Genomic DNA, 144,179 nt, shown 5'->3' with positions numbered 1-144,179 from the left:
ACCTATTCTGACACATCTGGTAGGAAAAGCCTACTCCAAACCCTGCAGTGAGGTGGTCTGTACATCTTTTTAGGTAGTCACATCTACAGCAGGGATGTCAAACTGGTGGCCCACAGGCCGGATGCGTCATGCACAGGCCACACCCACCCAAGCTCCACAAATGGGAAAAACATCACAAAATGTCACATGACGGCAATACGATGCCATGAGTTTGGCCCCTGTGATCTACAATTAGGAAAGCAGGTGAACATTTTTTTCACTCACATTCCATCTCTTCTTGCTTAAAAATCTCTTTCTGTTCCTTTCCCATACTATATTTGCACAATGACTACATTCACATATGAGTAATCCACATTTAGCAACTGCCTCACTTAGCAACCATTCACAGTTACAAAGGTGATTAAAAAAGTAACATTATAACCAATCCTCACATTTACGCCTCTAACAGATCTGTAAAACAAAGGAAAGCTGAAGTAAAACCGTAAGTTCAAGAGCAGTTTCACTTAGCCATTACTTCTCTTTTCCCCCCATTTATGGTTGCTAAATGAGGACTACCTGTATTATCCTACGCTCTGACTTTTAACCATTATTAAATCAACTACAACCAATTAGCTTCATACAGCACACTTTGCTGGAAATAAAAAAAAAGCATGTCAGATTTTCAAGATGTTATGCGAATCAGTATTGCTCTCTTCTTTTCACTTGTGCCCTGTCTCCATTCAAATGCACAGAGATGCTTTTTTGAAACAAGATATTTTGGCTCCAAATCCTTTGGCGTTTTGCTCAGATGGCAAAACAAAGGGTCACTCCTGGCTAAAAAGAGATATTTGTTTACAGCATCAATCCATTGGGATCTATGGCTTCAAAATAAAACAAAACCTAGGAAAGCTTGTGAAGCAGTGAACCTGTAGGTGTCATAGGTCATTGTCTATCTGTGTGTGTGTGTGTGTGTGTGTGAATGTGCCAGGAACCCAGTCACACCAGGATTTGCCACTCCTGGAACCTATTCTGAATGATAGACATATTTGAAAAAAAAATGCCTAAAAGAATGCCTCTAAGCCAGTGATGGCTAACTTTTTCCAGACTGAGTACCAAAATGCAATGCGCCCCACCTGCGCGCACACAGCCCCCCGTGCATGCACATGCACATGCACACACACCGCACGCACCCCCCGCATGTGCGGCAGAGACCCGAAGACCAGCCGGCCGGCGGGAGGTGTGCACATGCATGCGTGGCAGAGCTGAACTGCGGCGAGAGCTTGTGTTGCCATCGGAGAGGGCGTTGCGTGCCACCTCTGGCCACACCTGCCCTAGGTTCCCCATCATGGCTCTAAGCAGATACAAAGTATATTTATCACTCTGTAAAGAAGCACACCCACCTCCTACACATCTGGGGTAAAACAGCAGGATTTTGGTGTGGGTGTTTTTTTTTTAAAGCAAATTTTTAAAAGATGTTGCTGAGCCTTGTTTTCTGTCCCGCAAGAAAGCTACAAACGGTAATCTTAAACATATAGGGACAACCACTGAGATAAATGCTGTGTTTCGCCCCCCCCCTTAAATAAAAACATTTCACATTTGCTTTTCTCAATAGAAAGGGTTGCAGCCAACAAAGAGAGAAAATAAAAGTATATGGGGGTGCTTAGAGAAGGAAAGGCCAGGTTACAAACCCAAGGCCCACAATTCCAAGTATTTGTGACTTGCCCCACTGTGACTGCAATGTAGTGCATGCATTCTGTATATAATAATGCAGATACCTTTGGTCAGAGAAATTCTCTGTCTCTTTTTTTTCTACCTGTTAATGCAATGCCTGTGTAGCTGTTTCAGCTACTGTCTATGCAATAAGGACCTTGTCCTTGTGTCAAATGTTATTGCCTGCCGAATTCCCTATGTCTGTAGATCCCTTGTTGGGCGGGTGTGCCTGGCCCCCCTCCCTGTCGTCTCCATGCCCAGGCTACCATCTGGCTTTGATCACTCCGCCCCCCCCCCCCCACTGGCGACGAGGCTCTCTTCTGTGGTTTCGGATGTAGAAAATGTTCCAGGAAGTGGCTTCTCTCTTTAGATTTATTCAGGCAGCCCAATCGGAAATTGTTACAAAGGCAAAGGGTGCTGAGTGTGGCCTGCTTGGCGCTACCCTCTGCTGGGCTCTTGATGGCTGATGGCCTGGGCTGCTGGTCTTCCCCATCCCCACGCGCCCAGGGATTGTGGCTCTGGAAAAAGTTTTTCACCTGGCGTCACTGTGGAGGAAGAGAGGACTGAGAAAGAAGGGGGAACAGACTGGCTTCACACTCGGACTGAGCGCAGCCTGGGCAGTGAGCCCAACTCTCCTTCTTTGTGGGGTAAAGCAGTCCAGCAAAGTCCATCAGCTTCCTTGCAGCTTTGGCATCTTATCTTCCATTGGAACTCCGTTTGTTTTACTGCTGGCTATATGTCATGTCTGTGGGTGTTTGAAGAGGGTGGATAAAGATCCTGGAAAATGCTGCCTCTTTTTCTAACGGAGACGATGGAGAAACAATGATGACAGTACAAATTTCAAAGTAATTTCTAATAACCAGTGACCAATATGAGATGAAGCCTACTCCTCATATGAGTTTGAGATGGCTGAAAACATAAAAAAAAAACATGGCTGGGCATACTAGCACTAGCACTTAGACTTATATACCACTTTATAGTGCTTTTACAGCGCTCTCTAAGAGGTTTACAGAGTCAACCTATTACCCTCAACAATTTGGGTCCTCATTTTACTGCCCTCAGAAGGATGGAAGGTTGAGTCAACCTTGAGCCTGGTGGGATTCGAACTGACAAATTGCAGGCAGCCCACAGTCAGTAGAAGTAGCTGCAGTACTGCATTGTAATCACTGCGCCACCACGGCTCTACAAAGAGACATTAAATGTCTATGAAGATTCTCAGTCACCCAGTCATCGTTGGCCCAAAGGTGCTTTTTCAAGAGGCAACTGGGCTTTCTGGTTTTTCTTTGAAGACATTTCGCTTCTCATCCAAGAAGCTTCTTCAGCTCTGACAAAGGGACATTAAATCTCCCTGGATATCTTGCAATTGAATCTAAGGCTCATTCCAATCAGCAAGTAAAATTGTACACAGGGGATGCAAAGAGTTCAATCCATAACCAATTAAATTGGTTTCTTCCATTCAGAACAACTATTCCAGAAATTAACCACAGTTAATCTTATATGCACAATAGGAGCAAGTCTGTTTAGCATCTTGCACATGTTTTATGTGGTTGCTCTCCTTGCTTCTGGAAATGTGCTGTGGGATGGGTAAGCAAGGAGCACCAAATGAATGATTTGGAGGGAAAGTGGGATGGAATGGAATGGAATCTGGTAATAGAAATATTCATGACGCCTTCAAGGTACAAATGTTCTGATCTAGGCTTCCCAAGAGCTTGAAGCAAACTTCTTGTACCAACAAAAAACCCTTTTATTAATTTACTGTGAATTCTGCTCATTCATATCCAACAAAGTCTTTCAAGGGAGGATTTACAGTCACAGACCTTATCTGGCTTGGAGAGCTGGCAGGCCAATATGTGCAAAACTCGGCAAGGAGTCTCAGAGAGTCACAAACCAATTAAGAGAACTTATTGTCTCCTGCAAACTCTACTCCCCTTTCGCTCCTCTTTTATTTCCTCTGGGAGGGGCCATTCATCGTCCACCTGTGGCCTTACTCCCAAGTCGACCCCTGTTCTTTAGCTGTTCCCTTCGTCTGGCAATTTTGCGCATGCACACACTGGGAACAGGCTCCAGCTGTTCGTCTGCCTCACTGATGTCTGACTCCGAAGTCAGCTAATAACTGGCATACGGTTCTGGCCCCCTCTCTGCCTTCGACACAGAGCCCTCATCAGAGCCTTCCCCAGACTCCAGGACTGGCCCAGGTTCCTCCCCAACCTCCTCACTGTCCAAATCTGCTGCCAGTTTTGCTGGCCACTGGCAGGCCACAACAACAAATGCCAATTTGTATGACTCCAGAATGGACTCTCGGAGCAATTCCAAATTAAGTATTGGTGGGAATGCTTCAACAGTCACATTGAGAGGGCTTCAATGGACAGGAACATTTTCACCTCCCAGCTTTCCTGGTGCAGAAGTAGCCTGCACTCCTTCTTTCCTGCTTCACACTCATTGAAAGCTTCATGAAATGAGGGGTCCTTGGTGCTCTCTGCGCTTGCTTGCTTTCTTGCAGATGTTTCATTACCCTAACTAGGTCACATCATCCGTGCTGATGATGTTACCTAGTTAGGGTAAGCAATGAAACATCTGCAAGAAAACAAGCAAGCTCAGAGAGCACCAAGGACCCCTCATTTCAACCCTGAGCTGCAAATATTCTCCTTTATTGGCTTCATGAAATGGTGTGGGCTGAAGGAGGAAAATGCTAGTTTAACACAAATAAGGGCAACTGACAGCTATCTCAGCCATTGGCTGGAGGCAAGGTGATAGCAAGGTCATAGGACAATTCAGAAAAAAATGTCATATGAGCATATTCTATATACCCATGGTTATGCATGAACAAGTGGAGTGTGATAAGAGTTAACCAGTATATATGAAAACCATAAAACAATCATGTTTATACTCCAGGTGGCAGCAAAGGCTTATTCTTCTACCAGTCTGTTCTCAACTCCTGTTCATAGCCTGTACGGCATAAAGGGGCTAAGCTGTATTAGACTGGTAACTTACAGCACCTTTTAACATTATTGAATGGTCATTGTGGCAAAACAATAGCAATGAAGTCAAGAAAGTGAGTAATGCTAAGATATGGTATAAATTACTGAGACGGACATGTCACATATCTGATAGAATTGGAACCCCACGAATCTGGAAGATACTAAATGGAGGAAAGTGTATATGGGCAGGAAAAGAAAAAAGGCTTCTATTATTCCTCTCTTTCTTTCCTACAACTTTAAATCCTTACAATACAATGAAATCTTATAGAAGAGAGGGGAGGGAGGAGGGGACCTTTTTTTTTAGTTAGTTCAATGTTATTTCCATTTTGTTACACCTTTGTCTTAAATACACTCAGAACCAAAGCCGTGGGAATTGAACACAGTTCAATTGAAATTCTGAAATCCTCAAATTTTCATGTCAGTATTCAAAGTTTAATGCTAATGTGAAAATTTAAATATTTGTGGTTATGGGGTTTTTAATTTTTTTTTTTTTTACTGGAAACCTCTTTGAAATGTTATAGACCAAAGAGCATTTTTTTTCAGTTCTTTTTCACCTCTTTTTCCATATGCCCTCCTCACCTTCAGCGACATTTCTGCTGCTTGGTCTTACGCTTACTCTTGATATCTGCTAGAAATATTAAATAGAACATAGTTATTCCCTCCTTCTGGCAATGGAAATTTCCCATCCATTCACTCTATTCACCTGTTCGACCACGATCCATAGTCTAAGCTCTCTAGTGCTTCCAAGGTATTTTGGACTAAAAGACCCATAAGTGATGCCCATAGCCAATTATAAACTACCAATTTATCAAATGTAAACTGGCAAAGCAGCTCCTCGACATATTCTTTAATTTCCCAGGATGCTTATTACCAATACTTTAGGTTAGTTGCTTTCCCAAACGACCACTAGCCACCATATTTTTATTTCATAAGAATGGCTATCCAGAGACAATCTTGGAAATAAATTGGAAGCTAGAAGTTGTTGTTTAATATGGCAACCTTCCAGCTGTCTCCTTTTTTTTTTTCATCAAAAGATTTGGTGGGCTTTCTGCTACACCCTTATGTGTGTATAAACACACACACATAGATAGATAAAATAGGGTGTACATATATCAAAAAGGGTAGAGAAACCAGCAGACAGCAAGAAAGGGGTTCACTAACCAATTTCGCTGCATTTATTTTGTACAATGACAATAAAGACTATACTATTAGCAGACTGCTATCCAGGAGCAACATGCTGCCAGTCCCTTGAATAATCTACAGGTAGTCCCCAACTTACGACCAGAATTTCTGTTGTTAAGTGAGATTTGTTAAGTGGGTTTTGCCCCATTGTATGACCTCTCTTGCTGCAGTTGTTAAGTGACTCACTGCAGTTGATAAGTTAGTAACCCGGCTGTTAAGTGAATGTGGCTTTTCCCATTGACTCTGCTTCTCAAAAGGTTGCAAAAGGTGACCATATGACCTTGGGAGCACAGCAATGGCCATAAGTATGAACCGGTCTCCAAGCATCTGAATTTTGATCACATGATCATGAGGGTGCTACAAAGGTTGTAACTGTGAAAAATCACTTTTTTCACTGCCATTGTAATTTTGAACGGTCATTAAATGAACGGTTGTAAGTCGAGGAAAACCTGTACTCAAAATGCAGAGACAGAAACCCAGCATCTCTTTTGGAAGCCTGAACAGTATTTCAGAGTTACCTAAAAACCTAATGTAGACTAGACTAGACTAGACTAGACTAGACTAGACTAGACTAGACTAGACTAGACTAGACTAGACTAGAATAGAATAGAATAGAATAGAATAGAATAGAATAGAATTCTTTATTGGCCAAGTGTGATTGGACACACAAGGAATTTGTCTTTGGTGCATATGCTCTCAGTGTAAAATACATTCATCAAGAATAAAAAGATACAACACAGTGATAGTCAAGGTTACTAATAAGCTATCAAATCGTACTAGTAAACAAATAAAACAATATAAATTGAAAGATACAAGCAATATGGTTATAGTCATAAGAAGGAAGAGATAGATACTAGGAAGGAATAATAATAGTAATACAGTCTTAGTAAATTATTTGACTAACTAGTATTAAAACATTCCCAGCATTGTCTTTGGGTTTTTTTTTATTCAGGAGGTAACATGTTAATTTACCTTAGGAATTTTCTTATACTTCTTGCTTCATTCTACAATGACCTAATTTTAAAAATCCCAAACCTCCAGAAGTTCTTGAATCTCACCACTAAGTGTCACTGGATCCTCAGAAATGTTGGGGAAACATATTCTTTTCATTGGACTTTATTAAAAACTAAGCTATTGTTTCCTCTCTGCAACACAGATTTTCGCAATTGTTCTAAAACACTTCAGGTGTTATTTATTGCCATCAGAACAAGAAACAATCACAGATTGGATTAATGCTTGGTCACCAATTTAACATTTACTAATCTGAAGGCAAATATCTATATCTCAAACAAGACTCACAGCAAAACACTTCAAAAAATCTGGAAGCTGCACACTTATTTGTCTCTATAGTACTCATTATGGTAGCCCCGAGCTTTAGGGATTTTGCTGACAGAACATTACATTTTATTTTCCTTATATTTGATTTTCTCTCCATATTTGTCCAAAATAATAAAGACTTTTATTGGACTTGCTTCTACCGGAAGCTTTCCACAGAGAATTAATTTTTAAATGACTGTGGTTAAGATTCATCATCTCCCACGGTAAATGGTAATAGTTTATGGAAATGTTTTATTTCTTAACAAATAATTTTATAGATCTCATCATTTGAAGAACATTTTTGAAAACACAAAACGGTGTTAAATGCCCCCTCCCTCTCATTTTTAAACTTTCTACTGCATTGTGACTTCTTTTCATATATCTCAATGTTTCCACAAAATTATGTGTCATTTCTTACCACAGTGGATTTTTTGGGTTGTAAAATCCTCAACTTGGTACAGATGATAAAATATGCATCCAAGAAGATTAAAGCATCATGCATAATGGATTTTGGCCTCTTTTGACTTTTCACAAGACTATTAGATGGATATGACTCATAAGTCTATTAGATGGATGTGACTGAGAAGATGTTACTTAGAAGTAAAAAGAGTTTTAAATCTAGATGTCCCGGTATGCATTTTTATTACTGTCTGTTATATACGTTGTCTCAGAGAGACTTTATGATATAAAGCTGTCATAGTACGATTACCAGATGCTGTAGACAAACATGAACATCTGAATTTCCCAGAGGCAGATATCTGAGCTATGAAGATCTTGATTTGCACCCAGCAGGATTCTTCTTATAACTGTATCGCAGCAAACAAATATGTTTGCACACTCTGAAGGATTTATCAATGCCATTTCTTTGCATGATTGCACCCTCGTGTGATGCCATATTTTCTCATGAGAAACACAACATTGTAGTTGATCTGCTGTTTTTTTTTTGTACAGCTTCCTTGTTACTCTTTTGAGCATTATCCACATGCCAAAGGAGAGAAGCCCACTCTTACTCTTCATTTGCTTCCTGTCAATAAACTGACAAGAAAGTTCCTTTGGTCATTTCAAATGTTACATGATAGATTTAACAACACTCTCTCATAAGAGAGCCTGAATGGACCTGAATGGCTAGTACAGACTTCTGCGCTGAACTGGATTTTGAGAGTATAAGGAATTTTTTTTAATAAACACTGGCCTAGGTTCCTGCTAAGACATCCCTGCATTCACCGATTGCAAACTGGCTTCTATTTCATCATTGACATATGGTTGCAACCATATGGTCTGGAGGATTATTGTTATTCATCCTTTGAAGAGGAGTGGCTGGAGTCTCAAGAAGGCACTTTTGGAAATATTCCTTTGTGACTCACCTATATTGAGGGAGATGGTTCAAGAGATATTGAATAGCTCTGGAAATTAAGTAGCACTTATTAAGAAGAACAGAGGAGGGATGGATCTGGTTAGGTTTGAAGTGAAGGAAAACAACCTAACCTTTATTCTGAGACAGTGGTAATACAATCTGTCAAACCATATGACCCCACACTGTTAAGCAGTTTTAAGTCCTGTGGATTTCAATTATAGGTTTTAGCATATTGCTATACTTGTTGAACTAAGTAGGGATAAATCTGCAGAATGCAGTGCTTATTTTGATTTGGCTTAGTTGGGGAAAAGGTCATTTGGCATTTGACAGTTAAATAGTCCTGGCATACTGAGAAAATGCTAGAAGACTGGAGAGAAGCTAGTGTTGTTTTCATCTTTAAAAACCTCTTAGTTGAACTTCAATGCCTGCGAAAATCCTAGAAAAGACTATCAAAGAGTGGGTTTCCTGCAAGCAGGAAAAAAAGATTGCTAAAAACAAACATGGATTTGTTAAAGCAGGTCAAGCCAGATTAATTTTAAATGCTTTTTTTTTGTGATAAAGTGACTAGATTAGTTGCCCAAGAGAATGCTGTAGCATACTGTGCTTAGATTTCAGAAAACATTTGATAAAGGTAATTATAGTCTCCTCCTTGGTAAAATGAGGCAGTGGGGATGGATGGTCCTGCTACAGATGGATTTGCATCTGGTGGAACAACCTACAGAAGGATGTGTGGGAAGGATCTAGGTGTCATGGTAGATTGCAGACATGAGCCAGTTGTGTACTGCAGCTACCAAAAGAGCCAATAGAATCAACAGAGATGTAGTGAGATCACAGGAAGGGATAGCCATATTCAGATTTGAAGCTAGAATATTACATCCGGTTCTGGTGACCATAATACAGGAGAAAGGTTAAAAAACCTGAAAGAGTGCAGAGAAGGTCAATGAAGATGGGGAAAGACTTGGATGCTACTTCCTGTGACAAACAAATCCCTTCCATAGAAGACTTGTATATTGTACAGGTCAGATGGAGGGCTGAGAAGATATCACTGTAGATCCCTCACGTCCTGGACATAAACTGTTTCAATTTCTTCCCACAGGATGGCGCGATAGAGCATTGCATGCCAAAACAACTAGACGGGGGACAGTTTTCTCTCCTCATGCTCTGCTGAACATCTAATTCTTGCAGTTGTGTCTAATATCTATGCATATTAAGCCATATAGTGTGTCTGCAGTATTATTATTTATCCTTATCTTCTTTGCTTCTATTATTATTATTATTATTATTATTATTATTATTATTATTATTATTATTATTATTATTATTATTATTATTATTATTATTATTATTATTATTATTATTATTATACAATTGTATCACAGCAGCCAGTTGTTTCGCCGGATTTGGCATTGATTACTAGTCGGGCCCCACCCAGGGGCCTAGGACGTCGTAACGTATTTTCGTAATATACATGCAGATCCAAGCAGTGCAGCCTTTTGCATTTGACTGATGGTGATTTTGTCAAGTTTTAACTGTTTTAAATGTAATTCCAGTGCTTTTGGAATAGCACCCAATGTGCCGATTACCACTGGAATTACCACTGCTGGTTGGTGCCATAATTGTTGAATTTCATTTTTTAAGTCCTGGTATTTCGCGATTTTTTCATGTTCTTTCTCGTTGACAATGCTATCACCTGGTATTGCGATGTCTATGATTGTAACCTTATTTTTCTCAACCAGTGTGGTGTCTGGTGTGTTATGCGCCAGTATTTTGTCCGTTTGTATACGAAAATCTCATAGGATCTTGACCAGCTGATTTTCGGTGACTTTTTCAGGCTTATGTTCCCACCAGTTTGTTGTTGTTTTAATATTATAATTTTTGCACAAATTCCAGTGGATCATTTGTGCTACTGAATTGTGCCACAATTTATAATCAGTCTGTGCGATTTTTTTACAGCAGCTGAGTATGTGGTCAACAGTTTCATCAACTTCTTTGCAGAGTCTGCATTTGGCATCATCAGAAGATTTTTCAATTTTGGCCTTAATGGCATTTGTTCGGATAGCTTGTTCTTGCGCAGTCAGGATTAGTGACTCTGTTTCTTTCTTTCATGTACCTGTTGTTAACCATAACCAAGTTTTTTCACTGTCCACTTTATCTTTTATTTTTTCCAGAAATTGACCATGCAATGCTTTGTTCTGCCAACTCTCAATTATTGATTTTATCACATCTTTTCTGTCTTCTTGTTTCTTCTGTTGGGCCTTCAGTAGATTTTTGTTCTTTACTTTGATTAATAGATGTTCTTGACTTTCTTTTAGATAATCAGCCAGTGCATGTTTTTCTTCTTCAACTATTTGCTTCACTTGTAATAATCCTCTGCCACCTGATTTTCGAGGCAGGTATAGTCTATCAGTGTCACCGCATGGATGTAAACTGTAGTGCATTATCATTAGTTTCCTGGTTTTTCGGTCCAAAATGTCCAAATCAGATTGTGTCCAGTTAACTATACCAGCTGTGTATCTTATAACTGGTATTGCCCAGGTATTTATGGCCTTGATTGTATTTCCACCATTTAATTTAGATTTCAAAATTTTCCTAACTCTGTTGGTGTACTCTCTCCTGACAATAGTTTTATCCAACTGCAGAATGCCTAAGTATTTGTAGGCTTCATTTTCGTTGCATTTAATTAGTTGGCCATTGGGCATTTCAATTCCCTCACATGCAGTGATTTTGCCCCTTTTTATGCATACGGTGGCACATTTTTCCATGCCAAACTTCATTGAAATATCAGTGCTGAATACTCGGACTGTGTTCAAATTATTATTATTATTAATAATGTTGTTGTTGTTGTTGTTGATGATGATGATGATGTTAATCTTTGGTGAGATTCACAGCCTTTGGGGCTGGTTGGTAGCTCAACAGCTCGAGTCCTAACCAAGGACCTAGGAACTGTTAAGGTAACGTCGGAGGATATAACTTGTTCCAAGTAGGGTGGTTTTTTGTAGAGTCAGAATGTTCAAGTCAGGTAAATTTAGAATTTTCAAATAACGAGGTAGCCCTTTAGGTATTGCTCCAAGGGCTCCAATTACAATTGGGACAACACATGATTTCTTTTTCCACAGTTGCTCAACCTCAATTTGCAAGTCCCAGTATTTTGTGATTTTTTCTTGCTGTTTATCTTCAATTCGTGCATCACCAGGTATTGCAATATCAATTATTAGTAGTATTAGTAGTATTAGTAATAGTATTAGTAATAGTATTAGTAGTAGTATTAGTAGTAGTATAAGTAGTAGTAGTAGTAGTAGTAGTAGTAGTATTTAAACATGAAACTCAGTCAACTGAACATTCAAAAATGTATCATAAATACTATTGACTAGTACTAGTGGTGGATAAGGGTTGCTACCAGCATCCTAGGTATCAACAAAGTACCTTCTTAAAATATATGATGATGATGATTCTCTTTGTTGCTTGCATTGAGTGCTTCTATACCAGAGACAAATTCTTTGTGTGTCTAATCACACATGGCCAAATAAAGTATTCAAATTCAAATTCAAATTCAATTCAATGAAAAGAACTAGGTATATTTAACCTAAAGAGAAGATTAAATAGAAAACACGATAGCAGTCTTCAAATATAGGTACTCCTTGACTTATGACCCCAATTGTGACCAGAATTTCCATTGCTAAGCAAGGTGGTTGTTAAGTGAGTTGCTCCCAGTTTTATGACCTTTTTTGTCACAGTCAAGTGAATCACTTGGTTATTAAGTAAATCTGACTTCCCTTATTGACTTTGCTTTTCAGAAGCCACCCGAAAAGTTTGCAAATGGTGATGTTACTCCGGGACATTGCAACTGCTGTAAATACATGCCATATGCAGTGCTCCCAAATTTTGATCACATGACCAAGGAGATTCTGTGACTCTCCTTCCTGACCCCCCACCCTCCCCCTTTAACTGTTGCAGTTGCATTGAGAGCATTTGGGTCACCCAGAATAGAATACAGAATAGCAGGGTTGAAAGGGGCCTTGTTCCCTGCTCAAGCAGGAGACTCTATATCATTCTGGACAAATGGCTGTCCAATCTCTTCTTAAAACCTCCAGTGATGGAGCACCCACAACTTTAGCCTCCAGTCCTCCAATCATCTTTGTTTCTCTTTCTAGAGTCTTCACTCTGCACTCTTTCTAGAGTCACAACATCTTTTTTGTACTGTGGTGACCAAAACTTCCAAGTACTGTCTTAACCAGTGCAGTATAAAGTGGCACTAGCACTCCATGTGATCCTGATACTGTCCTTCTGTTGATGCAGCCTAGGATTGCATTGGCTTTTTTGGCAGCTGCAGCACACTGCTGGCTCATACTTACGGTAAGTAATTGTCCACTAGGGCTCCTCTCACAGTTACTGCTCTTGAGGCAGGTATCACCTATTCCCGTGATGTTGAACCTATGGCATGTATGTCACAGGTGGCACACAGAGCCCTCTCTGCGGCACACCAGCTGTCACCCCAGCCCAGCTCCACCACAAATACATGTGTGCCTCCTACTGGCCACCTGGTCTTCAGGTCTCTGCCACGCATGCGCAGGGAGTGGGACGCATGCAGGGGACAAGTGTGCACATGTGCGGGGGCGGATGCACGGGAGGGCGCTCGCATTGCATTTGGGGGGCTCACACAGCGCCCCCACACCCCATTTTGGCTTCCAGGTTGGTGCAGGCAGCCTTCCAGGCCCCAAATGGGGTGCGGAGGGTGCCCCCGAGCCCCGTTTTGATTTCCAGGTTGGTGCAGGCCTTGCAGCATCACATTATGGGTGCGGGGGGGGCGCACGCACTTTCGGCACACGATGACAAAAAGGTTAGCCATCACTGACCTATTCTATACCTGTGCATTTGTTTTTTCCTGCCACAATCTCCTTATCAGGGACCCTGGAAGCTACTGCCTGGATAGAACTTCTGGCCAACACCATCACCGAAACTGAAGAATAAGCTGAAATCTGGACCAATCTGAAATTCTTCAAGCTAACTTCATCTCCAGCCACATTCTAGACAGGAGACAAGCAGATAGCGGCCACCATGTAAAGGAGCTCTAGGTTGAAATTTTTGTGGTTTACAAATGGAAGTTCTCTGCATAAAACCTTGAAACCACAGCAGGAAGAAGTCAGAACCAAGTAGTAATAAGTGCATTGAGGCTGCATTGACTTATCATTTGCAAATGGAGGAGACTCAAATTTGTTTATAAGTAATCCACCTCTGGTAATGCTCAGAGAGAAAACAAAAATTACCAGCACTCCAATTTACAGAGCTTGATGTCTGGACTCCCTCAGTCTCTATCTCAGAATTGCAATCTTACCATCACAGGTATTTAGATAACTTTATCCTTAGCTGGATGGGACCTCTGTCTGCATTTTTATCTATTCGTATATCAGACAATTCATTCCCATGGAAACATGGTTAATTCCAGAAATAATCTATGTATCACTTGGGGGTATTAATCTTCCTTTGCTAAATCTCAGGTTTTGGCCAGAGTAGACTCCACTGCTCTGTGCCACTGGAGATTGGAGAATTTCCCCCCAAATTGGTTGCCTTATCTTCATCTCCTGCAGCCGTAGGGGCACAGTGGTTAGAATGCAGTATAATTCTGCTGACTGCCGGCTGCCAGCAGTTTGATTCTCATCAGCTCAAGGTTGACTCAGCCTTCCATCCTTCCAAGGTCAATAAAATGAGAACCGAAATTGTTGGGGGTAACTCTGTAAACAGCTTTGAGAGGGCTGTAAAGCACTGTGAAGCGGTAGATAAGTCTAAAGTGCTATTGCTACTGCTTATAAGATACAATAGAAGCTCCAGCGAAAAAGATAAATTCTAGGACTGACATCTGGTCTTTGCTTATTTGGGTTCCTGCACCCAAATGGCACCAAAACATCTCATCTCATCTTGAGTAGTGAGCTATTTTAGAGGACTCCTTTGGATGAAGTTTGACTATTGTACTTGTTTGCTTTTTATAAAGGCAGTAAGAGTCTATGGTGACTGAAGATTAAGCAGAGCTCAGAAACTCCCTCAGTCATACATACGAGCAAAAGAAGAGATAGACCATAGGTCACCAAGCATGTCAACGTCAGATATGAGTCTTTTGTATTCCTACTGACAAACTACTTAACGCTGGTATTGTACTTGAATATAAATAATTCTAGGGCTGGTAAACCTAATTTGTTTCAAGGTGTGTCTAAACATTTAAACAATATGTTTCATGGCTACACCCTCAATTAGAGGAATCTGCTTTTTTTAGGTGAAAATGGAAGCCATATGGAGCAAATTTGTCTTGGTTGTGGCTACTCTAGCAATTTTTTTCCTATTGTACAGAAAATTAGAATTTAAAAGCTATACAGTTGGCTTCACCCATTAATGCCATAATATGGTAATGGTTTAATGTAAGCCTAAGAGATCTTGGACTAGAAGACCTCCAAGGTCCCTTCCAACTCTACTATTGTATTGTATTGTATTGAAATCATTATAAAGTTATGTGCACAGGAATATGGCCACAGCTTCTTTGTGAATAATCTGGTGGCATTCCTCCCTAGTAAATGGTTTCAGGATATTGATTATCTTGGCTGCAAGTGCTACTGTCATCTGGATTTTTGAAACCCAGATCTGGTAGTCTTATTTAATCATTGAACCTATCCCAATATTAATTTATCGACTAATATTCAATTTGAGCTGGGACTCCCAGTTAAAACAAGATGTGCTTTAGTGCAGTAGCAAATGTTTTTTTCTAGAAGAGCACATTAAATAAGTCTCTGAAGATTGCAGAGAGTATTATCAGAATGTAATAGTATTAGTATAGAAACAGGGCTGAGATTGTTGGCTAGATTTTTAATGGGTTTTTTTGGGGTGGGGAGAAGAGGAAGAAGTTGAAAGGAACCCAGTTAGGTGCCAAGTTCTGTTTTTTAATAAGTTTAATAAGTTTCTGTTTTGTGAATGGCCATTAATAAAGCAACTAATAACTTTTGGTTATCATTTGTCTCACTTTTAACATCTTCACCTCTGTGCTTTAAAATGCCTTTGCTTCTCTTTGAAAGCAAGTAGGATAGATTTCATAATGAAAGAAAACAATTATGTTACAAGAACTATGAGATACAAGTTAGCCCTTGATCTGTTTCACTTTATATCACCACCATTATTTCATTACTATGCCATGAATGTGAGATTGAACAGAGCTGGGAGGGAAGAAAATGCAGTCAGCATAAGAGGAGACAAGAAAGCTGACAAGGCTAGGTTTATAGTTCTGGCTAGAGATCAAAGAGGGAGAATCATCCCCTCCTCACTTCAGTCGCTCCCTCTGTCCTCACCCTTTTCCAGCAAGATCCTCATTGGAATTACCTGCTGCCTGGAATCAGGAATTCTCCAGTGGTTCTGCTGGCATTTTGCCTTGGACAGATATTTGCAGAATCAAAGTGTGCAAGACCACCAAGATCTAAAGCTACAAACAGCAATTAATATTTTGAAGAGGAGGTGGATTTGGAATGGAAAGCCTAGCATGTAGAGGTTTTATACAATGGTAGATTAAAAACTTTTACTGGAAAGCAGTAAAAATGGAGTTTGGAGGGAGGGAGGGAGGGAGGGAGAGAGAGAGAGAGAGAGAGAGAGAGAGAGAGAATATTAATAAGCAAATTTTCATCCCATTTGTCTTTTTTTTTTTAATAAAAGGTTTTTAAAGGACAAGCTATTATTTCCCACTCAGAAAATCCCTGGTGCCTGGACAAGATTGAGAAGAAATGTTGGTACACTGATACTGCAGGCTAAAATTATTTTCACCATAATAGAATTCAATACAGCTTGCCCTCCACGGAAAATATAGCACAGGAGAATTGCAATAAACAACGTGGCCGTCATAAAACAAGTCCGCAAAATGACTGCAATAAAGGCAGACATTGCCCGAGAACTATGGATTGGCAATGGTGCTCTGATTAGGGAAGCAGAGTCTGCAGAGAGGGGAAGAAAGCAAATACCGAGTGATTACTACGCTAAAAAGAGATTCTCGGTCAGCCAGATCCCAGAATGTTGGACAAGCATCATCCCTGCAGGATACTCTGGTTAATAATTGCCTCTTTGTCTCCTGCCCTTTGCCCAATGCTAGAGATCAAAAATGGATCTGTATTTCCTGGCTGTTCCTCAGCAATAGTTAATGCCCAACTAACCTTAGAAAAGCTTAGGATTTCCACAAACGTTTCCTTGGGGTGATATTATTGTCTATTATTTGTCAGAGGAAAACAAGAAACAGGCACTCTTCAGCTTTTCTCATGGTTCAAAAGTGCTATAACAGTGATGGCGAACTTTTTTTCGCTTCGGGCGCCAAAAGCGCACACGCGCACACTATCGCGTGTGCTCACGTGCCTACTCCCATAATTTAATGCCCCCTCCACGCCGTGATACCTGCGCATGTGTGCGTGACCACCAACCTCCCGCTGCCCTGCGGATGCGTGCTCGGCTTTCTTGGAGCCTGGGGAGGGTAAAAACTGAATGTTTCCCGACTTCCGGTGGGCCAGGTAGGTCCGTTTTTCACCCTCTCCAGCCTCCAGAGGCTTTCTAGGAGCCTGGGGAGGGCAAAAAAGGCCTAACATGAAGTTTGGGAACAGACTTCCGGGTTGTCCTTGGGGCTGTTTTTCTCCCTCTGGAGGCTTCAGGAGGCTTCCCTAAAGCCTCCAGAGGGCAAAAAACCAGCAGAAAATCAAGGCCAAAAATCAGTTGGCCAGCGCACGCTGACAGGGCAATGTCTCACGTGCCCTCAGAAATGGCTCCATGTGCCACTTGTGCCATAGGTTCACCATCACGGTGCTATAATATGCCATTTTATACTATTAAAGAAAATCTACTTCCCTCCCGATTTTTTGAATTACAAAACCCAGAATCCCTAATCATAAGCCATTTTGTTTGGGGCTTGTGGTAATTGATGTTGAAACCATTTTGAGAATGGTTAGAGTTAGGCAGCCATCTTGAAGAGGCCATATTCCCTGCCACTGACTGAGTCTCCTATCCTTTAATAGCCTTTAATACACATATACCTTGCGAAGCAGTTCTCTGGGACTCGACCAATGAATATTTAGTGAGGAATATATTGTGGTTTATACATTTTTTGGTCCTGTTGTGGCAACTCAGCTACTTGACCTTACAGCTGAGGTGTGCAACCCTTTTGTGATTAACCCCTTACAATACCTGGTGACTTAAACCACCAGGAGGTTTTTGACCAGTTGACATCAGAGGCTGTGTTTCATTTGGCTAGATCAAAGAACTGAGTCAGGCCGACAGGCTGGCTTTTGGTGCCTCTGCAATCTATACAACCATAAAACTAGTGCCCAACAAAGGGAAGGAGCAAGTAGAAGTTGGGCAGAGGCTTGCCTACCAACATTCAAGCAGGAAGCCCAGACAATCATTTGAACCATCTTTGCTGCAATAAACTCTGCACATACGTGTGGGTCTGGAATTTTAATTCTAGCAGGTAGTGTGTGATAGTTACAATAGTTGATTCAGTTTGGAATGCTGTAGATATGTGTGGTGGATGTCGTCTTTCTTTTTCTCTCTTTTCCAATATAATTGATTTTTTTTAATCCAGAGATTATGCTATATGGGTTTATAGGTTATATTTCCTTAAAATATCTCCACATATAAAATTGTATATTGCACAGCAACCCTTTGTGCTTCAGGATTCCCAAAAGATATAGAGTAGATTAGAGTAGAGTAGAGTAGAGTGAATAGAATAGAGTAGAATAGAATAGAATAGAATAGAATAGAATAGAATATAACTCTTTATTGTGATTGGACACAAAAGGAATTTGTCTTTGGTGCATATGCTCTCAGTGTACATAAAAGAAAAGATACATTCATCACGAATCATAAGGTACAACACTTAATGATAGTTATAGGGTACAAATAAGCAATCAAATCATTAGGAAACAAATCAATATAAGTCGTAAGATACAAGTAACAAAGTTACAGTCATACAGTCATAAGTGGGAGGAGATGGATGATAGGAATGATGAGAAGATTAATAGTGATAGTAATGCAGACTTAGTAAATATAATCTTATAAAAAATAAACTTAGTTTAATTTTTGAATCAAACTTAATTCAATGTGGTGTCTTTCCTAATCTTTTTAAAACTGGGCTGAAAGGAGAATCAGGAATGGAAAGGCTAAAAGTCCCTCAGCTGGATAAACTAGGTGGGATGAGAAAGTTCAGTCTTACTGTTCGGCCTCATCTTACAGTGATCGTTTTAAAAAAACAACTGGGGAATCCTTGAAACAAGAGTTGCATCAATACTACGAGATTTAAATTAGTCTTCCTCTCTCAGCCCGTAACACATTGCACCTCTCTAAGACCCTATGATCCCATCTTCAAAACTAAAAAGAAGACACTGAATATAGCTAAACAATTTCGTTCCAAGTTCCAGACAAATTTAGCTACCTATTAAGGTCAACTCCCACTTGGCAAACAAAAGGCTAAAAATTATCTATGTGACACTCGGCTTCCGTTGAAAGGTACGTCATTTAAGCAACCATGATCAGGAAGAAGAATGTCAGCAAAAAAAAAGAGACTGATAGTTAGATACTTCAGATTTTGCAATAATGACGCAACTACGAACATGACTTATCATGTGGGCAGCAGAACAGAAGCAACAGTTGTAGACTCTAACACGGGGACAGAGTTCTCTGTCTCCCGGCTCCCCCATTCTTTTCCCTTCAAGAAGGACAAACCCTGAGCTACAGCAAATGAGGAAAATCCATCCCCCGTTCAGTCTGTGCAAGGATAAGATAAAACTTCTGCATCCGTTCTTTTCTTGCAAACTCCCTTCCTGCTACTGATTAATAAAACAGTGAAGTTCATGCATAACCCCAACCTAGTAGCAAGGCTCCTGGGCTTTGAAGATTCACAGATATCTGGCTTCGATCAGGTGTTCCTGTTTAAACCAGAACAAAGCTGCCAACCCCAAAATTCCAATATCAGACCTCAATTATAAGGATGGGGGGGGGTCTCTCCCCACATGCTACATTCCTATTAGCAGCTTAACTCAGACAGAAGTTCCAAGTCAGCACCCATTTGAGCTAGACTGGGAAAGAAACACAGGAATTGTGTTGACATTTAACACAAACAATACATTCTTGTTTGGGCATGTCTGGCTTGAGAGGTTGTCCTAAAGAATATTTGAGTGCCAACATCATCCTTTTGATACATTTTATTGCAAATTACTGCATTTATACTTCACCTTTCCTCTTCAAAGCTTAAGGTACTGTAGGAAGTTATCACCCAGCCCTTTCCCAGAAAAATGAAATATCCTAGGAAATATTGATAAGGCAGAATATTATATTTTCCTGGATGTGAAAAAGGGAGAAACACATTTTAAAAACTAAGTAAATTCCTGCAGCTTCCTGCCCATCCCCACTTTATCAATGGGCCATTAAGAAGGCCAAGCTAGTCTACTTTACATAATAAAGAGTTCTCCCCTTCAGCTCCAGGGGGATGGGAATGAAGGCATGATAATATAAGCCTTTACTCAACTGACCACATGGCATCTGAGAATTCAACCAAACCTGGATTCAAAACTCAGCCTAGAGGGTTTCCCTTGCATGGGCCCATGTAAGTCTGACAGCCAATCAGAATACATTTCTTACACAGAAACAGGAAACAGATAGGTGGGGCCGAACAGATTATAAAAAGCCCTGCAAGCCCTTCTTAAGCCCTTCCTTTCCCTTCTCTTCTCCACCAACATTGAAGCATGTGATCACCTTTTCTGTTCAGGACTCAAGCCATGTGGTCCTGTCCACCATTAAAACCATCTTTCCAAGCAGCCTCCATGTCTCCAGTGTCTTTTCCCCCACTTGGAGCCGAACCCAGAAGGACATTTCTTTCATCAGTACCATATGGAATGTCCCTGCCTTCCCCATATCGTCCTCACGACAACCCCGTGAAGTAGGCTGTGGGCTGTTTAAGAATGACCAACCCAAAGTTAAACTCTTTAGTAGAAAGGATGTGGGGAAAGGATGAGCTAGCAAGGTGGGGAACAAGCGTATGGCACCCAGATACGCCATTTTGAAAATACCCACCAAGTGAAACCAACCAGCTGGCAAGGAAAATGGACTGCCTGCAGTCGCTTGTAACAAAAAAATGAGAAAAATAAATCCAAGATTTAAACTTTAGGGAACTCATTTAGAGAACCAAGCTCTTACATTCTTGAGACAGCATATTCCTAGAGCGGCCTTGCTCAGTGAGTTCATCCTATCATTTCCTTAACTATAAATTCTGGTAAGTTTGTTTATACAATAGGCCAGGGGTGTCCAAACTTGGGAACTTTAAGACTTGTGGACTTCAGCTCCCAGAATTCCCCAGCCAGCCATGCTGGCTGGGGAATTCTGGGAGTTGAAGTCCACAAGTCTTAAAGTTCCCAAGTTTGGACACCCCTGCAATAGGCCTTCATAACATTACCTTTGTTTCAACCCCAGACCTTACCTGAGGAAACTTCAAGTCTTCAGCTTTCAGTTTTAACTATTTTTCTTCCAAAACAACTTTTGCTATCTACCAACTGAGCACATTTCACCGACCATGTGGCTATTGACACAATCAGGGATCTGCCTGATTCTTCTGGTCACTTTAGGCTGATGCAAACATGACCCCTCACCTCTGGCTACTGGGTATTTCCCTCCATGGCCATTTTAACTGAGCTGCAAAAAAAAAGGAGACATCAAACTTATAGGGAGGCATCTGCCCATGTAATGGCTAACTTTCCTTTCCAAAGATCTACTAAAACTGCTGTTTCCTTTGAAAAAGTTCACTCATTATATTGGTTGCTTCCACGTACGGCCTTCTGAGTAATTGTTGTAGACTCAGCCTGAAGAAGGAGCATAACATGGGGAAAATATATTTATTGTGAGAGTGGGTGCTTGCTTTGTACGAAATAGGGACCCCAAGAAATGGGAAAGCAAATGTTTTATAGAAATGGAGAGCTGCAAGACAGGGTATCTTAGGGATCTGATTTACTGGCCAATTTACTGAAGCTAGGCTGATCCTTGCTCCTATACTTAGGGTTACTTCTATTGTTAGGCAAACTGGGTTTTTCAAGAGGGCAGCAGTGCCGAGGAACTTCATTGTTAAAGATGATGAGATTTTGAGATCATCAGGCTGATTGAGGATGGAAAACTTGGGGTTGTTTTAGGTTGCGATTCCATTATAAAGGCTGCCCTTGGGCCATGCTGTGAGCTGGTGAGGAGTCCTTTATTCTTTGGTTTAGATGGAGTTGCAGGGGAGGGACAGAGAGGTTCAATTTGGATCTGATAAGATTAGGCAAAGTTATGAACTGAGTTTGACCCTGGTCATATCTAAAAGGAGGGAAAAGAATGACACTTCCATTTTGTTTGTGAGGTTTATTTTTTTCCACACTATATCTATGATTATATCAAGTACTTTTTGGATACAGGTTTAATGTCTGCTTATTCCACTTAAGGAGGCTGATTGCTAACACTTTGTGAGAGTGGAAACAAAATCAAAGGAATTCACCAGTTATTTTCCTGCATTAAAATGGTAAGCACAGCACATCTTGGAAGCTTTTCCCTTCCCCTGATGCAAGGAGAGGGCCTCTGCTTATGTGCAAAGACTCCAGGACCAGAAATACAGGTAGTCCTCAACTTACATCACAATTGGGATTAGAATTTCTATTGCTAAGCAGGACAGTTAAGTCTTGCCTAAATTTATGGCCTTTTTTGCAATGATTGTTAAGCAAATCATGTAGTTGTTAAGTGAATCTGGCTTCCCCCACTGAGTTTGTGGAGCAGAGGCTGGTAGGAAGGGCACAAATGGTGATCATCATTTGTGGAGGCAACACTGCAACCATCATACAAACCTGCCTGTTGACACATATCCACACTTTGATCACATGAGCTTGGGGATGCTGCAATGGTTGTAAGTGCAAGGACCAGTTGTAAGTCATTTTTTCCCCAGTGGTGTTATAACTTTGAATGTTCACTAAATGAATGGTTGTAAATCAAGGGCTACTTGTATGGCTCTTGTCCCTTCACCTCCAGTAGTATCATGCTAGTACTTATGCTTTTATGATGGATAGCCTGGAGTCACTTTCTGAATCCAGGGGTATATAAATGAACAGATGAATGAATAAATAAAGAATGTAAAAATAGGATAAATATTCAGACTCGTGCCAACTTAAAATAAAGGAAGTCTTTGTGAGCACCAGACCCATTGAGACACTTGTCATTACTTCACAATATTTGAGTGTTAGAGAAAGTAACTTCTACCTTTGGAAGCCATCGGCTGAATTTCTGCAATATCCTTGACGCTGCCGTTCCAATTTTATGTGGCAATATAGGAAATGCCATATAGATTTTTATTCTCTCCTGCAGGAAGAGCTCTGCTCAAGATGCTAAAATGGCTTGGTAATATTTGCTAAGTTACTGCAGGATATTCTCTTTAAAGCTTATTCCTCTTCTTAGAGCTGGAAATGAATAGAAAAAGGTGGTCACGTTGATGATATATTGCCAATAATAACCCCTCCCCTCCCAAGAATGAACATTCACAATCCACTGGCTTATCAAATGATACGTTCCAAAATTGAGCCAAATCCTTAAGAACTGATCACAGCTTAAGCCCCAACTCTCATTAAGCCTTCGAATAATATTTGGTCGGCTTAGAAGGCCACAGCTTAACAACTTCTCTAATTTCAGACTGTTGACCCGGTAGCCCTAGCACCAATGAACAAACACAGGCCTGTGCCTGTTGGAGGAATCCAGCTTTGGTTGCCAAGCATATTCTACCCTGGCATTTTCTGCTTCTGATGGTGTGCTGTCTACGCCCTTTTTGTTGTGCTTGAAAATATCTTAGGCCACCCAGGAGCTGCTCAGCTACATCGGCATGTCTCACAGGACAAGTTGGAGCAGTTCATGCTAACAAAGCCACACCTCTGTGGGCGCTCCACAGACAGAGCTCTACCCAGTTCTTCCCTCGTCACTCCCAAATAGGCCTCCTTCCTCTCCAACTTGCGTCAAAAGAAAGATGAGGTTGGGGCTGTTTCATGTAGGTCATTTTTCCTCCTTAAGCAGGTTTAGGAAGAGAGTCATCTCATATGTGTAATGAAGTACAGTGATTAAAACTGATGTTTACAAGTACTGAGCAAGGAATAGGTCACTCCCTTGCTATGCCATTACATGGCTGAGAAGGGCAGCTTTAGAATTTCTTTATACAAGGACCTGGAGGTACCATGTTTCTCCGAAAATAAGACAGGGTCTTATTTTCTTTTGGACCCCCCCCCCAAAAAAATAAGTACTTGGCCTTATTTTAGGGGAGGTCTTATTATTTTTGAGGTGCAAGAGGCAGCGAGCGTGGTCACCTCATGGCTGCTGCTGAGTTGCAATATTTTCGAGGAGGGATTATTTCGGGGGAGAGATTATTTTAGCGCATGCGCTTAAAAGCCCGAGGTCTTATTTTCGGGGAAACAGTGTAGGAAACTGAAAACAGACCCTGTTTCTTAGCTTCCATGTATTGTTTGAGCACATATAACGGGGGAGCAGAATTGTGCCCATCAGCCCCATCCGCAAACCCCTCTGTGGACAGTGGGAGGTGACACACATTCAAATACATGATGCCTCTTTCTACCTTTTGCTTCAGGCAGAAGGAACAGCAATGATTAGTGCACATAATCCTCCATGCATTAAGCCAAGGCATGTTTTTATTGTCATGTTGTCGATCTGCTTTTGCATGCAGTTGTTCTAGCAGAAGCAAAGAAAATTATCATTAGTGCTCCTAATTCCAAACAGGTAATCCTGGATTTACCACCACAATTGAGCCCAGAATTTGTTGTTTTTAAGTGAGACATTTGTTAAGGAGAGTTTTGCCCTTTTTTAAACGACTTTTCTTGCCACCTTTGTTAAGGGAATCCCTGAAGTTGTTAAATTGGTAACAAGGTCGTTAAGTGAATCTGGCTTCCCCACTGACTTTGTCATAAATGTGAGTCGGTTGTCAAGCACCCGAATGTAAATTGTGACCATGGGGATGCTGCAATGGACATAAGTGTGAAAAATGGTCATAGGTCACTTTTTTCAGTGCCGTTGTAACTTTATGATACGGTCACTAAATGGACTGTTGTTAAGTCAAGGACTACCTGTCTTATTTTCATAGACTAAATCATTTTGTGCTGGAGAGCACATTTGATATATTATGGAGAACGTCATAAACTGTTTGCCAGAGATGAAGCCAGTAACAAAATGGCTGCAGTGGAGAACATGTAACTAGTTACAAAGCTCCAGTGCACCAGTTCACTCTCTACCTTCCATCAAGATTCCTATTCCCATGAATGGTCATGTTTGGAGGGCGGGTTGGGTAGACGAAATCAAAGAGGAGCATTTTTGAAAATGAAGGTTATGCTGGAAACTGCTTTGCTTTGTAGCATTCAGTGTCCTTATTCCATTTTTTTTTCCATTAAACGGAAACACTTTTGTGTGGTGGAAAAAGTGCTACCTAGGAACCAGGAGACCGTGAGTTCTAGTCCTGACTTAAGCATGAAAGCCAACCGGGTGACTTTGGTCCAGTCACTCTCTCTCAGCCCAGCCCACCTCATAGGGTGGTTGTTGTTGGGAAAGGAGGAGGAGGAGGAGGAAGTATTATGTATGCTCACCACTTTGAGTTACTTATAAAGGAAGAAATGTGGAATAAAAATCAAAGAAATAAAATAGACAGAGAAGAAGGCGGGTGGACTCAGAGGCATCTGTGAACACACTGGAATTTCCAAGATTACCTGTTTTCAGGAAGGAAGGAGTTTTTCACAGCATTACTAGAAAATTATAGGAAAAGCTTCCCATGATGTTGTTATATGTCACACTTACAAGTAAAACTGCTTAATGGGGCCAATTGGATGGCATCACAAAATTGATCCCCCCCCCCCTCTAGATTGCCCCTCCCCAAGAACCTAAAAAATGTCTCCACTCATGTGATTGAGAGCCAATAAATTTCTAGAGCAGTTCTAAAGGCCAGTTTGCACAAAAGCACTTCCCGTATTTTTACAATTCGCATGTACGTGTTCTTTTGGTCTCAGGCTTCCAAGTGGGAAGAATAGTAACCAGATCAGTGAGGAAAAGTAACTTTATCCATTTATTTATTTATCTTAAAATGTGTATGCTGCCTCTCAAAATTGAATTTTCCCAAGGTTTTTGTAATACATTTAAATTCACAATATATAAGTCCTGAATCATTAATGTGCATGATTAAAATAAGCGTAACAAATACTTCATCTCCTATGTTCATCACCTTTTATGATTATTATCTTTAAAAAGAAAAATAACATATCTATCCTAAAATAAATAATTTAAAAAAAAACCTGACCAGGAGGTGCTTTTTCCAAGAGGCAATTGGACTTTCTGATTTCTGCCTCTTGAAAAAAGCACTTTTGGGACAACCATGACTGAGAATCTGCACAGACATTTTAAAAAAAAAACTGAAGTTGTTCTCACTACTTCTATTCAAGTATTCAGTTATGATTTTGCAATCCAGAAGATACTTAAAGAAACTCCTCGTTCATTCTGATATCCTAATTCTATATAACTATATTATGAATGAAGAAAATATGGAAATGATTCAAGAGAAGGCAGGACACAGGAGGAAAAGGTAATTCTGCTGACTATGGAGAAATCAAACATGCCTAAACTGAAATATTATAATTTCAGCAAAATTAGGCTAAAATTCTACACATTTACTAGAAAACAAGACAAAATGAACTTAGTGGGACTTCTGAAAAGCAATGTACAGAGTGCTGCTGTGGGAGCAGAATTTAAATTGGGATAAAATACACTTCTAATTAAATATAGGTTTTTAATTCATCATATGAGCTTCCATACGTAATTCCATTGTAATTTAGCATAACTGTATGCAACTGCTTGGATTGATTGGATTCAGGGACTACAAAATAAGCCTCTCTCTTGCCCCTATGGAAAGGAAAAGGATACAGTTCTCCTGTTTCCATTCCTTTTTCACAAACTATATCCTTCCTCTCCCCAATTATAATTATTTACTACAATAATAACAGAGGAAGGCAGCTTAACTCTGTTCTATCGCCCCAGGGAGATATATAATTGTTGTAAAAGATGTTAGGTAAAATCTGTATTTTTAGCAAACAGGCAATTCTTTGCAATTATGGCTCAATAGCTTCAGACTAGTCAAATGCTTCTGAACAGCTATTTAGTTGACAAAATCTGTGGTGAGCCAAACCCTGCTGTTGCCAAACTGGAGTTGGAAACAAGCAGCAGTTCTAGATGGGTTGGCAGATCCAGATCCAGAGATCATGCTTGGATCTTCCAGAGGCAGCTTCTACTTACTCCAACTCTTCTTCCTCATACTTGTCTACTTAAGTAGTAGAAATTATGCAGTAATCAACAAGACAGAGCTTGGATTAAGGTTACTTTGAGTTATTGCTGTTAGATATTAGCATATATCGTGGCAAGTCTCCCCTCTGGTCCGCTGCTACAGCGGGAAACAGGTATCGTTCTGATTGGTCGAGGGGCGTACCCGATCCCTATAAAAGGGGAACCCTCTGACCACAGAGCAAGCTGGATCACTACTACTACTAATAAAGAGCTGTTAAGTCACTTCGTGTCCGCAGTCTGTCTCTCGTTGCCCAGATCTAACATTGGCGACGAGGGTGGGATCGAGAGGCAGATAGGACGAAGAACGCTACCTCCAGAATCTCCGGATTTGATCCAGCCCAGGAATTCGGCAGAAATTCCGGCAGCCATCTCAGATCACCGCAGTGCGGCAAATTCAAACAGAGAAGATGGCGATGCATGCTCCCCCCGCTCCTTTTGACCCAGCAAACGACGAATGGGAAGCCTTCATGATTCGTTTCGAGTGTTTCCTCGAAGCGAACGAATACACGGGGATCACCGACGCGAGGAAGAAAAACATCTTCCTCGGTTACTGCGGAAAGGAAGTCTTCAATACGGCGAGAGACCTCACCGCGCCTACTCCAATACAGGCAGTATCGTGGACGGCGTTGCAACAGGCCCTGCAAACTCATTACGCGCCAAAACCTTCCCGCCATGTCTGCCGCAAGGAATTCAACACGAGGAACCAGAAGGCGGGAGAATCCATCAATCAATATGTTGCAGCCCTACGAAAAGCAGCAACTCACTGCGAGTTCAGGGATCTGGACGAGCACATCTTAGCGCAGCTCATCTGTGGGTTAAGAGACATTTCACTACAAAAGAAGCTGTTGGCAAACCCGAATTTAACCCTACAGATAGCGCTAAACGAAGCAAGAGCGTCAGAGTCAGCAGAGAAATCATCGGTGACCATACAACGAGGGGCCAACGTAAATCAGCCAGCACCAAGGCAAACCGGAGTACACTACGAGGACACAAGCCCCGACTACGAGAATCCCGAGTTCGAGGACAGTCACCTGATGCAGAGCAGTCACTTGAGGCCTGGGGGGAGACCCGGATTCCGTTTGCCGCCCTGCGCAAGCTGTGGAGGGAATCACCCCAGGTCTACTTGTAGGTTCAGGAACGTTGTTTGTTCACACTGCAACAAACTTGGGCACATCGCACGAGTGTGCCGGAGCGGAGTCCCTGCCTCACGGCAGCCACCCATGTACCGCCAACAGAAGCCCAACCCAGGGGCTTGGCGAAATCAAAAAGGGCACCCAGAGAGAAATCCACAAGTGTTTACCCAGAGAGAAAATTTCCAAAGAGCTGAACGAGCGTATCCCCAGAGAGATTACTCACAAGGAACTGAGCGAGCGTATCCCCAGAGAGAATACACACAAAGAGCTGAAAGAGCGTTCTATCAAGACGCTCAACGAGAGTATTTTCAGGATGTAGACGATGAGATAGAGTTGACCCAGAGAGAGGAGTTGCGAACGTATCTCACCACAATACATCAGGTCCGCCCTAAGCGGCCAAAAAGGCTGAGAGTCACAGTCCTCTTGGAGGGCTCACCTTGCGAGCTAGAAGTTGACACAGGATCGACCCTGACGATTATTTCATGGGCATCCATGAAACAGGCTATCCCTAGCCTCAGAAAGAGCCAACTACGCGTTCCAGACGTCCTGCTACGAGACTACCAGGGGAACCAAGTCCCCATCGTGGGCCAAGGCACATTCCAAATCCGTTTCAAGGACATCGAAGCCCAGCTGCCCGTGACCATCGCCAGCGCGCCATTACAGAAACTTCTGGGGCTTGATTGGTTTGAAGCCCTGGGGTTAGAAGTCACCGGAATCAACGCCGTGAGAAACAGCAGCGCTGAACAGATTTTTAAGGAGTTCGAGGATGTGTTCAGCCCCGGTCTTGGTAAGTATGTGGGTAAACCAATATCATTCAATTTAGACCCCAAAGTGGCGCCAATCCGACTTAAACCGAGACGAGTGCCTTTTGCACTCCGCCCAAAAATAGATAAGGAAATAGATAAGTTAGTGGAGCAAGGAATCCTTGAGCCGGTGGATCACGCGCGCTGGGAAACACCCATCGTGACCCCAGTCAAACCAGACGGATCAGTCCGCATCTGCGCGGACTATAAATGCACAATTAATGTCACGCTACAACAGAGCGCATATCCTGTGCCTGTAGTACAGCACTTATTGCACTCGTTGGGGCCTGGAAAGGTATTTGCTAAATTAGACATGGCACAAGCTTACCAGCAACTGCCAGTAGATAGCGCCACAGCGGAGGCCCAAACTATAGTGACGCATAGAGGAGCATTCAAATGCAACCGGCTACAATTCGGTGTGAGTATTGCCCCAGGATTGTTCCAGAGCGTCATGGAACGACTTTTGCAAGGGATACCGGGAGTCGTCCCCTATTTTGACGACATCTTGGTGTCCGCTGCAAACGAGGAGCAATTAAATAAAAGAGTCAGAACTGTTTTGGCCAGAATCAGAGAAAAGGGTCTCCGCCTAAAAAAGGAAAAATGCCAAATTAACGTGCCTAGCGTAGAATTCCTGGGTTATAGAATCGATGGTCAGGGAATACACCCCACTTCAAAGAAAATTAAGGCGATCCAGGACGCCCCCACACCATGAAATCAGACCGAGTTGCAGGCCTTCCTCGGACTACTTAACTTCTACAGCGTTTTTCTGAGGCAGAATGCGACCGTTGCTGAGCCACTACACCGTCTACTCCAGAGGAACGCACCATGGAAATGGGGACGATCCGAAGCTGCAGCTTTCGCCGGGGTAAAGCGCCTGCTCACCACTGACTCACTGCTTGTCCAATACAGCCAGACCCTACCGCTAGTATTGACCTGCGACGCATCACCCTTCGGAGTTGGAGCAGTCCTCAGCCACAGGATGCCCGACGGAAAAGAAGCGCCCATCGCCTTCTACTCCAGGACTCTTTCATCGGCCGAAAGGAATTACAGCCAAATGGACAGGGAAGCGCTGGCTGCTGTAGCTGGAGTAAAACGTTTCCACGAATACCTCTACGGCCGCGATTTTGAACTAATTACAGATCACAAACCGTTGTTGGGACTTTTGGCGGGAAACCGCCCCACTCCGGTCTCCCTTTCTCCACGCATGACCAGGTGGACTGTTTTCCTGGCTGCGTACTCATACAAATTGATTCATCGACCGGGCTCCACTCTCGGACACGCAGACGCACTCAGCCGTTGCCCATTACCTGACATTCTGCCAGACCCCACTCCAGAAGTACCGGTATTGCTCATTGACTGTTTGGACTCTGGACCGGTTTCTTCATACGACGTTGCAAGGTTCTCCTCTAAAGACAATTTAATAAAGCAAGTTCAAACTTGGGTTTGGAGGGGGTGGCCGAAGGGAAACGTGGGCCCGGAATTCAAAGTGTTTTGGTCAAAACGGGACGAACTCTCAGTGTTGCAAGGTTGTTTATTGTGGGGGGATCGAGTTGTTATTCCGTATGCTTTACGTAGGAATGTATTAGATGCTTTACATGTGGGTCATCCGGGAATTGTTAGGATGAAGGCGTTAGCAAGAAGTTACGTTTGGTGGCCAAACATGGACAAAGAAATAGAGGAGTGGGTGGCCACTTGCGACCCATGCCAGGAATCGAGACCAGCACCCCCGGAAGCGCCCGCCACAGAATGGGAGAAACCTAAAGCACCCTGGTCGCGAATACACATCGATTTCGCAGGGCCATTCCAAGGTCAGACTTTCCTTATAGTTGTGGATGCATACTCAAAATGGCTAGAAGTAGTCCTAATGACTTCAACCACGGCAGAGGCAGTCATTAAGGTTCTACGGCGACTTTTCGCCACCCATGGCCTGCCCGACCTCCTGGTCTCCGATAACGGGCCCCAGTTCACGGCCATGCAATTTGAGACATATCTAGCAGGTCAGGGAATTCGGCACGCCCTCGTCGCGCCATTCCATCCGGCATCAAATGGACAGGCGGAGAGAATGGTACGATTCGCAAAAGAGGCCCTCGCTAGGATGGGTCCAGGTGATTGGCAAACACGCATTGATCATTACCTTTTAATTCAGCATATCACCCCAAGTGCAACGACGGGTAGGAGCCCCTCTGAACTACTCATGGGCCGCCGTCTACGGTCTCACCTGGACCGTCTTCACCCAAATTACTCTGCCACAGCTCCCCCAGACTCCATAAGCAAATTTCGGTCGTTTAGCATAGGGGATTCAGTATACGCCCACAATTATGCAGGGGGAACATTGTGGATGCCGGCAAAGGTCATTGGCATCACGGGTCCACGATCGTATCTGCTGGAACTGGAAGATGGGCGGAACTGGAAAAGGCACATCGATCAACTTCGGGGTCGCCTAGCGCACTCAGACCTTCGAAACGAAGACGAGATTTTCCTGCCTACAGAAAGTCAGCCACGCGAGAGCCCCATCATAGAAAACTACGACACCTGCGAACCAAGCTTGGAACAAGAAAGCACGCATGAAGCAGAGCAACCCCCAGGAAACACAACCGAGCAGACTCCGGAAAGCCCTAGCAACGAGGGCACGAAACCTCCCGAACGTGGAACGGGAAAAGCATCCGATCCGGAAACCATTTCTGACCAACCAGAACCACGACGTTCCTCCCGAGTAAGGCAACCCCCAACATACCTGAAAGACTATGTTACCTACCGCAACGTTCCGTCTAGGAGGGGAGGGGTGTTAGATATTAGCATATATCGTGGCAAGTCTCCCCTCTGGTCCGCTGCTACAGCGGGAAACAGGTATCGTTCTGATTGGTCGAGGGGCGTACCCGATCCCTATAAAAGGGGAACCCTCCGACCACAGAGCAAGCTGGATCACTACTACTACTAATAAAGAGCTGTTAAGTCACTTCGTGTCCGCAGTCTGTCTCTCGTTGCCCAGATCTAACAATTGCCATGCCCAATCCAGTTTTAGCTAGCAAGCTCTTAAAGGCAATTCCAAACTACAAAATCTGGAGATCAGTTCCGGGAATTTGCAATGCGACTAGCAATGGTCCTATGCTATTTTCCTTTTTCAAGGAATGGGAGGAACAAGTGCCTTTCCCCCCTTGTTTTTCTGGAAGTGACCTCTGCCTCTATAAACTTCACAAGTAAAACTATTTCCTGAAAGAGATGCAATACAGTAGCCGGAATTGCTTCATCTACTGATGGTTTAGCTGAATTGTAAATATTGCTACAGAAGAGCGATCCTGCCAGCCACTGTTAGTCCAGTTAGAAAGAGTTCTTCCGTAAGGCAACATCCAAACACAGCGCTACAGTGCAGGAGACAGTAAAAGGTATGCTGGTTTAAACGTGCACTAACCCCATTTCCAAACCTTGTTCTGCCTCAAGAGTGAAGCAAAAGAGATCCCCTGTTGATGCAAGAAGCAGAAGGGAGGAGAAAAGCAGGCCAGGCATGTCTTCTCTGGTGCCAGTTATTGCAGATGATTGCCTTTTTTTTTTTTTTTGCTGCCAATTCTCCAGTTCCACACACTGATCACTCAAGTATGGATAAGAGAACTGACAGCCAGAGTGGTTTTCCAGCAGCTGTGACCAATTTGTTAAGTGAGTTTTGCCCCATTTTATGACTTTTCTTGCCACATTTGTTAAGTGAATCACTGAAGTTGTTCAATAAGCAACACAGTTGTTAAGTGAATCTGGCTTCCCCACTGACTTTGCTTGTCAAAAGGTCACAAAAGGGGATCACATGACCCCGGGATACTGCAGCCGTCATAAATGTGAGTCAGTTGTCAAGCATTCGATTGTAAATCACATGACCAGGGGACGCTGCAATGGTTGTAAGCGTGAAAAATGGCCATAAGTTACATCTTTCAATACTGTTGTAACTTCAATCTGTCATTAAGAGAAGTGTTTTAAGTCGAGGTATGTAATCATCTGCTCTCACAGAGCACATCAATCGGATAGGAGAATTGGGGTACAGTGATGCCTTCCAACCTGTGTGTGTGTGTGTGTGTACTATCCTGAAAATGCAAGTTCCAGGTATAGCTATAAAAGAAGAAATAGACATTGCGATCTCCGGAACTTAAAATATATTATCCACTTAGCTTTTGTTACCCCCTGCTAACATCAGTGTAAAGAATACAATTGAAGAGATATTTGCCTTTATACACCATTGATCAATTTGGCCATTGCGTGTGTGTTAGGCCCATCCACCCACTTCCCACCTGTAATAGGTAACCCACAGCACAATCAATGCTCTGTAGTTTTTTTTACTTCAGACAAGTTAATCAATAGAGGCTTAGCTCCTGTTGCTTCCTCCTCTATATCCCAGTAGTTGATCCTCCAAGCATTGGCAGTTTAGGATTTGTTCCTAGCAAAAGAAATGGGAGAGACAGCTCTTCGACAGTGGGAGAGCCCTGGAGCCAAAAGATGAAAGGTTTAAAAAGAATTAGTGGTCAGGCACAAGAGGTAAATTTTGCTGAAATTTATTGATCCATATATACCACCAAATTATATTGAATCAGCTCTGCACACACTAACTGTTGTGAAGATATTTTTGCAGAAGGTGGCATTGCTTAATAGATGGAACATACAGAATAGGTGGAAACAATGAGAAAAGCAAACCTTCAGTCAGGTGCCTTACCATAAAGAGCATTGTGGACCTCTTGCATCACACATAGAAGATTGCCAGTAACAAGTCAAGCTTGCTGAACAGCAAAACTGAGCACCTGCAACTGCTCATGCTGCTGCATTTTGGACCAACTGTACTTTCCAAGTGGTCTTCAAGGGCAGTCCCACTTAAAGTGTGTTGCAATGTCCTATATATATGCAAGGTATAGGAAGGAAAGGGAACAAAGTGTTCCAAATGGATATGAGAAAATGACATTCTGGTCACATCTGCTACCTGCTCTTCAAGCAGGAACTGCAAGTCCAAAAGAGCTCCCATTCTCTGGGAGAGTGCCCCATTCAGGACTAAAGATGGAAAATCCATGGCCACCTGAACATTTAGGAACATGGCCACTCAGTCACGTGCGGGTAGACTTTAATTCTGTTCTTTCCCATCAAGACAAGCACTGGGACAAAACCATGACCGGATCAGAAATATTCTCTTCTATCATTATCATTTGGTTGACCAAGGGTCGAGACATATAGCTAGTTATCATCAGTATGTTCTCCCTGCTATCCCTACCAACCAGAACTAATTATGGAGAAAGGAAGTGAACCACTGCAAACTTATACTTTCCATTCAGAAAAGTATACCATGATCGATAGTATCAAAAACTGAGAGATCAGAGAATCAGGATAATAGCACCACACCATCCCTTCTCTATTATAGGTAACCCACAGAACAATCAATGCCATCACCATACCATATGCTGGTCTGAAATCTAACCAAAAAATAGTCCTGACAATTCACTTCCTCCAGGGCCATTTGTAGCTACAACTCTCTTCCCAAAAAGAGAGGTTGAAGACTAGATAAAGTTGTCCAGTACTTTTGGGTCCAGCAGTGGCTTTTTGAAGAGGGGACCCCACTCCCACTGCCTCACTCAAAGAAACAATCACTACTATATGGATCCAATCACAGGCCAACTCCCAGGAGGCCTTAAGTAGTCTGGAAGGATATAGCATGTATAGTATTTGTATCTGTATTTGTAGAATTATTTCAGAAAAGTATCCAATGAATACAGTGTACAAAGGAATTCAAGCATAAACACAATCCAAATCGTATGTCAAATATACAAAGTACTATGCAATACCCTAAATACATACTGTGCTTTCTTTAATTGAGTTCTGATCTTTTCTGTTCCTCTAAGGATCATCACATAATTTTAGAATTAGTACATATGACTCTATTATTTACTTCAATGTGATCATATGCAATAATTCAAAACACATTTGGAAGACTAAAGAAATACACTTTTAATAACCATTTTATTTCAGATAATTAAGTTTAAAGTTTGCTCTTATTCATTGTATAAATAGTAGAAACAATGCCTTTCTGAAAGCATTATAATAAGGATTCAGGTCAAGAAGCACATCTAGCGTGTCATCTCTGGAACCATTAATATGCTTCATTTTCTACATAATTTATAGTATAGTCCTTTGAAATGAAAAGTTATACGCTTAAATACTACTACTGTTAACTGCAATTGTTAAAACAGAAGATTCCCACCTTACTTTTCTATCAGTATTAAGATACTATACATTTATACAGATAAGAATTTTTATTTTTTCCCCATTCAATCATGCTTGATTCTTGGAGACTGCCTGGCCAAGTAACTGCAGTTTTCTTGGGAAGGTTTTTCATAAGTGGTTTGCCATTGCCTGCTTCCTGGGGCTGAGAGAAAGTGACTAGCCCAAGGTCAGCCAGCTGATTTTGTGCCTAAAGGGCACTAGAACTCTATCTCCTGGTTTCTGGCCTGATGTCTTAACCACTACAGAAAATTGGCTCTCATTGTCGGAAGTCAATGCTTCTTTTTCTTTTTTCTTAGCTTTCCTCACTTCTCCTTCTCCTTTCCCTCCCCACTCCTTTCCTATTTACTTTGTATTTTGTATTTTACATTACTTTATAACTCAATAAAATAGTCTCCATTCATTTAATAATAATAAAATAATAATAATAATAAAGGGCAGGGAGTTTGGGTTGAAAAGTGTCAGCAGGCACAATTTTCTGAGGCCTAAGGAACAGTAGTCTTACACCACAGTATGTGAGGCTGCCTGCAGTGCCCAAAATCATTTTTTGTAGCTTGAAGTAGTATTTTGTAGGAACTAAATTTGAAAAACTATTACCATATCTATCTACTACTACAACTAATATTAAAATATTAATTAAAATAATGGTTAATGAAAAATGCTGCAGGCTAAATGATTGAATTTTTTTTTACACTTTTAAAAAATGCAACTACATTAAGGTTCAATGTCCCGTCATGTTAGTTTCCTTTGTACAGGCAGTCCTCGAGTTAGGACAATTGAACCCAAAATTTCTGTGGTTATGTGAGACATTTGTTACGTGAGTTTTGCCAAGGTCGTAACTGTGGAAAACGGTCATGTCACTTTTTTCAGTGCCTTTGTAACTTTGACCGTAACTTTGTAACCTGTCACTAAATGAACCATTGTAAGTCGAGGACTACCTGTAGCTCAGCCTTTTATTGTACACATTATCTAACAAGGCATCAACGTTTGAGCTGGTGATCATACATTTGGGAAGATTCTGCAACCTAATGTATAGCATGAGCAACTTATGCTATCCGAATGTGTTGTGTGTGTGTATAAGCAATATCTTTCAACATGTAAAAGGTGCCTCTTAACGAGACTAATTTCGTTTATTCTTTTATTGAAAAATGCGTGCTTCACTGACAGGAGCAAGCAAAAGCCTAAGTACTGTGAACGCCAATCCCTCTTTTTTTTAACACCTTCCTTGGACTGACAGGTAAGAGAGAGAAACTCTAGCGGAACCACTGAATAGGGTGGCCGGATGCCAACCCCCATTTCACCGATTCCCAGAAAATAGCTCAAGCGTCACTAGCCGTTACATAACGCTTTCATTAAATGGAGGCAAAAGCGGAACCTCGCTTTCCACGTCCGAGCTAAAATGGCACCACATCCGTCACTTTTGGCTAAGGCCCACGAGCTCCGTCATCCCCCATTGGCCAATTTAAGGCCGTCCGCGTCCCTCATTGGAGTAGGCAGGTTTCCGCCTCCCTGTCGTTGCTGCCCTTCGGCTCCACGCTTAATCCCTCCGAAAGGCTTCTTTTCCCTGAACTAGGGCTCTCCGTAGCCGCTGTGCATGTCACTTCCTGCCCTGTCTCCGCCTTCTATTCCTTTCATGAAAACCTCGCGCGGCCTCCTCGAGCTCCGATTGGGTTACAAGCAGGTCGGTCACGAGTCGAGCGGTACGATTTCATCATACGCGCGAAGCTTCCGAAACTTCGCGCGACAGCCGATTGGCAGGCCGCGACGTCAGTTAACTCCTGCCTCTTCGTCCTTTCCTCGCCCGTGTTACTCTAACACTCGGGTCGAAGCTCCACCTCTCTTCATGGGGCGGAGCCTCGCTCAGAGGCGTTTCCTGAAAGGAGTGCCACCACCGAGCTCTTCGTAATCTGTTTCAATTTTCTTCAACACCCCCCCCCAACGCCACCACCATTCCCGCGCCAAGCCCCGCCTCGCTTTGCTTGAATAGTCGGAGGACACGTCACTCACTGCTAGTACCGCCTCCCGGAGTTTCCTTCAGGCCTTGTGATTGGGCAGAGCGGCAGGAGGCGTGTCCCTGGGCTAGGGCCGTGTCGGCGCAGCTCCCTCCCTTCGCCAACCCTTTGGCGGTCACCGGTGGGGTTAGGCTGCCTCGTCACCGACTTCGCTGCCCCCGCCCCGCCCACCCCTCCGGCACCACTTAGGTTAGCCTCCCCCGTCAGCCAACATGAGCGGTAAGAAGGGACCATCGTGGCCGGGCGGGGGGCGCCGCCTTCTTTCTTTTTCCCGCCCCGCCCAGCCCAGCCCCCCGGGCGGGGTGGGGGGGAAGAGACCCGAACGGGGGAGGGGTAACGATTGTGGGGAGGGGAAGGCAGCCACAGGAGCCGCGGCAGGGGAAGCCTTTTGGGGGAGGGGCCCCGAGGAGGGGAGCGGGGCTTGCGATGGAGGGTGGAGGAAGAAGCGGCCATGGGAAAGGGAGGGCAAGCCGCCTCAGGGAGGAGGAGGATCGGGCGGGACCAGGTGGGGGCTGGAATTTCTCCGCTGGAAAGAAGCGGCGGAGCCGGATGGATCCTCCGTCTGCCTCTCCCGGGTGCTGCTGCCCGAGGTTGGGAGGGAAGCGCAGGCGAGGCCGGAGAAGGAGGGAGGAGGAGGAGAGAAAGTAGCCAGGGGGACGTTAAAAGCCTCTGTGTGTATGTATATTATGGTCTCCCAGTCCCACCTTGAATCCTCGCTTCGAAGCTTTAGAAGCCGGAGGGGGGGAGAGGGCTTCGGGCCATGTGCAGAGTGGCGCTCTCGCGGTTGAAAGGGGGGAGGGGAAGGGCCAAACTTGCAGTTCCGGAGTGAGGCCCTGTATGTTGGCTTTCCCAGGAAGGCCGGAGGCACTTCTGAGAAACGATAAGGCCTTGTTTGGTGCCGTGCCCAAAATATGAAGAAATCCACCCTTTCGGTAGGAAGCTTTGCTTCTGCCCTTAAGGAGAGAAGTGAAAAAGGGGAGTAAAGAAGGAAAAGAAATGCAAACCCGCATGAACAACTCCAAAGATTTAGCTAGGCCTCTTTTACTCCCTCTCTCAGATTCCCATGCAAAGGGAGGCTTCGTCGTGTGTGTGTTTAAAATTATTATTGTTAACATTGGCCGAGCTACTTAAAAAAAAAAGCCTTTCGCTGGGCGAGGAATTTTAAAGTCGGAAATCGTTAGGTTTGGCAGGCTTTTGCTTTGTGTACACTGGGTGCAGAACTCCGTATTGAACCAGCTGCAAGTCAGAAGTTTGCATACTCCTACGCCCCTTGGGAGTGACTCATGCCACTGCTTCCCCTTTTCCTCCCAGCCGTCCAGAGATGCCTTTTGCATTTCTGCTTTTTTTTTTAACCCAGAGAGCCCCTCTCAATAGGCCTTGCCCTGCTCTGCCCTGCAGCGATGGAGTTTAGGATGAAGTGGAGCTGTTTTGGTTTTTTTATAATAATAATAATAATAATAATAATAATAATAATAATAGCGACACTTTTGTGTATTTTCATGACAGAGAGGTTTTTTTTTTAAAGATGTCCAGCTGCCTTTTAAGACTCTTGTTAAGGGGAAGCTGAAAAAAAATTGTAAACAGATCTCTGGTATTTATTTAAGATGAATTTCCGAGGCTTGAAATCGGGTTGGTTTTTGCATCATCGGCATGAGGAAGTGGCCAAGGGGTGAGGCAGAAGGCTGTGAATATGACGCAATACCGATATCCGCCTAGCAATTTTGATTCCGACCTTGTCCTGGGATGTTTTCTTTTTATGAATGTTTGTGTATGTGCAACTGCAGCAATCAATAGCAAAATATGATTTGGTCATAAGAGCCCCTCTTTGGATATTTTATTCCGGGTTTTAACAGCAATTCTTCATGATCACTTTGCCCCATTTTATTTTGCTTGTTGATGAGGAGTGCAAACAGTTTATCTGGGATGCTAATGCAAAGTTGCTCTTTAAATTTTAATCATAGTTATATGTTGTACCTTTATTCAAAGAGATTGGGAAGTAGTATATCATATCCTTTCTCATTCTTGAAACAGTCGTGTAAGATGGCTTGGCTTGTTTACTGTTTATTAAAAATGTGAGCATAGGATTTTTGTAGTTACATTTGAATTGCTCACTGGATTACACTGTCTTTATTGACACTTTATATTTCTGTGTTCTCTTGACCACGTTTCCTCTTAGGGACCTTAACTATGGTGTAGTTCATTATGGTGCCAGATGACTTTTAAAGACACATTCTAAATGGTTTGTGTGTGTGTGAATTGTAAAGTATATCACTAAATGCATAATCTATAGTCACAATGCTTTACTTTGTGTTAAGTGTTCTACTTTATTTAGTGTCTGCTGAAGACCTTCATTTTTAAATCTGTATTTTTAAATAAAAAATGCTGAAGATCTCTTGCTGCCCAATACTTAGTCCTCAACTTACGACCCCAACTGAACCCAAAATGTATGTTGCTAAGCAACAAATTTGTGAAGTGAGCCCCATCTTGCCACGTTTGTTAAGTGAATCACTAAGTTGTTCAATTAAGTAACAGTTGTTAAGTGAAACCGACTTCCCCATTGACTTTGCTTGTCAGAAGATTGCAAAAGGTGATCACATGACCCTGAGGTACTGCAACTGTCATAAATGTGAGTCAGTTGTCAAGCATTTGAATGTAAATTACATGACCATGGGGATACTGCAATGGACATAAGTGTGAAAAATGGTTATGTCACTTTTTTCAGTGACATTGTAACTTTGAGTGGTCACTAAGTGAACTGTTGTAAGTCGAGGACTACCTGTATGCTATATAGCATGGGAGGATCTAATGCTAAATTTTTAAATAATCTGTGTGTCTTTCTGTTTCCTCTTGAAATAGCTACATGCTTTATATAATTTATTTAACTCTTAGTTATTATTTTTTCTTTCTTATCCTCTAATTTCCATGCAGATCATGATATTTCAGAAGACATGGTTGTTATCAAGACTGAGAAGGTAGATGAAGGCTGCAGTAACGATGGAGGAAACTGTGAGGCCCATGTAAGTAAGAGTTCTGAGGAGAGATGTGTTGAGAGGGGGGAAAGATCTCAATTTGCAATAGAAAGATACCTTTGGTTTTTAATATATGTGGTGATGGAACATTCTCTTCTTTTTCTTTGAAAAAGGTTGGTTGCTTATTTTTGCAATTTAAAAAAATCTTCCAATATTTTTACAATCCTCTATAATCAAAGTCACAGTAGAAAAAGTGATGATAATAATCTTATTATTATATTATTATGGGGATGAGTAAATTTAAGACAGGTTAGGTTAACAGAATAACACAGTTGGAAGGGATTTGGAGGTCTTCTAATCCAACCCCATGCTCAGGCAGCAGACTTTATACCGCTTCAGACAAATGGTAATCCCGTCTTAAAAACTTCCACTGTTGGAAGCATTCATATCTGGAGGTTAAAGATTCATCAAAATTTTGTTAGTATTTCTATGAGTGTTGGAATTTCTACTTTCTCCTGAAAAATTGTTGGAGTGTAAAATTGTTTAATTCAAGCTCAAACTGATTATTTCTAAGTAAAATAGTCTAACCTGAGTGATGAGGGGTGTTTATTATACTAGAAGTTGTTGACGTCTTACGTTGGTTAGACCAGTGTGTACAGTCAGTGCTTTAGGGGATTGGCAAATCATCTATTAATCGGCTTCCTTCTTGTGCTCCTTTCCAATTGCTGTTTTATACTGTCATTTGGGATGGGCAGATACTTGACTCCTCCTGTCTTACTCTTTATTTCCTGACAGGAGTCTCAGCCTTCTCCTCTGGCCCTGCTAGCAGCCACATGCAGCAGGATTGAATCTCCCAATGACAACTCTGATGGTTTACAGGTGCAACAGGGAGGCTCAAGTGAATTGGACCTTGCTTCTGCAACTCAAATCTCCCAAAGTTCAAATGGCTGGCAAATAATTTCCACTACTTCTGGAACTGATTCTCCCAAAGATCTGGGGAATAATGGCAATGAAGACAACGATTCATCATCCAAAAACCGAGCTGCCGCCACTGGGCAGTATGTGGTTGCCACCTCAAATATGCAGAACCAACAAGTTCTGACGGGCTTATCAGGAATGTTGCCGAATATTCAGTATCAGGTGATCCCCCAGTTTCAAACTGTGGATGGTCAACAGTTGCAGTTTGCCACTGCCCCTACTCAAGTTAGTGTCCAGCAAGATGCCTCTGGCCAACTGCAGATAATTCCAGGAACTAACCAGCAGCTCATTACAAACAGGTCTGGCACAGGCAATATCTTGGCTGCCATGCCAAATCTTTTGCAGCAGGCTGTCCCCATTCAGGGAGTAAATGCTCTCTCAGGGCAAACCCAGTATGTCACTAATGTACCACTGGCTTTGAACGGCAATATCACCTTATTGCCTGTCAACAGCATTGCTGCCAGTTTGGCCCCCACCTCCCAGTCAGTTACTCTAAGCAATTCTAGCTCTCCAGAGAATAGCTCTCAGCCAGTTACTGTCACGTCAATCAGTTCCTCCAGCGTGGCTGCGACTCAAGCCAGTACTGCCTCTTTTTTCACCAATGCTAACAACTATAGTGGCACTACCACCACCAGTAATTTGGGCATCATGAATTTTTCCACTAGCGGCAGTCTGGGAACAAATGTTCAGGTGCAGACGCCACAGAGGACAAACAGCTCTCAGAATGCCGATGCTGTGCAAGTTGCAGTCCAACAAGGACAACAGAAAGATATTGATCAAAACCACCACCACCAGCAGATCCTAGTGCAGCCTCAACTTGTTCAAGGAGGACAAGGCAGCCAGACCTTTGCTCCTCAAGATGCCCTGCAGAACCTGCAGATCCAGGCACTCTCCAACACTGGCCCAATCTTTATTCGAACACCCACTGTAGGGCCAAATGGACAAGTCAGCTGGCAAACTATTCAACTTCAAAATCTTCAGGTCCAGAATCCGCAAGCTCAGACAATCGCTTTGGCTCCCGTGCAGGGGGTGTCCCTGGGGCAGACAGGGAGCACCAGCACAACACTCACACCAATAGCTTCTGCCTCTCTACCCAGTGGCACAGTCACTGTAAATGCCGCTCAGCTATCCTCTGTACCGGGCCTTCAGACCATCAACCTTGGAGCCCTGGGATCTGGCATCCAAGTTCATCAGCTGCAAGGGCTCCCTCTCACCATAGCCAATGCCACTGGTAAGTAGGAGATTCTTCTAGTGCAGGGGTGTCAAACTTGCTGCGTCATGAGTTTGACATCCCTGACATAGTGTACATTGTTGATTTCCATGTACATTATTCATTTTAAATTGTTATCTTAAACAAAGTTTTCTTTACTGAAGGAATAAATTGGAACATAAAGAACAACTGTACTGAAGGTTGGACGTGAAGAAACGAGCTAAAAAAACCTGGCATTTCTAATTCTTAATTTTTTCACATCAAGAAATAATAGTTTTTTAAAAACATGTTTTTCTTTTAAGGTGACATAAGTCTGTCAAAAGATGAAGGGGGCTGCCTTTAGAACTTTTAAAAGTATGGTGAAGAGATATATCTGCCGTATTTTTAAAAGAAAATTCTGCCAAGAATTATCAGTAACAACACTATATGTTTCTTTGCTGCACTGTATTCTTTTTTTTTTAACTGAGAAATAATGTTCAAGTTGGATTTAGATGGTCATTCACGCTATGAATGGCAACTGACTATCACTATGTTCTATTTATCACTATGTGAAGAGTTAGTCATCTAGCATTACTAGGTACAGTATTGTATGTAGAAAATCTAATAGATCCCAGAACCATTTTGAACTAGGGGCTTGTGGCAATGTGGCAATTTTCCCACTTTGCTTACCTTGGGATAATTCCATGAGATTTTTGCCACTTCAAAGAAAGTGTTTAAACATGTCCATACATGTTTAGGATCCTATCAATATAATTTGATGTAGAGACCACATACAGTATGTTATGGCAACCATGTGCACTGTGTGGCCAATCCCCAATTTATTTGTGGGGCCTCAAAATTCATTTGGTAGTGAATGTAGTAACCTGGATAGATTGCTAGACTAACTATCATGCACCTTCCTAGTTGAATGAAAAATATGGAAGGAATTTTAAGGCTGTAACATTGTGACACACATTCAGCTATATGGAATAAGGCCATAAGGCAGCAGCTTCTATACATTTGCATGTCATGTGTGAATATATGAAAAGGATTTGAGTGAATGGTGGATGCGAGAAATTGAAAAAACTAAGTCCTCTACGACAGGGGTCTCCAACCGTGGCAATTTTAAGCCTGGAGGACTTCAACTCCCAAAGCTCCTCAGCCAGCTTTGCTTTGCTGGCTGGGGAATTCTGGGAGTTGAAGTCCTCCAAACTTAAAGTTGTCAAAGTTGGAGATCCCTGCTCTAGGATCTACTGTAGCCTTGATTAATTAGTTACATTCCAAATGTATAGGAATTAACAACTTTCAGAATCCCTACTTGGCAAATCCCTTGGAGTCAAACTCATAACACCAGGATCATCAGAGTAAAGAAGATTGAATGAAGAACAGAGTGTCTAAAATATATTATGTCTATAGGGTCTTATGGTGTTGTGTTCTCCCATATGTCAAATGATTGCTCTACAAAATGTTAATGAATCATATGAGGCCATTTTTTCCCTCCAGGTCTTTATGATTGCAAAGTTCAGCGATGGCGAACCTTTTTTGGCTCGCGTGCCACAAGTGGGGGGAGCACGGGGGGGTCGTGTGCAGGCGTGCCGCACCCATAATACAACGCGCGATCCCCCAGTGCGCATGCGCGCACAACGCGCGCCCCCCCCCATTTTTACAAGGTTTTTTTCGCCCTCCCCAGGCTCCAGAGGCTTTATAGGAGCCTGGGGAGGGCGAAAAGAGCCTCCCCGCCCCCCCGGAGGCCCTCAGGAGGCTTCAGGGACCGTCCGGAGGCTTCCCTGAAGCCTTCGGAACGCTTAAAACGACCCTCCGAGCAAACCGGAAGAGACTTCCGGGTTGCTCGGAGGGTCGTTTTAAGCGCTCCGAAGGCATCAGGGAAGCCTCCGGACGGTCCCTGAAGCCTCCGGGGGGGCGGGGGGGCTCTTTTCGCCCTCCCCAGGCTCCTATGAAGCCTCTGGAGTCTGGGGAAGGCAAAAAATAGCTTTTAAAAAGGTGAACTCAGCTGGCCAGCGCGTGCATGTGCGCTGGCCAGCTGACAGGGCAGCGCCTCACGTGCCCTGACAAATGGCTCCACGTGCCACTTGTGGCACGCTGCCATAGGTTCGCCATCACTGGCATAGTGTAATATAAGATGATTAAACCATTAAGAGATCATTGAGTTCATAGTTTCCAGAATTCATTTGAAAGGGTTTATGCATTGCTGATTCCCTAATTTCAATAATCATATGGGTGGAAGAATAAACCTTTACAAGTAAACTCTTGTGATTTGAGGATCGCACACACAAAGGGGGGGGGAAACAGTGGTGGGTTGCAGGCAGTACACCCTGGTATGGGCGTACCGGTGCCTGCTGGGAGCACCAGGTACCATTCCGCTATGGTGCTCTGGAGGGCCCACCTGTTCTCCTTACCGGTATTTGAGCTGTTCGGGGCTTCTGCACATGCGCACGGAGTGTACGGCGGCTGCGCAATGCTCCACCAAGCAGCTGGAGCGTCACAGAGACATCGCGGGCAGTAAGTACATCCACGTGCTGCACGCATTCATGTGGACGCCGGGCCCCGTTGCACTGTACTGGTTGCAACGGGATCCGGAACCCACCACTGGGGAAAAAGATAAGAAAATGCAAGAAACAGTTTAAATGAAGTAGGGGAATAACGCATGCACATTGAGTCAAAAGAGCCATTGATCTGAGGGTAATTTCTGGATGGACAGTTTTGGACATCCTAAGTTTTTGTTCTATGATGCTAAATTAGAACTCAAACTGATGCTAGAGAATTAAAATAAGAATAAACTTCTAATGGCTGGAAACATCTCTTAATGCTAAAGAATTACTGACCCATGAAAGTATCGTGTGTTGTTTTCAGTAGGTCAAACTGTTTTCCTGAAAATGTTTAAAGTAGGGTGGTTGAAAGACTAGACACCCCTCCACTATGCTGCAGACTTTGCATGGATAAGGATAACAGAATAAAGTTGCCTTTCAGAACAAAATGGGGTGTGGGGAGGAAGATACTTATTTAATTTATATTATTGATTAGAGTATTTGATATTTATTAAGCAGATAACTAAATATTCACACAATTAAGCAAATGTAAAGTTATAGGAGCTTCTCATTTTCACTGGGTGTAGAATTTTGGATTTTTTTTATTGCAGTGTACTTTTTTCCCTTATTTGGATAAATTGCACAGATATGGCTACTAGTTCTGTTGCTTCTGTGAATGTAGAGATGAAGTTCAGTGTGTTGTCATTCATTCTTTTTCTTGCTTACTTTATAGCAATTTCCCAAACCTACCAGCCTGGATAAGAATTGCTTTGTGAGAAATCCAATCTATATTGAGAATATGAGGTTCAGGAAGCTTGCATTATATTACAGGTGTTAATAGTGTGAGCTTCAATTATGAATTCTTGTGTTATGCATCAAACTATACAGTTTTGGAATCCAGTGGCTTATTTGTGGTGAATTCTACAAATTCTACAAATAGAATTTTTAAAATGAAGGGGGAAAATATTCTCAGCCTTCTAATATTTATAAAACTGTAATTAGAATTGGAAACCGAAAGGTGCTGGCTTGTAAAGCTTTCTGAAGTGTAAGGCTTCCCAGTCACAGCCACACCACCCACAAAGGCTTGGCCGAAGCCCCAACATGCCTGTAGAAGTTGCCACCAAATTTTTATTTTTAATGTGAGTTACTCTTTGTAGGAAAGCCAGTTTGGTGTAGTAGTCATTTGTAACATCAATAGTAGTTTGTAGCATTAGGCTACAAACCAAGAAACCAGCTGGATCAAAAAAAACTCAGCTGGGTGACCTTGGGCCAGTCCCACTCTCTCAGCCCTAGGAAGTAGGCAATGGCAAATCATTTCAGAAAAGCCTTGCCGAGAAAACCTCAGCAAGTAGTTCAGTCAGTTGCTAGGAGACAACACTGACCTGAAGGCATACAACACACATTACTCCCCATATATTCAGTAAATTCAATCACGTTAATTTTATTTCAGTAATGCTTGATCTCACCCATTTTATTATGGGCCTATTGATTTTGGAGAGAGTGGCTGATGGCATATCATTTAAGAGCCAAATTCAGTGCTCAGTTTGAAAAGGGTGTGAAAAATGTCTCGGATTGTTTGTTTTCGGCCTACATCCTGCCGTTTTTCTCATTAAAGACCACTCATAATTCTATAACTAGTTACCAGTATTAAGGTTGTTGACTGCACTCATTACGACAAGTTTTAATTTAGCAATGGAGGGTATGCTTAATTTTAAATAGATAATTATAACTTGGGACAAATGTAGGACAGCTATCAACTTATTTTTGAAATGCCTTTAGCATTCAGAGTAGCGTAAAGATGTACCCTTTAAAATAACTACTAGTCCTCGACTTGCAACCATTCTTTAGTGACCAAAGTTACAATGGCACTGAAAAAAGGGACTTGTGACCATTTTTCACATGACAGTTGCAGCATCCCCATGTGAACAAAATTCAGAAATTTGGCAAGTGGGTAATGGAGTCACATTTATGACGGTTGCTGTGTCCTTGGGGTGATGTGATCCCCTTTTGCGACCTTCTGATAAGCATAACAATTGTCTCACTTAGCAACAGCAATTTTGGGCTCAATTGTAGTTGTAAATTGAGGACTATCTATTTGTGAGTATAAAGTATACTTACGTTGCAAAGACTCCACATTGAAGATTAAGAATGATGCAATAGATTTGTGTCATTGTTCCCTAAAACTAACTCTTGGCACTTAAAACCTGGTGCTGTTTTTTGAAAGAGATTTGACTATGAAAATAAATTCTGTTTGGAAAGCCTGTTTTGTTTGTTTTAATTCCTACTTTGCATTCATTTTGGAGAATACTTAAACATGTTCTCCAACTGCACTTGAGAACTTTAGAGTTGATCATTAAATATTGCCTGCCTTAATTTACTGTTTCCTCCACAAAGAATAATAATGAATACTCTGATTTTTTTTTCACAGCACTGGTATCAGGTTTTCAAGTTAAAAGCAATATGACTACATTACTTATTTGTTATTTTTTAAAAAAATCTTTATTTGGGGGGGTTGAAACAGTCCAGTTTCTTAATGAGAAGTGAAATTCTCTAGCCCCTATTAATTCCATGTTTTCTGGGCTTAAAAGTTATGGTATATTTAAATTTAAACTTTTATTTACCTAATTCTAACAAATCAAGAATAAGAGAAAAAGACAATTAAAAGATTTCAGAAATCTTATCACGAGGTCTAGAAACTTACTGTTTAAAATATAAAAATAGAATATAAAAGCTGTGGTTTTTTTCAAAGTCTTCTGTATCCTTTTGCATTCATGCAGCCTTGAACTTTCCTTTCTGTATTTAAGCCTAAAAGGCAAACTAAAGGCCAGACATATATATGTTTTATTTTGGGTTTGTAGCTTGCCACATGGCCCAAATTTGCACATTAGAGCAACTTTTAATAGTTCATTTAAATATCCCTTCTCTAATTTCCATTGAAGGTAGCAGTTGCTCTTTTGTGTTCCAAAATTTAATAAAATTAATAAATGTTCAAGCATATCTATAATACTAAGTGATTTAATCATTATACCCTCACTTCCCTAAACCTTTAGGATCTGTTATTTGGGGGGGGGGGATGAGAGTGGCACATAATTCCCGTTACCTTGGAATAATTGGGGAGAGTTCAAACATTTCTCTTTACCACGTACCTACGTTCTTTAGTTAATATAGGAACTTGTAACCTGTAAGCCTTAAATCCATTTCTCTCAATTCCTGAAGCCAATTCTGACAGGCTTGACAAGAAATTCTACAATTAGATTTTCTACTGTACTGAGTTGGGAAACAAAACTATAGTGCATATAGCTAAAATACATTAAAGACAGTTTTAAATACATACACAACCCTTTTCTAATGGAAACCTAGCAAAAGATGGAGAATCCAAACCCTACTAATATGGAAAATCTGGCACAGTGCCATATTTTCATATTACCTTGCCAACTACTACCTTCCTTCACATAAAAAAAAAAACTTAAGAAATGTAACTTTGGGTGCTGAATGGGATTAAAGTTCAACTTTAATTTTCATCCAAGTTTAAATATTCTTGGATAAATTTCCTTCTACTATGTTATAAAACAAGCATAAAACATACAATATGTATATACAAATACAAATATCTTGAACACGTGTCAAATATATAAAATACACTTGTGTAAAAATGGGTGGAATGGGCCTTTTGCTTTACTTGGCCCACATTTTTTTTGCCCAATGACTAATTAGGAACCGTTGAAGTAATTGAACTGAAGTAGGGGACATTCTCTTAAGCTGGATCTTAATCAATAAATCCTTGATTTACCTGACTAATGGTATAGGGCTATTCATTAAAACAAAAAGTTGATTAACATTTGAAGCCAAAGTAAGGTTGGGGTTTACGCAGGGGCCTAGGAGTGGCTGGAGACCTGTGTTCTTCTTTATTTCAGCAACACTAGGCTCACTTAGTAACTTTGGGCCAGTGGCACTGCTTCAGCCCACATATCTCACAGGGCTGCTGTTGTGGGAACAGATAAGGGATGGAAGCATTAGTTATGCTGTCCTGTATAAAATCAGGATATTAGATTTTATAATAAGCAGATAATAAATGTTTGGTAATAAATTTCACAACTAGTCATGTACTCTAAAGAAGAATTTTGTCTGTTCTAAAACTCCTGCATTGAATGACCTCTGGTTCTAGTATTTTGAAAAAGAAAGCATTCTTCCTATCAACCTTTTCCATAGTAGTCATGATTTTTATACACATTAATAAAGTACTACTGTAGTTAGCTTTTTTCTAGGCTAAAGAATCCCACAATTTACTGGTATTTTTTTTCCTAAAGGAAGACATTTAAACTTGGTTTTCTTCTAATGGAAGGCATTTAAACTTTCCTGTATTTTATCCTGTATCCTTATTAAGTTATGGTGCAGGCCCCAAACAGTATCTTTTCATGTGACACCACTGAAGAAATGACACTTGGCTACAATGTTAAGTAGTGAGTATACAGCTTGTATAACAGGGTAAATGTGCTGTTCCCTCAAAATAGTGCAACACACAGCCATTAATGTCTAAACTGCTGGCAACAAAGGTGAGTACACCCCTAAGTGATAATATCCAAATGAAAAGATATACTTAAATATTTACAAAATGTGAGAGAATGTACTCACATTTTTTTGCCATAATTTACATCAGTTTCCAGTTATTTTAACTGAAATCTCATTTTCAGTTTGGTTGTTCATTCACTTAGTTTTAAAAGCTTAAGAATTTAAAGAGCTGCCATGTGTTGATACACCCTGATTTAATGATACAGCTAGAAGTAGTTGTACATGGATTGGCATTTTCTTGCCTTTTGTCCTTTTTAATTGTTAGGTAAGAGTGGTAGGACACAGAGAGATGCACATTCAAGACTTCATCTATTAATTATGAGTAAGCAGAGAGATTAAACATGTTACTAGATAATTTCATATTAAATTATCTAGTTTTTAGGTTTCACATGATTCATAGTACTTAAATTTTAATGCAGAAGCAGTTTAAATATGGGCAGGGAAATGTTCTGTACTTGCCTCTTACAATCAACTTATGTCTATATAACTTATTTTTTAAAAAAAAAATCTCTTTCCTCAATGGAATAAATACTGAAATAAGCAACTTCTGCATACCTCATGTGTCTAGCAATGCAAAGGATTAGGATTCCCCTTCATGATTCTTTCTAGCACTGCAATTTGTAGAAACTCAGTTGCACAGTCTTGTTTTGAAAAATATTTAACCTGTAAATACAGGTATGTTTGTTGAAGGGCTGACATTGTAGTTTTCAGTTTACTTCTTTTATTTTTTTGTGAGTGCTGGGTTCCTGCCCCCCCCCCCCTTTAATGCACAAGATGCTTGATACTATAAAGTGCTTTTAAAAAGAATTAAGGGTACATACAGTATTTGTGTATGGAGCTAGTCTAAGCTCCTGGCTTTGATCTTTCAGTTCTTTGTAGAAATATTCAGTCTGGTGTTCAGCAGAAGTTGTATCATTAAGCTCCTGGCAAAAACACTTAGCCAAAGCCACACTGTTTTTGCATATTTAATGTTTGTATTTTGGATGTTTGATTCCTTTAATGTTGAAGCTTGGTTTTGAAAGCTAAAGTGGCATTTTGCATTGTACCTTGAGTGCAATTAAGTGTTTCTCTAATAGATACAATTATGTCTCCTAATAATGTTGTTAGTCCAGATTTTCTGGAGAAGAAGACTGTGAGAAAAAGCTGCAAGCTATCACTTTGGCTAAAGGAAAAGAAAACAAATACTGTGGGGTGTGGGTTGTTGTTTTTTTGCCTGCATTTGCATCCAAGTTCTGTTGAACTAGAATTCCTATTTATACTGGTTTAGAATGATTTAAGCTGTAGATCAACATATCAAGAGAACAACAAATTAGAAAAGGCTGATCTTTGTGTTTCCTTGTCCATATACACACTAAACTAAACATGAAACTGTTGTGCCCCTCCATAATCTCCCCTTTACTGATATTTACACCAGGTTCTATGTGGTAAAAATTGTTTGTTTATTCGTGTCATAGGCATCACATTTAAAATAAGGCATACTATACAACGTAACATTTAAAATATAAAATACACGATTAAAATATGTACAGGTTAAACAAATATTGGGCACAACTAGCAACATCAATTGCTTTCTGTCATGCTGCCATGAGATGCTCAAGTGTACACTGATCAGGATACAAACAGCAGGTATGGTGGTGTTGTTTGCATGTCACCACAATCGCAAAGGGCAAAGACACCGGATAACCCCATTTGTCCAGGGTGTCTCTAGATCTTGGATCTGTGCACAGTCTATTCAGCGATTTCCATACTTCCCAGCTTTTATCAGAACTAGGTGCCAGCTTTTCCATTGGTTTCATCCAGTGTTGGTCCTTTGTTACTGTCTATAGGGCCACTCTATGCTTTCAAAGTCTTCCGTTAACCTAAGGAAGTTTTTTCTGGATTTTAATCTCTATTGAACTGGTTGTAGGCCATAGAGAGGGTGTTGTCTAGAGGTGTTTTAAACCTCTCTCTGTAGGCTGCTGCTTCTCTGTGAACATCAGATAGGGCAATGGCACTAGGTGGTAGATCTTATCTAAAGGGGTAGTTTTTAAGGCTCAGATAATAATTCTGCTAGCTTCACTCAGAGCAATATATCCTTTCCCAGCGTGTGCTGATTTATACCAGACTGGGCAAGTGTATTCTGCCAAATAGTGAGGAGCCAGAGCTATTGCTTGGCACTCCAGGTAGATCTCATTAATTTCCCGAGGATGTTATTTTGTTAACTAACCTCCAGTTTAGTGGTGGTATAATGCTACTTATATGTTAGAGCCCTGTCTAGAGTGACCTCTAAGTACTTAGGGCTGCAGCAATGTTCCTATAACATCCCTTTCCATATGATATGCAGCTTCCTAGCAGCCTGCTTATTTCAAAGATGGAAGTCACATACCTGAGTTTTTGCTGGATTTGGTCTTCACTGTTTATCACTATAGTATCGATCCAGTTTTGTTCGACCTCCTCAAAAGTTTCTCCCTGTATAGCCATTGCTCAATCATCAGCATGCATATAGTTGTTAATACCTTCAGAGAGCAGCTGATCATTGGTGTAAATCAGCAGTCCCCAGCCTTTCCGGCTTGGCAGCCCTGGGGGAGGGGAGGGAATGGTTCTGTGTGGGCAGCGACTCCATTTGTGTGAGCAGGGCTTTGCATGTGAGCACGAGCACTCACTTCTCACACCAGGGCCTGCCGCTCGCACAAGGGCAGCTGTGTACATGCGCTCGCTCAACACTTCTGCGGCCTGGTTCCGAACTGGCCGTGGCCTGGTAGTGGGCCGTGGGTTAGGGATCCCTGGTGTAAATATGAAAAACAGTTGGAGTCTGTTACATCACTCTGTGGTGAGCTGTTCTTTTGATTCCTTCCATCTATTTTGCACTTCCTGGAACGCCACATAAAACATACAGTTCTGAAGCAAATTCCTGGTGATATTTGTAAGTTTAAAATCTTTAGTCATATCACAAACTTCCTGCTTCCCCCTTCTAAGATTGATAGTATCCCGCAGCCGTGAGGTCTATGAATGCAGTCCCATTGCCCTTTTGGAATCTGTCTTTGAGAAACTGGATTTAAATTCAGGATCTGTGTGGTACAACCTTTTTCAGGGTGCAATTCAGCCTGTTGCAGTAAGAGAAGAGGGGGTTCTGCAGTGAGGCGATTTTGTATCATTCTTTCAAAGATTTTGTAGGTATGGCACAAGAAGCAAATTCCATGGTTTTTCTTAGGGCTATTGGCTTCTTTACCTGGTTTTAAAACTGCTACAACCATAGCCTTTCGCTAGACACTAGGAATCTGACATTGTTCTAAGCATTCGTTAAACATTTGTAGTAGCCACTATCTTGCTTTCGGTCCAAATTGCTTTTATCTGTTCAAGAAGGATGTCATCTAAACCAGCAGCTTTCTGTGGCCTACTCTTCCTTATAGCCTCTCTCGGTTGTTCCATAATGAAGGGAGATGATAAATTAGTAATTTCATCCTCCTCATTTCTGTTGATCTTAATCTTGTGTTTTGGTAACCTTTGATCTGGATTGCCATTCTTGATTGGCTTTTTACCATCTTCAGTGGTAAAAATGAAGGGCTCTCCTGAGAGGACAGCCTGCATCTTGGCTCCCCAAAGTGGCACTGCAGCACAGCAGTATGCATAATTCTTGGCACTCACCAAGCTTTCTGTCTGTTCAATGATTTTTTGAATACAAATCATATTACTGGAAAGCAAATAAAGCCTCTGCCTTGAGCATAATCTGTATTTCCAGCAATTCTTCTTTACCATACCTAAACCACAATGTTATTCTTTAAAAATGATTTGCATCTAATAGCTACGTTTATTAGTGACTGGAAACCCCTTATGGACTTTTTGTTGGGGGGAAAAAGGGAACAAAGCATTCTGATGTAGGAGTTTGATAATTAGGAAGGGTGTAGACCAGTGATGGCGAACCTATGGCCAACTGAGTTCACCTTTTTAAAAGCTATTTTTCACCCTCCCCAGGCTTCAGAGGCTTTATAGGAGCCTGGGGAGGATGAAAAGATCCTCCCCCCCCCCCCGAGGCTTCAGGGACCGTCCCTGAAGCCTTCGGAACGCTTAAAACCACCCTCCGAGCAAACCGGAAGTGACTTCCGGGTTGCTCGGAGGGTCGTTTTAAGCGTTCCGAAGGCCTCAGGGACCGTCCGAGGCTTCCCTGACGCCTTCAGAGCGCTTAAAGCGACCCTCTGAGCAACCCGGAAGTCTTCCGGTTTGCTCGGAGGGTGGTTTTAAGCGCTCCGAAGGCTTCAGGGAAGCCTCCGGGCGGTCCCTGAAGCCTCCGGAGGGCCTCCGGGGGGTCGGGGGAGGCTCCTTTCGCCCTCCCCAGGCTCCTATAAAATCCCTGAAGCCTGGGGAGGGCGAAAAAAGCATGTAAAAATGGGGGGGTTGCGCGTTGTGCGCGCATGCGCATTGGGCGGGTCGTGCGTTGCATTATGGGTGCGGCACGCCCGCACTCGACCCCCCTGCGCTCCCCCCACTTGTGGCACGCGAGCCAAAAAAAGTTCGCCATCACTGGTGTAGACTATGGAGAGAAGAAAATTATATTGTAACCTTAAGATAAAATATAAGTATAGCTGTTGTTAAGAAGACCAGGAACCTTGCCTTTTTTCCACCTCTTACTTTTCTTTTTCTCTTTTAAAATGTGTATTGTCTTTATTTTTATTTTTTTTAGTAAAGTTGTGTGTGTGTGTGTGTGTCTGTCCCAGTACTGACTTTGCCTGTAGTATATGATATTTTGTGGTCTGCCATATTCATTCTGGCACCCATTTTTCGGAATGCCCCTAACAAAAGTTTAAAAGATGCCTCCTGGCCCAGATGTAGCCATTATTTGGGATTCTTGTTTTGTAAGCACGGTTTATGAAAGGGGATAGTAGTTACTTAACGTAGGGGTGCAAATGTCCTCAATAATAGAGCTGTGCAACATTTCAGATTTGAAGGGACACTTTCAAATCCACACTGCTGCACATCCTAGTTGATACTTTCGGGGTTGTGAATGGTTTCCACCCCCTTCTCCATTAATCAGTTTACTTATAAAATGATTGCACAAAAACAGTTATTTAAAAAGTTAATTGAGAACAGAGTTTTTCTAATACGTTCAGTATTAAAAGTATTAGCATTAGATTGGAATTGTGCTCCCAACTTGTTAAATATTAGGGGACTCTCCATGATTTGGCAATGATTTGGAAGAAGAGTTTCAACATCAGCCTAGTACTCTCCTCTATTTATTAAAAGACTTTTTTTTTCTGTACAAGCCTGGGGAAAGTGTAGCTTTAAGAGCTTGCAATCCATATCTGCTATTTTAAAGATTTGATTAATTAAAGTAGGGTGGTGGTTTTTTTCAGGCTTGCACAGAAGTGTAACTAAAGGTGTGAACCTTTAATGAATAGCAGAGGTATTCTGAATCATTTTGTAAGCCTGCACAGTTCTACTAAATATCAGCACTTAACAAGATCAATTTTTCATATTGATTTAACCATTCTTTAAACTTGAAGCGAAGTACTCCCAGCAGGAGGAGTATATATGAATAAAATATATTTGTCATTCAGCTTATTGATGAGTATTGATTAAAGAGTCTCAGACAGTAACTGCCCTATGTTATCATACTAATTTGGTTGGCATATATCAAAATTCCTTATTTTCATCCTTCATGTACAAAGTAGCTGAGAAAGAAATAAAGCACCTTACTTAATTTCAATGTTTGGGTTATCCAGCCTCTGTCACTTTTCCTGGCTGTTTTTTTGCGTGATCTTTCTCAATTGAAATACAATTTTCATTCTGTTCTACAAGGGTGCTCTTATTGAAGAGCCCTGGTGGCACAGTGGTTAGAATGCAGTACTGCAGGCTACTTCTTGCTGACAGCCAGCTGCCTGCAATTTGGCAGTTCAAATCTCACCAGGCTCAAAGTTGACTCAGCCTTCCATCCTTCCGAGGTGGGTAAAATGAGGACCCAGATTGTTGGGGGCAAGAGGCTGACTCTGTAAACTGCTTGGAGGGGGCTGTAAAGCACTGAGAAGCTGTATATAAGTCTATTGCTATTACTGTTTTCCACCTGATCTCCAATGCATTTTAATCAGCTGCAGGCCGGATAACCAGTCAGTAGTTCATAGTCTGGCCTCACTGGCACATTAATGGCCCCAATCCTCTTTCAGTGATATAGCAGTGTGGCAATTAGGAGAAATGATAAACCATAGATTCATCAGTGACCATTTCAAAGTTAGAACACCACCAGAAAAAAAGAAGCTTATACCTGGCCCTCACACTTACGACTGTTACAGCATACCCAAGATCACATAATCAAAATTCAGGTGCCCGGCAATTGGCATGTATTTATGACTGTTGCAACACCCTTCAGTCCTGTGATCACCGTTTGCAAACTTCCCAGCCAGTTTTTGACAAGCAAAGTCGGTAGGGGAAGTCAGTTTCACTTAATGGCCATGTGAATTTCTTAACAACTTCAGTGATTCTCTTTAACAAGTGTGCCATAAATCCCAAAATCAGGCGGGTCTCACTTAATCTTGTTAAACACAGTTTATAACACAGTTGCGCAGTTTATAAACCATAAAAAAGCAGGAAGCAACTAAAGATAGTCTTTGCATACAACAGAAGCTCTGGTCTCAATTGTGGTTTTTATGTCAAGGTCTACCTTTAGTTGCTTCCTGCTTTATATGATGGTTTATAAAATGTGCAAAATTAAGTCTGTCAGGGATTTGTAGTGATCAGACAGGTAGGTTTTAACTGACCTAGTTGTTATCAATGCTGCTATACAGCCTCTGAAAGCAAATGAATGAGGTTGTCACCATGTTTCAACATTGGCTTGAAATGGGATGCAATCTGTCCTTCCTTCAGTAGTAATAAAGGGGGGGAAAACCTGGGATTTTATATGCAGAAAGTGTCACTGACTGTTAAGAGGAAAATGGTAACTCAGTTACTATATTGTCTTTGTTTTAAAAAAAAAGTCTAATTGAAATGCCCAGAGAAATGATGCAGACAAGTCCTGGATGCTCAGACTAATTGGTTTGAAATAACCATGATTGATGAATGCACTGAAGTTGGCTCGGTTTAGCAGCTTCTAGTAAGAATAAATTCTGCCAGGATTAGGCTCTTTGCTTTAGTTGATTAGCCAGATTCTCAACCTGACAACAGTGAAATGATTTTTTGCTGAGAAATACAGATGTTAAAAAAAGAAAAGAAAATAACCTGTTTGGTCAAAGAACTTGTATGACATGTTTTAGCTGAATTGTAATAATGGCAAATAAGAGGTGAAAAATATTACTTTTTTTCATCTGTATAACAAATTAGAAATGGGAACAAGGTATGTTGTGGTTTACATGGATAACACAGTTCATAGTTTGATCATATCAGCTATGTTTATTTCTTGCCCCTGGTTTTTGGTAAGTACAGCAGTCAAGAAGTGATATCCTGCAGTAAGAAAGAGTATGTGTCTCCCAGGATAATGTGAAGGTCTAGAAACCAGGAGACTTAAGTTCTAATCTCATGCTTTAGGCATAAAAGCTGGCTGGGTGACTTTTGTCCAGTTACTCTCTCAGCTCAACCCACCTCACAGGATGTTATCCAGGGAAAAATAGAAAGAGGAAGGAATATTAGGTTTGCTTGCTACTTTCAATTGTTTATGAAAGAGGTGGATTAAAAATCTTAAAAAAATAAAAATGCAACTTAGTAGTGAAAGGAACCCTAAGATTCCAGCTACCATAGTTGTTGTTTTTTTTAACCCTGGTGTTAGCAATATAGGTTAATTCTTAGTAACAGCTCAACTTTAACAGCAAGGAAATTAAGGTAAACAAGTTTTTAAAGATAAACTTGCTATAAAGAAACAACAAAAGATCTGGGCCTGAGCTTTATCATAATACACAGCTTGAAAACAAAACCTAGCCCTTCACATAGCTAAAATGCTCAGTAACTACCAGTAAATCAAAAGGTTGCATTTCTGTACTCAGTCAACCATATTTGTTGTGTTTGAAAACAAAGATGACTCAGTGGCAGAGCACCTACTGCCACTCCTTGCAAAGAAAAATTGATAGCATTTACGTATTTAAGCAAGCAACTGAACAGATGGGAATTTGAGCTAAGCCATTTGAGGACTGCTCCAGATCTGTTTGTGTCTCATAGGATGAACATGAATCTGCATGACAAGTTTTGCACTTTCACAGATCGTGCCATGTTCATCCTAATGGGTGGAGGTTGCATTCCCCTCCCTGCTGACTAGTTGATTTTCATGTGCACTGCTCGGAGAGTCCAAGCAACGGGTTAAATCAGTCTGGTTGCCCTAGTACTGAGGAATATTTTTCCTTGGACACGGCTCCTGGTGTTGCTTGGCCCCATAATTTTTCCTCAGTCTGCCCATTCAGGACATGTTTTTGTGAGCTCCAGCTTAATTTATCCTAGGCTTGGACTCTCCAACTACTTATTCCCCTTTTCTTTTTCCTTGTTGTCCTTATTTGTACTTTTTTTTACCCCTTACTTAGTGTAGGCTATTTAGATTTGATTTTTTTCACCGTCGTTGACTTTCTCCTTGAGACTCGGAGGTAGGCGTGGTGGTGGTGGTGGTGTTGCTCCGCTTGCTGCGCCACCTTTGGACACCGTTGTTCCCAATACTTCTCAGACCAGGCAGGAGGCTCCCCCTACTACCAGGTGGGTCCGTCACCCTTCTTTGGAATCCTCGGTGCTCAGCGAGGCTTCCGTTTTGGAGAACGCAGATCAGGAGGAGCAGGAGCTCTCAGAGAACGAGAACCTTCCTCCGGATGCCCCTGCCTTCTCAGGGCTCTTTAAGCCTAGCTTATTTAAGTCCATCTTGCACAAGGCTAAGAACACCACCCAAGTGGGTACCAAACTTAAGACCGTGCAGGGATCTTCTGATTCCACCCCGGTTAACGCCAATGCAAGCATGTTTAATGTTCAGGCCCCTCAGCAAGAGCTGATTCCGGTTCCCGATCTCTTTATGGATGTCATTCAGCAGCAATGGGTCCAGCCTGGTTCCCTGGCCACGCCCAGTGGCGGGGACAAAAAGCTGTATTCAGTAGATCCCACACTGGAAGACATTCTGGTCCTGCCATCTGTGGACTCTCCTATAGCAGCCCTCACTTCTAATTCGGTCCTTCCTGCTGACCTGTTAGAAGGCCTAAAGGCGGAGGACAAAAAAGCGGAGAAGGCCTGCCACAAGACTCATCAGGTGGCAGCAGGGGCCATTAAGGCGTCTTCCTCCGCATCCTTTTTCAACAGAGCCTCTATCATTTGGCTGTGTGAGCTTCAGGCTAAACTACTGGCAGGAGACACTCGTCTTCGCCAGGACATAACCAAAATCATTGCAGCATCCCAATACTCGGCTGTTGCCTCCCTTAACGCGGTCAAATTCACTTTTAGGACATTAGCTTGCAACGTGACGTCCCGCCGCCTTGTGTGGCTTCGTTACTGGCAGGCAGATCAGAAGAACAAGTGGAAATTGGCTTCTGCTCCGTTTAAGGGGACCACATTATTTGGAGAGGTCTTAGACCCCTTCTTGATCGAATCTAAGAATAAGCGGAAAGTTTTGCCTACCTTGAACAAGAAACAGGACCATAAATCCGCTCCCTATTTCAAGAGGCAGTCCTTTCGTTCCAGTGAGCCTGCAGGATCCTTTTCCGCTCCCTTGAACAGACCAGTTAGTCAGTCGGGAGATAGGTCCCAGGACAGGCAGTCCTTTCGGGACAGGGGTAAGCAGCAGTTCAACAACCGCAAGTCCAACCGCGGTGGGGCTTCCAACAGGCCCTTCCGCAAATCCAAGTGACCATCAACCAGTGACGTGCGGTGAGGTTTATGGCTGGTGAGGCTGGTGACGTCATCAGGAAGGCGGAGAATGGTACCACGTGTGCTGGAGGCTGAGGCTGCCTCAGCCTCCAGCATACGTGATCCCATTCCCCGCCTTCCTGAGCGTGCTCCGCCGGCTCGCACTCCGCAGTCCTCGAAAGCGACTGGGGAACGACGAGAACCTTCCTGCCTCTGCTGGACTTTGCGCGAAATCCAGCAGAGGCAGGAAGGTTCTCGTCATTCCCCAGTCGCTTTCGTGGCTTCGTCATCCGGGAGCACCGACAACATTTCTACCTCCGCAGCTCCTGGGCGCGGCTGGACGGATGTAGCCACAGCGACGCCGAGGCGGTCCGGGCGGACAAAAGAACAAGCGAGGCAGCCTGATCCTCGGTCGCTCGTCCGCCGGACTGCCTCGGCGCCATTCTGGCTACCTCCGTCCGGCCGTGCCTGGGAGCTGCGGAGGCAGAAATGTTGCCGGCGCTCCCGGATGACGAAGCCACGAAAGCGACTGGGTCGTTCCTTTCGTGGCTTCGTCATCCAGGAGCGCCGACAACATTTCTGCCTCTGCAGCTCCCGGGCGCGGCCGATGTATATAATATTATATACTATTATTTCATGAAGAGAGGGGAGGCAGAGCCTGACCGCACGTCCCTGCCATCAACGATCCCCTCCCATCGGGGGCCGGCTTCAACTGTTCGTCCCCCAATGGGAACTGACCACGGAGGACGCCTGGGTCCCCGACAGGGAGGGACTCTCTTTGGAATTCCTCTCTCAACTCCCTCAGAATTTCATCCGCTGCCCTACCCCCCTTGCCCTCTCGAGGGAGCTCATGACCCAGGAAATTCGCCATCTCCTGGAAATCAATGCCATGGAACAGGTTCCACCCGACCAGGAAGGGAAAGGATTTTATTCCATTCTCTTCCTGGTACCCAAGAACTCAGGGGGGCGTGGAGGGCTATCTTGGACCTCAAGAACCTCAACCGTCACATCGCATACAGGAGGTTCAAGATGCAATCCCTGCAGACTATCCTAGCAGGGATCCACCAGGGAGACCTCCTCATGTTCATCGGCTTGAAGGAGGCTTATCTACATATCCCTATTCGACCACAACACCGAAGGTTCCTGCGGTTCTTCTACGCCGACCAACACTATCAGTACAGGGCCCTTCCATTCGACCTGTCGTCGGCACCTAGGACCTTCACAAAAGTTCTGTCAGTGGTTGCAGCGCAACTCAGGCGCAGGCCCGTAAGACTACAATGTTACCTGGATGACATTCTCATCCAATCGTCATCCAGGAAACAGGCATTACAGGGCCTCCACATCACCATGAGGTCCCTCCGGAGTCACTGGTTCTCTTTGAACCTGGAAAAGAGTCATCTCACCCCAACTACCAACCTTCTCCACCTGGGGGCTATGATGAACACCTCAACTTGCAGGGTGTTCCTTCCCAGGACAGGATAGAAAGCTTAGTATCCCTGATCCACAAGGTTCTGAGCTTGAGACGAGTCTCTGTGCTACTCCTCTCACAACTGTTGGGGAAGATGATCTCCTGCATCTCGGTCGTCCCCTGGGCACAGCTCCATTCCAGAGAGTTGCAGTGGCTTCTGCCTCATCAGAGGGCCAGCAGGAGCAACTCATCCATGACGGTGCGGCTTTCCCTGACCGTGAAGAGATCTCTCAAGTGGTGGCAATCAACAGCTCTACTGCAGGGACACCTGCTCAAGGAACCTGCGAGAGTGGTCATCACGACAGACGCCAGTCTTGCTGGCTGGGGGGCGCACATGGGACATCGCATAACAGGGCAAGTGGTCTCCAGCCGAAGCAGCTTGCAACATCAACTTCTTAGAGCTGCGGGCAGCGAGACTCGCCCTACGACATTTTCACCGGGATATTCTGCATCAGCACGTTCTCCTGATGATGGACAATGTGGCCACCAAGGCACATATAAATCGCCAGGGCAGCACCAGGTCCAGAAAACTCATGGCAGAGGTGGAAGCCCTGGGCAGATGAGCGGAGCATCACATTGCATCCATTCGCTCCGACCACATCTCGGGAGTGGACAATACTCAGGCGGACTGGTTGAGCAGGACCACCATAGACATGCAGAATGGTGATTGGATCCAGTCCTGTTTCGCCAGTTGTCTCGCATATTCGGCACCCCCGTGATCGACCTGTTCGCCACCCAAGAGAACACGCAACTCCAACGCTTCTCCCACTTCCATTCACTGGGGGTGGTGGGGATGGATGCCCTTCAATGCAGAGGGCCTCAGGAACTGCTGTACACCTTCCCTCTTCCGCTGCTACCACAGGTGATCTGCAAAATCATCGTGGAGAGGGCGGAGGTCCTCATCGTCGCACCCCACTGGCCTCAGAGGTCTTGGTATGCTGACCTTGTCAGCCTGTCGGTGTCCACTCCATGCGAATCCGTCAAGACCTGATCTCCCTCAGCCAGAGGACCATAGTCCACCTGGACCCCCAGTGGCTCCAGCTGGCCGTCTGGCACTTGAGGGGGACCTCCTAGGGAGAGAGGGCCTGTCGGAGGAGGTGGTACGTACCACCCAGGCATCCAGGCATCCTTCAACAACCAGGATATACGACTCCACCTGTCCCACCTTTGCCAAGTGATGTGACTACCTCCATCTTGATCCAGTCACTGCACCTGTTTCCCGCGTACTGGACTTTCTACAGGGGGCCCCAGACAAAGGTCTCGCCCCCAACACCCTTCGGCGTCAGGTGGAGGCACTATCCACCGTTTGGTCCGGTGATCTGACCCAGCCCCTCAGCAAAATTTCAAGGATTCGCTGTTTCCTTAAGGGCGCCTCCAACTTATGCCCTCCGGTGGTTCACCGTTATCCCACCTGGCAGTTATCGGTGGTCCTGCAGGATCTTACTTCACCGCCCTTTGAGCCTCTACGTACAAGGTCACTTCGACATCTCACCTTAAAGACTGCTTTTCTTGTCGCAATAACATCTGCGAGGCGCATATCAGAGCTGGCAGCTCTATCGGTCCGGGAGGACCTTTGTGTCATCCATCCAGACATGGTCATATTGCGTCTGGACCCTGCCTTCATCCCAAAGATCAAAACCTGGTTCCACAGGGGGCAAGAAGTCATCTTACCTAACTTCTGCCCGCGCCCCAACCACCCAAGGAACGTGTTTGGCAAAAGTTGGACGTCAGATGGGCCCTGCGGATATACATCAAGCGTTCTGCAGACTTCCGCAGGTCAGAGACCCTCTTTGTGTCGTTCCAGCCAGGCTCCTTGGGTAAGAAGGTGACATCTTCTATGGTCGGCAGGTGCTGAGAGCATGCATTGCAGCTGCATGCGAACATAGTCCAGGGCAGTACCTCGACCCATTACCGCTCATTCCACAAGGAGCTCTGCCGCGGCCTGGGCCACCCAGGCTACCATTGATGACATCTGCAGAGCGGCTACCTGGTCTTCACCATCGCCCTATGTCAAGAACTATAAATTGGACATGTATGCTTCGGCCGAAGCATCGTTCGGCAGGCGGGTTCTCCAGGCGGTTGTTTCCATGACCGAATCCCAGGACTGACCTTCTGCCCGCCCTAGTGACGTATAACTTGGGTATGTCCTGTTGCTTGAACTCTCCAAGCAGTGCACAGGAAAATGACCATTGGCTTACCTGAAGGATCCTTTTCTGTGCACTGCGGGAGAGTCCAACCCACCCTGGCTTCTCCATCCAGGGATTCGTTACCATCGTGTCAACTTGGACTTTCCTTTACTGCTTCATCACGCTTCCAGACTTCACGGGTTCCAGACCCTCTCAAAATTCTGGGGCCAAGGAAAAAGATTCCTCAGTCCTAGGGCAACCAGACAGATTTAACCTGTTGCTTGGACTCTCCCGCAGTGCACAGAAAAGGACCCTTCAGATAAGCCAATGGTCACTTTATCAAAATCAGACTATATAATAGTTCTCTATTTACCTTTTCCACGACCTGCAATGAATGCTGCAAGCGAGTAGTGCTATTAAACTGAACAGAGCATGCAGGTGACATACCATAGAATTGATTTGCTTAGTTAATGGTATTAGCCAAATACCTTACTCCTCTTATAAAGACAATTCATGTATTTATTATTAGAATTCATTTGTTTGCCTTCTCTGAGATCCTCAGAGAATAACACAATTAAAATGCCTGCAGATTAAAGTATCTAAAGAAGATTAAAATATCTAAAGAAATATCCCCAAGTGTGGAGGGAACAGCCTAAATAAACATTCCCTCTACAGGAGGAGCAATTTCAACACTTAATAACTGAAAAGGCTCACTAAAAAAGACAGGTATTTTCAACATGCCAAGAAAATGGGCCCCAATGTGATCTCCAGAGAAATGCTATTCCAGGAAAGGGGCAGGGATTGACAAGGCCTATTGCAGATGCCATTCTGTAGGGATAGGAACCCCCAAGGGAGCCTTTTCTTCACAGTGCTAGAGATTACCTGGGTTTCAAGCCATGTTGGGCTTTAATGGTGACATCCAGCAACTTTAGTTGCGCCCAATCCTGCGCCTGGTGATAGCAGGATAAAGGCAGAGGTGGAGCTGTAAGCATTATCCACAATAGCCCAAGGTCTTGGCACCAGAGAATTATATTAGCTGGTCTGAACATCAATCTTAGGTTCTGAGTGCAAGGCAAGGGCCAAGAGTGAGAGGAATATGGTTCCAGAGTTAGAGATGTATAAGGGCCCCGAGCAGTGGTGGGTTCTGGCATCCTCCACATGAACGTGCATGCATCTTACCGTCCAGTGACGCCTCCGTGATGATCCAGCTGCTCAGCGGAGCATCGCACAGGCGCTATATGTGCCATGCACGGAAGCGCCAAAGAGTTTAAAAACAGGTAAGGAGCACGGGTGTGCAGTGGGCCCTCCGGAGCACCATACTGGAACAGTACCCGGTGCTCCGGGCAGACACCGGTACCCCATCCCGGGGCATATCACCTGCAACCCACTACTGGCCCCGAGGCTGTTCTTATATAGCCACAGGTGCTGGCATAGGCAGGTGTGCTGTTTACCTTTGCTCCAATGGTATATTCTTGGGCTAGGTGCCCTGCCAGAATCTGTCCTCTCATTATCTGAATCAGGTCCCACCTGCTCAAGCTTATTATCTTCCAAAGCTGTCTGAAGTATTTGTTTTGCCTTCTGGCTCTTCAGGTTAGTGCTGTGCCTTTTTAGTCTGGCATGTCAAATTTTTCGACTTTCAATTTCCAAACATTAGGGGTGCTCAAAAGTTGTGACATGCCTTGAGGAATTGTAAAGAGATTTTGGTTACATTAATATAATTTGAATGTGTTTGGTAAGTAGCTACATAAATATCATATAACTTTTTGACATTTTGTTTCATCGAGAAGCTTCAAAGGACGAGATAATACAACTATGAGCAAGCCAGTGCAGCTCTCAAAGCAGCAGTTTACGCAGAACAATTAAGCAGTGTCCCAAATTGCCCAAAGTTCTGTCTTCTGGATGTTTTTAGTGGTCTTTGTGGACAGCCAAAGGTGGAGCGCATTAGGAGTGCTTGTTTGTAGTTCAAACAAGAGGAGATCAATGACCAAAGCATAGTGATAGTAAGTAGGGCCTTCTAATCTAGGTAAGGCATAACTGGGACACAAGATAGAGCTGTGCAGAGGCCCTCCTAGCCATTCTAGTACCAGCCAGGTCCATGCAGCAAACCTTGTTAAGATTTAGCTTCTTGATTGATTGGCTGAAACCAGCAGTAATTAAAAAGCACAGTGTACTTTCTAACCACATCAATCTGTTCTAGCTTTTTAAAAACATAATAAATGTTCAGAAGTGTAGATTGCAGCACTTCCCGTTTGAAGTAATAAAATCGTTTGAAGTAATATACACAGTGACGTGCAGTCAGGGGAGGCAGAGCCTCACCGCTCTCATGAAAAGAAAAAAAAAATGTAAAAGGGAAAAGGCGAGTGCTGAGGTGAGGCTTAAAAAAGCCTCTAAAAAAGGGAGGACTGTGACAACTTTGATCTTTGCAAGCGTGCAAGCAAAATACCCCAGGATCACGGTGGTGGGGACAGCAACTCCTTCCGCTGCGCTGTGGAGAAGAGCCACGCTGTGCAGGAGGCTCCTCAGTGCTAGCCTCAGATCAGCGCGAGTTGTGGTCCCCTTCATGTTGGCTCAGGAAGGATGGGAATGGGACCGCGTGTGCAGGAGGCTCCTCAGCGCTAGCCTTAGATCAGCACAAGCCGCAGTCCATTCCCCTCCTTCCTGAGCCAACATGAAGGGGACCACAGCTCGCGCTGATCTGAGGCTAGCGCTGAGGAGCCTCCTGCACAGCGTGGCTCTTCTCCGCAGTGCAGCGGAAGGAGTTGCTGTCCCCGCCACTGTGATCCTGGGGTATTTTGCTTGCACACTTGCAAAGATCAAAGTTGTCACAGGCCTCCCTTCATGATGATCATTTGATGATGTCATTGCCTCACCAGCCATAAACTTCACCGCACATCACTGAATATACATCACGCTTAGTTAATAATAATAATAAATAATAATAATAAATATTTATTTCTTAGCCGCACCCTCTCCCGAAGGACTCGGGGCGGCGTACAACAAAACATAGGAAATAAATATATCGACATACATATAACAAAACATATACCAAGACATATATACGACATATACAAGGAGGAGGTGAACTGATAGATAAAAACAAGTAAAAACACAATGTTTAAAAACCCCTAAATAAATTGAATGCAATTAAAGTACCCCAAATAAAAAACCCGTCAGGAGCGATATAGTTGGATCAAAGTTGAGCCAGGCCAGCAACTTGAAAAAGGTGGGTCTTGAGCTTTACACGAAAGGAGCGGAGGTCAGAGGTATTCCTAATATCCGTTCCATTTTTTTCCTACTATTTGGAGAAAGAAGTGAAATTCGTTTGGAGACTGATTTGGAGCCATATCAGAATCTTCTCTCCATCCCATGTAAAGGCGATTAAAGTTATATGATGTCACTGTGTGAAGTAGACTATTGCTTTTTGTTACATTTGGTTTTTTGGGAATGGTTGGCTTGTTTAGAACCAAGATTAAGCATTTTGGATGTGTGGAACTTCAGAAATATTTCCCTTTCTTCGGTCCATAATTGCATCTTTAGTTGGTGTTTACAATTGGTCTCTTTTTGTTTCAATTAAAATTGAGGGGCCAGAAAGGTGAAACTTTAGCATCTGTGAACATGATATTAAATCTGTAAACAGGACAGCTGCTAAGATTTTGTTCCTATTGGTCAAAAATCATTAGCACTTGGCACAAAAATCATGAAACTTATCATTTCTGTGAATCTGACACAAAAAGATCAGAATAGGTCTTGCTTTTTACAAGTTCACTTAAAAAAGAAGCTTTTTCTGGAGATCCGAATCACTAGAATAAAAGTGAACATTCTATGTACTTCACAATTCATGCATTTTTGAATTTTATAGTTGTAGTGCTTGTTTAACATCAGGACTTCCTTATTTAAATTGTTGATGCAAAGTTCATAGTTTTATCCAGGAGGCAAAGTTTATTACTCAGTTGTAATGAACCAAAAATTATTTCTTTACAATAGGATAAGCTTTTGATTTGTCTTAAATTCTTCTTTAGGAAGAGATTGGGAGTGCAGATACTGTATGTTCCCTCTCTCCTTGAGGTAAACAGTTGACTGTACAGCTTTTAAAGACTTTATTTCCAATTGTTTGGAAACATTCTGGAAGATTTCCCCAGTTAATCCGTACAGTTTCTGGTGTTCACAAAAGAAAGTGAAGAAAATATATTTAAGTCTACAGAGTTGGAAAGAGTTATTTTCCTAAGATTGCCCCCGTTTTCCCCATTCAATTTTATGGGGGGAAATATTTATTTCTGTTTGTGATTATATCAATCGGTTGGCATGTAGATTACCAGGAACATGTGTTCAGTCACATTTTTGTACTTGTACATGTTACCAGAGCTTCGGGTAACAGCAGCTGGTTAGTTCCTACCGGTTGGGCCGAACTGGTAGTGGTTTGGTGGCCTGGGTTGCTGGAAGCAGCAGTGACCCCGGCCTGCCACACCCCCGAACTGGTTCTCCCGGCAGTGCCGTAGGGGGCGCCATCTTGTTTTTTGCTTCTGTGCATGTGCAGAGCAATTTTTATTGCATTGCGCATGCACACACATGAAGCATGAACCACGCGTGCAGTACAGCCATGAGCAAACCGGCAGTAGCAACTGCCAGAACCTACCCTTGGTAACAGCATTTATGAGTAATTTTATTAATTAATTCTAAAAGATGCCAAAGGAAGGATATTGTGATTTGGAGTGTTCCTGTCAAGACTAAATGCTGGTTTAGTATGGCAACAAAAAGCATCAATTGGAAGTACCAGTAATGTTATCAATTTAAATCACACCTTGGGCATCTCTTGCAATGAGCATCACCATAGGTTAGCCTTTCCATTGTGGATGTCACTCTAAATAAAATGTGAGATATTGTCAGCAGCATAAAAGGCTTTATAAGAATATTTATGTGGGATCGAGGCTTATAGGGAATACAATCTTTAGATCCTTGTCACCAACAGCTTCTGTGAGTCCCTCACCTGTGAAAGAATATTCTGTGTTTATCTTGTACTTGGAGCACTGGCATGCATGGAATATGTGTTGCAATCTTCATGGCAGCATTGGCTTTAAGGACAATGTTTTCTTTTAAATAGAAACCACATTGCTGGAGTTATGAAGCACTCTTGAAGACAGTTCAGAACCCTTGGCTCAATTGAAATATACTTGGCATATGCTAATTTCCTCCAAAAAAAAGAGATTGCCTGGCCTGCTGAGTTTTACATCTGTAACAGTATGTGCCAGGTTTCTTTCCCCATGCAAGAAAATGACCAAACAATGAAACTTGTAGGAGAATAAACTGATTTGGGAAGGTGAGGTGGGAGTTATAGAAAAAAGCAATTAGATGGCAACCTGAGCCTAGGCCAATAAAATGGGAAGAAAAATTGATAGGCTTCAGAGCTTTCCATTCCTCCTGAGCTCACTTCCTTTAAAAAGTGTTTTATATCTTGCAGTGGGAAACTCATCAGCACTGAGTTATAATTTGTAAGGTTTTTGTAATTGGATATTAGTTTTCAGGAAGGAAGAAGAGAGAATGTGGTGCAGAAGTTAACACATGATTCCTCAAGCTTATATCCTTTCTGAAATCACCGTAATTAGACAGCTAGCAGGCTCCTCTGGATCGCTTTCTTAGGAGTAGTATTGCAGCATTATTCCCTATCCTCCCTTTATCATTGGGTTAGTTCTCATCTGCTTCCCAGATTAGCTTTTGGTTTTTTCTGCAATTATTTCCAGCTAAACAGATACTTTAAAAATGATTTTTGTTAAGCCCAGCATTTTGCAAGTTCCAAAAGAAACTCCTACAATACGCCATGTATACCTACAGGAATATATAACAGAAAAAGTTTCAGCAACTCACAGCAGGAATCAAACATTCAACATTGCGACGGCGCACAAGACACGAAAGAGGGGGGAGCCTTGGCTCAGCCAACAGACAGGGGAGAGGAGACAGTAATGAAACTTAGGTCACAGAAATGAATTAAAAACATATTGCAATTGCTAATATAATGAAATGTAGAAGTGATATAAAATATGGTTGAAGATGCTAAAGAATTGAGTAAAATAACTGTAACAATGATATTATGATATATATAAAACATAAAAGAGATGTAAGATTCCGGGGAAGTACCACCTTCCGTATGATGTAGCTGTCAAAAATTTTATTCCCACATTTATGTACCCTTTTCCCCAAAATACTTGAAAAAAAAACCAATAAAACTTTTGTTTGGAAAAAAAAACATTCAACGTTGTGTAAAAGTTGAAATACATTTCAGATTATTAATACGAATGGATATTTTTTGTCTATTGCAGGCAGTCATTGTAATAAACAAAGATATCGGCTTCTGTCATCTAGAGGGTCATAGCTGCCTTTGCATAGCACCACTGTGGCCATGTTTCAAAAAATTTTAAGAGATTGGATAACCATTTATCTGAAATGGTGTAGGGTTTCCTGCCTAAGCAGGAGGCTGGGCTAGAAGACCTCCAAGGTTCCTACCAACTCTGTTATTCTATTCCTATTCTATTCAGTGGAAAGTAATTGGGTCATTTTAAGAGCAGATTAAGTATATCCAAGTATTAAGTTACTCATTTTGCCCCTAAACTTTCCCAAAATACTAAAAATGACCCAAATGTTCCCCTACTTCCCCTGGTTATACCCCAGCAACTCTGTACAACTATTAGGATTGTAGAAATCCCCATCATATCTAGTTGTGAAAAGTTTTGGAAAATTAATTTTAGTTCAGAATGCCATTCAAGTCTGAAGAAGTGTGGTTAATTTAAAAGTTGGTTAGTTTGTGAATAGGCCAGTTGCAAAGCATGATTTATGAATTTGTATCTGTAAACTGCCCAGATTCACTTGGACAGTAAAGTGTGTGGTTCTAAATTTGATAAATAAGTAAGTTCCTTCTTTCAACAGAGTTAAGATGCCTATTTCCCTTTCTCAAATTTTATGTTTAAATATTACACGAAGTAGTCTGGGAGTTGAGTCATGGCAAGTGGACTTCTTTTCTTTTTGGTTTGAAACATTTAACTTTTTATCCAAGTAGCTTCTTCAGTCTTTAGACAGAGTTTTATCATTTTATGTGTTATCGTTATACTGAGTCATGCTTACTCAAAAATATGAAGTGCAAAGGCAAGAATGAAGCATGCATGCCTGAGGTATGCACAAGGCTGATGATGGCATCAGGATGCCATCTGTGTGTTAATATGCTAAGAATCCTAATTTCATACATGACACTAGACACTGGGAATAATTTAATTAGAACAATTACACACAAGCATTTGTCCCAAAATATGGATGCCCTTTTCTTTTGCCTGCTTGTAAATCTGTCACGTGCCAGGGAATTTTAAGACATTCTTTTAAAAGTTAATATGTAAAACAAACTAGGAAAAAAAGACAGAAAGGAAGTGAAAAGAAAATTTGGAATAGCATTTAGAACAACTTCTGTACAAATGATAATATAGTTTATATATGTTCTTGTGTTTCAATATATTCATTCTTTATTTTGACTTTCAGGTAGTGAAATTATATATGTGCTTAAATAGTATTGATTTGGTGAAAGATGATTTTTTTTGTGTGTGTGGCTTTTGTGGTGGTAACAATCCCAGTTTCTTCTACAGGTGATCATAATACCCATCTTAGCCTCCATGGTACTGCTGGAGATGGAATGGCTGATGATGGAACCACTCTGGAAGAAGGGGATGCCAGTCCGGACGCCCAGCCACAGCAAGTCCGAAGAATGCGCAGAGAAGCCTGCACTTGCCCTTATTGCAAAGACAGTGATGGCAGGTAAGCTTGTCGAAGGAAAACCAGCTGTAAATTTTGAGTGGATTCTGATGCAAAGGTCAGTAAATAAAGGAAGGGATTATCATAGATTCTTGGTTTAGTGCAGGCGTGCCAAACTCAAGACCTGCGGGCTGGATCTAGCCGGTGAGCCACGCCAGAAGGACCTGCCCACGGTTCTTCTGCCAACAAAAACAGAGCACTGAGAGGCCCAGCGCACCGCCCCCCTAAGCTCCGTTTTCATTGGCAGAGGGCAGCAGGAGGCTATCATGGCTGAAAACAGAGCCTGGGGAAGTGCACGCGCAATCCCCCCCCCCCCAGCTCCCGTTTTTGCTAGTAGAGGACGGCAGGAGACTGTTGCGGCCGAAAACCGACCTTGTGAGCTCGTTTTCGCTGACAGAGCGCTCAGACCACCACAGACGTCCCCGACACGAGTGACATCAAGCTGGCCAACCCAGCCCCCTGAGGTCAGACATAACCCTGATGCGACCCTCAATGAAATTGAATTTGACACCCCTGATTTAGTGCCTTAGAAGTAGAATTTCCAGTTTGGGAAGCATGTTCTGTTTGGGACACAAACTTTAAATCAAAAGCCCTGACATGTATGGAGTTCGGCTCTCTTGTGTCTATTGACCTGCAAGGAAAAAAGATTCACAAAAACACATAGTTTGACAAAGTGGCACTATTTGCTTGTTTGCAGTGTTAATAGACAGCTAATTACAGCAGCCTCAAAGTGGTTTACAGGTAGTTCCTGACTTAACACCAGTTCATTTAGTGACAACATTGAAAAAGTGACCATTTTTCACACTTGGAAGAACCGTTGCATTTTCCCAGGGTCATGCGATCAGCTTTTGCAATCTTCTCATAAGCAAAGTCAATGGGGGAAGCCAGATTCCCTTAACAGCCCTGTTACTGATTTAACAAGTGCAGTGATTCACTTAACAACTGTGGCAAGAAAGGTTGTAAAATGGGCCAAAATTCACTTTAACAAATGTGAATTTTAGCAACAGAAACTTTGGGCTCAGTTATGGTCATAAGTCAAAGACTATATAAGATTCATAAACACGTAACATTAACTGCTTCCTGTGTCGCATAGATTGTGGAGAAAGGTTACATCTAGAAACTTGTAACTATGGGTTCAGGATTTACTTTGCTCAGTAGCTACCAAGTATGTGCAAGCATACGCCGCTCTCTTTTTCTCTGTGTTAGCAGAGCATTTACCTTTCTGGAAAGCGTTGCACCTTGCTTTTTCCTGAACTATCTGTAATTTTCTAGGAGCTGCAAATAGCTGCTGTTGGGATATGTAATGCATAGAAGTTTTCAAAGTATGGGAGAACAAACAGTGCAGAGACAATATAATAATAATAATAATAATAATAATAATAATAATAATAATAATAATAATAATAATAATAATAATAATAATAATAATAATAATAATAATAATAATAATTTATTTGTTAGCCGCACCCTCTCCCGAAGGACTCGGGGTGGCGTACAATAAAACACATAAAATACAAATATGGACAAACATACACAAGAACAAAGACGTATACGTGTACGTGGAGGAGGTAGACAGATGAGTGGAAACAATTAAAATCACAATTTAAAATCCCCTAAATAAAATTACAAAATTAAAAACCCGTCAGGGTTTATGTAATTTAAATATTGTCCAGTGTGTCTTCACAAAGTCTCTTCCTTGTGCAAAAGACTTGGAAAGATTTGGGATGGTTTTGATCACTTAATTAAAATGTAACCTCCATCCAGTTTGCCCCCATTATATTATTGGAGAGTTTGTGATTAGTACTAGATTTCAGTGGAAGACTGTGACTTCGATTCTAGTGTTCATGGCAAGCACCCAAGAAGATGATGGATAATTACTATGCGACAGTATTTCTTCTTTTTTTGCCATGGGGCAAAACAAATGGTAAACAAACCAGTATTTCTGATCAACTCTTCCATACGTCACCGTTTTCAGAGGCTCTGGGGACCCTGGCAAAAAGAAGCAGCACATCTGCCACATCCCAGGCTGTGGGAAAGTGTATGGGAAGACATCTCACCTGCGAGCTCACCTTCGATGGCATACTGGTGAACGGCCATTTGTTTGCTCATGGACGTATTGTGGCAAGCGTTTCACACGCAGTGATGAGCTACAACGACACAAGCGAACACACACTGGTAAGTGCAAGGAGCAATAAGTGCTGTGTGTAGCTTAAGGTGAAGGAGAGGTTTCGAAAGAGTTTTGCGTTGGTGTCTTCTTTGTTAACACAGCTATATATAAGTCAAGCGACCTCTTAGTTATTCAGAATAAATTTACTTAAAGATTTAAGTAAAGAGTATGACACATCCCTTCCTGGTTTACTGCATGTAAAAGTGCCCCCTAGTACTCTGTAGTTTTTATATCATGGGTATAATGTCAAGACTTGTCTACAGTTACAGCTATTATAAGCAGCATTGCTGCTTTAAAAAATTGCAGTGGTATTTTGGAACAAATACCTCCTTCCCTTCGAAGTTTTAAAAATGAAATAGCATTGCTATAAAAATGCAGTGGAGATGTGGAGACAGAAAGTGCTTTGAAAATAAAGTTCCCGGAATGTATTTGCGTCACTCAAAAACAACTCGCTGTAATTGTAAACAAATATAAAATAATTTAAAAGTGTTAAATAAGTGTAATCTTTATTGTCATTGTACTTAAACACAACAAAATAGAAAGTAAACAAAATGACACAAATGGCAAACGTGTGATTATAAAACAGAACTAAATATTATTTAATTTGCTTTCTGCTTTAAGGGCTTGTAAATGAGCCTTGAATTGAAAAATGAGGATCAGGGCACAAAGAGCCATATGAATGTGCCAATAATGCCCAACATGTGGGAACATTCAGTTGAATAAAAATTAGTCTAGACCTTTTTCAAACTGAAATCTAAGAATTGCTTTTTAATTTTTTTTATATACCATTGTTTATATTGTAATATAGATGACTTTTATTGTAAGCCACCCAGGGCCACTTTGCAGTGGGATGGGCAACATATAAATTGAATGGCTAAATAAATAAAATAAGAAAACTATGCAAGGACATGGCATTTAAAATGTCTCGTTTTTAGAGACCTCCTTTGTACAAACTTATTTGGATAGCTAATATTTGTTGAATGTAACAAAGCTGAAATACCTTCATAGAATGGGGAAAAGCAAGTGATTATAGGCATATGACTGGTATATTTGGATGGCATAAGACTGATGTCTGAGGAAATCTACTCTTCATAAAGAAACCACAACAAAATAGGCTCCCACATTGGGCATTATTATTACTATTTTATGTAGATCACCCTAAAGAACTTAAAAAGAGGCTTACGTAGATAAAAGCTACTCTTGATATAAATAAGGCTCTAAAAATAATAAGCTTTGTACCAGCTCTGAGAAAGAAATAGAGCTAGAATAGGTGTCATTAAGTTTACCCTTTGTAAGTATTTTCTACTAAGTTAGGGTCCTGCATATGCCCATTTCAGTAACCTAGGCTGGAGGTGACAAGAGCATGAATGACAACCAATTCTGGCTGGCTTGATACACTTTTGGCTGATTGTCTAAAAACAGGACAGGGTTGATGGGAAGACTGCTGAACTGCTATGTTTTAAGAATGAAATGAGTGAACAACTTCATGATTGTTTTCTTCCTTCAGGAGAGAAAAAATTTGCCTGTCCCGAGTGTCCCAAGCGCTTCATGAGGAGCGATCATCTTTCTAAGCACATCAAGACCCACCAAAACAAGAAGGCAGGCGCACCTAACAGTGTGGCTATGGACGTCTCCGCAGTCGCCATTGACGCGAGTGCTTCTGCTGAGGGCACCGGTGGGGCAACCCCTTCGACCCTCATTGCAACCAATATGGTGGCCATGGAAGCCATCTGCCCAGAAGGCATCGCACGCCTTGCAAGCAGTGGCATCAATGTCATGCAAGTAGCTGATCTCCAGTCGATCAACATCAGTGGCAATGGATTCTGAGGATCTGCCTGATCTTGTATAAACGTGTGGATTCTCAAGATCCAAGAGATGCCTTTCATTGCAGAAGTGTGACAGAAGATGGGGACTCGGCTGCCACATCTAGCTTTCAGACCCTATTTCTGTCTCCCAGGAATATTGTGTGCAGAATAAGGTCTGCTTGCTGTATAGGTCTGCCTGGGGATGCCTAGAGTGAATACTTGGGAAATGGGGATGGCCCAGGACTGATTGATTTAATTTTTGTTTTTGCTTTTTCTTCCCTTCCCCATTAGGTCTCTTCACCTTTGTTAGGTACCCCGATGCCATCATGCCTTGGTTCTAAATGTATATGATCATTGAAATACTTTTTAGCAGAAAAAAAAATCTATATTATTATTGTTATTATTGTAATTATATAAAATTATAAAATATGTTCTTTTGAATGAAAGAGATTAAAAAAGTGCTGCAACCAAAGTCTTTGGTTGTAGTTCAAATGCCTTAACTTGGAACTTATTGAGCTGTTAAACGGCGCTCAGGCTTATGTTCAGATGCTATATTGCATTTTAATTGTAACTATAAAAATATGAAATTCAGCTTTTCTTATGTTTAACTTTTAGGTTTGCCTTCCTTCTCTCCCTCGCCCCCCCCCCTTCCATGTTCTCTTCCCTTACTTGATTAGACTCTCATACCTACCTGTACCTTTTTAAAAAAAGTTACTTCCTGCTAATTTCCATTTTTTTCTCTATATGGAGAATGGAGTGTCTATTTAAGTCCCCGTCACCTTTTTTTCTACCCAAAGTTGTAGGGTCCATGACCCACTGTGTGTTCTGAACTTGCAAGGGAAAATGAGCCTAGGAAAGATGAAAACGTGACACACAATTTACGTTCCTTGCTTTCCAAATGCATGAATTCAACTTTTAGCCCAAGGGGAATTATTTTCAGTTCCTAGTGTAAAACAGTGAATCCTCTTTGTTTAAAAGTATTTGTGCATGCATACGATCCAGGAGATCCACTCTTAAGAACACCAGGAACCTTAAGGGTGTGGTAGAGAGGTCTTTATATGTGTTATGGCTCAACTCAAGCCATTTTACTACAGCGCAAGTTGGAACTATGGTATTGGACTCTGTTGTGCTTTGTTTAAGATCTTGACAAATGCTATGGCCATGTAGTTAAAGGGGGGAAAATGTAAGTTTGGGTTCTTTTAGCTTGAGATACTGCATTGCTGTGAAACACTAAGGGATTTGCCCGGTTCTTTTTAAATTGACAAATGATCCAATATTTGGCTCAGTTGCTGGGCACTCCATTGAGAATAAATTATGAATTGGCTTTTGTATCTTTTATTTGTAACTTCTTTTTTAGCAATTTAGTGCTTGCTAGCCAGCTTGCTCCCTTTACGAGGTTACATATGAGAACAATTATTATGAGGAAATTGCAACAAAGGGAACTAAAGTGGAAGTTCAAATACCAAAGAAATAAGTGAAGAACGCCAGTGCTTACAAAAAATTTTTTTAAAAAAGTGATGGGGAGTGATGCTTGAGAGTACTTGCGGAATCTCTGTTAACGAATGGGGCCTTATGACACTCACCTCCACCCCAGTAACTCTTCAGACAGTTCCGGCATTGTTCTTAAAATCTCTTGTGTTTAGTGTGAACCAGTTAGACAAATTGTTCAGAACCTTACCAGATTGTTCAGCTGATCAGTCCTATGTCCTTTTCCCTCTGCTACTTAAACAAGGCAGCTCCTCAGTTAGCATGACCGATTTTGTTTTATTAAAGTATTGAGGGAAATCTTTAATTGTTACATAGCCTTCATGAAGCTCCTGCCTCTTGCATTCTTCAGTGCTGCTCATGCGCATAGTGAATTTCTACGCCCCAGAAAATTTACAAAAGGGTCCATGGATTGTTGCTGGGGTATTATAGCTGGCCATTTACATGTTGCTTCCGTTGCTTTGCTCTGAAGTTCTCTCATCACTTCACTCCACTCAGTAGCATAAAAGCCAGTTTATTTTTTTTTTATTTTCTTTGCCTTCAGTATAAAGTGTTGTGTTGGTAACATTTTGATGCCTCTCTTGCCATGTCCTATTCTGTTTTCCTTTTATTGTGTTGACCACCCTCCTCTCTACCTTCATCTGGAGCCATACCAGAATCATATGATTTATAATATGTATGTTACAGTGGTTTAGCAGAGCTGAATTACGACATCATTTTCATCAGGGACAGGGAGAAAATATCATTTTTCCTTCCTCAGGACAACGCTGGAGTTAAGATTAACGGTCCCCAAAATTGTCCAGGTGCTTGCATCTGCGGATCCTTGGAGTCCCTTACCTGGAGTTGGATAGCGCTTTCACGATCTTGTGTGAGTTTTTAAAAAGAATATTCTTGTTTCACAAATGCTACTCGTTGAGCTGAGAGAGGATGGAAACAAGACCAAAAAGCATAAGTATCTTAAAGCATGTCAAAAACAAGAAAGCCATGGTGTAAATTGTTGACTTCTGTAGCGCTTGTGAATTATTTGCACTGGTGAACTGATTTTGCTCAGTCTATTTTGGGTGAGGTGAAATTTATCACTCCTTGCTTAGCCTTTTCCCTTTTTCTCTACAATTTCTCTATTCGTTTTGATGGATTGGATTGGGAAGGGCAGACTTACACCAGTAATATAAGAAACATACGACAAATATAAAGTAATGTACAACTAGGAGGACTGAGTAAGTATGTAACTCAAGCATTTTATTAAGAAAGAGTTTCCTTGTCACAGAAGTAGGGATTTGTGATCTTCCGGGTATTGCTGTTAGATCAGAGATAAAGCAGATTGTATTCCTTATACAGTGCAAACTCAAAAGCAAGAGAATTGGATGTTCCAGAGACTCAAGGATTGTATTAGCCTGATAGAAGATGACTTTTACTATGATAGATTCCAAGTACTGTAATACCATTACTGAAATAATTGGATACAGGTATTATTTGCCATAGTGAAGAGAGTTCGATGTTCCAGATAAATTTACCCCCATATAGTATGCAGCAATAAATAAATTGCCCCATGCCTCAGGCTGCTGGCTTATTCCTGCTATTTTAAAACCCTTGCTTCAAGATTGTCTTAGTAGCAGTTATTTCTGGGGTTGGTGGATGGGAGAGCAGCATAATACCTATGATGCCCAAGTTGTCATTTGATTCTCAAATTTGGGAAAGGAGAAATACGTTTTTAAGGGGGAAAAAAAGTAAAAATGCTCCAGATCTCATGACATTTTTGTTTATACACCCAAAACACCCACAGACGACTTATACATGCAATATGTATATGCTTATGAAGGATTGCAGAACAGATAGCTATTCTTTCAGAAAGTGGGAACCAATTCTTTTTCCTTTAAACTTCCCTATAATGCCAGATCGTGCTTGTTAATGGCATCCATTCTCAAGTATCTGTCTTCCTAGCAGATGTGGTGTTAATGGAATGCTGTTATGACCTCACCGGTTTTCTTCTGCTACAGAAAATACCACTAGCATTTTCTCAAGTGCTACACTGGTCTGTTTAAAAGCCTGCCTCTATTCACATTTACCCCTTTTCGCAACTGAGGAAAAGGCATCCTTTTTAAAAATGCACTGGGCGGTTCTTGTTATTTTGAACGTTACTTTTCACTCAGTTCAGTGTGACTTGTAGAAGGAATCCATCTATAATCTGTAAATGAGTTTTTTTTTTTTTTAGTCTTGACAGACTTTCTGAGTCTGGTATCTCAGGTTGGCCATCACAGAAGATTTATGAGCCTCTCTTCTCGGCTCCTGTTTGTTTTCTAAAGAGCAATATTTAGTTTACAGCTATTGCTACAAACTAAGGAAGCCAGAAGGAGAGTTCCTAGTTAGTGATAGAAATTCAATAAATCTGTGAAGGGTAAACTCTTAAGGAAAGGGAAGATGCTATTATAAATCTCTTTCGTTTCAAAGGGCAGAAATAAGGAGAGAGGGTGAGTATTTTTATTTGTAATAATCTAAATCTGGGAAATGAGCTGGGTGCATGGAAGAGTTCTGTTTATGGAATACTGGGGATTTTAAGTCCCTTGGTAGATGGCAGTATTTATTTCTCCTAAGTTGTGTAAATATTATCTCATTGCAGCACCTGGTGACAATTGCTTTTTTTTTTTGTGCTTGCCTTTTTTTTGTCACGCTTTTTCTGTCTTTCTGCTAGAGTTGAAGGTGTTTTCTGCAGCGTCCAAAGTAAATATATGCATGGTATATGCCAAATATTTAGCAGAGTATTGAGGAAAGTGGTCTTTACAAAGATTATATTGTATAGTAGCATTGAATTCCTTATGTATGTGTCCCTCATTCCCCCCCCTCCCTCTGACCTAAAAATGCTCCTTTGGTTTTCAACCAAGGAGATAATATTGACTGAAATGGCTCTTATGTGTACTATCATTGAACATAATAGCAGTTACAGAAAAATTGACAGAAAAACATGCAGTAAGGGCCTTTCCTGGAACTCAAAAAAAAAAAAAGGGGGGGGGTCAAAATCATAAGTTTTCTATGGGAATTATCATTGGCTTGAGACCACCTCGGTTGCCTCTTTGGCAAACCTTTGACACTTTCAGTAGCACCGTGTTGAAGTTCTAATTTTGCATTCCATTTAAACTCCTGACTAGTTGTTGTTTTTTAATGTCCCGAGACATGAATTGCCACCCGTACCATAGCATCGCTTAGATTTTTCTTCTGTCGCAAAAGTGGTCTGCTTGCATCATTTGGTTTTAGTTCAGCAGACAAGAACTCAGATCTTTGAAGTCTTAATGCAACCACGAGTGTTTTATTATGCCTGCTTGCATGCATAAGAGATGCATGCTATTTGAAATAGCGCCCTTGGAGAAATCCCATCTCTCCGCATGGGTAGCCATGTAGGAAAGTCTTTGGTGCAGAAGGATCTGGCCTACCTTCTGTTTCCCTTTGGAGTCTTATCATTTAGATTTTTTTTTAAGTGTTGTCCACACTTCATTTGGTGCCACTTCCCCCTCATTTTTCAGTTTCGGTTTATAACATTGTTTGCAGCGACTGTTCTTGTGATCTGGTCAAAATGATAGCGTGATCTTTGGTTATCTGCTGGGCTGAGAATGTCTGTCGCTTCCAAAAAATGGCCTCTGCTTACAAAGGGCACTGTACACACACACACACACACACACACACACACACACACACACACCATCCTTTGCTGTGTGTGTGTGTATGCTCAGAACAAAGCTCAGTTATTTGTATGATCAGCACTATTGGCGGACTTGAGTTGTGTTTGGTTGTTAAAAAGAAAAAAAAAGAGCATCCCTTTCCGGAGGCTATTTCTTTTGAGTGAGGTTTGTTGTCTTATTGAATATTTTCCCATTGAGATGGAAAGGCTTCATGAATTTTGAAGATGACAGTCCAGTGAGAGAGGGCAGGGTAGCCGTTAATTGGACACATGCTGCATGTGTGAATGTGTCTCAATTCCAAGAAGATTATTAATTGAAGATGGTTTAAGCATGTAGTTGCAAGCTGGGTCTTGGAAAAGCTTTACTGAGCCTCTGTTTATACATACTGGCCTTAATATATAAAATGTGTACATAAAAGGATCCTCCTTCTTCCAGATGGTAAAACCTGTTTAATTTTTATATTATCTTAAAATTACTTGCAATGCTGTTTTTTAGGAAAAAAATGTGCCTTTCCTTTTATAAACAGGAATTGTATATAGTTAAGCCAATGACATCAGCCTTAAGAGATCTCTGTAGCATTTTGTGCCTTGAGCCAGACTTTTCTATATTAAAATCTTGTCACAATCCAGTTTAAATGGTCCGCAAGTGTCGAGTAATTAATTTAATTTTCCTAATCCACTGGCAAAAGGATGAGCACTTGCTTTTCACCTGCTTTGCGGTGGGGGTTGGGCAGGAGGGAGTTTCGGCTCAGATTCCATGAAATAATGCATGTACTTTTACATCATCAACATGTTGTAATTCTCTTCCATAGTAACAGAGTTGCCTCTATATTTGTTCCCGGGAAGTGAGAAGTGATCTAAGGTGGATGCATTTTTTTTAATTATTATTTTTGTTTTCCTGGTGCTCATAGCACAGCTCTGCAGTCACTTAAGCCAACCTGTAACACTGGCAATAAAATAATTTTGTCTATTCTATGTAAAAGACTGTTTGTTTTATCTTGTAATAATGTATATGCTTTTTTTAAAAAAAAAAATCCAATTACCTATGTAATGATGTCTCGAAACACTTTTAAAAAGTGCTATTTTTGTACAAAGATTAAAATAGTTTGCCTCCTTTGTATACTGATTACATTTTTTAAATGAAAGGAATAAACAAGTATCTACAGAGTTTGTATTTAATCTGGCTGGCCATATGGATTGTGTATGTCTTTTCTCTTTACTTTGCTGTACTATTTTGCTATATAACTTGCTAAGAAATCGTGGTTTCATATTGTTGTATGCTTCTGGTTATTTTACATTGCTGGCTTCATATTTTACTAATGTGGACCCTGACAGCCAAGTATTAAACATTTAATAGTGTTCCTTAAAGATTTAGATACAATACTGAACTGCAGTATCCTCTGCCTTAATTTTCTAAGGATACTTATAGGATCCACATGAGGCTCGGATTCACATTGGAGCCACTTCCCCTCCAATGCTGGCAGAGTAAGTACTTGCATATATACAAGAAGCAAACCCCATGCTAACCAGCACTGATGGTGTAGGTCAGCGATGGCGAACCTTTTTTTGGCTCGCATGCCACAAGTGGGGGGAGCGCAGGGGTCGTGTGCGGGCGTGCCGCACCCATAATGCAATGTGCGACCCCTCCAGTGTGCATGCGCGCACAACAGGGGCTCCCCCCCATTTTTACATGCTTTTTTTGCCCTCCCCAGGCTCCAGAGGCTTTATAGGAGCCTGGGGAGGGCGAAAAGAGCCTCCCTGCCCCGCCCCGCCCCCCCGGAGGCCCTACGGAGGCTTCAGGGATCATCCAGAGGCTTCCCTGAAGCCTTCAGAACACTTAAAACGACCCTCCGAGCAAACCGGAAGTCACTTCCGGTTTGCTCAGAGGGTTGTTTTAAGCGCTCGGAAGGCATCAGGGAAGCCTCCGGACATTCCCTAAAGCCTTCGGAACGCTTAAAACGACTCTCCAAGCAAACCGGAAGTGATTTCCAGTTTGCTCGGAGGGTCATTTTAAGCGTTCCGAAGGCTTCAGGGAAGCCTCCCGACGGTCCCTGAAGCCTCTGGAGGGCCTCTGGGTGGGAGCGGGGGGGGGGCTCTTTTCGCCCTTCCCAGGCTCCTATAAAGCCTCTGGAGCCTGGGGAGGGCGAAAAATGGCTTTTAAAAACGGTGAACTCAGCTGGCCAGAGCGCGCATGCGCGCTGGCCAGCTGACAGGGCAGTGCCTCGTGTGCCCTGACAAATGGCTCTGTGTGCCACCTGTGATACGCGTGCCATAGGTTCGCCATCACTGGTGTAGGTGATGAAATGTTTGCAGGCAAACAACCAAGCTCATAGGACTCCACAGTTCAATTCTGAGTTACATTTATTCTCTTCTATTGGTACAGCTTTGTTGCTAAGACTAGAAACTAGAAATCATGAACTCCTGGTTTCTAGCCTGATGCCATAATCACTGCACCAAACTGGCCCCATAACTCTCTTCGGGTGTGGATTTTCTCCTAAGTGTGTCAAAGTATGTGGAATTTTGATTCTTGGAAGCCCTCACTCACCTTTTCTTCTCTTTCATGGGTTATGTTTTCCAATATTTTCTTTTTAAAAGCCATTCCTTTTCTTTTGTTGCTGATTATATTATTACCCATTGCTGGTTAAGTCACAACAGATTAATTTGAATTAGACTTGAGATTCAGATGGAGCCCCGGGCTGGAAACCAGTTGCTACAAAAGTGAGGAAGAGGACAACACACTTTGGAAAGGGAAAGATTTCTGCCCCTGTCCCCAAGGGGAGGAAATGATGCAATAAGTGATTGAAAACCATTTGTTGGCCAAATAGATTGTCAACTATCCTATTTTCTGTGAGACCTATTCTATACAGATAGTCCTTGACTAACTAGTCATTTAATGACCATTCAAACTTACAATGGCATTGAAAAAAGTGAGATGACCATTTTTCACACAACCGTTGCAGTATCCCCGTGGCCACATGATCAAAATTCAGATGTTTGGCAACTGGCATGTATGTCAGTTGCAGTTTCCTGGGGGGTCATGTGATCACCTTTTGAGAACTGACAAAAGTCAATGGGGAAACCAGATTCACTTAAAAACCATGTTACTAACTTAACTGTAGTGATTCATTTCACAACTGGCAAAAGTCATAAAATGGGGCAAAACTCATTGAACAACTGTCTTACTTAGCAACAGAATTGTGGGCCCAATTGTGGTCATAAGTCAAGTACTACCTCTATAAAATTTCCACAGAGTGAAAATAATACAAATTTTAACTTAAAGATAGGAGATACAAAGAAACATTATAAAGTGAAAATGAAATAAATAAATTAAAAGAAGAGGAGGAAAAATAAGAGGCTTCCAATATTCATTAGCAGCAATTGTTAGGTATATTTATATTTTATTCTCTCTTTGATCACATCAGAGTTTCCTTCTTTCTAATCATCAAATCCATACATCATCAGTTGATTTTTTCAACAAAAAGCCCATAAGGGTTTCCAGAGACTGATATAAATATAATAATTCATCTTTTTCTAAGCAAACAATTTTCCTATCCCCGTACTTGCGTCACAAACCATTTCTTCATTCTGGTTTTTGCACATATAGTTGTCTTGCAACAGTGTTCATATATAAACATAATATTCCATAGTTTTTTTCTAGTTGTGTCTCCATTAATCCCAACAAAATAAAGTTATGGTTTCAGTTAAATCTTTTGTCTTTAAGATTGTTTGTAATCAATATATGTATTTGCACCCAACATTTTCTGGCTTTTTTACAAGTTCACCAAAGATGATAAAATGATCCTCAATGTTGTCCATGTTTTCAACTTTGAGGTACATTCTAGAATCTAGATCATTTTTCTGGAGTCATATACCAACAGCATATGACATTTTATAATATATTTTGTAAAAATGCTCTTTTGGGTTAAAATCATGTACATTTCAATCCTTTCAACCACAGGTTCTCCAGCTGTTCCAACAATATATTATGACCAAAATGCTTAGTTAGCCCATTTTATCATTCACTCTTTCACTTGTTCCTCTTCCATTTCAAATTTCAGCAAGAGTTTATACATTTTGGCAACTATATGTTTTGTCGTTTGTACATAACTCGAAATTCTGTCTGCGATTCCAAATGTTATGGCCCTGTTAAGCTGTGCCATTGAAAATTCAGTTAATTGATTTCATCTTATATTGGGGTACATGCTCTGCGCTCACTAACCATTATCCCTTTCTCCAGATCCAGGTGGGAACATGTATGAAAGGACTATGAAGTCCTGGGCAGGAGGCTGAAGGGCCTGGAAGCCCAAGTGATGTTTTCTTTATTCTATAACGTTAAAGAACTTGGGAACAGAGAGAATAATATTGGAAATAAACAGCTGGCCATACAGTAGGTGCCATTAGTAAGTGGGAAAATGTGTTTAGAAGGTAAACATCCAGATTGCCGGGGGTGGGCTTCAAACATTTTAGCAACGAGTTCTCTGTTCAATTGATGGGTCTGGCGTGGCCATGGAGGGCCTGGCCTAGTCAGCCTCCTGCACCATAGTGGAGGGGGGATGTTTTTGCCCTCCTCGGGCTCCAGAGGCTTTCCTTGAGCCTTTGGGAGGGTGAAAACTACCTCCCCGGGCTCCGGAGTCTCTTCCCTGTTTCCAGAACGTCTGGGAGACCCATTTTTCACCTTCACAGAGCCTCCACGTGGGCCCTGTACTTACCTGGCATCCCAAACAGGCCATGTGGAGACTCCTGGGAGGGGTGGGTTGGGCAGGGCCAGCCAGGGGTGGGATTCACCGAACTCTGCAGATCCTTAGCTAGAGGATCACCCGAACCCGGGTGGACCTGCAGCAGCCCACCCCTGCAGATAGCTATAAATCGAACCCTGCAGTGTGGAGAGGAAGCCCAGGAAGTGGTATCCTCGTGGACCACAAGCTGCAGAGTGTGATGCAACGCCAAAGAATGCTTAAAGCAATCCTAGGCTGCATCAACAGAAACGGAGTCAAGAAAAGTCATTGTTCTACTCTGTTCTGCATTAGTTGGATCACACCTAGAACACTGGATCCTCTTCAATCTGGCGATTTCTTATCCTAGAAAGAATAAGCCACGAGGGAAGGTTGGAAGAGTATATTTAACTCAGAAAGAATGTAGGCAGACAGGAAGATTGTCATGCTGAATGTAGGGCTGAGCTGTTAAAAAAAAAAAAATCTGGGTGAGGCATAAGGAACAATTGGCTAGTGATAGGAGCACTACAAGAGAGTCCTATAGAAGCTGGCAGACACTACTCAGAGATGAGTTGCTCCCAGTTCGGCACAGTTTGGCCAAACCAGTAGTGGAATTCAGGCCTGGGTCACAGAACCGCAGAGACCCACTCCTGAACCAGTTTCCTCACCACCGCTGGCCTGCCGCCATTTTGGTTTTTACTGACTGCGCATGCACAGTTCACTGTACATTGTTCTATGCAATTTACATGGAACAGCACACATGCACGAGCGAAGCCGGTAGTAAAACCAGCAGCAACCCACCCCTGCACTACTTCAGTGGAGTATATTATTTAAACTGGATGGCCATTTGTTGGGAACACTGTAGGCAGAGATTTCTAATGAATTCAAGTCCCTTCCAACCCTTTTGTAGTCTGATTGTGTGACTATTTTTATAGACCAACACCAGTTTCTTAGCTTGATGTTTTAGTTGGCAACCAACCTCCAAGATCCTATCAAGGGATCATTTTTGACCCAGCCTTCCATCCTTCCAAGATCAGCAAAATAGGGACCCAGATTGTTGGGGGGCATATGCTGACTCTGTAAACCATTTATGGGGTGCGGGTCTGTAAACACTATGAAGTGGTATATAAGTCTAAGTGCTATTGCTATTGTATACTAGAAGATAATCTGGGTTATTTCACATGGAAGTAAGGTTACTCATAGCAGGCTGCAATATTTGTCCTCTTCCATTTCTCCGACTTGGAGACAGAGGATAATTCTCACGTGACAAACCTGATAAAAGCAAATCATTTTAAAATATACATATATAAAGATTAAAAGCAAGTTATGACCAGTGCTTCAAGTATGACTGCCAGCTAAATACCAGAATGATTCGGACCAGGATGTCCTATTCAAACATGTTTGTTTTTACACTGCAATTAACTCAAGAGGGCAGCATTGCTATGTTGGCTGTAGGAAAGTGGGCTGTCCTTTCACCACTGTGAATAGTTTTGGGAATCTAGAATAAAAACAAGGACAAAAAAGTCTATACAGAGGGGGAACTGGTATTTTAAAAATCTGTTGAAAAAGATTAGTTGTAGGTATTTGGAGAGAATTTGATCAAGGCCTTGGCCGAAATGGTAATTTCAACTCAGACCAAAGGGCGAAACCTATTTGAGGCTTTCCTGGATAAATCTGTGACTGTTTGTAGTTTATGTAGTATAAGTAAAACTGTGGGCTTCATAATCCAGATGATATTCTTGGAAGCAAGAGATCATTTGTCCTTTTGTTTCTCCAGGGTTTTCTGTCTAGTGCTTGCTGGGATTCATTGGAAGATTGGGGATTGATCAAGATACTAATGCCCTTGAGATAATCAAGGTCATTTAACCATGGCCTTCTGGATTAATCATCAATCCCAGAAGCTCCAGCCAAGTGAGCAAAAACAACACCTGGAGACCAATTTCCTTTCCTCCTGAGCTGGCATAACTAAGCTGTGCAATTTTGAGATGATTCGTTGTCATTTTACGCCACTTTGTGGGATCTTGAGAAGTCTAGTGCAAAGAAAGTAAAGAGTCCATTCTTGATAGGCACCCATGTCCTTATTTGGGGAGTATTTATTGTTCTTAACATGAGTGGATACAGGCAAACATGGGAAGGACCAGCGCTGAGTACTGAAAAGGGAGGAGTATGCTTTGACTACAGCAAAGTTATTTATCATCCAGAATATGACAAGAGCATTGAGATGGTTAGAAAGTAAAGAGAAGTGGGGCAAGTAAATCAATGCATTCCGCAGAAGTGTTTACACCACCAACCAAAGCTGCTTCAGCTCTATTTATGCCATTGTGTGATTGCGCTTTTTAAGCAACCAAAAGGAAATAGCAGAATACAGAAACCCTTGCATATGGTACTACTGGATGGGCAAATGGTATATGAGGTAACAGAGACAAATATACTGTTTCAGATGTAGCTTTGGATAAAACCAACCAGAGGCCAATCCCTAGATATAGATCAGACTTCCCTCATCTTTGTGGGTATCTTGGAATTTTAACTCCCAGGCATCATGGTTTAAAGGTAGGCTAAAGAGCAGCTCTGATGTCTAGCCAAATGGCCAAGTAGCTGTGAATGTTGGGAGTTGTATCTCATATTTCTTGGAGATGAGCCAGCTTGGGAAATACACCTTTCTTATAGGAAATTCTCACATAAAACTGTTATCCAGTGCCATCATAGCAATGTTGATTACCGTAATTTCCAACAAAATTCTAAATACCTGGGGAATTTCAATGGGGAATTATGTGGTATAAAAGTCTGTCCCTAGACTTTCAGGATAACAAGAGTTCGAAGAGACCTTGGAGGTCATCTACTCCAAACCCCTGCTCAAGTAAGAGATCCTATGCCATTTCAGACAGGTGGCTGTCCAATCTCTTCTTAAAGATCTCTAGTGATGGAGCATTCACAACTTGTGGAGACATATTGTTCCACCGATTCACTATTCTCAGTCGGGAAATTTCTCCTTAGTTTTAGATGGGATTTCTCCTTGACAAGTTTCCATTGGTTACTTCTTGTCCTATCTTAAGGTGCCTTTTTATCCTTTAAAAGTTGCCACTTTTAATTCTAATGCCAAAAAGCAGATTTTGTATTATAAATGTTATAAAAATAGTTTCTCTTTTTACACAAGTGACAATTTACAGTCAGAGGTGGTATTCATCAGGTTCTGACCAGTTCTGAGAACCGGTAGTGGAAATTTTGAGTAGTTCGGAGAACCTGTAAATACAACCTCTGACTGGCCCCGCTGCCCCATTTATTCTCTGCCTCCCGAGTCCCAGCTGATCAGGAGGGAATGGGGATTTTGTAGTAACCTTCCACTGGAGTGGGGAGGGAATGGGGATATTACAGTATCCTTCCCCTGCCCTGCCCACCAAGCCACGCCCACCAAGCCATGCCATGCCACGCCCACAAAGCCATGCCCACAGAACTGGTAGTAAAACTTTTTGAATCCTACCACTGAGCAAAGTGCTTGCAATCAGATACCCATTCAAATCATAATCATTTTAATAACCTGTCCATAAGAAAACCTTTGTAATTACCTTAGAATCTCTGGTCACAAACACTTTTGACCACAACCAAATCGAGTTCCAACCAAAAAAATCACATTTTTTTTTTCGTGGCTGATTTCCCCTTCTGTGCCATTTTTTTGTAAGCGCCAAGATTCCAAAATTAGGTTCAGGTCACAACCAAATCGGTTTGTGACCAAAGTTATGGCACAAATTATGGTTGTGACCAGAGGTTCTACTGTACATTGTAGCTGACCTCATGTAAAGGTAGCCCTTGACTTGCAACAGTTCATTTAATGACCATTTGAAGTTGCAATGGCACTGAAAGAAGTGACTTATGACCATTTTTAGCACTTACCACCACTGTAGTATCTCCATGGTCACATGATCAAAATTCAGATGTATGGCAACTTACTCATATTTATGATGGTTGGAGTGATCTTCTGATAAGCAATGCCAATGAGAAAGCCAGATTCACTTAACAACCGTGTTACTAACTAAACAACCGCAGCGAGTCACGAAAATTCACCTTAAGGCCAGACAAGGAATAATGGATGGAAACTGACCGAGGAGAGATTCAATCTAGAAATAAGCAGGAATTTTTTGACAGTGAGAACCATCAACCAATGGAACAGCTTGTCTTCAGAAGTTGTGGGAGCTTCATCACTGGAGGCTTTCAAGAAGAGATTGGACGGCCATCTGTCGGAAATGGTGTAGGTGTCCTACTTGGGCATGGTTTGGACTAGATGACCTACAATGTCCCTCCCAACTCTGTTAAAATCTATTTATCTGTTAATCTAGTTTCTAGACAGATTTTGGCCTAGACTATACACGTGGTGGCTCAGCGGCTAAGACGCTAAGCTTGTCGATCAGAAAGGTTGGCAGTTCGGCGGTTCAAACCCCTAGCGCGATGTAACGGAGTGAGCTCCTGTTATTTGTCTCAGCTTCTGCCAACCTAGCAGTTCGAAAGCACGTACAAATGCAAGTAGAAAAATAGGAACCACCTTTGGTGGGAAGGTAAACAGCATTCCGTGCGCCTTTGGCATTTAGTCATGCCGGCCCCATGACCACAGAGACATCTTTGGACAGAGCTGGCTCTTCGGCTTTGAAACAGAAATGAGCACTGCCCCCTAGAGTTGGGAACAACTAGCACATATGTGCGAGGGGAACCTTTACTTTTATACACATGATACAGTATTCATCTTGGAGTTGAGAAAACCAAGTTTAGGCTTCTCAAAGTCTGCATATATGCAGTTGAGTTAAGTTGGCCTATAGTTGGCCAAATAGCTCAGAACAAGCTGCTATGACTGATAAGAGGTCCCTAAATTCTTAGGAAGGCTGTTACCTTGTCTTGCTTACTGAAGCCATTATCCTTCCCCAAATTTAGAAAATTTTAAAAAAATGTGAAGAAGAATAAGATGGAAACCTGCAATATTATTATAGTGCTGAAGTGTTCCTATGGTCAGAAACTCTATCAAGATGGGAGGGGACAAATCCCCAACTCTAATCAGTGTTTCAAAGCAGCTGGATACTTTCTCAGGGTCATCTGTACTTTTCGCTAATTAACTGGTTCTACAAAGCTAAACAACTACATATTATTAACCATACACTAAATATGGATAATCAAGATACAATATATGGGAGGTGGATTGTCCCATATTGATAATACTGCACTTCTGTGGTTTTTATGACACTCCTTTTCCTCCAAAATCTAGTCTTGTAAAAATGCAATGTTCCACATATTAAACACATCTGGCTAAGTGGGTTTTAAGGTTTGCTGATAACCGCCTCCAAATGTTATTCTGCCTGCCTCCCACAAGCATCATTCACATGTGTATCTAAACCTGAAAAGATGTCCTTGGCCTATATAGTTGATATCCCAGCTTAGGGCATCTCAAATTCTCTCCTTGAGTTTGCAGGGGAGTTGTTTCTCCGAGCATGAATGCAGCTGTCTTGTGGGAGTTGATTTTCTTTCTTTCTATGGTGTCTCAGAAACATAGGAATAAAGACAGATCTAGTAGAGGTTCGTTTTGTCCTTCCTTGACTACATTCATTGCCTCCCTCCCCTGTTCGTTTGTGGTCACTAGCTGACAGGAGTCAGTCCCATCCCACACACTGGAGCTTGCCAAGTCCTTCCCACCTAGGCCTGGAGGAGAGACACCAGAGCAGGCAAGCTGGGTTTACATACCCAGACCAGGTGCTGCTGGAAAATAGATGGGGTTCCACATCTTTCTCCTTTGGCTTTTGATGCTGGAACAGCAAAGTAAGTATATGGATGCCCTAAGTAAAAACCGTAGCTGTGTCTCCTATGGATCCAATGCTCTGACTGAGGGAGTGGAGCATCTTCAGGGCTTAATCTTGGAAGATGGCCGCAATGGCACGATCCAGTGTCCTCACAACCAGTGCTGTTTTGGCATCTGGGACCTGAACCAAGGACAACTTCAAGCCAAGGTGCAAGGTGAGGAGGGCAAATGGAAGACACAACGAGGGAGTCTTTCCTGGGGAGCGAGGCTGAAATGGAAGCAGAATATCAGCAAGCACGTTGAATGTTTTCTTTTTCTTGCTAACAAAGGGTAGTGGGATTTTTTTCTAAAAAAAATGTAAGAATACGTGAGTTAGGAAAATAATAATTTTATCACCTGTTCCTGTTCAAAAGTATGAACTTCAGGATCTTTAATATCTTTGCCATAAAGCAGGAGATCATAAAGCACATGGCATGTTCTTCAGGTAGAGTTCACCGTCTTAAAATTTTACTAACCAATCATACTATCCCAGATTGGAAATGGGGATTGAGTGTAGTGGGCAAAATTCAAGATGCAACTGCTATTTCTCTGGTTCTTTGTCTGACATGCATCAAATGTAAAGACACCGTATGTGTGGATGTTTCTGAAGATTGATTTGTACATGCATTTTGGTCAACTGAGGTCTTACCTCTGGTTGATTCCAATCTGAATGGCTGAACTATACTCCCTGCTGGGGTATAGGAAGTAAAGAGATGAAATTTGAGATTGCCTCACCGAAATGTATGTTCTTCCCTTGAAGTTTGTAGTCAAGTATTTACTTACCTTGCAAATGCATGCCAAAATTTGTAGAACTTTTTCACATTGATAGCTTTATGCTTCTGCTTGCTTAAACTCATCTTCCCTAAACCTAAGAGATATGGCGGATTATAAATAGACCTTGTATTTTCAAGGTGGGCACGTTTTATTATCTTTCATCTTAGATAATGAAGTTTCTTAAGTGGTACATCAATCATGTTTTATTAGACATAATGAGATTATTTGGAGGGACTATTTGTTATATTTCAATTCCCAGTGAAAGGAACTCACTTTGGCAGGACTTTTGTCTATTTCATCTTCTCCTTCTAACAACCCTTGAAGGTAAAGTAGGCTAAGAAAATAATGCCTAGTTAGTAGGCTGAGGTCCACTCAATTAGTTTCATAGTTGAGTGTAGATTTGAGTCTGCTTTCCTCCAGTTTCTGTTCTTTTGACCCTGATCACAGGTGTCAGCCACAATATCTAATAATATTTAGCTTTATCTCTTTGAAGGAAAGAGAGATCAGGAAATAGAGGAGGTGTTTGCATCTCTAGAAATATGTCTCCCAATATGTGTGTTGGGCTATAATTCTCAACTGTGAATTTGGGGAATTATACATCAAAATATCTGCAGAGCAGCAGACTGAAAAGAGATTCCAGGTGTGGAAGGTCTTTTAAAAAATCAACAAGACCCCCAACTTTAAATCCTTAAGATTCACTACTCAGGATGTAAGTGTTTGACTAGTAGCTCACTGAGCAAATACGCACTGAGGTGAACAATGGGATAAACATAGCACAACAGATAAACATATTAAACGGCAAGTGTGAGTATTTGCTCTTCTCAGGAATCTCTCTCACAGTAGTGAGAGCAAAACTACTTGCTTAAACACATCTTCCCTAAACCAAAGAGAGATGAAGAACCGCTTCATCCAAATATTCAAGCTCTGATTTTCCTCTTCCCCTGAATCCTCCACCCACCCCCAATGAGGTTCTCTTCATTTCGGCAACCAGCAAAATATTTTTTGAGTTAAGCTGAAAAGCCAATGGTTTGCACATCTTCTGCAAGTCATCTAGAGATTTTGCATTCCAGTCTATTTTTGGCTCATCCCTGCCTGAGAAAAAGACGGCAAACTGGCTCTTCTTAGAGAGATATCTACAGCTTTCTCCCTTCTCCACACTGAATCACGCCCGGGAGCTGCAGTTACCATGGAGAGCAGCAAGAAAGATAAGGTCAGAGTACGCACTACGCAAGTGTGTAGCAAAAAGAAGAAAAACCCGCCATTCCTGCCTTCTTTTATTTTCTATCATGGGATTCCTTTAGCCAATTATTAGACTACGATTCCCCAAGGAATGCTAAGACTGACACCACACAATGCTTCTAGAGAAGCAGGGGTTAAGGAGAGCATCTGGTTTGAAGGAAACAGGGATACTAACAGAGGCCAAGGTCAACTGAAGAGGTCTGAGAAAGCGCGACATTTTTGGTTGGAAAACTTTGTCGGTTTTCCAAGGAGCGATTCTGTAGATTCTGCTTCCTAGGAAGCTTTTTTCCAGAATATTTTCTTTGGGGAAAGCTACTAACAGAAATATCTCCTGCACATACACTGTATACTGGGGCAGGCAATTAATTTTCACGCTTGAGAAACTGGGACTGTTATGGAAGGCTGAACCAATAGGTTTAACAGGTTTTGATTAGCTGCAACTGGTAAGAATACACATTACATCTTATTTACGTTTGATTTCTAATTTCTGATTGACCTCGTGCAGACCAGACAGGCACAGCCAAAAAGCCAGGATGGACTATAAAATGCCCCAGTCTAGTATACAGATAGTCCTTGACATACAACAGTTCGTTTAGTGACAGCTCAAAGTTACAACAGCACTGAAAAAAGTGACTTCTGACTGTTTTTTTCCACACTTATGACCTTTGCAGGGTCCCCATGGTCACATGATCAAAATCCGGATGCTTGGCAAATGGTTCATATTTATAATGGTTGCAGCGTCCCAGGGTCATGGGATCCCCCTTTTACGACCTTCTGACAAGCAAATTCAATGAGGAAATCAGATTCGCTTAACAACCGGGTTACTAACTTAACAATTGTACTGATTCACTTAACAATGGTGGCGAGAAACGTCGCAAAATGGGGCAAAATTCAGTTGACAAATGTCTCACTTAGCAACAATAATCTTGGCTCATTTGTGGTCGTACGTCGAGGACTACCTGTATACTCTCAAATAGGGAGACAGAACCTTAGTCCTAGCACCATGGATCTATTATTTCCTGGCCCAGAAGTGTTGGGACGATAACTCTCAGAATTACCCATCCAGAATAGTCTCATTTGAAGTGACTAATATCATGACCCAATGCATATGGATATAAGTACATTGTGGAGGGCTGATTTTTTAAAAGTTATTTATTATATTTGGCTTTCATTCAGGAGCTCAAGGTGGCATTCACAGTGTTCCCGTCTTCTTCTTCTTTTCCCCCCTGCATATTTGGGAAGGATCCCAGATTTTAAGAGCGATGATTTGGAGCATAGCTAGGAATGAACTGTAGAAATCAGATTTTAAATGTTACCGTTAGCAGTTGATCCTTCTCAGACAGCCAAACTCAGATCGGGCAAAACAGTGGACTCCCTAAAGTGGCCTTGAATATAATTTCTCTCTCTCTCTTTTGCAGCCTCAGTGGTGTTTTTTCTTCTTCTGCCTCTTAAATACAAACACACTAATGGATAAAACTGCAGCATAGAATACAATACAATCCTATCCATGTTTAATGAGAATGTTGCATGTCCTTCATGCGCCAGCCCTGTTTTAGGATCTTGTGAATCGGAGGGATTCCTTTTCATGTGAAACTCTGCCCCCCCCCCCCCCCCGGCATCCTACATTTATGATCCTCCCTTCTCCCATCCTTCTGTGTTATTGATGTGGCTCCTTCCATGCTTCTGATGGTGGGATGAAATAAGGGCTACTCCCAGATGTGGAGAGGGAAGGTAGTCATAAGAGGTTTGTGCATTATTCATTGTTATCCTCCTTGATGGAAAGCATGAAAGGGAAATAAGCAGTGGGGAAATACAGGGAAGTAACAAAATAGAAGATGAAGCTGGTGTTTGGATCCCTCTGCCATAAATCCCCATAAATGAGGTTCACAATTGTAACATCTCCAGCTTTATCAGAATGTTCCCAAAGCATTCGGGGGGGGGGGCAGCTGGGGGAGGGAGGTTGGGGGGGGAAGGAACACCAAACTAGGTACAGATAGTTCTCAACTTAATACAGTTCACTTGGTGACTATTCGAAGTTACAGTGGCACTGAAAAAAGTGACTTATGACCGTTTTCACACTTATTACAGCATTCCCATGCTCACGTGATTTATATTTAGATACTTGACCACTGACTCACATTTATGACGTTTTGCAGTGTTCTGGGCTCATGTGATTTCCTTTTGCGATCTTCCGACGAGCAAAGTCAATGGGGAAGCCAGATTCCCTTGACAACCGTGTTACGAATTTAACAACTGCAGTGATTCACTTAACAACTGTGGCAAGACAAGTCGTCAAATGGGGCAAAACTCACTTAGCAAAAGTCTCACTTAGCAACATAAATTGTGGGGTCGGTTACGGTCATAGGTTGAGGGCTACCTTGTATGTTAATTATATTTTTAAGATGATGTTCCAGAAATTCAAAAATGGGAATAACAACACAATTGTCCCCAACTTACGCAACTTATTCAATCTTCATTAGCAGTCTCCTAATTATAAGGCCAGGGGTATGGTAGCCTATTTATTCTGCTGTTATTCTATTATTTTGCGTTTCATATACTGTTCCTATTGCTGTTTTGGAAGTCTGTAACTCACAGAGAATCAGGCATGATTGCAGAGACATATTAACTCTGTGTGCGTGTGCGTGTGTGTGAAGGTAAAGATTTCCCTTGCACATATGTGCTAGTTGTTCCTGACTCTTGGGGGCGGTGCTCATCTCTGTTTCAAAGCCGAAGAGCCACCGCTGTCCGAAGATGTCTCCATGGTCATGTGGCCGGCATGACTAAACACTGAAGGCACACAGAGCACTGTTACTTTACTGGTTCCTATTTTTCCACTTGCATTTTTACATGCTTTCGAACTACCAGGTTGGCAGAAGCAGGGACAAGTAACGGGAGCTCACTCTATTATACGGCGCTAGGGATTTGAACCGCTGAACTGCCGACCTTTCTGATCGACAAGCTCAGCATCTTGTGTGTGCGGGGTGTGTGTGTGTGTGTGTGTGTATGTATGTGTGTATACCATGTTTCCCCGAAAATAAGACAGGGTCTTATTTTCTTTTGATGTCCGAAATAAGCGCTTGGCCTTATTATCAGGGAGGTCTTATTATTTTTGAGGTGCAGGAGATGGCGAGTGTGGTTACCTCATGGCTGCTGCTTTGTTGCAATATTTTTGGGGAGGGCTTATTTTTGGGGGAGGGCTTATTTTAGTGCATGCGCTCAAAAGCCTGATTGGGCTTATTATATGGGGAGGTCTTATTTTTAGGGAAACTGTGTGTGTGTGTGTGTGTGTGTGTGTGTGTACATACATACATACATACAGGGAGGGAGGGACGGAGAGAGAGGGGGGGGAGAGAGAGAGAGAGATTGAACGAGACAGATTGGACCAAGTTATCCAGTTGGCTTCGTGCAGAGTTTCCTGGTTCCTAACTTGTTGCCTTAACCACTACACCAAACTGGCTCTCCCAAATGCATGTAGGTAAAGGTACTCCTCAATTTACAACTACAATTGGGACCAGAATTTCCATTGTTAAGCAAGGAAGTTCTTAAGTGAGTCAGGCCTGATTTTACAACCTATTTTGCCAAGGTTGTTAAACGAATCACTGGGGTTCTTAAGTGACTCACACAGTCGTTAAGCAAATCTGGCTTCCTCCATTGACTTTGCTTGTTGGAAGCCGGCTGGGAAGTATGCAAATGATGATCACATGACCCTGGGATGCTGCAACTGTCTCAAATAGATGCCGGTGGCCAACCACAAATTTTAAGCAAGCAGGATGCTGCAACAATATAAGTTCAAGGACCAGTTGTAAGTCACTTTTTTTCCATGCCATTATAACTTTGAATGGTCACTTAAATGGATGGCTGTAAGTCAAGGAGTACCTCTATGTCAGGGGTGTCCAAACTTGGGAACTTTAAGAGTTGTGGACTTCAACTCCCAGAATTCCCCAGCCAGCCATGCTGGCTGGGGAATTCTGGGAGTTGAAGTCCACAAGTCTTAAAGTTCCCAAGTTTGGACACCCCTGCTCTATGTAAAACAAAGGGTGGGTGACAGCCCATCCTCTCTGCTTCAGTCCCTTTCCTAAACAAATATGTGCCAATGTTCATATTTCAATGTTCATTCATTCCATGCTGGCTGGGGAATTCTGGGAGTTGAAGTCCACAAGTCTTAAAGTTCCCAAGTTTGGACACCCCTGCTCTATGTAAAACAAAGGGTGGGTGACAGCCCATCCTCTCTGCTTCAGTCCCTTTCCTAAACAAATATGTGCCAATGTTCATATTTCAATGTTCATTCATTCCATGCTGGCTGGGGAATTCTGGGAGTTGAAGTCCACAAGTCTTAAAGTTCCCAAGTTTGGACACCCCTGCTCTATGTAAAACAAAGGGTGGGTGACAGCCCATCCTCTCTGCTTCAGTCCCTTTCCTAAACAAATATGTGCCAATGTTCATATTTCAATGTTCATTCATTCCATGCTGGCTGGGGAATTCTGGGAGTTGAAGTCCACAAGTCTTAAAGTTCCCAAGTTTGGACACCCCTGCTCTATGTAAAACAAAGGGTGGGTGACAGCCCATCCTCTCTGCTTCAGTCCCTTTCCTAAACAAATATGTGCCAATGTTCATATTTCAATGTTCATTCATTCCATGCTGGCTGGGGAATTCTGGGAGTTGAAGTTCACAAGTCTTAAAGTTCCCAAGTTTGGACACCCCTGCTCTATGTAAAACAAAGGGTGGGTGACAGCCCATCCTCTCTGCTTCAGTCCCTTTCCTAAACAAATATGTGCCAATGTTCATATTTCATTCCAGATTTATGACTTGAACTCTAATCTTGAGGTCCTGAGCATGTTGGTGACAAAAAAATTAAATTTTTGTGTCTTTAATTTGGCACACAGAAAAAAGTATGTTAGAAACGTAAGGTTTGTTGCAACTACAGCAAAGAATGAAAGAAAAAGCAGCAATGAATATAGAAAAGTTACCGAATGATACAATTTGGTGGAGGGCATGTGGATACCGTCACACTGTTACCAACACATTTCAACAATTTAGGAGGCTGAATAAATGAAAAAAAATCGGGATTCAACTACAAGGCAGATTCAACAATCGGGATTCAAATCCAACACATTCTTTGGAATGGAATGACTTATTTCCGGTGGGAGCTCCAACAGTGTAGGTTTTTAAGAAGAGGTGGGACAATTATTTGCCTGAAATAGTATAGGGTTTCCGGCTTGAGTAGGGGGTTGGACTAGAAGACCCCCGAGGCCCCCTCCAACTCTGTTGTTACTCTGTCCTGTTCTAAATGTCGATGGAAATTCTCAGTCATCCAGGTCACGGTTGTCCCAAAGGTGCTTTTTTTTTCTCTCAAAAGGCAACTGGACTTTATTTTTCCTTGAAGATGTTTGGCTTCTCATCTAAGTTCTGAAGAAGCTTCTTGGCTGAGAAGCGAAACATCTTCAAGGAAAAACAAAGGAAGACCAGTTGCCTCTTGAAAAAAGCACCTTTGGGTTCTGTTCTGTTCTCCTTTCCAACACTTGCCAGGGGCAAGGTTTAGTCCTTGCAGAGAAGCCCTCACAAACTTTGTCCTCCTGAATTTTTGTCCTCCCTTCTCTCCTTCCTCCCCCCCACTCCAAATCTCCATTCAGGTTGCTGGATTAGTGAAAAAGAAGCCTGTGATTCCCCAGCTTGTGAGTTTCGCTCTTCGGCTGCCATCACCTTGTCCTGTAGGTGCCGCTCTGATCTGTGCAATGCGAACATCAGCTACGCCAAGCCTGGAAACAGACCTGGTAAGAAATCTGGAGGTCAGAGGTCAGGGAGGAAACACTGAGTGGGACAGGGGTGGGGGAAGATTTATGGGTCGCAAGTGGAAGTCACAGCAGAACAATTAAGGTGACAGGGAAAATAAGGGTAGGAGAATCTTCATGCCCCGCACGCCCCCATCTCTGCCCCTAGTATTACGCAAATGCTCTTTCACGGTTCTTGTTTCTTCTTCCTATTTTGATCTATTCTTCTCCCTGCAAATCTTGAGAGATTTTTGATTTCCCCCCCTCACCAAGAGATGCAGAGCTGGATAGGTGTTGGGAGGGGAGGGGAGGAGGGTTGCCTTTGTTTGAGAAGAGCACTTAACTCAGGGGAGACCTTGAGGATGCCGAGAGAGAGAGAAAGCCCACGCCAGATCTCTGACTCAGGCTGATAACTGCATACCAAAAGAAGGGGAGCTGCCTGGCTGCTCTCAGGGAAGGTTTTCAGGTGAAAAGGAGGATTGTTGCTCCCAAACAAAATCTCCCCTGAAAGAAAAGGGCTGAGCCAGTTTGAGACTTCCAAGGTGGCTGATGTGGAAGCGATGGTATGGATCGGACTTCCTTGGTTCTCCAGTTCTGGAAGTACAGTGGTATCTACTGGTAGGCAAGCTAGGAGCAAATGTTGTCGTTTGGAGCTTCTGCGGCCATAAATCACTGTGGTCCACTTTAGGTAAAGGTAAAGGTTTCCCTCGCACATATGTGCTAGTCGTTTCCGACTCTAGGGGGTGTTGCTCATCTCCGTTTCAAAGCTGAAGAGCCAGCACTGTCTGAAGATGTCTCCGTGGTCATGTAGCCAGGATGACTAAATGCCGAAGGTACACGAAACGCTGCTACCTTCCCACCAAAGGTGGTTCCTATTTTTCTACTTGCATTTTTACATGCTTTCGAACTGCTAGGTTGGCAGAAGCTGGGGCAAGTAACGGGAGCTCACTCTGTTATGCGGTGCTAGAGATTCGAACCGACCTTTCTGATTGACAAGTTCAGCATCTTAGTCACTGAGCCACCGCATCCCTTTACATATAGAATAATAAGATGCAGGTTATTTCTAATTTCACTGGAGAGGAGGCTAATTTTGGGAAAGACTGAGGGCAAAAGAAGAAAGGGATGACAAAGAATGAGGTGTCTGGATGGAGTCACCGAAGCAGTAGGTGTGAGCTTAAATGGACTCCAAAGGATGGTAGAGGACAGGAAGGCCTGGAGGAACGTTGTCCATGGGGTCGCGATGGGTCGGACATGACTTTGCAACTAACAACAACAATTTACAGCTAAAAATGTAAAGGGTGAAAAATGACAGCAAGGTTTGACTTGAACAGTGTGACAGCTTTAGTGCTGTCTTAAGTTTAAAAAGGAGGATACAAATAAATTAACTACATTAGTTTAAAAGCTAATGTGGATATGCCAACCAGTATATGTTCTCAATTTTCCTATATACAGGTAGTCCTTGCTTTATGACCACAATTGAGCCCAAAATTTGTGTTGCTAAGTGGGACAGTTGTTAAGTGAATTTTGCCCATTTTACGACCTTTTCTTGCCACAGTTAAGTGTATCGCTACAGTTGTTAAGTTAGTAACATGGCTGTTAAATGAATCTGGCTTCCCTATTGATTTTACTTGTCAAAAAGCCGCAAAAGGTGATCAGGTGACTGCAACTGTCATAAATATGAGTCAGTTGCCAAGCATCTGAATTCTGATCATGTGACTATGGGGATACTGCAATGGCTAAGTATGAAAAACAGTCGTAAGTCACTTTTTCCAGTGCCGTTGTAACTTTGAATGGTCACTAAATGAACTGCTGTAAATCGAGGACTGTTGTAAAATGCAAAGTCCAACTATGATTTTAGCAGCCAAGGCAGAAAAATCAGCTTCCTCTCTTGTGGCAACAAATATAATTTTATACGCCTGAATTTCATCAGAAAGGTAGGCCCTTCTTTCTGTTTTGTATCAGATTCCTAATGGGATCCTTGGATTTAATTGTTGCTCTGTTCCTTCTCTAGATTATTCTGTTGGGAATATCCAAATTTAGAGTGCTTTTCAGATGAAGCTTTTGGCCGACTGCAATTTTCCAAAGCGCCCAAATAATAATCCAATCACTTTGCTAAAAGTAATCAGTTCGGTGAAGCAACTAATAGAGCATGGAAAGAAATGATCATTTTTCCATTGTGAAGCTAGAGAGTTTGGATATTTGTTTCCTCTTTGAAGGATACACAGAGAATGATGATCCTCTTGAGGTAGAGAAGATCTACCAACAAAACTGTTCATTTGCAAAACCAAAGATATCTGGAACAAGAAAGTAATCCTATTTATAGGATGGTAGGGCTTTTTGAGGCAAGAAAGAGGGACAAGGGATTAATATGAATGGGAGTAAATTCATTCATACATGCTAATGCAATTTTCTCCAATTTGCTGCTCTCTGTGGGTTATGCTGCCTAGGAATTCTGGAAATTGGAGTCCCTACACTTCTAGAGGACATCAGATTGGATACCACTATGTTTAGGCTTTTCATTTGGGATGACATTGAAGGGGTTAAATTTCATAGAAAAGATTGGGAAGTCTGTATATTAAAAAGATTACTATCGTGATCTGGCAACCTTAAGAATTATATTCTGTAACTTCTCAAAAGTCAATTTATCAGAGATTCTATGACATTCCCCCGGTCTCCCTCCTTTCTCCCTTGTCTTGTGAATTAAAAAACCTTCCTTTATTTGGGGCAATATTTCTTGCAGTTTTTAATTTGACACAGAACCCGATCCAGAGATAGAGGAAGCCTAGGAAAGAAAGAAAGAAAAGAAAAGAAAGGAAGGAAGGAAGGAAGGAAGGGAAGTAGCATCTCCTAACCTCTTGAGGAACATTTTCACTCTTTTCTTATCCCCTCTCCCCCAATCTCCACCAGCCCTGTTCTTTTGAAGCTGCTTGTCTTCTGCTGATACCAATCTCCAACCATCTTTGACATTCCCCCACCCTGATATTTAAATTAGCCACGGATTCCAAAATTATTAAGTAGAACAACAATTAAAATGGAGTTCCACCTTGGACTTTCTCCTTATTCCAGCCTTCTTTTCTATCTTAAATATCTACAGACCTCTCCCATCTTGGACATAAATTGTTTCAACTTCTGCCCTCAAAACGATGCTTTAGGGCACTGCACACCAGAACAACAAGACACAAGGGCAGGGTTTTTTCAAATGCCATCACTCTGCTTAACAACTAATTCCCACAATACTGTCAATAATTTACCAAGAATGTATTACTGTTATTCTTCTCTTCCTTCCTAGTATCTATCTGTCCCCACTTATGACCATAACCATGTTGCTTGAATCTTTCAATTTATATTGTTTTTATTTGTTTCCTAGTACGATTTGATAGCTTATTAATAACCTTGACTATCAGTAAGTGTTGTATTTTTTTTATTCCTGATGGATGCATTTTTATTCTACTTATGTCCAATCACACTTGGCCAATAAAGAATTTTATTCTATTCTTTAGGGCTTTACATCAAATCCTACAAGAAAAGAAATATTAATCTCTCACTTTAGCATTGTGCAACCTGAGCAGTGGTGGGTTCCTACCAGTTTGGACTGGTTCAGCCAAACTGGTAGTGGTTTAGTGGCCTAGGTCACTGGAACCAGCAGTGATCCAGGCCTGCCACGCTCCCAAACTGGTTCTCCAGGCAGCGCTGCCACCTTGTTGTTTGCTTCTGTGCATGTGCAGAGCAATTTTTATTGCACTGCGCATCAAGCGCACACGCACGGCACGGCCACGAAGGAACCCACCCCTGAACCTAAGGGTTGTCTGTCATTTGTGTTCACTTTCTTGGTGTCTGAGCACATTTCAAGAAAATAAGAGAGAATTGGATTCTGTAATCAAAAGTCCTTATAATGTCCATTTCCCCTTTGCGTAAAATATACTCCCCGCTCTGCTGCTGTACCGTCTCTCCAATGCTTATACACAAACACACACTCCCATACGCACAGCCTTCTGTGGTGTTGTAATGCCATATTATGGCCTTCAAAAGCTATGGGGAGGAGATAGGAATGTTGGCTGCTTCTTATAGGGAGGGAAACGTCCTTTCCCCTGCTTTAATTTTAATTAAAACTTCAGAGGAAAGGGCTGGGAGAGGAGGGCAAGAGCCCGATACCGAGGATGGGCAGAGAAGTTGGAGGTGGACATGCAGAGGCCCATAGGCACCTGGAGATGTGGAGGAGGGCCCGAGACTTTGAGCCAAGATGCTTAGCAATGTACACAGCTCTTACGTGGCAAATAGATTGAAAGAGATTGCTCTGCCTTCTCTGAAGTGCTCTCCTCCCTTTTCTCCCATTATAATATGACATCTGTGCTCTCTTGTTTTATCTCTGCAGCTGAGTCCTTACCTAGTCCCGCCAAGATTGCCTGGATCACAGTAACCTGCCTACTGATCCTCCTATGTTTCTTGGCATTTCCAGGTATGGCAATTTCAAGGAAAGTATTTTTTTTTTAAAAAAAAGGTTGGCTGCACAAACCCCCTGAATTTGAGATAGGGAAAGTGAAGAAAAGCTCCCCTGCTGTCTGGGACACCCCTGAAAAATACAGAAGCAACATGTTTAGAGGATGTATTTCCATTATATAGAATAGAGTAGAGTAGGGTAGGGTAGGGTAGGGTAGGGTAGGGTAGGGTAGAGTAGAGTAGAGTAGAGTAGAGTAGAGTAGAGTAGAGTAGAATAGAATAGAATAGAATAGAATAGAATAGAATAGAATAGAATAGAATAGAATAGAACAGAACAGAACAGAACAGAACAGAACAGAACAGAATAGAATTCTTTATTGGCCAAGTGTGATTGGACACATAAGGAATTTGTCTTTGGTGCATAGGCTCTCAGTGTAAAATACATTCATCAAGAATAAAAAGATACAACACTTAGTGATAGTCAAGGTTATTAATAAGCTATCAAATCATACTAGGATACAAATAAAACAATATAAATTGAAAGAGACAAGCAACATGGTTATAGTCATAAGTGGGGAGAGATAGATACTAGGAAGGAAGAGAAGAATAATAGTAATGCAGTCTTAGTGAATTATTGACAGTGTTGTGGGAATTAAATACTGAGCAATGAAATTTGGGGGCACACTAGAAAAACCAAAGAACCCCCCGCTGAGTGCCTCTCCCCTCCTCCTAGCCACTGGTCATCACTTTTACAGGTAGTCCTCGCCTTATGACCACAGTTGAGCCCGAAATTTATGCTAAGTGAGAGAGTTGTTAAATAACTTTTGCCCCGTTTTATGACACCATTTCTTGTCACCATTGTTAAGTGAATCACTGCAGCTGTTCAGTTAGTAACCCGGTTGTTAAGTGAATCTGGCTTCCCCATTGACTTTGCTTGTCAGAAGGTCGGAAAAGGGGAATCACATCATCCCGGATTGCAACCAACATGAATTCAGAAGCATCTGAATTTTGATCAGGTGATCATGGGAATGCTGCAAAGGTGGTAACTGTGAAAAATGGTCAAAAGTCACTTTTTTCAGTGCTTTTGTAACTTTGAGCAGTCACTAGATGAAATGTTATTAGTCGAGGACTACCTGTATAGCGTAAAATTGCATTTAGCCGTGCAAAAAACTGAATGACTAGCAAACTGCTGAGCTGTTGAATGGGTTTTTCTAGTTGAAATATAAGGGAGTTTCTTATATGCTCATAGTCAGAAGGTACAGCTTCTCCGCCCTGTACTTTTACTTTTCCCCTGAATAGCAAAATACATATTTTTTTTCTCAAATAGATTACTATTTGCCTAATTTAGGGAGGATATAACATTGGGAAAACAATATAGAGAATCTCATTGAGGAGGAAATGTCTTTGTGTAACCTTTTAGTTCTGAGGCATCGGAAAGTTCATGCAGTGCTACTAGGACCAAAAGAAACTGGAGAACTCAACAAGGTAACGACAGGCTCAGAACTAAAGGATGAGAAAAGACTGTCCAAGCTAGAGGTTCCAGATCTCCAATTCATTCAGGTATGATTCAATCTGGGGAGGAGCCAAGCAGTGGTAGGATTCAATTTTTTTTACTACCCGTTCTGTGGGCGTGGCTTGGTGGGTGTGGCATGACTTGGTGGGCATGGCTTGGCTGGCTTGGCGGGTGTGGCAGGGGAAGGATACTGTAAAATCTCCATTCCCTCCCCACTCCAGGGAAAGGATATTGCAAAATCCCAATTTCCTCCCGATCAGCTGGGACTCGGGAGGCAGAGAAGAGATGGGGGCATGGCCAGCCAGAGGTGGTATTTACCGGTTCTCTGAACTACTCAAAATTTCCGCTACCAGTTCTCCAGAACTGGTCAGAACTTGCTGAACACCACCTCTGGAGCCAAGCCACTAGGAGTCACCACCACTGCCAAAGCCACTGCAAAAAAAAAAAAAAACCAGATGCCCCCTATATGGCAAGCATTGGAATTTTTGTATCTCTCTGCTGCCATCTAGAGGTGACCTGGAACTCTGCAGGCCAGAGGTGGGAGTCCTACCATAATTTGCTTCCTCCCCGCCCCCTGCCCCCAATCTTAATGGCAATGCCAAGATAGCAGTTGTTGGGGTTGTCAAAGCTTTCCTTCACATGCCTGCAATTCCAAAGAAGGAGGTTCTTCACTTTGGCAGCCTGATGATCCTAAACAAGTAATCGGGGACCAAAATGTAAAGCTGTAAAAACATGTGCTACTGACCAGAGTGAGGTACTTGCCAGTACAGGTAGCCCTTGATTTATGACCACAGCTGAGCCCAACATTTATGTTGCTAAGTGAGAGTTGTTAACTGAGTTTTGCCCTATTTTACAATCTTTTTTAATATTTATTAAGAGAATCACTGCAGTTGTTAAATTAGTAACGAGGTTGTTAAATGAGTCTGGCTCAGGGGTGGGCTTCAAAAATTTCAGCAATGGGCTCTCTGCCCGGTTGCTGGGTGGGCGTGGCCATGGTGGGCGTGGCCTAGTTGGCCTCCTACACCACAGCGGGAGGGCAGGAAGTTTAGCCTTCCCCAGGCTCCGGAGGCTTTCCTTGAGCTTCTGGGAGGGCAAAAACTGCCTCCCCCGGGTCCAGAGGCCTGTTTCCAGCCTTCCGGAATTTCAGGGAGGCCCAGTTTTTTCCCTTCCTGAGCCTCCGTGCAGGCCCTGCACTTATCTCGCATCCAAAATGGGCTGCATAGAGACTCCTGGGAGGGGCAGGGTGGGGTGGGTGTGGCCAGCCAGGGGTGGGATTTGGAGGTTCTCCAAACCAGCCATAACGTTAGCTAGGGGTTCTCCCGAACACGGGCGAACCTGTAGCAGCCCACACCCACCCCTGGCTTCCTCATTGACTTTGCTTGTCATAAGATTGCAAAAGGGGATCACGTGACCCCGGAACACTGCAACTGTCATTAATATGAGTCAGTTGCCAAGCATCTGAATTTTGATCAAGTCATTGCATTGATGGTGCAATAGTTGTACAACTCAGAAAAATGGAAATAAGTCACTTTTTCCTGTGCTATTGTAACTTTGAGTAGTCACTAAATGAACTGTTGTAAGTCAGGGGCTACCTGTATCAGCTGGAAGCTAGCTTTATCTTTAACAGGTGTGCCCAAGCTCGGCCACTTTAAAAGCTGTGAACTTCAACTCCCAGAATTCTCCAACCAGCAGAGGGAATGTCATCGGGGATAGAAAATAAGATCAGTGTGCAAAGAGTTTGCAATTTCTTGGCACAGTTGAAAAACAACAAGCTCCTACCTAAAGCACTGATAGGAATGCAACTTATCCTTTTCCCTAATTCTTTTTGGAATAGCTTCTCCACGAAGGGCAGCTTTCTAAAATGTGGCAAGGAACCTTCGGCCAGCAACCTGTGGCCATCAAGGCCTTTCCTCCTTTGTGCCATCAACAATTTGCATCTGAGTGGGCCATGTACAGCCTCCCATTGATGAACCATGAAAATGTGGTACGACTTGTGACTGCCGGATATGGGGGACCAAGTGAAGAACATTGTGGTCTCCTGGTACTGACACTGTACCCATTGGTAAGAGCCAGGGGCAAGAATGGGTGAAAGTGATTGGAATTAGGTGTTAAAAAATAAAAGTGATCTTGTATGTGTCTACATCCAGGGAGCTACTTTGGATAAGGCATCAGGTTAGGGAGACTGGGAGTTCTAGTCCCGCCTTAGCCCTGAAAGCCAGCTGGGTGATTTTGGACCAGTCACTCTTTCTCAATTCAACCCACTTCACAGGGTTATTGTGGGGAAAATGGGAGGTGTGTTGGATATATTCACTGCCTTGAATAATTTGTAAATAGCAATAGCAATAGCACTTAGACTTATATACCGCTTCATAGTGCTTTTACAGCCCTCTCTAAGCGGTTTACAGAGTCAGCCTATTGCCCTCAACAATCTGGGTCCTCATTTCACCCTCCTGGGAAGGATGGAAGGCTGAGTCAACCTTGAGCTGGTCAGGATTGAACCACGGAACTGCAGTTAGCAGTCAGCTGAAGTAGCCTGCTGTACTGCACTCTAATCACTATGCCACCTCGGCTCTCGGTAAAAATACTAAAGGCGGGATATACCGGTAAATAAATAAAAATTATACACAACTTTCACCAGTGTATAGCAAGGTACATAGGTATTAATGTCATTATAATCACATCGCCATGAGGAATAGATCTTTATTTTTTTGCCATGAATGGCAAAAAAGATTTGGAATTTCTAGGAGTAAATTCAACTTTTCTGGATTCTCAGATTGCAGGCTGGTTTGTTTGTTTGTTTCGATAAAGAATACATTCCACATCTTCAGGTTTTGCTGAAGTATTAGGAAATAGGATATGGTTTCAGTTTTATTTCCAAATTAAAATGTCATCTAGTAGAATGGGGTGATGGGGATGAAAAGGAATTGTTAATGGCTAAACTAACTTCAACAGGCAGCAATATAATACAGGTAGTCCTCGACTTATGACCACAATTGAGTCCAGAATTTATGCTGCGAAGTGATACATTTGGTGAGTTTCACCCCATTTTACGACTTTTGACATCACTGCAGTTGTAAAATTAGTAACTGTTTTTTAAAGTTAATCCAGCTTCCCTATTGACTTTGCTTGTCAGAAGGTTGCAAAAAATGATCACATGACCCCAGAACTCTGCAACCGTCATAACTATGAACCAGTTGTCAAGCATCCAAATGTAAATCACGTGACCATGGGAATGATGCCACGGTCATAAGTGTGAACAATGGTCAGGAGTCACTTTTTTCAGTGCTGCTATAACTTTGAATGGTCACTAAATAACCTGTTGTAAGTCGAGGACTACTTGTATTATAATAACACATTTAATAAGCAAATAAGATACGAGGATTTGAGCCATCCTCTCATTGCCCAATCAGAAACAGATGGTCATAGTTTGCAGTTCCTCTCCCTACAATCCAGTAACTTCTCTTCCATTCCCATTCCTTCTTCAAAGCCTTAATTTGAATATAAATAGATAATCCTATTTAAAAACCAATACTTAACTTTGGATGAAGAGCCACATAAACCGATGTGTACAATATTGATATTCTCAACTGCAATTAGTACTGATAGAGTTTTTACTTTTCTCTTTTTATCCTCAATTATTTTAAGCTTTCTAGATAAGAGTACAGGTAGTCCTCAACGTACGACCACAGTCGCGCCCAACATTTCAGTGGCTAAGCATTTGTTTTACGATCTTTCTTGACACAGCTGTTAAGTGAATAACTGCTGTTATTCAGTTAGTAACACGGTTGTCAAGTGAATCTGGCTCCTCTATTGCCTTTGCTTGTCAGAAGGTCACAAAAGGTGATCACATGATCCCAGGACCGTCATGGTTTACAACGGTTGTCGTTTATGACGACAACTGTCATAAATATGAGCCAGCTGCCAAGTGTCCAAATTTTGATCACATGACCACGAGAAATTTGTGATCGTCATAAGTGTGAAAAACGGTCATAAGACACTTTTTCCAGTGCTGTTGTAATTTTGAATAGTCACTAAATGCTGTCATTAGTTTTAACCAGAGGTGGTATTCAGCAGGTTCTGTCCAGTACTGGAGAACCAGTAGCGGAAATTTTGAGTAGTTCAGAGAAGCGGTAAATACCACCTCTGACTGGCCCCGCCCCCATCTATTCTATGCCTCCCGAGTCCCAGCTGTTCGGGAGGAAATGGGGATTTTACAGTATCCTTCCCCTGCCACGCCCACCAAGCCATGCCACATAAACCAAGCCACGCCCACAGAACCGGTAGTAAAAAAAAATAATCCCACTACTGATTTTAATCATAGCACATAAATATTGCTGTACTGAAGCCTGCAGTGAAATAATACAACCTATCAAGATTTATAACAATAAAAAAAAGGAAGGAAAAAAGCTACAGCTGGGCATCGGAGGAACCTATTATCCAAAAATTATTCTGTCAGTTTGCTTCATCCAGACCCATCCTTCACTGCAATGATGAGAAGTTGAATGCTGATGTCAACCATCTTGTGTTTGGGCCTAAACTGAATCCGTTGCACTTTCTTCAAAGGGATCCCTACGGAATTTCCTCAGCCATCACATTTGTTCCTGGGATATCAGCATCCGGCTCGGATCATCCCTTGCCAGTGGCCTTGCTTTCTTACACGAGGAGAAACGGGAGGAAGGTAGGCAGGCAGAATATTCAGCGGGAAGCCAGAGGATGATTTTTGTCCTGGAGACTCCCTGATGGACCACTTGTGGCTCCTGAGGCACCGTCAGGCGATGGAGCCGGCTGGGTACCATCCACAGGTCGTCTTCGACTTACAACAATTCATTTAGTGGCTCTTCGAAGTTACAGAGGTATTGAGGAAAGCAACTTATGGCTGTTTTTCACACTTATGATTGTTGCAGCATCCCCACATGGTCAAAATTCAGATGCTTGGCAACTGACTCATGGGCTGCAGTGTCCCAGGGTTATGTGATCAAAGATTACAACCTTCTGACAAGCAAAGCCAAGAGGGAAAGCAGATTCATTTAACAACCATGTTACTAACTTAACAAATGCAGTAATTCACTTAACAACCGTGGCAAGAAATGTCGTAAAACGGGGCAAAACTCACTTAACTACCTCGTTTAGCAACATACATTTTGGGCTCATTTACAGTCGTATGTCGAGCACCATCTGTATTTATAAAATCCTCAATCCAATATGTAAATATTATATTGGATAGAGGGTTTTATAATGAAAGTGGGAATAGCAACTGCAGGGATGAGTCTTTTTTATATTATACACACACATACACACACACACACATTATATATATATATAGATTATCTCTATCACTCGGGGAGAGGGGTGTCATAGGAGAAGGATCAAATAAGAAAACTGCAATTATCAGAAAGTAAACTGGAATTCAGCATTGATATCCAGGGGATCTGTCTTGATCACAAAGAGTATCCAATTCTCACCAACTAAATTATTAGATAACGTTACTCAGCGAGTAATACCTAGAAAACCTCCTCCTTTTAAAATTTGGCTGGTGAGATACAAGAGGAATGATAGATAGGAAGGCAGCACCAGATTGAGCATATGCTCAGAGGCATTTTTATTCCTTAACTAGCTGATATATTTATTTATACTAATCCATACATTTGTCCTCAAAAACAATCCCGGACCAGACATAATTTCTAATGTTGGGTTTTCTCCCTTACCAGAGGGAGCCTCCTTGTGGAGTGCTGTGAAGCCGTTATCGTGGCAACTCCACTGCGCTGTACAGTAGAAGCCATTTTACGGCAGTATAGTAGAAGCCATTTTAAGGCACAACAGGCTGTATCTTAACAGAACACACATCCCGAGAGGTGTCACAGTATTTGTTTCCAGAGAGTAAGTAACCTGTGTACCAAGTTTGGTTGAATTTGCTTGAGGTGTTCCAGAGTTATGCTGGAACACACACACACATTTTTATATACATTATATTCTAAGAACTGTGCTCCCCCACTATCACTCCCAAAACATTATTTAGCACCTGGCTTCACATTCTACTAAAAAAAAGTTTGCATTTATTGTATTTATGGAAAACACGTATATACAGATTCGATTATTTTTTTAAAAATCAGAGTGCTGTATATATATATATATGATTCAGTACATGTTACAGTTCTGATATCTCTGCAGACTCTATGCTGAGAATGTGGGTAAAATATATCTGCTTCTAAGGCTAGCAGAGACGTCAGCCTTCTAAATGTATTGTTACTTCTCCTGTAAGGAGAGGGAGATTAACTAGAATCCGGGGTAAAAAAAAATGGAGATAGTAAATCCTTTTTAGGATCACTTTGGGGGAATGCGTGTTAAGATGTTCCTGCCTCAGTTAAACCGGAAGGGAAGGAGGATGGTAATCTCTCTGGTATGTTTATTTCCTCCATGCAAATTTTTGCACTCAAGATAATCGGATGCTGCCTTCATTTGATTGTTTTGTTCCTTTATTTCTGAATCTCAAAAAGTAAGACCCACCTGTTCCGATTAGCCGGCCTGGCTTAATTTAGCGCTTCTCCACCTCTTGGGCATTTTAATTATCACTGGGGTTTTAATTGTTTTAAAGTATTGTAATTTATTTATTTATTGTTCCACCTCCTCCATATTGTGTTGTATTGTTGTGACCGTTGCTAGTGTACGTCGCCCCGAGTCCCTTGGGGGAGAGGGGGCAACTAAGAAGTCAAATTAATAAATAAATAAAATAAATAAAACATTAATTAAATGTTTGTCTTTAATCTTAAAAGGACTACCAATTTTAAGTTCTTCTCTCTGATCGCACACCCTAAGTGTGTGTACATTTCTTTACATAGAAATGTAGGTAGGTATATGAATTCAAAGCAAGAATATTCCAGTACCCCTTCATTCACAAAAAAAAAAACACCAATCTCTTTTGAAACTTCTGCATTTGTTAAGTTCAGGCAGTCCTTGATTTACGATCATAATTAAGCCCCAAATTCATATTGCTAAGAGAGACAGTTGTTAAGTGAGTTTTGTCCCATTTTATGACCTTTCTTGCCACAGTTGTTAAGTGAATCACTACAGTTGTTAAATTAGTAACACGGTTGTTAAGTGAATCTGTCTCCCCCATTGACTTTGCTCGTCAGAAGATCGCAAAAGGGGGTCACATGATCCTGGGACACTGCAATTGTCATAAATGTGAGTCAGTTGCCAAGCATCTGAATTTTGATCATGTGACCGTCCCCAATGGTTGCAAGTGTGAAAAACGGTCATAAGTCACTTTTTTCAGTGCCGTTGTAACTTCGAATGGCCACTAAAGAAACTATTGTAATTTGAGGACTACCTGAACTGGCTTTGTCATAGGTCAGTAATGGCTAACCTTTTCCGGAATGAGTGACCAAAGCGCATGCACCTGAACCCCCAAAACGCAATGTGGCCCCGGGCCCGCGCATGCGCCACCCCCCCAGGGACACGTAGCCCCCTCCAGGCACCCTTCACCCCTGTGTAGGCTCTCGTGAACCCCCACATGCCTCACACACATGCGCAACGGAACTAAACTGGGGCGACAGCTCGTGTGCCATCAGCGAGGATGCTGTGTGCCACCTGTGGCACATGTGCCATAGGTTTGCCATCACAGTCATGGATGTTTCTCTGAATAATAACATGCACTCCTCTACTTTTAAATTAACCCAGGAAGAGTTTAAATGGGAAAGAGATGGGATTCAGAAGTTGAGGTGAAAGCGGACTTCCGGTTCCGGCGGCTACGGCGACAGGCAAGCCTTTGCCTGCTCCCGCTCTCCCGGTGGGCTTCCCCCGTTTCTGGGGGGGCACAGGACGCCCCGGAGAGGTGTCCTGCCGAGGGAACGGCTCGCGGAGGGTCCTGGCGTCGGCGGCGGCTGGCGGGGGCTTCTCCGCTTCGTTCTAGGCACCGGGGAGCAGTCTCGGAGGGCGCCCGTGTGCGCGCGCCTCGCCCCATGCCGATCGGAGAACGCGCTCTTGAACGAAGCAGCGGCAATGTGGTGAGAGGCTTCCCTTCTCCATTCCCTCTATTTTGAACTTATGGACCTTTCAGCATTTTTTTAAAAAAAAAGTTAAACTTTCGGATTTCTGCTAGAGGTGCGGCTAGAGGGAGGGGGATTTTCCCCCCTCCCTTGGACAAGCGGCTTGAGAAGATTTTGCTTTCGCCCTCAGGGGAAGGAGGAGGGGGGAGAGCCAACTAATGATGCCTCACCCTCATAAAAGTGGCTTTCATTGGACTTAGCTCCAGAACTTATGGGTGTACTGAGAACTTTTTGAACTTTTAAAACTGTATTATGCCTCTGAGCCCAAAGCTGGCAGGGCAAGATGGCACACTTCCGTTGTCTTCATGAACTGTGAAACCTGACTCCACCTTTAAAATTCAGGCTTCCGGTCTTTGTCTCCGAGTCACCCAGAGGAATCTCTTGTGGATTGTTCTTTTCTAAACTCTTTGGGGAAAAAACTTTCATCTATTGCTAGACTGACTAAAGAAATCCCCATCTGTTTGGATCCTCTGCCTTCTGGATTCGCCTGCCTGCCCTACTTCTCCAGCTGCCCAGTCTCTACTTTGACTGATTTCCTTGCTTTAAAAACCATGTCTCCAAAAAGACCACCTCCTGGAAAGCCTGGATTTGCTACTTCTGCCCCAACGTCTGCAACGTCTAGCCCAGCTACGCAGTCAAAGATAACAGAACTGATGCAACCCAAGACTACAGAGATAGACTTTCAACAAATGCTTCAACAAATTCTACAGGGCCAGGAGGAAATTAAGAAACAGTTAAGGGAAATGAAAGACGAAATTAAACAGAACCAAGCCCAAATCTTTAAGAACTCACAGAGACTGGACCTTGTGGAGGGTGGGGTGGCGGAGGCGAGGGGGGGGGGTAGAGGCTTTACAGAAGGGGAACAAAGAACTTGACATCCAACAAATGAAAATAGAGTTTGAGAGAATGTCCTTTTATCTTAGATTTCAAAATGTAATAGAAGCAGATGGGGAAAACATAAGGGACATTATGACTAATATTTTAGCTGAATACATACACAAAGATAAACAGCAGATGGAATGGGAGATAGATCTAGCCTATAGAGTGAATTCAGCATATGCCAGAACACATAATGTACCCAGGGAGGTTCACATTAAATTCCTTAGGAAAACCACAAGAGATGAAATTCTGGGTGTACAAAGGGGGCAAACATTGACATACTGTGATAGGGAGATAACCATTCTAAAGCAGATTCCCAAAAAAATTAGGGAAAAAAGGAAAAGCTATTCGCAATTGGCGAATAAATTATACCAGAAGGGGGTGTGGTTTAGATGGTTGATGCCTGAAGGTATGCTGATATTCTGGGAGGAGACAAGAATCAGAATTAATACACCCATAGAGGCACAGGCCTTTATGGAAAAAAATAAAGCCAACCTAGAAAAAACAGAAGACACTACAACGGTCATACAGGACACGGGAGGGGCCGGAGCTCTGCCAGCGGGGGGTGAAGGGTCAACACCAAGAAAGCTCAGATCACAAAAATAAATAAGAAAATCACAATGTTATAAACAGACCGAAAGTAAAAATGAATTTATAACTAGACTATATATTATAACTATATAAATTGATTGAAAATTATTCCTTCTAGAATTAATATGCTGACTTTTTATGATCATGTATTAAGATTTGATATTTTGATGTAACCTAGGAGTTTGGAGGGAGGGGGCGTCTGCCACACTTGCAACTGCCAAAATTTGTAATTCCACCTACCCTTTTCCACATAAATGTTTTTAAAAAAACCAATAAAACTTTTTGAAAAAAAAAAAAAAGAAGTTGAGGTGAAAGCCACAGTCAAGTCCATTTATTTCTCGATGTGTGTTTTTTTTAATTGAGCAGCTCTACAGCCAGACACGAATGAATTCCGTGTTGGCATTGCATCCAGAGTTTTTTCCTGACTTTCTTTAGTGACCATCATTGTGTTTTGAAGTGGCCAGTTTCATAAATAACACAAATGGTCCCCCCCCCATGTTGGTCGGTATTCCACCAATATTTAAGATAAAATATCACCAGAGCTAATGTTAATGTCCGCTGTGAACTTGCCCGGCACGTCAGTTTCAGTGACTGAGATGTGGTGCCATGATTAGACAGCAAAATATCTCTTTTGTACTTTTTATTGAGCCTAGTCAAAATTTACTACTTCGGTATCATGCAGATGTTCTACCACTACCAGAGCAAACAATCAGAGTTAATGGGAACTGAGATGCAGTGATATTTATAGTGCCAAAGATCTGCTACGCTGGCTGTTATCTGACTGCCAGCAGCTCTCTAGGGTTCCAAGTAGAAAGAGAATATTCTGCCTGGAAATACCTTCGCTTCAACCTTATGAATAGAAAATATCTATTCTTCAGTTAACCTATCTAGGCTCCTTTTAGCTTGGTTCACCTGACATATTGCACTATGTCATAATCTGGTTTATGAGATTTTGACTTACTAAGTCTGTGATGGTGAATGAATGGGCCGCGTGCCAGAGGTGGCACGCAGTGCCCTCTCTGATGGCATGCAAGCCGTTGCCCCGGTTCAGCTCTGCCGCACATGAGCACGGACCTCCCACCATCCAGCTGGTCTTTGGGTCTCTGCCGCGCATGCCTGGGGGTCAGGGTGCATGCAGGGGGGGACGTGAGTGTATGCATGGGGGGCGTGCAGGGGGGCACACACGCATGCATGAGGGGTGGGGCGCATGCACAGGGGACACACACGCATTGTATTTCGGGGGCTCGGGGGTGTGCGCATGCGCTTTGGGCACTCGCTCCGGAAAAGGTTAGCCATCACTGTACTAAGTAATACTAGACTTGAATCAAATTTTCCTTAACGCGCAGTTCCTTCTCATGATTCAATAAGCCACGTTTAAACAAGCAATGGTGTGATGTGTGAACCCAGTCTTCCTTTGTCCACGCTAACTGGTTTAGTAAGTTCATACGTGGTTAAGATGGCAACTTTGTTGAAACTTGTTATTTTTTCCCCATGATATCAGGCCTGCATAAACCTGGGGTGGCCCATCGTGACCTTAGTAGCCAGAATGTGCTGGTGCGGGAAGACAGGACTTGCGTCATAACTGATTTTGGCTTTGCTATGACCCTCCCTCTGCGACACGAGCAGTCAAGAAAAGGTCCTGCAGAAGCCATTGTGCACAAGGTACCATACATGACACAGAAAGTCCCAACGGGATGCATACTGTTGAAATGTGATCAATGGTTCTTCTAAAATTCATTTACTTACATTGAACTTCAAGCCCCAGACGTCTCATATCAAAACTCATAAAATGACCACAATCATCACCACGACCAAGTTCAGACAATAGTAACAAGAGATGTAATATTTATTCCAGTAGAGATGCAGAATCAGCTTGTCAGGGGTGGGTTTCAAAAGTTTTTACTGCCTGTTCTGTAGGCGTGCCTTATTTTGTGGGCGTGGCTTGGCTAATTTATGTTTCAGATTGGAGATGGGAAATAAAATATACCGTAAAACCTTTTTTTAAAAAAAAGGCCAAAGAAAGCAGCAACCCGAGCCGCGTTGAGCTGAATGCAGGAGAGCTGGAGGGTCCGAAGAGTGCGTGGTTTTGTTCGCTGCCTGTTGGCTTCGGAGGGGGGGGGGGGCACCAGCCAAGCAAACAAGCCAGCAATTTGCCAGCTGCTGAGCACGCTGCTCATGAGTAAACTTTCTCACGAGTGAACTGCAGATTAGAGGCAGGCAGCAGATCCTGGCATTCTCGCTTGGCTACTTGCCCCTTTGCGAAGCCTCGGGGCTCCCTGAGCAGCCCATGCTGCTTACCTGTGTGTAGGCACTAGGAGGCAGTTGTGTGGGTGCACATGGCGAAGACGAGGCAGGGCGAGCATCGGAGCCAGCTGGTTCGGGGGCGTGGCCAGCCAGCCATCACTACCGGTTCAGCAACCCACGCCCAATTACCATTACCAGTTCTCCAGAACCGGTCTGAACTGGGAGCAACCCACCTTTGCAGTATGTCCGATTCCAGTATTATGTTTGAGATTCCGACATTGTGTTTGAGATCTGACAGCATCCTGGTAGTTAGCACTTAGCTATAGCACTTTAGACTTACGTACTGCTTTATAGTGCTTTATAGCCCTCTCTAAGCAGCTTACAGAATCAGCATATTGCCCCCAATAGTCTGGGTCCTCATTTTACCGACCTTGAAGGTTGGAAGTCTGAGTCAACCTTGAGTCGGTCAGGATCAAACTGCTACCAGTTGGCAGAATTAGCCTGCAATACTGCATTCTGACCATGGCTCTTTCTCATATTGTACTGTTTTGAAATATACCTACCGTATATAAAATTTGGGCATACCCAGTTCTTGCTCCAAGTAGGCATTATTCCTAAACTGCTTGCATCTTTCATTGGTATTTTCTCCAGGTAGGAGCTCAACGCTACGTAGCTCCCGAAATTTTGGATGAGAACCTGAATCTGCAGGATGTGGGCTCTGCACTGAGGCAAGCGGATGTCTATTCCCTAGCACTGGTACTGTGGGAGATCCTGATGAGATGCTCTGCACTTTTCCCAGGTAAACCATTATGGAGTTCCACAATGGCCAAAGACTTTGGCTGACAATTCCTGGAGATGATGTCCAGTAGGTTTGCCTTTGCAATCATCAGTTCCCTTCCAAAGAATGCTGAGAGCTGTTGATGAGAATTCCTGGCTCCCAAAATTGGCTGGCTTTAAGGAAAAGATAACCTGGCACCTGCTGTTCATGCCAAAAGCAATTGTGGTTTATGGAGAAGACAGTGGTGGGTTGCAGGCGGTATGTCCCAGTACGGGCATACCGGTGCCTGCCCAGAGCACGGGGTACCGTTCTGGTACAGTGCTCCAGAGGGCCCACCCACCCGGCTGTCATCCTTAGCTGTCATCCTTAGCTGTCTTTAAACTCTTTGGTGCTTCCACGCATGCGCCCGGCGCGTACAGCACCTGCGTGACGTTCTGCCGAGCAGCTGGAGCGTCGCAGAGGCTCACAGAGGTATCGCTGGAAGCTAGAACGCCTGTGCGTGCTGTGCGTGTGTGTGCACGCTTTGTGCGTTCATTTCGAGGAGGCTGGACCCTGCTGCAACCATACCAGTTGCAACAGGATCCGGAACCCACCACTGGTAGAAGAGAAATCATTTCTAGCATTTTAGAGAAAGGTAATTGTCTGCTGCATAACAGGAGGAAACCACTGTATAATGAAAGTTTCAGTGCAAGCTGGAAGAAAAAGTGTAAACTATCGTTGCCTTTATCACTTTTATTCTTATTGTTGGTTATCTTGGATAGAAAAGTGGTGTATGTGTGTGTGTGTAAATGTTCTATTATAGTAAAAACACATGGAGAAAATTTATCTATGTGGCACAATCAATAAAAAGAAATCCTACATAGATATATCTATGTAGAAAACTGGAATTAAATCCAATTTGAGATTTCCTCTATATTCTTTGTAAAAGAGATTCTTAATTTAGAAAAGTCCATGGGTGAATGCAGGAGTGAAGAATAGAAAGGATGAACTTCGTTCTTCCTTATTCTTGGAAAGCTCAGAATGCCAAACTTTTCTGCATTAATTAGTAGAGCAACTTAAAGTAAGATTCTAAGTATGGGACTGAATTTGAATAATTTCCGCATCATATTTGATCCCTTATTGGTATCATTATTGTGATTATTCTGTTGTTTTACCATATATACTGAGAGCTTCTGCATTGGCGACAAATCCCTTGGGCGTCTAATCACACTTGGCCAAATAAAGTAAGGCCACACTTGGAATACTGCATTCAGCTTTTGTCGCCACGATGTAAAAAAGATGTGGAGACTCTAGAAAGAGTGCAGAGAAGAGCAACAAAGATGATTAGGGGACTGGAGACTAAAACATATGAAGAACGGTTGCAGGAACTGGGTATGTCTAGTTTAATAGAAAGAAGGACTAGGGGAGACATGATAGCAGTGTTCCAATATCTCAGGGGTTGCCACAAAGAAGAGGGAGTCAAACTATTCTCCAAGGGACCTGAGGGCAGAACAAGAAGCAATGGGTGGAAACTAATCAAGGAGAGAAGCAACTTAGAACTGAGGAGAAACTTCCTGACAGTTAGAACAATTAATCAGTGGAACAGCTTGCCTCCAGAAGTTGTGAATGCCCCAACACTGGAAGTCTTTAAGAAGATGTTGGATAGCCATTTGTCTGAAATGGTATAGGGTTTCCTGCCTAGGCAGGGGGTTGGACTAGAAGACCTCTAAGGTCCCTTCCAACTCTACTATTGTATTATTATATTATAAAGTTATTCTCTTCCATTCCATTCTATACAGAAATAGACACACATAGTTTATATATGGTGCAAAATTATGGTTTGTTTAGCCATACTTTTTAGAATAAAGCACGATTTCTGAGTCCAAACAATACAGTAACCTTATACCATGCTTTACAAAGAGTGAGACTGGGCAGCATGATGTCTGAACCCAACCTTATAGTCTTAAGAAAGGGAAAGGGAAGTAGCAGAAAAAACGAAGAACAGGGCCTTATGCTGTTTACGCTGTTCAACTGAGCAATACAACTAGCAAAAGATGATTTAAATCTCTTGCAAACCTTACTCAGTTAATCAACAGACAAACAGCACTCCCTATAATCTTTTAACTTCGGTGTTTTTCAACTTAAGGCTGGGGAATTCTGGGAGTTGCCATCCACATATCTTAAAGTTACAAGGTTTGAAAAACATTGTTTTAGCTGCTCAATTAAATCACTAGAAAAGAGCAGAGATATAAGGCAGCAGGTTCAGAGTGGATAATTCTTGGGCAGATGGGTGTGAGAGATTGAGTGGAGGTTGGAAAAGAAAAATATTGGAAAGTAGACCTAAGCAATCAAAGAGAAAGGCAATTTAGTTGGCAGCTTATCTTGTAAATAGCAACTTAGTCCAGGTGGCAAGAAATAGGGGGAGGAAGCATTGCAAACCCTTCAAAGAGACTCGGCCTGAATTTATGCCCTACAACTTTGGCTGTGAAATTCCTCTCATAGTTTCCCAGATTCTGTACTTACCCAAGGCTGACATTAAATATACCTTACAAGTAGTCGACTTACAACCTTCATTGAGCCCCCAAATTTTTTTGTTAAGTGAGACAGCTGTTAAGTGAATTTTGACCCATTTTACGACCTTTCTTGCCACAGTTGTTAGGTGAATCACTGCAGTGGTTAAGTTAGTGACACTTGACACTTGCTTGTCAGAAAATCACAAAAGGGGAACATATGACCTCAGGACACTGCAAAACGGTCATAAATACGAGTCAGTTGCCAAGCATTTGAATTTTGATCATGTGACCATGTGGATGCTGCAACAGTTGTAAGTATGAAAAAAGTCCCTTTTTTCAATGTTGTTATAACTTCAAACGGTCACCAAATGAACTGTTGTAAGTTGAGGACTACCTGTACTAATCTCTTGCTAGTTCACTCGTGTGGGAGGGTTTGACAATGGGGATACGCTGCAGATTAGATAGTCCTCATCTGTTTTAAAACTCAAGACTTACTCATGGGTTTCCAACTTCCTTCATGACTTACGGTCATCATTTTATTATATTCGGTTAATAATAATGTTTTTGTAAGCCTGGGCTTGTGTAATGCATAGGACCGTGATGGCAAACCTATGGCACGTGGAGCCCTCTCTGCGAGGACGCGAGCCTTTGCCCAGCCCAGCTCCAACGCGCATGCGCACGCGCCTCCCACCAGCCAGCTGATGTTTGGGTCTCTGCTGCACATGTGAGAGACATGCATGCGTGGGGGGGTGCTCACGGGGGTGGGAGAAGCGCGTGGGTGTGTCCCTCATGCCCCACGCACATTTTTGATCCCAGGGGGCCGTGCGCATGTGCAGGGGGTGGGGCACATTGCATTGTAAGTGTGGGGACACATGCACAATTTCGGCCCCCGAGGACAAAAGCCATCACTGGCATAGGAGTTACAGTTACTTTCTGTCTTCATGCGACTTCTTTTTCAATCTTCTTCCATTTTTCCAAGCATTAGGTCTTCTTCAAAGACACTTGCATCTTCATTACGGGCCTCAAATAAATAAACTTTAGCTTCATCGTTTGTGCTAAGGAAGACTTTTTCTGTACCCCATAATGGGATCCTACACGGAGTACACAATACTTAATATGTTTTGATTGTTCTTTTGAGGTTTATTCCCTCCCACTGTTAATTAACTAGGATTATAGTCCTAATGATATCAAATTTGCTTAATATGAGGGGTATAGTCGAACCCCCCCCCGCCCCCCGGGAGGCCCTCCGGAGGCTTTATGAGCTTCCCTGAAGCCTCCGGAGTGAAAAAAACCGGCCCTACGGGCAAACCGGAGGTTCGGGAACGGACTTCCGGTTTGCTCGGAGGTTTGTTTTGACTGCTCCGGAGGCTTCAGGGAAGCATCCTGAAAGTCCCTCAAGCCTACGGAGGGCTTCCGGGGGGGGCGGGGGAGGATGTTTTTGCCCTCTCCAGGCTCCTATAAAGCCTCTGGAGCCTGGGGAGGGCAAAAAAAGCATTTAAAAATGGGGGTTGCGCCTGAAGTGCGCGCATGCGCACTGTGGGGTTGCGCATTGCATTATAGGTATGGCACGCCCTCACACTACCCACCCTGCGCTCCCCCCACTTACGGCACGCGAGCCAAAAAAGGTTCGCCATCGCTGATATAGGCCTTTTGATGCAGACACGATGGCAGAGCTGTGCTGGGCTCCAAAGCAAACCTCAGACTGACTGTCTGAGAGGCTTCAGGCCTCTAGCCCCAACTGCTACCATTGAGTAGGGGCAGGAGAAGGGGGTGGGGCTCCTAAAGCCCCTGTTTATCTGCTATGGTTACAGGAGCAGATCTGAGCCCCATAGCTATCTTCATCACCCCCCTCCCCCCGGCCCGGCTTTTCAGTCTCCCTTCCTGACTGAGGAGAGGTAGAAAGGTGTTTGAAGATAGCCTTGAAGAAGGAATCCAAAACATCAGTTTGGCCCAGATTGGGGATGCAGGTGGAAAGAAAGAAATCAAGACAGCTGCATCTGGCTGATATAAAAGGGAAAAAAGAGAATCTCCTTCAAGTTTTCAATATTTGATTAGCATAACCTATAACAACAACAACAACATGACCGAGTTGCTAAATTAATCCACCGGTCATTATGTAAAAAATATGATTTACCTGTATCTAGAAAGTCATGGGAACATAAAGTGGAAAAAGTTATCGAAAATGATAAGGTGAAGATCTTGTGGGACATTTGAATACAAACAGATCATCATTTGGAGCACAACATGCCAGATATCACGGTTGTAGAAGGCCGAAGTGTTCCTGGAGATGCCAGAGTCGAAGAAAAAGAACTAGAAAACATCATGAAATATCGCGACCTGGCCATCGAAACTACACGGCTGGGGATGAAGAATGTACCAGTGATACCCATTGTCATCGGTGCACTTGGCATCATGTCCAAGAATTACTTTAATGAATAAAGTAAATAATAATAATAATAATAATAATAATAATAATAATAATAATAATAATAATAATAATAATAATAATAATAATAATAATAATAATAATAAATAATATACTGGCGCATAACACACCAGACATCACACTGGTTGAGAAAAATAAGGTTACAATCATAGACATCGCAATACCAGGTGATAGCAGGGTCGACGAGAAGGAACATGAAAAAATCGTGAAATACCAGGACCTAAAAATTGAAATTCAACAATTATGGCACAAACCAGCAGTGGTAATTCCAGTGGTAATCGGCACATTGGGTGCTATTTCAAAAGCACTGGAATTACATTTAAAACAGTTAAAACTTGACAAAATCAACATCAGTCAAATGCAAAAAGCTGCACTGCTTGGATCTGCACGTATATTACGAAAATACATTATGATGTCCTAGGCCCCTGGGTGGGCCCGACTAGTAATCAATACCAAATCCAACTGGCCGCTGTGATGCAATTGAATAATAATAATAATAATAATAATAATAATAATAATAATAATAATAATAATAATAATAATAATAATAGAAAAAAGAAAAAGTGAACTGAAAAAAGAAACAGAAGGCTTTATTTTGGCAGCTCAAGAACAAGCCTTAGTCACAAATTACATGAAGGCAAAAATTCAGCATGTTACCACGAATAGCAGATCTCGCCTCTGTAATGAGAAAGATGAGACAGTCGACCCTTTGATCAGTGGGTGCAGCAAAATTTCACAAACTGGCTACCTACATGACCGAGTTGCTAAGATCATTCACTGGAAATTGTGTCAGAAGTTTAGATTTGAGTACAGCAAAAACCACTGGGAACATTAGTTTGAGAAGGTTCTAGAGAATGAAAAAGTCAAGATCTTGTGGGATTTCAGAATTCAGACTGACAGGCACTTGGCCTACAACACACCTGATATAACAATAGTTGAAAAGAAAAAAAGTTTGGTTCATTGACATTGCAATACCTGGTGATGCACGAATTGAAGATAAACAGCAAAACAAAATCACACGGGACTTGCAAATTGAGGTGGAGCGACTGTGGAAAAAGAAATTGTGTGTTGTCCCGATTGTAATTAGAGCCCTTGGAGCAATACCTAAAGGGCTACCTCGCTATTTGGACATTCTAAATTTACCTGACTTGAACATTCTGACTCTACAAAAAACCACCCTACTTGGAACAACTTATATCCTCCAACGTTACCTTAATAGTTCCTAGGTCCTTGGTTAGGACTCGAGCTGTTAGGCTACCAACCAGCCCCAAAGGCTGTGAATCTCACCAAAGATTAACCACTTCATCATCATCGTCATCATCATAATACAGTAGAGCTCCATTTGTTCACAGTCTCTGTTTCTTGACCAGGTCTTCCTGAAAAGAGGTGATGAGGCTACAGTGCTAGTACAGCCGATTGAGGCGGCAGCTGGCTGTGGGGGAAGCAGTGGTTTCTCTTTCTTCCCTCCCTCCATGCTACTTGCCTGCTGCTGCTGCTATTCCTGGGCACTGTGTGTGTGTGTGTGTGTGTGTGTGTTTCCTGTTGCAAGATTTCAGGCAAAAGGGCAGGAGGGGCAAGGTCGAAACCCAGAGCCCCTGTGCTGGCAGCCTCTAAGATGCAGTCACCCTTGCCTTCAGTATTTGCATATCCCCTGCATTGGTATCAGTGGTGGGATACGGGGCGTACCGGTGCTTGCTGTGAGCACCAGGTACCATTCTGGTACGATGCTCTGGAGGGCCCGCCCGCCCGCCAGCGCTCCTTACCTGTATTTGAGCTGTTCAGGGCTTCCAAGCAGCTGGAGCCTTGCAGGTGGTAAGTACGCATGCATGCGCTTTGTGCATGCATGCACGTGCTGCACGCATTCATGTGGTGGACGCCCAGAACCATTGCACCATACCGGTTGCAACGGGATCCGGAACCCACCACTGATTGGTATGCAAATTTTAAAAAAAAGTAAGCCTATTTTTGAGGAGTCCAAACATGATTGATGTTACCTAGTTTGAGTCGCATCGCAAGAAAACCAAGTTCATAGAGCAACATTTCAACCCTGAGCTACAAATATTCTTCATAAGCCTATTTTTGCTTACTAACAGAAACCGTCCCCTGTTGTTCTGATCAATAAAAGAGAAACTGATCCATAGTCCGCTTCTTCACAAATGCGGCCCTTCTATGACAGGCGTGGTAGCCAAAGGGCTGCTACAACCTGGTATTCTTCCATTCCCACATACCTCCCTTTGAAGGGGAAGGAACGGTGGAGAAATTCCATGGGTTTTTTTTGACTACCGGTTCTGTGGGCGTGTCTTGGTGGGTGCGGCAGGGGAAAGATACTGCAAAATCCCCATTCCCTCCCCACTCCTGGGAGAAGGATACAGGGGTGGGTTTCTGCAGGCATTACTGCCGGTTCGGTGTGCGCACACTTTTGCCTATAAATAGGTCTACACATGCGCAGAACAATTAAAAAGGTCCAAAAAAAAACCCCATGTTGCAGCAACCGGGGAACCAGTTCGGGGGGCGTGGCAAAAATGCCGTCCCTCCCTGTTCGGAGACCCAGTCGTCATTTCCACTACCGGTTCCACCTCTGAAAGGATATTGCAAAATCTCCATTCCCACCCCATTCTGGGGCCAACCAGAGGTGATATTTTCTGGTTCTCCCAACCACTCAAAATTTTCACTACCGTTTCTCTGCTGAATTTCACCCCTGGGCAGGAGAGAACTTGATTTCCTCCTTTATTAGGTTCTCAACTGGTTGCACTAACAACTGAGAAGAGCTTTCACATGGTGAAGTCATGAATGGCCACCCCTTGCCTATTTGAGGCACCCCGTTATAACTTGGCCTGATTTCAGATAGTGGCAATAGTTATTCCTGTTTTGTTGCGGAAGGACAATTTCTCCTATCTTGGCTAGGCAGCTCTGCCAAGAGATAAGGGAGGGAGGGCGAGCATAACAGTGGTGATAATGGTGTGGGGTATGCTGCCACCTGGTGGCAATTTAGGAACACATCCTGCCCTTGAACAACAACAAATGCGGACATGTTCAGCTTGAACGGATAAAGCTGAACTGTAGACTTCCAGGGTGGAATTATATGATCTTGGTCTTATTGAACTCAGTCTCATTCTGCTTCCTCTTCCTCCTTCTCTTCTCCAGACTTTGTGTGACCTTTTAAATCCCTGGAGACAAGAGCCTTCTGTTCTGTTGCTTCGAGACATCATTTCCAGCGGTACGGTGACTCATCTCTGTACAATGAGACAGAGTCATTGATGGAGCAGCACCCAACCTCTCTGGGCATCAGCCAGACCCCTAGTCTCCTAGCAAGACCCATGGCTAAAGAGAAGAGATTGTTGAAGGAGAAAAACATGGCATTTCCCAAGTTAATAAGTTGGAGCTTGTCTCCAGGGAATGGGCAGTGTCCCCCATGCAAAAGTCTTTTTCTTAAGAGTAGAGGCTGGAATGGAATACAGGTAGTCCTCGACTTACGACCACAATTGAGCCCAAGGTTTCTGTTGCTAAATGAAACATTTCTTAAGTGAGTTTTGTCTCATTTTATGACTTTTCTTCCCACAGTTGTTGAGTGAATCACTGCAATTCTTAAGTGAGTCACACGGTTGTTAAGCGAATTGGAGTTTGCTTGTCAGTAAGTCCCTAAAGGGGATCGTATGGCCCCAGGACACTGCAAAACCGTCATAAATATGGATCTGAATTTTGAACACATGACCATGGGGAAGCGGCAATGGTTCTAAGTATGAAAAATGGTCATAGGCAGGGGTGAAATGCTACCCATTCGAACTGGCTTGCCTGAATCAGTAATAAAAAATGCTACCCGTTTGCCGGAACTGGTAGTAAAAAAATGCGACAATCAGCTGTGCTGCCCGATTTATATTTGCTAGAAAGCAGGAGGTCCTGCTTCCTAGTGAATCTAAATTGCACAGCACAGCTTCCCCCCCCCCCCTTGCTGTTCTACTTACCTTTGCACACTCAGGAAATGCTTCTTAATCCTCCTTTTTCAGCGCTGTGTGGTAGCGCATCCACGCGCAAAGCAAACTGGTAGCAGACTTCAGAGCATTTTACCCCTGGTCATAGGTCACTTTTTTCGGTGCCACTGTAACTCTGAACGGTCATTAAATGAACAGTTGTAAGTTGAGAACTACTTGTAGACCGGCTGAGCATTTGTTACTGAGAGGCCATTAATGTTTAATAGCAGTATGTGTCTGAAATATGAAAGTCTTCATCCCTCTACAGCAGTCAACTTTAAGATATGTGGACTTCAACTCCCAGAATTCCCCGGTCAGCACACTTGAAGTTTAAGTCCACACCTCTTAAAGTTGACAAGGCTGAGAAAGGTTGCTTGCTCTGCAGGTAAGAGCGAGGAAGTGTACATTTTATGACACTAAAGAAAATCTTTGTCCTCAGTAATACATGCAAGGCTCAACCCCCCCCCCCCCGAAAGGTGACAGGATGAAAATAGGCAGCAACACACTAAAGATTTGTTAATGAATTTGTTTATGAAGTATTAATACCACTTTATAATGTCTTGGTAAGGCCACACTTGGAATACTGCATTCAGTTTTGGTCACCTGGATGTAGAAAAGATGTGGAGACTCTAGAAAGAGTGCAGAGAAGAGCAACAAAGATGATTAGGGGACTGGAAACTAAAACATATGAAGAACGGTTGCAGGAACTGGGTATGTTTAGCTTAAGAGAAAGAAGGACTAGGGGAGACATGATAGCAGTGTTCCAATATCTCAGGGGTTGCCACAAAGAAGAGGGAGTCAAGCTATTCTCCAAGGCACCTGAGGGTAGAACAAGAAGCAATGGGTGGAAACTAATCAAGGAGAGAAGCAACTTAGAACTGAGGAGAAATTTCTTGACAGTTAGAACAATTAATCAGTGGAACAGCTTGCCTCCAGAAGTTGTGAATGCCCCAACACTGGAAGTCTTTAAGAAGATGTTGGATAGCCATCTGTCTGAAACGGTATAGGGTTTCCTACCTAGGCAGGGGGTTGGACTAGAAGACCTCCAAGGTCCCTTCCAACTCTACTATTGTATTGTATTTCCTTTGGTATAGTAACTCCCATAAATCACTTTCTCTTGATAATTTTCAGTACCAACAACTAAATGGATAGCTAGTTTCTGTGTTTCTGCCTTTCCTTTTGTGAATAGATATCGGTGCACAGGGGGGTGTCAATGACCACTAATAGCAGTGCAACCTGCTGAGTCTCCTTTATTGGTAGTCCTCAACTTACAACCGTTTGTTTAGTGGCCGTTCAAAGTTACAAAGGCACTAAAAAGTGATTTATGACCATTTTTCACACTACCGACCGTTGCATACCATCCCCCGTCACCTGATCAAAATTCAAATGCTTGGCAACTGGCTGGAAGCCAGAGTCATTTAACCACTGTGGTATTAATTTAACAACTGGAGAGATTCACTTAACAGCTGTGGCAAGAAAGCTCCTAAAATGAAGCAAAATGCAGTTGTCTTGCTTAACAACGGAAACCTTGGGCTCAGTTGCGGCCATAAATGGAGGACTACCTGTGCTAACAGATTGAGACCCCAAGCACAGGGGTGACCACTGTCCAAGCAATGCAGCAATCATTTGGAAGTGAAATTGTGTTATGAAATGGGTAGGTACTGTGAAGTGTGAAGAAGACAAGCTGAAGCAATAACTCTGCTGTTCGTGCACTGGATATGCTTAGCCCACAAGGGAGCTCGCACAAACCCTGCTTTGATAAAACAGGCCACTTTTTGTCTCTTCAGAGAACAGCATCCCCCCATTCCAGCTTGCCTATGAAGCAGAATTAGGTACCAGCCCTACGTACAATGAACTGCGAAGGTTGGCTGTTGAGGAAAGGCGAAGACCAATCATCCCACAAGCTTGGGCAAGATTTGGGCAAGTAAGTTCACAACATAGCTAGGCTTGAATACGGGGCAGTCGGCTTTAGACAACATGTTGGCAGCTACACTCCTAAAGAGGATGGACCAGGAGTTGAGTTTGTCGATCAGAAAGGTTGGCAGATTGGCAGTTCGAATCCCTAGCGCCACATAACAGATTGAGCTCCCGTTACTTGTCCCAGCTTCTGCCAACCTAGCAGTTCGAAAGCACGTAAAAATGCAAGTAGAAAAATAAGAACCACCTTTGGTGGGAAGGTAACAGTGTTCCATGAGCCTTCGGCCTTTAGTCATGCCGGCCACATGACCACGGAGACGTCTTCAGACAGCGCTGGCTCTTTGGCTTTGAAACGGAGATGAGCACCGCCCCCTAGAGTTGGGAACGACTAGTACATATGTGCGAGGGGAACCTTTACCTTTAAACCCTGCAGGACTAAGGGAACACAGCTTGTGCCTTAGTCCTGTCTCTCTGCCAAAAAAGGGAAAAAGGAGAGAACACGGGTTGAAAAGTCGGCCCTGTCAGTTCTGAAGGCCACAGATAGGACAAGCCTGTATTTGACTTTTGGGCAATATTTTTCCTGCACTGAGATAAGAGGCTCTAGATGCAGTGAAAGGGATGGGAGGGATTAATCCAGGGGTGGGGAACAATGGCTCTTTTATGACATGTGGACTTCAACTCTTGGAATTGCTGAGCCAGCCATTAATTCTGGGAGTTCAAGTCCACAAGTCATAAAAAGGGCCATAGTTCCCCACCTCTGGATTAATCTAACAAAAAAAAGGACAGCCAAAGATAGTAACTGTTGCAGAAGCAACTGTCATGGGGACAAATCCATCAGGTGCTTATCGCAGGAGACGATGGAACAAGCTCCTAGAGAACTTTAATGGAGGGAAAAGATTTGGGGCTAAAGGCAAGAGGGGACCTCAGTGAACAAAACCATGAACTTTTAACGACAACAAGGAGAATAGAAGTTAATCCACTGGATCCACTGGTAGAACTCTGGGTATTTTACATTAGTTCATTAAGAATTTTATTCCCTATTTATTAGTGGCAGGAGAAACAAAATAACTCCCTTGCCTTGTGCTAAAAATAGTTGAAATAGGAGGAGCTTGGAGATTTTGCTTTGAAAAGGAGGGTTCTTATACACTAAATCAGGGGTGTCCAAACTTGGCAACTTTAAGACTTGTGGACTTCAACTCCCAGAATTCCCCAGCCAGCAGAGCACTAAATGAAAGCCTGATTTCAGAATTGTATGTCCCTTTGCAGCTGGGAGGGTGTCAAGATTCTCTTTTTTAAAATTCGCTTTCTCAAGCCCAAAGTCTGCCTAGCTATGTGCAGAGAAATCACGTTTCCCAACATCTGTATTAGAGATGGGGTCTCACCAGAATGCATAGCCGCAAAAGCTCTCTTGAAATTCCTTATTCCAGATACAGGCGGCTTATTTGCACCCCATGTCACATTTCCTGCAACAGCTTTTGCTACACCTTCCACATGCATTGGGTACCCAGGTCTCCATCAGCACTGGCTGAGAAGGATGGAAACTGGAAACATCTAGAACAGAAATGGTCAGCCTTTATGGAACCGAGTTCCGAAACTGGAGCGTGTGTGGGTGTGCATGTGTGTGCATGCACACTGGAGCACCAGAACCCGGAAGAGAGCAGCTGTCTGATGCTCATGTGCGCGGCGGCCAACTGCTCTTCCGGGTTCTGTCACGCACATGCGTGCCGGACAGCTGCTCTCTTCTGGGTTTTGGTGTGCGCATGTGCATGTTGGAACCCGGAAGAGCAGGTGGCTGCTGTGAAAGTGCCCACACGCGTGCAATAGGTTTGCCATCATGGATCTAGAATAAGAGACTAGGGAGGAAGTTAAATATGAGCCAACAAAGTGTTAGCAGCAGCCAAAAATGTCAATGCAATCCTAGGCTGCATTAATAGAGAGATAGAATCAAGATAACGTGAAGTACTAGTTTATAAAGCCTTAGTAAGACCACATTTTGAATAGTATATCCACCACAAAAAAGATGTTGAGACTCCGGAAAGAGGGCAGAGAAGAGCAACAAAGAGGATTAGAAGGCTGGAGGCTGAAACATATGAAGAACTGTTGCAGGAACTGGTATGTCTGGTTTAATGAAAAAAAGGACTAGGGGAGACATGATAGCAGTGTTCCAATATCTCAGGGGCTGCCACAAAGAAGAGGGAGTCAAGCTATTTTCCAAGGCACCTGAGGGTAGAACAAGAAGCAATGGGTGGAAACTAATCAAGAAGAGAAGCAACCTATAACTAAGGAGAAACTTCCTGACAGAACAATTAACCAGTGGAACAGCTTGCCTTCAAAAGTTGTGGGTGCCCCAACACTTGAGGCTTTCAAGAAGAGACTGGACAGCCATTTGTCTGAAATGGTATAGGTCAGTGATGGCGAACCTATGGCACACGTGCCAAAGGTGGCATGCGGAGCCATTTGTCAGGGCACGCGCCGGCCAGCTGAGTTCACCCTTTTTTAAAGCCATTTTTCGCCCTCCCTAGCTCGAGGCTTTATAGGAGCCTGGGGAGGGCAAAAAGAGTCCCCCCCCCACCGGAGGCACTCCGGAGGCTTCATGAGCTTCCCTGAAGCCTCCAGAGCGCAAAAAACCAGCCTACGGGCAAACCAGAAGTTCAGAAACAGACTTCCGGTTTGCTTGGAGGTTCATTTTGACTGCTCTGGAGGCTTCAGGGAAGCTCATGAAGCCTCCGGAGGGCCTCCGGGGGGGGGGACTCTTTTCGCCCTCCCCAAGCTCCTATAAAGCCTCTGGAGCCTAGAGAGGGCGAAAAATGGCTTTAAAAAAGGGCGAACTCAGCTGGCCAGCGGGCGCATGCGAGCTGGCCAGCTGACAGGGCAGCGCCTCACGTGCCCTGACAAATGGCTCCACGTGCCACCTGTGGCACACATGCCATAGTTTCGCCATCACTGTTCTAGGTTCTAAGTCTTCTAGAAGGAGTTCCTCTGGTCTTTTCCTGACCTTTGCTGCTCCTCTTCTCTCTCCTGTCCTCTAGGTAGCTATTTCTTTGCAAGAGCTCCTGGAAGACTGTTGGGACCCTGAGCCAGAAGCTCGTCTGCAAGCTGAGTGTGCCCTACAAAGGCTGCAAAGACTGGGCATTGAGGATCTGGTGAAAGACTACTGAGGTCAAAGCATTTTAGGCTTTCCACTCAGATTGGCTTGGACTTCTTTGCTTAGAAGAACTTTGTCCGAGAAGAGCAGGAGGTCTTTAAGAGAAGTCCATCCAGGTCCATTTTCTCAATAGGACCCTACTGGGACATTGTCCGAATGGATGCGTTTTTATAAAAGCTATCCACTAAATCATCGTGAACTGTTTTTGTTAACTACTGTTAACCTAGGAGCCATCCTATATCCAGCCTCTGACTTTGGAAAGTTCATCATTTCAGTTCCTCCAAATAGCACAATATATTTCTGGAACCTTAAGCAATCTTTCTTCCAAATAACTCCCAGTGAACCCAATGGGACATTGCTGAGCAGATATTAGATGCATAGTTTATAACAGGGGTGTCAAACTCAAGGCCCACGGGCCGGATCTGGCATGCAATGTGGTTGGATCCGGTATGCAGGGCTGTCCTGGTCTGCCCAATGTGAAGAGGAAAGATCGGGCCAGCGTGGCTTCAGCCCAGTCTACCCACTGCGAAGTGGAAAGGTCTTAAAATTAAAGATCAAGAAAAAACAGAATATTATACAATTTGGGATAAATTCTATGAATGGATAGAACAGCGATGGCGAATCTTTTTTGGCTCGCGTGCCATAAGTGGGGGGAGCGCAGGGGGATCATGTGTGGGCGTGCCCCACCCATAATGCAATGCGCAACCCCCCAGTGTGCATGCGCACACTACAGGCATCACCCCCCATTTTTTGCATGCTTTTTTCGCCCTCCCCAGGCTCCAGAGGCTTTATAGGAGCCTGGGAGGGTAAAACAGCCTCACCCACCCCACGGAAGCCCTCCAAAGGCTTCAGGGACCTTCAGGACGCTTCCCTGAAGCCTCCACAGCAGTCAAAACGCACCTCTGAGCAAACCGGAAATTCCGGTTTGCCCGTAGGCTGGTTTTTTGTGCTCTGGAGGCTTCAGGGAAGCTCATGAAGCCTCCGGAGGGCCGGGGGAGGCTCCTTTCACCCTCCCCAGGCTCCTATAAAGCCTCTGGAGCCTGGGGAGGGCGAGAAATGGCGTTAAAAAAGGTTGACCTCAGCTGGCCAGTGCGAGCATGCGTGCTGGCCAGCTGACGGGGCAGGGCTTCGCGTGCCCTGACAGATGGCTCCGCATGCCACCTGGGGCACGCGTGCCATGGGTTCGCCATCACTGGGATAGAAGCAAGAGGTAGGAATTAGAGAAAAGTAAGATCCTAAATGTTATCACTGAAAATAAGAAGGTAAATAATTACAATAATCAACCAAAATGTACATATTTTAATGTAAGAAGAAAATTAGCTAAAAGCTTTTTGTTTGTATTATTACTATTGTTACTATATCATTATTGTTATTAGCTTGTATGTCGATCTTTAGCACCACCCTTCTTTTTTGGTCTTTTTTATTTGTAAATGGTATACCCTGACAATACACTTTTTTTCAAAGAAGTGTATGAATAAAATTTATTAAAGAAAAAAAAAAAGATCAGGCCCGCATTACTTCCCACCCTTGTAAGAGGAAAGATTAGGCCAGCATGGCTTCGGCCCGGTCTAACCCAATGCAAAGGGGAGACATGCCAGCAGTTTGGGGAATGGCGTCAAGCTGGCCACACCCACCCAGTCATCCGCACCCACCGTTGCCCCCCCTTCCTTGAGGTTAACCAAAGCCCTGATGTGGCCCTCAATGAAATTAGTTTGACACCCCTGGTTTATAGCATGCGTTACCCAAATGCAAAAATTAGTTTTAAATGAAGAATTCAGATTCCTAAGAAAGACTTTTCTCTGGAATTGCTGAAAAATATGGAAGTGCAGCCCAACACATCTAAAGGACATATATCTGGAAAAGACTGAGGACCTAGATTGTTGGGGGTCAATATGCTGACTCTAAACCGCTTAGAGAGGACTATAAAGCACTGTGAAGCGGTATATAAGTCTAAGTGCTATTTATTGCTATTCTCTTCCACTGAAGAAAAAATCATTCTTATGTCTGCATCCAACTCAATACCCCTACACCAGGGGTGTCAAACTGGATTTCTTCGAGGGCCGGATCAGCATTGTAGTTCTTCTCCATGGGCCAGCAGCAGGGGGCGTGGAGGGAGACGGGACGGATGCCTCCTTCCACGCCCTCCGCTGCTCTCCCACGGAGGAGAACTACGCTGCTGATGCTGGCCCAAACAGGGCACAGGAAGGTGGGCCTGCACATGGCTGCCCCGGACTTCATTTTCACCCTCCATGGCCTCCTGCAGCACTCTGCCAACTGAAAATGTGCCGTTTTGGGCCGCAGAGTCACCCCAGGCCAGTCCTTTGATATTTCGGCCCCGGCCCCATGGGCCAGATTTAAACACCCCATGTACTGGAGCTGGCCTGCAGGCCTTAATTTTGACATCCCTGCTTTACACCCTCTTTTTGCAATAATTTGTTACCAAAAAATTGCTCAACATTGTTTGGAGTTATATGTCCTAGTTAACAGAGGGACAGTCATTAACTTGATGCAGTTTTGTTCTGATGGGCTGTCCAGTCTATTCCCGTTTTAAAAGGAGAGAAGGAGGGAAGGGAGTCTTCAAGCCAACCATCCAGAGGAAGGGAACCAAGTCACCTAATCACCACAAGGTGGTGAGACCTCCTATATTCATAATAGATTTTTTTCCTTAGCATAATTCCAGATTTATAAAGAAGCACATTCAGACATGTATATTTATTTTCTCTTTTGTTGTTTGGTGACCTTCCCCCGCCCCCGCCCCATGTATTCTTTTGTGGTCTGTTCCCTTTTTCATCTAACTTCGTTTTAAAATTAAAAGCTTCAGCCAAGGCTGTTTTTAGTTTATTTTTATCTCTCTAGAATGTAATGTGAGATTAGCGTTGACCAAATTTATCACTAGTAATCTAGGTTTTACCTTGATTTAAAACATGCATATCCCTCTCTGCCATTAAGATTCTCACAAGCAGATGACAGTAACTTAAGCATGCCCATTTTAATGCAAAAAAACATCATAAAAATGATCATGGAAATCAACCCCTCCTCCCACTTTTTTAAAAATAAAAATAAGGAAATTTCAGGCATTTGCAATTTTATAAACCAGTTAGTGAAACAGTAGTAGGAAGGGGATGAAGGAATTCCTCTAGGAAGCCAGCCTCATTCCAGATATATTGGGACTACCAATTCCATAATTGCTAGCCAGGTTTTGGGAATACACTAAATTGGGAATGTTCTTCCATTTCCTAGTCAAAGACATGAGCGCCAGTGGAATGGAGTGGTTCATGGATTAAAGAACCCCACACCCACAATGCAATGCGCCCCTCCCCCCGCACACGTGTGCGATCCCCGTGACTCATTTTGGGCCTAGCAGGCCGCCCTGAGGCCTCCTGGGACCAAAAATCGGCACGGTGGGCATGCCTCCCACCCCCATACATGCTTACATGACCTCCTGCCCCTCCACATGGTGCATGATCCCCTGCCCCCTGTTCATGCACGTCTCCCACATGTGCAGCTGAGACCTGAAAAGCAGCTGGCCGGTGGGAGGCATGCACACATGCGTGGTGGAGCTGAGCTGGGCAACGGCTCGTATGCCCGCAGAGAGGGCTCCACATGCCACCTGTGACATGCGTGCCATAGGTTTGCCATCATGGATATAGAGCATCTACCTAGCTGTAAAACCAGCATGGCATTTTATTGCAAACCTTGTAGTAACCAACTGGTGCAGGATAATCAAGGGTGGGGCTGGGAGATAGATTCCACCTTTGGGAGTTTGAGGCACTGACATGGGGTTGGATTACCCTGTCTTAAAGCAGCCCTTTGACATGACAGCAGGCAACATACTCTGTGTGTGTGTGTGTGTGTGAGAGAGAGAGAGAGAGAGAGAGAATGAGAGAATGAATTGTCAGGATGATGGCAGAGACATAGCCACAAAGTGGTTATGTCATTCGTACAAGTCTGTTCCATCTAGCAGTCACAATTACAATAAACATGCCAGAGGAAAATTTATTTCCCCAGAGACGGCACTACAACATTGTGAAATTCAATTGCTTTGGCGATAAGATCTTGCGCGGTGCATCTGTTTTCTTTCTTTACCTTGCCCTAATAAGGTAAAGAACCAGCGTGGATCATAATAGGAGAGTTGAGTAAGGATGGGCAGAGTTCAAATCTCCCTGTATCTGCAACAATTATACTTGGATGACCTCCCCCTAATCTCCTTCCCTTCCAAACGGAATCATCACACATTCAACTTCCAGGAAGGAGACCCGGAAGGTACGAGAAAGTCAACGTTTCCCTGTGAGCTGTTTCAAGACCGCAGGATGAAAGCAAAAATAAAGAGCCCAAGATTCAGCTGCTCAGCTTTTGTTCTCCTTTTGACCTTCAGCTGTCGAACAGAATAGCATTCTTGCCATCTCATCAGAAGAGAAAAGGACGATTTGTTACTATATCATGCACCAAGCTGCTTGGCCAGATGCCAACAGCCACCAGAAATGCAAGGCCTCTGTCCTTGACGCAGATGCTTACATATATACACAGGCTCCGCTCTTCGTACTGGATTTTCTTTATATAGCTGGCGAGAAGAGTGAATCACCATTCGAAGCAAGCCTGTTATTCTGACACAAGCGGTATTTTGAATATTTTTAGGGACTATACGAACATGCGCTGCCGATGATCGGGATAGTGATTTACCAGAAGCATTTCCTGTGCACGTATTCCACCTTATGTCTGATTTTTGTACAAACATTTGTAAAAAACATTTTAAAAGCTGAAAATGTAACACCACACAATAGAAACACTTTTTCGAAAAAGATAAAAATAGAATAAAAATGGAGTAAAAAACTAGAATAGTTAAAATAGAACCATCTGGGAGGGGGGGGGGAATAATGATTGGAAAAGCTGATATTAAAAAAAAGGAGTTTTTAGGATATCTAAAGCACTTTAGATCCAATTTTGGTATAGTGGTTTAGTCCAGGGTGGGATCTTGCCAGGATTACAACCGGTTCAGTGACCAAAATTTGTGTGTGTGTGCTTCGCTTGTGCGCATGCACATTTGCACTTAAAAAGGTCTTTGCATGCGCACACCATTAAAAAAGAGGGAAAATTACATTTTTTCAATGAAGATTGTTCTGAACATGTGCAGAACAGAAAATAAAGATGGCAGCACCCAGGATAGAACCGCTGAGTTACTTACCTATTCAGCCGAACCGGGCCAAACCAGTAGGAACCCATCAGGGATTAGTCAAGACGGTTGCCAGGAGTTAACACTGACTCAAAGGCACACGCACACACACACAGATAAGCAGCCTAGACTTGCCTCTGTGACTGAGACAGTATACAGGTTCATTAAATGCATAAATATTCTTTTCATACAAATCACATTAAGCCAAATCCAGAACAGACCATTTTATGACCGATCCAAGCAAGCCCAGACTGTTCCCCAGGGTAAGTAGAACTCAGAAAGAATAAACCGAACCTGCCATCTACAGTAATTTCTCCATTGCATAGTGGTAGAAATAAGCCCAAATGCAGCATATTTTTACAGCAGCTCTAAATGAGATGATGTTAACTTTAAAAAATGACATTTGTTATTAAAAGTCCCCTCCGTCCCCCGGAAGTATACTTATTGCCCTTTCTCTTACCCTCCCTCCCTCTCCCTCTATTCAGCCCAATAATATGGGGCAAGGAAATGGATACTCTCCTTGGGTCACATGGCTGCCAGGAGAAACAGGGGTGGATGTCATGTTGGTAGCAGGCTCCGTTCCTTAACGCTAGCCAAGGTTTCAGAATGCTGTGGGGCTAAAAATAGATTTTTGCTCCAGGATTTGTAGGAGGCAAACGCTCTTTAATCTGTGCCTGCGTGATGGGCTGCACAGTGCAAATATAACTCTTTGCCTCACTGATTTTCAAGGGTTCTCTGGACCCTTGAATTAAGAGCAGGAAAAAACAACAACCTTGAACTACATTTAAGGCACACATTTGAACCACTTAGAAGCTCAGTTTTAAAAAGGTGAGGCATGTGGAGATGATCACAAAACACATCATGCAGGATGCGGAAGGGAAAAAGATGTTGAGGCTTTGGAAAAAGTGCAAAGGAACAACTAAGACAATTAAAGGTCTGGGGACAAAAACATGAAGAACGATTGCAGGAGCTGGATATGGCCAGTCTGGAGAAAACAAGGCCTAAGGGTGGCATGACAGCAATATTCCAGTATTTGAGGGGCTGCCACAAAGAAGAAGGGGTCAATTTATTTCCCAAAGCACCAGAAGGCAAGACAAGGAACAATGGATAGAAACTAATTAAGGAGAGAAGCAACCTGGAATTAAGGAGGAACTCCCTAACAGTGAGGACAATTAACCAGTGGAACAGCTTTGCCTTCAGAAGTTATAGTGCCATGATGGTGAACCTATGGCGCACGTGCCAGAAGTGGCACACAGAGCCATCTCTCCAGGCAAGCCAGTTGTCATCCGTTGCACTTCCGGTTTCCGGTGCACACGGGGGAGTGCCAGAAACTGGAAGAGCTGCGCTTTAGTGGGCACGCGCCAGAGTGCTGGAAACCAAAGAGTAGTTCCCTAGTGCGCATGCACGCACCGGGAAGCTGTTCTTCTGGTTTCCGTGTGCACATGCGTGCTGGCCAGCTGGTCTTCGCATGTGCATACACACCAAAAAACAGAAGACAAAGTGTCCGCCATGCTTGCGCATGCTGGAAACCACAAGCTCAAGCTTCCCGGTGTGTGCATGAGTGCCAGGAAACTGCTCTTCTGGTTTCCAGCGCTCCCATACATGCGCACCAGGGAGCAGCTCTTCCGATGTCTAGTGCTCCCCCGCGCCCACTTCCGTTTTGGCACTCAGTGCCGAAAAGGTTCGCCAACACTGTTGTAGGTGCTTCATCACTAGAGATTTTTAAGAAGAGCCCAGACAGCCACTTGTCTGAAATAATATAGGATCTCCTCCTGCTTGAGAGGCTGAAATAGAACTGGAGTGTCAAACTCACGTCATCAGTGGGCTGGGAGTTTGACAGCCCTGGACTAGAAGATCTCCAAGCTCTATTCTGATTGAATCAAAATTGCTCTCCCAGATACATACATGAAAAAAGGGGTAGTATTTGAACCCCCCGTCAAGCCCCTCCTTTTGAAACCAGTAACTATCTCAGCAGATGTGCCCTTCTTGGGCCCCAATCACAGTTAAACTGGCCCAGGTGTCATCTGCTCAGGTTCTGTACTTCATTTTTATGTATTTATCTAGGTGCCTTCCAGCCTGTGTTGACTCCTGGCGACTTCCTGGTCAGGTTCTTGCAGTTTTCTTGGCAATGTTTCAGAAGTGGCTTTCCCTTGTTTGCTTCCTAGGGTTGAGAGACAGAGAGCGGGGAGGAGAGAGAGAAATAGGCCCAATGTCACCCAACTGGCTTTGTGCCTAAGGCAAGACACACACTCGCAGTTTCCTGGTTTCTAGTGCCTTAACTATGATACCAAACTGTCTCTATTTATTTTACCAGATTGGATAACATGCCCGAATCCCAAAGGTCTCCCACGAACCACATCTAAGAAAAAACAGGGGAGGGGGGAAACATTGTAACTAAATCTAAATCATAAAAATTAAATATGAAAGAAAAACAAAGAACCCAATATAGGCATCTACTTATTGACAACTAAATGCACATGAGAATAAAACAGCATTAACTTCCCTCACGCCCCACAAAGTGAGAACTTTCAGCAGGCCTTCTCCTGATTTGACTGGATGGACACATGTTGCCTGCTGTAGGGTATCTCACTTTACGTCAGGGGTGTCAAACCCACGCCGTCACACCATCATCATGTGTCCTATTGGGACTTTCCCCCCTCCCTTTGCTAAACTGGGGATGGGCGTGGCCAGCACGTGACGCATCCAGCCCGCGGGTCGTGAGTTTGGCATCCCTGCTCTACATCATTTAATTCAGCTTCTCATAGCATAGCGAATTCACCAAATGTTAACCTGTGATTTGTTTAATTGTAGTTTCTGAAATAAACCACAATTGGCTCCAATCATGCAACACAATAAACCATAAACTATGATTTTTAAATCTCAGTGGTGGGGGCTAATCAGATGCACTAAGCCACAAACAATCAAGGACACTATCATGGCTTAGTACTAATTGTAAAATCAGTTTGTATGTTGTATTGTAATTATGCCTTCAGGGCTTATAGACTTTAACATGTTTGGGTTAGAACAGCCTTTCTTAACCTTTTTATCCTAGAGCAGCATTTCTTAATCTTGATAACTTTCGAGAGGCGTGTACTTCAACTCCCAGAATTCCCTAGCAAGCAGAGTTGAAGTACACATATCTTAAAGTTGCTATGCTGAGAGAAATCATCCCAAAAGGAACTGCTGGAATAATTGTAAGGTCTCAGAATGTCTTGCATAAAAATCATAAAATATGCAATTTTATAAGACAATTCACTTCTAACCTATATACTCTGTGTTTTATCATCTTTACAACAGCAATAAAGCAGCAGATGAGCATATGAGTCAGAGCACGTAACATACCAAGGTGAGCTTTTTGCATTGCGCAGTCCATGAAGTTCAAGAAGCAATGTTTATTCCTCCCCTCCCCATCATGTTAGCTCGCAGAACAACCAGGCACAACTTTCTACCCAACTGTTGACAGAAACTAAGTATGGTAGTTAACAAAATGTATAGTTTGACTGAATATAAATCAAATGAATAAATTAAACCACCACGTTATACATATTACTTCAGGAGAAAGACTTGGTGATCTTAATACGGCTTTCTTCTGATCAGACTATGGAAACCATTTGATTCCAATGGGCTATGAAAGAGTAGTGGTGAGGAGTTTTACATTAGTCTGTTTGGTTTAATTTATTATGCCTTTCTAGTATATTTTATACATCATGTATATGTTTGTGTGTTTGTGTATATATACTGTGTGTGTGTTAGCTGTTTGTGTACACACACACACAGAAATGTGTGTGTGTATGTATGTATCTATCTCTATCTATCATCTATCTATCTATCTATCATCTATCTATCTATCTATCTATCTATCTATCTATCATCTATCATCTATCTATCTATCTATCTATCATCTATCTATCATACATACATACATACATACATACATACATACATACATACATACATACATATTATATCAGGTATATAATATGGAACGTTGTAAATTGCCCAGGGTCTTAGAACTAGCATAGACTACAAACAATATAAAGAAATAAATAACAACAGAGCAGCTGGTGTTTGCAGAACATGGCCAGAAGTAAACAGACTCATCCAAAAAATGGAAAAACACAGGTTATTCCCTCTTTTTCCTCTGGTAGTGCTAACTCCAGGTTTCAGAAGCTCTTGGCAAGCAAGTGGAGAGATTATTATAAAATTAAGTATGTGGCTAAATCTAAGTGCAGTAGAAGATCTATTTTTCTCTACAACCAACATCAGCAACATATAGTCTTCTCATTGAGTGTGTGCATGTTGTATACATGGACACCTGTGCATGCCAAAGAATTTCCTAAAGGCCCCCTCTACTAGTGGTTGTTAAATTTGGAAGTTACCAGCTTCATTTTCCATTGCATCCTGAAATACTGTTATGGAAAATTAAAATGGCAATTCCTAGATTAAGTCTTGTTTTGCTGATCAGGCAATGTCAGATAAAAATATGAAGAAGAGTGGGTGTTAAAAGTTATTGATGGACTTGTTGGAACTAAGGCTCTGTGGTGATTGACTGACGATAATGTGTACCAACAGAATGTAGCTTTGTGTTGGAAAATGTTACAGGATGCTTCCTTGAAAATACAGGAGCTTAGTCATTTTTTCCATTGTGAGTGTTTTATCCAATGTTTAATTTAGGTTAAATGGACAAGCGCCTTTTCATAATTCTGAAAGCAGCATATAAATCTTGCCTACTTTTTATTTGATTTGTAGAAAATGGAAAAGAAGAGAGCAGAGATCTTAGGTTTTTACAAGATAATGAAGCCTGAACTTAGATGTAATGGGTTGGAGAAGTAGCGCTAGCAGTGAAATAAGATATGTAAGGCTGAGCTTCTGCAGAAGAGAACTCATTTAAGTTAAGACCTGTACAAGCTTTTCTTTAGCTGTTCCTAAGCCTAAGGAAATAAATAGATTTCTATACGCTGCAGAGTGTACAAGAGATCAGCAAGCAAGGATACATTATAAACCATTCTCATCTCCCCAAATCCTAAATACACTTATCTCACTCCTGTCTGACTTATTTCTGAGTAGATGTGAATGAAACTCGAACTGGGGGCCAGAGGATGTTTTTCCCCTAAAGATTGTTACCTATTTGAAGCCAGTTCTGCTTCCTATAAGCTAGGAGTACGGAACTAGGGCCTTTTTATGACTTGTGAACATCAATTTGCAGAATCCCCGAGGCAGCCATCTTGACTTTCTTGCTGGCTCAGGGATTCTGGGAGTTGAAGTTGACAAGTAGGCAAGAAAAATGAAATGCAGCCCAGAACCGTGTTGGCTTTTTGGCAGCTGCTGCACACTGCTGGCTCATATTTAAATGGTTGTCCACTAGGACTCCAAGATCCCTCTCACAGTTACTACTATTGGGGAAGGTACCACCTCTGCTGTACCTGTGCATTTAGTTTTTCTTGCCTAAATGTAGAACCTTACTTTTTTCACCATTGAATTTCATTTTGTTAGAGAGTGCCCAATGTTCAAGTCTGTCAAGTGATATTGTTCTAAATTTTTGCAAATTTCTTCAATATCTGGCAAGTTGTTTTGGCTTTGTGGACTTCCCAGGGTGTTTTGGGAGATTCTTGGATCACACTTCAAGAAACTCTGGCCTATAGAAAAGCATCCAATCAGTCTAATATCAATACCTGGGAAGATCCTGGAAAAGATAATCAAAAAACAGATCTGCGAACAACTAGAATAGTGGTTCTCAACCTTCCCAATGCCGCGACCCTTTAATACAGTTCCTCATGTTGTGGTGACCCCCAACCGTAGGAACCAGTGTCATGGTTCCTAACACCATCGAAAATATGTCTTTTCTGATGGTCTTAGGCCAGGGGTCTGCAATCTTAAACACTCAAAGAGACACTTGGACCTGTTTCCCAGAGAAAACAAAACACGGGAGCCAAAAAAAACCTAAGTGGGCATGGCCAATTCAATGTTACTCACTCCCACTGAGTCACTTGACTCCCCCCTAGCTTCCTAGGTTTTGTGGCTGTTTTCTTTTCTATGGGAAATATACATACACACATACACACATTTCTCCCTCTCCCCTTCTCTCTTTCTCCCTCTCCCATCTCTCTATTTCTCCCTCTCTATCTCCCTCCCTCTCCCTCCCTCCCTAATCTCTTTGTTTTTCCCTCTCCTCCATCTCTCTTTCTCCCTCTCCCATCTCTCCCTCCCTCTCCCATCTCTTTCTCCCTCCCTCCCTCCCTTTCTCTCATTTTCCCTATCTCCCTTCCTCCCACCTCTCATTTCTCTCCCTCCCTCCCTCCCCCTCCCTCCCTCATCTCTTTCTCCACCTCTCCCTACCTCCTATCTCTCCCTCCCTCTCCCTATCTCTCTCTTTCTCCCTCACTCTCTCTCTCTCTCTCTCTCTCTCTCTCTCTCTCTCTCTGCTGAGGAACAATCGCCAGCCATGGTGAAGGCCTCCCTTCAGGTGACCCTCCTCCCTCTCTCACAATCCCTCGGGCCTTGCTGTGTCATCCCTCCCGCTCACACCAGAGGAGGAGGAGAGGGAGAGCCCGAGACGCGGAGCAGCGCTGTGAGGTTCCGACGCTCCGGACCTGACGGAAAGCAGAGCGCCTCGGCCAGGCGACCCGACGCGACAAGCAGGGGCTGCTGAGCGGCTCTCCCCCCACCCCGCCCGTTCCCCGCGGCGGCCGCTTCCCGAGCTCTACTGAGCCGCCTCATCTGTACCACTCCAGGCCCGGCTCGTAGTGCCGGTCGAAGAAGTGGGGCTTGGTTCCGAGGGTGGGCACGCCCGGGTGGCCGAGGATGAACTCCAGCACGGCGCAGGTGCCGCCCTTCATGACGCCCACAATCAGCGCGTGCGGGAGCCGCATGGCCACCGCCGCCTTGGCCCGGGTGCTCCCGTCGTCCGCCGGCCGGGCCGAGGGGGCGGGCGGGTGATGGGCGCAGGGCAACGGGGCAGGCGCGCCACTTCTGCAGAAGTTTCTTGCGGGGGCGGCGTCGGAAGGTGGCTGGGGGGCGCAGCAGAGGAGCAGCAGGCTGTAGCAGAGGCAGGTGCCCGAGAGCTGAGCGCCCAGCAGAAGCGCCGCAGCCGTCGCCTCCGCCGGTCGAGCGCCATGGCTCCATTGCCGGCGGCGGCCACGCTCCCCGGTCGGCACCAGCGCAGGATCGAGGTGCGCAGGTTGTGGGAGAGCCACACTCAAGACTCTTAGGCGACTCACAGGTTGAGAACCGCTGAACTAGAAGCAACTAAAGTTATAACTAGTAACCAGCACGGGTTTGTTAAAAATAGATCATGCCAAAACAATCTTATTTTATTCTTTGATAAAGTCACTAAATTAGTAGACCGGTGAAATGCTGTGAACATACTATACTTAGATTTCAGTAAGGCATTTGACAAAGTAGACAATCTACTTGATAAGCTAGAAAAATGTGGAATAGACAACATCACCAGATGGATTTGTAGCTGGCTGAAAAACTACTCAACGAGTAGTCCTTAATGGTACTACATCCACATGGAAAGAAGCATTGGGGTGCCACATGGGTCTTTCTCAGGCCCAGTACTTTTCAATATCTTTATATATGACTTAGATAAGGGAATAGCCAGGGGAACTCATCAAATTTGCAGATGATACTAAACTGGACGGAATAGCCAACAACCCAAAAGACAAACTCAGGATCCAAAAAGATGTTACAAACTTGAACAATGGGCCCTATCCAACAAAATGAATTTTAATGTGGAGAAAAGCAAAGCTTTACATTTAGGCAGAAAAAAATCAAAGGTATAAGTATAGATTAGGCGAGACCTGGCTCAAAAACAGTAACTGTCCTAGTGGATGATCACTTGAATATGAGCCAGCAATGTGCAGTCATCGCCAAAAAAGCTAATACAATCTTAGGTTGTATAAACAGCCGCATAGAATCAAGATCATGTGACATATTAGTGCCGCTTTACAAAACCCTAGTAAGACAGCACGTGGAATACTGCAACCAATTTTGGTCATTTTACAAAAAAGATGTTGAGACTTTGGAAAAAGTTCATAGAACAACAACTAAGATGATCAAAGGCCTGGAGACTAAACCATTTGAAAAACGGCTGTAGGTTTTGGGTCTGGCTAGTCTAAAGAAAAGAAGAATTAGCAGTATTCCAGTATTTGAGGGGCTGCCACAAAGAACGGGGGGGTGGGGTCAAATGATTCTCTAAAGCATCAGAGAGCAGGACAAGAAATAATGGTTGGAAACTGATCAAAGAGAGAAGCAACCCGGAATTAAGGAGAAACTTCCTAGCAATGAGGACAATTAACCAGTGGAACAACTTGCCTTTAGAAATTGTGGGCGCTCCATCACTGGAGATTTTTAAGAAGAGACTGGACAGTCACTTGTCTGAGATTTCATAGGTTCTCATGCTTGAGCACGGGGCTGGACTAGAAGACCTCCAAGGTCGCTTCCAGCTAACTTCTACTTCCTCCTTCTAATTCCTATTCTATTCTATTCTATTCTGGAAGGAGGCATAAAGAGCTATCTTAATTAAGAAAACGACCATGCGTTAGTGATTTTAATATTTAGAACAGCAATGGATGCCAGTAAGGCCACAATGGCTCTCGTTTCCCCCTTCGGCTATCCCTCGGTTGGCGTTTGC

At 42.8% G+C, this 144,179-nt stretch overlaps 2 protein-coding genes across 10 annotated transcripts; both read left to right on the top strand.

Annotated features, from left to right (window-relative positions):
• The first annotated feature begins 37,129 nt into the window (after positions 1-37,129).
• SP1 (Sp1 transcription factor) lies at positions 37,130-80,793 on the top strand. 6 transcript variants are annotated; one of them, XM_081935903.1, is made up of 6 exons: positions 37,130-37,311; positions 40,021-40,109; positions 40,857-42,270; positions 70,322-70,490; positions 72,463-72,666; positions 74,165-74,364. In XM_081935903.1, the coding sequence occupies exons 1-6, from the start codon at positions 37,305-37,307 to the stop codon at positions 74,223-74,225; spliced, it is 1,944 nt and encodes a 647-aa protein (XP_081792029.1). In that variant the 5' UTR covers positions 37,130-37,304; the 3' UTR covers positions 74,226-74,364. The 6 variants fall into 6 exon arrangements, with proteins under 6 accessions (XP_081792029.1, XP_081792024.1, XP_081792028.1 ...); XM_081935898.1 differs by having other exon boundaries at positions 37,137-37,311; positions 72,463-72,662; positions 74,162-80,793; XM_081935902.1 differs by lacking the exon at positions 37,130-37,311 and adding an exon at positions 37,322-37,425 and having other exon boundaries at positions 72,463-72,662; positions 74,162-80,793.
• Positions 80,794-90,010: 9,217 nt separating this feature from the next.
• On the top strand, positions 90,011-131,108 carry AMHR2 (anti-Mullerian hormone receptor type 2). 4 transcript variants are annotated; one of them, XM_081937642.1, is made up of 11 exons: positions 90,011-90,119; positions 93,570-93,895; positions 97,782-97,922; positions 102,292-102,375; positions 103,777-103,916; positions 105,704-105,931; positions 108,433-108,547; positions 114,886-115,046; positions 116,280-116,427; positions 127,100-127,236; positions 130,259-131,108. In XM_081937642.1, exons 2-11 carry the CDS (start codon positions 93,868-93,870, stop codon positions 130,385-130,387), a joined length of 1,311 nt encoding a protein of 436 aa, XP_081793768.1. In that variant the 5' UTR covers positions 90,011-90,119; positions 93,570-93,867; the 3' UTR covers positions 130,388-131,108. The 4 variants fall into 4 exon arrangements, with proteins under 4 accessions (XP_081793768.1, XP_081793766.1, XP_081793767.1 ...); XM_081937643.1 differs by lacking the exon at positions 90,011-90,119 and adding an exon at positions 90,233-90,314; XM_081937640.1 differs by lacking the exon at positions 93,570-93,895 and having other exon boundaries at positions 90,026-90,314.
• The last annotated feature ends 13,071 nt before the right edge of the window (positions 131,109-144,179 follow it).

The sequence above is a fragment of the Natrix helvetica genome, assembly GCF_964273705.1.
Source record: "Natrix helvetica genome assembly, chromosome: 1".
Classification (NCBI taxonomy): Eukaryota; Metazoa; Chordata; class Lepidosauria; order Squamata; family Natricidae; genus Natrix; species Natrix helvetica.
Note: the sequence above shows the minus strand (reverse complement) of the source record. Positions and strands in the feature narration are given on the sequence as shown.

What these genes read in the sequence shown, in the direction of transcription:
- SP1 (XM_081935898.1), top strand. An exon ending in CACCATAGCCAATGCCACTG is followed by an intron (nt 42,271 to 70,321) that starts GTAAGTAGGAGA and finishes TTTCTTCTACAG; the next exon opens with GTGATCATAATACCCATCTT. An exon ending in TGCAAAGACAGTGATGGCAG is followed by an intron (nt 70,491 to 72,462) that starts GTAAGCTTGTCG and finishes CACCGTTTTCAG; the next exon opens with AGGCTCTGGGGACCCTGGCA.
- AMHR2 (XM_081937640.1), top strand. Translation starts at nt 90,071, where the DNA reads ATGGGGTTCCACATCTTTCTCCTTTGGCTTTTGATGCTGGAACAGCAA. An exon ending in CGAGGAGAAACGGGAGGAAG is followed by an intron (nt 108,548 to 114,885) that starts GTAGGCAGGCAG and finishes CCATGATATCAG; the next exon opens with GCCTGCATAAACCTGGGGTG. An exon ending in CAGAAGCCATTGTGCACAAG is followed by an intron (nt 115,047 to 116,279) that starts GTACCATACATG and finishes TATTTTCTCCAG; the next exon opens with GTAGGAGCTCAACGCTACGT.